Source organism: Nannobrachium achirus (assembly GCF_963921795.1).
Source record: "Nannobrachium achirus genome assembly, chromosome: 18".
Classification (NCBI taxonomy): Eukaryota; Metazoa; Chordata; class Actinopteri; order Myctophiformes; family Myctophidae; genus Nannobrachium; species Nannobrachium achirus.
In genome coordinates this window covers 54055235-54195573 of record NC_137825.1, presented here as the reverse complement: position 1 = coordinate 54195573, position 140339 = coordinate 54055235, and the positions used below count along the sequence as shown (strand labels likewise).

Genomic DNA, 140339 nt, shown 5'->3' with positions numbered 1-140339 from the left:
AACACATTCCAGTGGAGCTCGTCCACACAAAAGCAATCATTAAGAGGCCGTTAACAGTTTCCATAACAGTGGTATTGGTCACAGTCCCTCCGGGGTATGGGATATGTCCTATAAAGCTATAAAGCCCTTCTTGGAACGCTTTGTTCAAGTGTGAATAGCTTTAATGTGACTCTTCAAGTGACAGCGACGTTTGAACCACTTCTCACACTGGTCACAGAAGTAGTAGTTTTCTGCATGGACGCTCTTGTGAGAACTGAGGCCGTCGTCAGTGCTGAAGCGTTTCCCACACTGGTCACAGTGGTAGGCTTTCTCTCCGGTATGAATTCTCTGATGACGGTTGAGATTAATTATCTGTTTGAACTTTCTCCCACACTGGAGACAGTTGTAGGGCTTCTCTCCTGTATGAATTGTCTGGTGCCGTTTGAGACTAAGTTTTAGGCTGAACTTTCTCCCACACTGGAGACAGTTGTAGGGCTTTTCTCCTGAATGAATCCGCTGGTGCACTTTGAGACTACCCTTTCGGCTGAACTTTCTCCCACACAGGAGACAGTTGTAGGGCTTCTCTCTTGTATGAATCCTCTGGTGGTCTTTGAGACTACCCTTTCGGCTGAACTTTCTCCCACACTGGTCACAGTTGTAGGGCTTTTCTCCACTATGAATCCTCTGGTGACGTTTGAGACTACTTCTCTGGCTGAATGTTTCCCCACACTGGTCACAAATAGGTTTCTTCACTGGTTGGGGAGGAAGGATATCTGGGATGGAGAATGAGGGGAGATAAACAAAGTAAACCACAAAATGATTAGAAATAACGTGACGTGGAGAAGTGGAGATATTTGACTAAACACAGGTTTTCTGCCAGAACTTTCAAATACTGTAGATGTGAAACTTAGAGGACAATATCTGGGGGATTAATCATTGGGTGTGTAGGCCTAGGCCTACATGTGAAGTGCAAAGCACTTTTATTACTGTGGAGTTCAGTCTGCTAACCGTGTGTGGATAGGACCAATCTATGGCTCAGTTAAGGTTCTGAAATAGGTTCTAAATATTCAAGAAAATACTACTAATAATAACTATAAGTAAATAATAGGAACCCTCAAAATCAATCAAATTACAATAATAAGAACTGTATCCATCTCCCTGACGTGTGTGAATGATATAACAGATAAGCAAGTTGTTATTTTGCTTACTTTGCAACTGTCTAGTTTAATTGTTGTATTGGCTTATATACAGTAGGCTACTTTAAAGATTGAGTACCGTTTTTATTCAAAGTCGAATCATATGTGTATAGGATGATGACGTATAGGCCTATTTGCACTGTATAAAATCTAGTTTTACCAGTATGGAAATATTACCTGTTGACAATGTGTTGTTCTGTAGCCCACCTGCTATTAAAGGGATATTTCACTTTAAAAAAAAAACAGTCTTATTCAGTAGGCCTATTTAGATATTTGAAGTAAATGTCAGGCCCTCCTCCTCCAGGGCCCCACTTCAAACTCCATTTTAACCATGATAGATTCATTAAAAACACCCTTTATTTTTTTATGGTGACTCATACTACTACTCTCCTAATACGTGAGCTACGTGTTTTTCCGAAAACTTTTTTCATTTATTATTAATAATGTTTGATTGTATTTAATTGTGCACATTTTCCCAAAGAACACGTATTAGGCGCGTAGTATGAGTCACCAGAAAGATTGTTCTTTTTTTATGAATCTATCATGGATAAAATGGAGTTTGAAGTTACAATGGGTATGGGGCTGTTAAGTATGACATCATTTTGTAGGCAGAGGAGAATTTCTGCCCCCAGTTTCCGTGAATCTTTTTACTATTTTTACTATTTACACATTTTTCTTCTCTTTGTTATTGAAACGAAAGTGTTAGAATGATACTTTAGTCGTTATTTTTTAGTCGTTATTTTTTGAAATAGCGAGGGACAGAAAATGCTCTGGGGGCATTTTCTCCTCTGCCTACAAAATGATGTCACGGCTTAAAAGCCCTTGCGGGGAGGGACTGATAACATTTACTTCAAATATTTAAATATTGAATCAAGCAAATTAAAAACTGTTCAGGGTGTTCATATAGCCTGATTTAGACGATAAAATGATGGAAGTGAAATATCCCTTTAACAGATACAATTGCTTGCCTGCTGTAGCCTACTAGATGCTGGACTCTTAATGAGCAACGCTCTGGTATAAAAGACTCTCTGACAGCTATTATTATTTCCATAGTGTAGCAATGTGACTAAATCTTGTCTAAGCTAAAATCGCCTGTGCTAATACAAATACTCCCTTTATTGTTCATTCTCTCTCCTGTCCCAAAAGGACCTTATGGACCTACAAAACATCACATACCTGTTCGGTGTAACTTTAATACAGGCTTAAGGATTGCTTCCAAAAGCCTGTGTCCTTGGTCGATCTGTTCCTCCTCTGACAATGCTGAAAGGCTTTTGGAGACCATGGTTTTTCTTTTAAAAAGCCTAAACAGTTCCTCTTCCGTCCATTTGGACAGTTTATATTTGAGGCATGGTGTTACCAGATTGGATCTGAATCTGCTTAACATTCTATCAGAGTACAGCAAGTTAATGTCTTGAGGATTAAGTTATTGGTAGCCTACTAACTACCCTACTCCACCAATGACCAACACCTCCAACCTAGACCCACTGTTGGAAAGACAAAAGTTGAAAACTACACGAGGCTCAGGCTGTCTTCTGTCTTGCCACCATGTGCAGATCTGGTTAATGAGAGCTAATAAGACACACCTGCTAGTTTAATTATCAGTAGACTCACTCAGCTGTGTTCCCTCTTGAGAACCACTGGTTCTATAACCTCGCCTCACCAGGCTACTGGTTCTATGACAGCCTCATGTAACGTGTGCTCAGACTGCCATCCTGTGGAATATATTGACACTGCACTAATATGACAAGTGAACTTGTAGCAGATGGCTCCTTTCTCCTATTATTTTACTTACTATTTTAAAAGCTTTTAATATTGGATAGGTGTGCAGTGTACTCCATAGAGTTATAATAAGAAGGTGTACTCTGAGAAACTGTTGCGCTCTGACATCACCTTCTGACATCACCTGACATCACCTTGATGTCAGGGGAACCAAATCCCGGGAACCAAATCTCCTTTATGCCCATAGGCCGTTATGGAGATCCCTCATGTCATCAATATTAAGCCATGCTTTTTTTTTTTTTTTTTTTTTTTTTTTTTTTTGACAAAATATTAGACTAATACATACAAAGAACAGGACAAAAAGCAGTCACATTACAATAAAATTAAGAAATACAAAGAAAAATATAATAAAATAAATAAATAAGCTCGAGGTTACTTAGATAATATATTCATCACAGATTCTTATGGTTTTCACAGCTTTAGTGTTAGTACAATGTTTTAAAGTATCTAAGTATGACAATAGTAGGGCTTTAAAAACAACAATATTTGGACGTTGGTTGGCAAATTTGGTACAATGAATATGATTTTTAGCTAGAATTAAGAGAAGGTTAATAACATACATTTTATATTAAGCCATGCTTGGTTCGATCTTTTATTGTGCTCTGTCAGGGGAACCAAATCCCGGGAACGGACCAAATCCCTTTTATGCCCATATGGAGATCCCTGTATGCCAAACTTCTAATAAAGTCTTCAATCAATCAATCAATGCCAGGGGAACCAAATCCATTTTAGGCCCCGCCTGGCCTTAAGCCCTAACTTCCCCAAAAACGTCAATATTAACAGAATCGTTTTATGCCCATCATTTTAGAGATCCCCGATGTCATCAACAAGCCCATATGTGTGAATGCCAATTATGTCAGTCTAATCTATAGACTATAAATGTCAGTCTAAACAATATGCCCATATCTACATGTAGACCTCCATATAGGCCTACATGGATCTCCATATGGGATCTGGGTAACTGGTCTGATATTATATATTAATAAAGGATAACATAAAATAAATGTCCATATATGGGTATTCACAGATGATGCCCTGTTAGGGGAACCACACTAACATAATCCATATATAGCCAAGACAGATGGTGCGACCTCGCCCTTTTAAAGACGCCTAAGGGTCTAAAGGGCCTTGAAAAGGTCAAAGCACTGCTGCAATGAACAGTAGGAGGCCCGGGATTTGAACACGGAAACTCTGCACTGAGAGTATGATCTTCAGACCACTTCACTATATCTGGCTGCAGTTAATTCCTAGAGCTTTTGACTACTCCTTTTGTATTATAACCTTGAAAATGTCAAGGTAGTATAGCAATGTAGGAGGACTGAGATTTGAACACATCACAGAACCTCTGCACTGAGAGTCTATAGTATGATTTTCAGACCACTACAGTGACTACACTATATCTGTCTGCAGTTAATTCCTAGAGATGATTTGTGTCCTAAAATGGGTTTATGGCCTTACAGAGTATCCCTTTTCATATTGTTCAATGTTGTACCTCAGACCTACCAGACCCTGGAATCAGAGGAGGAGAGGGAGCTGTTGGCAGACATCTTGGTGAAAAGTGGAGGAAAGGAGAGGCGGATCGGACCCGACATCTCAGCCAGAATCTACCGCTGCCTCACAGCCCAGAACCCCCAGCTGGTTCTAGATTAACTTGTCCTGGGACCAAATCGGATAACCCCTGGAACACCTTGGCTAATAAGTGAAAATGCAGATGTTTATATACCTGTAATTTGCTTGGATACCACGTCCAGTCATTTTGATAATGAAACACTATTTATATGCCCTTGACATTCAAGAGCATTATGGAGACTTCTATTATGGTTTGTAAATAGATAAATAAATGATGTATTTGTAATTTTGATCACTACAGTTGAAATACATTACTGTATTATGATGCATGAATGCGACTGGCTTGTTTACATTTTAGTCAGTCATTTCTCATTTAAGTTGTTGAGATGACTACAGTAAGTCACTGAGCGATTAACTCAATCACCCAAATTTAAATGTCTTTTATTAACAAACAGCATTTCCACAATATCAATTCAGACAATATTTTTGTATAAAGCGTATAATAATGTGGTTGCCAGATTCTAATAAATCTAACACGAGGCCCTCCTAAGACCCAGATGACCTTCCCAACACTTGAATCGCACAATGTGTGCTGCTGAACCATTTTGTACTCTTTTATTGGATAAAGTGTGTCATATTACACAAGACATTGAAAGTATAATCTCAAATCGTGTCAAAGAATCTTGCGTTGAGCACATTCTCTCCAACATACTGTACTCAGTAGAAGATGGTGGCAATGGTAGAAAAACATACATAGTGCCAAACACTGAATTACATTCCTTTCTCCTCTTGGCCAGAATGTTCAGGTCCAGCGATACTTTTTGTGCTGGTAATCTTCTGGCTCAGAACAGCTCTCATAGTCACTACTGAAACGAAATGAAATGGGACCGGGTTGGGGACTGTGCTAGTACAGTACAGGGGCTTGGGGAGGCCAAGGCACTGCGAGGGGATTCAGGCCTAGAGATGGGACGCGGACTCATCTCATGCATAAACTCCTCAGACGAGTCTCTGGGTGAGTGTTCCAAGTTGTCGCGGAGGGTGAACACCCAACCTAACCGCGAGTGCAGGAATGTTGCTCAGGCCGGTCGGCACGTTCAGGACACCCAGGATGTCGGGGCAGTCGGGCAGCTCGTGTCGTAGCCGAGCACAGCAGAAGTACTGCAGGGTAGACCAAGCACCTTCTTAATAAGTCAACTTTCCGAGGGCGAGTGAACGAATACGTTCTAGATGTCCCTACGATGGATTTTTCTTGGCTGTCAATGTCCAAAAGAAAAGAAGTCGCTCTGAACGTGATTCAGACGATAGTGTACTATACTGTATGTATGCTGTATTAACTCCAGGGGGAAGAGCTGTTTGTTTTCCCCCCAGGGTAAAACCGGATGTTCCTTTCTATCTCTGAGTGTACAGTATGTATGGAGAAAAAAAGGGAGGGGTGATTATTGTTAACTCCATAGACACATACAAAACAGAAACAAGTACAACATTATGGCACCACCCCTCGAAGGGTAAAAGAAAAATCAAAATAATGAGCTTCTTATTATTCCATTGATCAAAAAAAAACACTACTGGTGATTCCAGGGCCATCTCTAATGGAAACAAAGATAACCGTTGACAGGTCTCATTTTTCAAATACTAGGGAAAAAAAGGAAAGGAAAACAAGTGCATCAGAGCAGACCTTAAGAGAAATATTAGGAATGCAACATTGGTCAAGCACAGTATACATAAATGTTCAAAGGCATTCAAGGAAAATAATAATCTTATATTAATAAAAAATAAATATAGGCCTGATGTGATAACAAATACCTACGTATATTTAAGTAAAACAACACATTCCCGTGGAGCTCGTCCACACAAAAGCAATCATTAAGAGACCGTTTACAGTTTCCATAGCAGTGGTATTGGTCACAGTCCCTCCGGGGTATGGGATATGTCCTATAAAGATATAAAGCCCTTCTTGGAAAGCTTTGTTCAAGTGTGAATAGCTTTAATGTGACTCTTCAAGTGACTGCGACGTTTGAACCACTTCTCACAGTGGTCACAGAAGTAGTAGTTTTCTGCATGGATGCTCTTATGAGATCTGAGGCCGTCGTCAGTGCTGAAGCGTTTCCCACACTGGTCACAGTGGTAGGCTTTCTCTCCGGTATGAATTCTCTGATGACGGTTGAGATTAATTATCTGTTTGAACTTTCTCCCACACTGGAGACAGTTGTAGGGCTTCTCTACTGTATGAATTCTCTGGTGTTGTTTGAGACTACCTTTTCGGCTGAACTTGCTCCCACACTGGAGACAGTTGTAGGGCTTCTCTCCTGTATGAATTCTCTGGTGGTCTTTTAGAATATATTTTCGGCTGAACTTGCTCCCACACTGGAGACAGTTGTAGGGCTTTTGTCTTGTATGAATCCTCTGGTGCACTTTGAGATGACCTTTTCGGCTGAACTTTCTCCCACACTGGTCACAGTTGTAGGGCTTTTCTCCACTATGAATCCTCTGGTGACATTTGAGACTACTTCTCTGGCTGAATGTTTCCCCACACTGGTCACAAATAGGTTTCTTCACTGGTTGGGGAGGAAGGATATCTGGGATGGAGAATGAGGGGACATAAACAAAGTAAACCACAAAATGATTAGAAATAACGTGACGTGGAGAAGTGGAGATATTTGACTAAACACAGGTTTTCTGCCAGAACTTTCAAATACTGTAGATGTGAAACTAGAGGACAATATCTGGGGAATTAATCATTGAGTGAGTAGGCCTATAGGTCTACATGTGCAGTGCAAAGCACTTTTATTACTGTGGAGTTCAGTCCGCGCTAACCATGTGTGGATAGGACCAATCTATGGCTCAGTTAAGGTTCTAAAATAGGTTCTAAATACGCAAGAAAATACTACTAATAATATCTATAAGTAAATAATAGGAACCCTCAAAATCGATCAAATTACAATAATAAGAACTATCCATCACCCTGGCGTGTGTGAATGATATAACAGATATAAGCAAGTTGTTATTTTGCTTACTTTGCAACTGTCTAGTTTAATTGTTTTATTGGCTTATATACAGTAGGCTACTTTAAAGATTGAGTACCGTTTTTATTCAATGTTTAATCACATGTGTATAGGATGATGTATAGGCCTATTTGCACTGTATACAATCTAGTTTTACCAGTATGGAAATATTGCCTGTTGACAATGTATTGTTCTGTAGCCCACCAGTTATTAAAGGGATATTTCACTTAAAAAAACTTATTCAGTAGGCCTATTTAGATATTGGAAGTAAATGTCAGGCCCTCCTCCTCCAGGGCCCCACTTCAAACTCCATTTTTACCATGATAGATTCATTAAAAACACCTTTTATTTTTTTGGGGTGACTCATACTACTCTTCTAATACTTGAGCTACAGTTTTTCAGAAAACTTTTTTCATTTATTTTTAATGTTTGATTGTATTTACTTTTGCACATTTTCCCAAAGAACGCACGTATTAGGCGCAAGTCACCAGAAAGAATAATGTTTATTTTTTTTATGAATCTATCATGGATAAAATGGAGTTTGAAGTTACAATGGGTATGTATGGGAAGGAGCCCTGCAGGGAGGGCCTGATAACATTTACTTCAAATATTTAAATATTGAATCAAGCAAATTAAAAACTGTTCATGGTGTTCATATAGCCTGATTAGACGATACAATGATGGAAGTGAAATATCCCTTTAACAGATACAATTGCTTGCCTGATGTAGCCTACTAGATGCTGGACTCAGTTCCTTTAATAAGCAACTCTCTGGTATAAAATATTTTCTGACAGCTATTATTATTTCCATAGTGTAGCAATGTGACTAAATCTTAATGTCTAAGCTAAAATCACCTGTGCTAATACAAATACCTTTATTGTTCATTCTCTCTCCTGTCCCAAAAGGACCTTATGGACCTACAAAACATCACATACCTGTTCGGTGTAACTTTAATTCAGGCTTAAGGATTGCTTCCAATAGCCTGTGTCCTTGGTCGATCTGTTCCTCCTCTGACAATGCTGAAAGGCTTTTGGAGACCATGGTTTTTCTTTTAAAAAGCCTAAACAGCTCCTCTTCCGTCCATTTGGACAGTTTATATTTGAGGCACGGTGTTACCAGATTGGATCTGAATCTGCTTAACATATTCTATCAGAGTACAACAAGTTAATGTCTTGAGGATTAAGTTATTGGTACTAACTAGGCCTACTCTACTCCACCTTGCCAAAACCTCCAACCTAGACGCTTTGGAAAGACAAAACTACACGAGGCTCAGTCTTCTGTCTTGCCAGTAGCCACCATGCGCAGATCTGGTTAATGAGAGCTAATAAGACACACCTGCTAGTTTAATTATCAGTAGACTCACTCAGCTGTGTTCCCTCTTGAGAACCACTGGGTCTATGACAGCCTCCTGTAACGTGTGCTTAGACTGCCATCCTGTGGAATATATTGACACTGCACTAATATGACAAGTGAACTGTAGCAGATGGCACTTAATTGTCTGTAATAATTCTGTTCTTATTTTCTCCTTTCTCCTATTATTTTACTTACTATTTTAAAAGCTTTTAAATAATATTGGACAGGTGTGCAGTGTACTCTGAGAAACGCCACATATTATTGACCGTATCTGTCTGTTGCGCTCTCAGGGGAACCAAATCTCCTTTATGCCCATAGGCCGTTATGGAGATCCCTGATGTCATCAATATAAGCCATGCTTGGTTCGATCTTTTATTGTGCTCTGACATCACTGTGATGTCTAGGGGAACCAAATCCCTTTTATGCCCATATGGAGATCCCTGTGATGCCAGGGGAACCAAATCCCTTTTAGGCCCTGCCTGGCCTTAGGCCCTAACTTCCCCCAAAACGTCAATATTAAGTCCATATTAACAGGATCCTTTTATGCCCATGATTTTAGAGATCCCCGATGTCAAGCCCATATGTGTGAATGCCAATATATGTGTCAGTCTAATCTATAGACTATAAATGTCAGTCTAAACCAGGGGTCTTCAACGTTTTCAGGCCAAGGACCCCTTCACTGAGAGAGAGATGAAGCAGGGACCCCCAGATTCCGTATAGTTTCATCGTTTGACAGCGCAATCATCAATGTATTTTGGATTCATGTCAATTTTTGTTTTCAGATATTTGAACGCTTGAACCGTCAATACTTATAAAAACCTTTCACTATGTACTCAGTCTGCTCTTCTTCCCCTCTACAACAGAGCTCTTTGCCGAAAATAGCCGATCTACAAGCTCACAACGCCTCACAGCGCGAGGCGTTGTGAGCTTGTAGATCTGCTATTTTTGGCTTAAGTTCTCTGAATATGGACGCTATGGTTGAAGTGGTTAATATAAACAAGTTTCTATCACACACAGATTTGGAGGACCCCCTGTAGTAATTCTGAGGACCACCTAGGGGTCCCGTACCCCCTGTTGAAGACCCCTGGTCTAAACAATATGCCCATATCTCTATATAGGCCTACATGTAGACCTCCATATAGGCCTACATGTAGACCTCCATATAGGCCTACATGTAGACCTCCATATATTGGTATCAAGGATCTCTATAATGGGTAACTGGTCTGTTTATATTAATAAAGGATAACATAAAATAAATGTCCATATATGGGTATTCCCAGATGATGCCCTGTTAGGGGAACCACACTAACATAATCCATATATAGCCAAGACAGATGGTGCGACCTCACCCTTTTAAAGACGCCTAAGGGTCTAAAGGGCCTTGAAAAGGTCAAAGTACTGCTGCAATGAACTGTAGGAGGCCCGGGATTTGAACACGTAAACTCTGCACTGAGAGTATGATCTTCAGACCACTACACTATATCTGGCTGCAGTTAATTCCTAGAGCTTTTGACTACTCCTTTCGTATTATAACCTTGAAAATGTCAAGGTAGTATAGCAATGTAGGAGGAGGACTGAGATTTGAACACATCACAGAACCTCTGCACTGAGAGTCTTACGTTTAGACTACTACCATCTCTGACTGCAGGTTTGTTCTGGTGCTTTTGAGTAGTTCTTTTGTATTTTAATCTTGAAAATGACAAAGTACTACTTACTAGAACAACATTGGAAGACATTGGAAGAGATTTGAACATGGAACCTCGAGAGTCTGATCTTCAGACCACTACACTAGTCTCTCAATGCAGGTGTTTTCTAGAACTTTTGAGTATTCCTTTAAATTTTGAAAATGTCAAAGTACTATAGCAATGACTGAGATTTGAACACTGAACCACTGCAATGAGAGTCTAATGTTAGAACCACTACACCATCTCTCACGTAGGTTTAATTTGGTGCTTTTGAGTAATTATTTTGTATTTTAACCTCGAAAATGTCAAAGTACTAAAACAATGATTTGAACATGGAAACTCTGTGTTAAGAGTCTGATCTTTAGTTGACTACACTATCTCTCATTGCAGGCACTTCCTGGTGCTTTTGAGTATTCTGTTGTATTTTGAAAATGTCAAAGCACTAGACTAGAGCAATGTTTTGTAGGAAGGAACTCACTGCTGAAAGTCTGATCTTCAGACCCCTAGACCATCTCTCACTGCAGGTCTCTTCTAGTGCTTTTCCTCTAGTGAATTACTTTGTATTTTAAGCTTGAAAATGTCAATGTAATTTAGCCATGTAGGAGGACTACGTTCTGAACAAGACAACTACACCATCTCATCTCTCACTGCAGGTTTCTGCTGGTACTTTTGAGTAAATATTTTGTATTTTAACCTTGAAAATGACAAAGCAATAGAGCTATGTTTTGTAGGAGGCCTTGGATTTGAACATGGAAACTCACCGCTGAGGGTCTGATCAGCACTGTACCATCTCTCACTGCAAGTGTCAGCATCAAAGGGAGGAGTGCAGTTCAGGAAGTGACCTCACTAATTGTCACAAAAACTGAGATAGATGTCATTTCCTTCCATCCTGAATGACAAGCATTACATCAATATAAGTCACACAGCCTCAATCTTCCACCTATCTGGATACAGCCTCTACTTAACCAACCATCTTGATGGTGTATTATGTTCGTCATTCGACTCTCAGTTTGATGTTCCCACTAGTTTGCCGGTTCGAAATCTCACTAAGGGTAGCCAAATCCCAATGTAACTTTTAATTTTATTTTCTCACCTTAAGGTTAGCGTTAGGGTTACGTTAGGGGAGGGTCCATCTTTTTATTCATCATGGCATTTTAGTATCCCTCTTTAAAAAATTGTGCTGATTGTACTGAGAGCACAGTGGCTACTATTCTAGTACTTCTTCAGGCAGAACAATGTATATAATGTTAACTGCAACGACGACTAAGAATTTCACCCACCTTACTTGCGATGTGATGTGACAATAAAGATTGATTCCGATTCTGTAAACACCTTGTTTATTCCTTAAGCCATCTCTTTCTTTCTTTCTTTCTTTTCATAGAACCACCATACTAATAGTCTGACAGATATGATTGTGACACAATCTTCTTATAACAAAAAGAAAGGCGTACGCACTGTGTGAACCAATCAATCTGATAAAGTTGAATAACATAAATGTTGGTAATAGTGCAGGTGATACAATAGACGAAAACAAAAAAATAACAAAAAAAAAACATAATATTTAACCACTTAATACTGCCATAAATAAACAAACAGCCTTAAATGAATGGCACCATAATAACAGTTTCTTAGTTATGAAGTACATCTTTCCCTTTTCATTGCTACAGAGTTCTTCATTCAAAACAAGAAATGCTTTTTGTAGAATGTCCTTCCGTATTCCTCAGTATCAGTGTTTTACTTGACTGCATTTGCATATTATTATTATTTTCTTCACTACATTTCTAGGAAGGGACTTGAACATATAATATACTGTATATAACAAGATTGTCAAACAATAGTGAAAATAGCAGATCTACAAGCTCACATAGCATCATGGTGCGACACACTGAGCGCTTGTAGATTGTCTACTTTCAATATCTTTGAAAAGGTCTTCCATTTGTTTACACTTTTTGGGTGGCAATGTCCTAATTCTCAATAAAGCAAAGCTTTGACATTAAAAAATAAAATGTACTTCATAATCTGCGCTCACTATGAATACTTGAGTATTTAATGTACTTATCTATCGTCACTGTCGGGCAGAAACCTTGTATCTCCAGGTTTCAAAGTTTCAAGTTTTTCGCAAAGAAAAGCCCTGCTTCTTCACACAAGGCCGTCGCACAAAAGTAGTGAAAACAGCTACAAGCACACAACGCCTCGCGGTACAAGGCGTTGTAGATCGGCTGTTTTCACTAGTAAAAGTGAAAAAAATAAAAAATAAATATAGGCCTGTGAGTGATAACAAACACCTACGTATATTTAAGTTTCCATAGCAGTGGTATTGGTCACAGTCCCTCCGGGGTATGGGATATGTCCTATAAAGATATAAAGCCCTTCTTGGAACGCTTTGTTCAAGTGTGAATAGCTTTAATGTGACTCTTCAAGTGACTGCGACGTTTGAACCACTTCTCACACTGGTCACAGAAGTAGTAGTTTTCTGCATGGACGCTCTTGTGAGAACTGAGGCCGTCGTCAGTGCTGAAGCGTTTCTCACACTGGTCACAGTGGTAGGCTTTCTCTCCGGTATGAATTCTCTGATGATGACGGTTGAGATGAATTATCTGTTTGAACTTTCTCCCACACTGGAGACAGTTGTAGGGCTTCTCTCCTGTATGGATTCTCTGGTGTTGTTTGAGACTACCTTTTAGGCTGAACTTTCTCCCACACTGGAGACAGTTGTAGGGCTTCTCTCTTGTATGACTCCTCTGGTGGTCTTTGAGACTACCTTTTTGGTTGAACCTTCTCCCACACTGCTCACAGTTGTAGGGCTTTTCTCCACTATGAATCCTCTGGTGACGTTTGAGACCACTTCTCTGGCTGAATGTTTTCCCACACTGGTCACAAGTAGGTTTCTTCACTGGTTGGGGAGGAAGGATATCTGGGATGGAGAATGAGGGGAGATAAAGAAAACACAAAATGATTAGAAATAACATGTGGAGAAGTGGAGATATTTTACTAAACACAGGTTTTCTGCCAGAACTTTCAAATACTGTAGATGTGAAACTAGAGGACAATATCTGGGGAATTAATCATTGGGTGAGTAGGCCTATAGGTCTACATGTGCAGTGCAAAGCACTTTTATTACTGTGGAGTTCAGTCTGCTAACCGTGTGTGGATAGGACAACTCTATGGCTCAGTTAAGGTTCTGAAATAGGTTCTAAATATTCAAGAAAATACTACTAATAATAACTATAAGTAAATAATAGGAACCCTCAAAATCGATCAAATTACAATAATAAGAACTGTATCCATCACCCTGACGTGTGTGAATGATATAACAGATAAGCAAGTTGTTATTTTGCTTACTTTGCAACTGTCTAGTTTAATTGTTGTATTGGCTTATATACAGTAGGCTACTTTAAAGATTGAGTACCGTTTTTATTCAAAGTTGAATCATATGTGTATAGGATGATGACGTATAGGCCTATTTGCACTGTATAAAATCTAGTTTTACCAGTATGGAAATATTACCTGTTGACAATGTGTTGTTCTGTAGCCCACCTGCTATTAAAGGGATATTTCACTTTAAAAAAAAAAACAGTCTTATTCAGTAGGCCTATTTAGATATTTGAAGTAAATGTCAGGCCCTCCTCCTCCAGGGCCCCACTTCAAACTCCATTTTAACCATGATAGATTCATTAAAAACACCCTTTATTTTTTTATGGTGACTCATACTACTACTCTCCTAATACGTGAGCTACGTGTTTTTCCGAAAACTTTTTTCATTTATTATTAATAATGTTTGATTGTATTTAATTGTGCACATTTTCCCAAAGAACACGTATTAGGCGCGTAGTATGAGTCACCAGAAAGATTGTTCTTTTTTTTTTATGAATCTATCATGGATAAAATGGAGTTTGAAGTTACAATGGGCATAGGGGCTGTTAAGTATGACATCATTTTGTAGGCAGAGGAGAATTTCTGCCCCCAGTTTCCGTGAATCTTTTTACTATTTTTACTATTTACACATTTTTCTTCTCTTTGTTATTGAAACGAAAGTGTTAGAATGATACTTTAGTCGTTATTTTTCAGTCGTTTTTTGAAATAGCGAGGGACAGAAAATGCTCTGGGGGCATTTTCTCCTCTGCCTACAAAATGATGTCACGGCTTAAAAGCCCTTGCAGGGAGGGACTGATAACATTTACTTCAAATATTTAAATATTGAATCAAGCAAATTAAAAACTGTTCAGGGTGTTCATATAGCCTGATTTAGACGATAAAATGATGGAAGTGAAATATCCCTTTAACAGATACAATTGCTTGCCTGCTGTAGCCTACTAGATGCTGGACTCTTAATGAGCAACGCTCTGGTATAAAAGACTCTCTGACAGCTATTATTATTTCCATAGTGTAGCAATGTGACTAAATCTTGTCTAAGCTAAAATCGCCTGTGCTAATACAAATACTCCCTTTATTGTTCATTCTCTCTCCTGTCCCAAAAGGACCTTATGGACCTACAAAACATCACATACCTGTTCGGTGTAACTTTAATACAGGCTTAAGGATTGCTTCCAAAAGCCTGTGTCCTTGGTCGATCTGTTCCTCCTCTGACAATGCTGAAAGGCTTTTGGAGACCATGGTTTTTCTTTTAAAAAGCCTAAACAGTTCCTCTTCCGTCCATTTGGACAGTTTATATTTGAGGCATGGTGTTACCAGATTGGATCTGAATCTGCTTAACATTCTATCAGAGTACAGCAAGTTAATGTCTTGAGGATTAAGTTATTGGTAGCCTACTAACTACTCTACTCCACCAATGACCAACACCTCCAACCTAGACCCACTGTTGGAAAGACAAAAGTTGAAAACTACACGAGGCTCAGGCTGTCTTCTGTCTTGGCACCATGTGCAGATCTGGTTAATGAGAGCTAATAAGACACACCTGCTAGTTTAATTATCAGTAGACTCACTCAGCTGTGTTCCCTCTTGAGAACCACTGGGTCTATGACAGCCTCCTGTAACGTGTGCTTAGACTGCCATCCTGTGGAATATTGACACTGCACTAATATGACAAGTGAACTCGTAGCAGATGGCACTTAATTGTCTGTAATAATTCTGTTCTTATTTTCTCCTTTCTCCTATTATTTTACTTACTATTTTAAAAGCTTTTAAATAATATTGGACAGGTGTGCAGTGTACTCTGAGAAACGCCACATATTGACCGTATCTGTCTGTTGCGCTCTGACATCACCGTGATGTCAGGGGAACCAAATCCCGGGAACCAAATCTCCTTTATGCCCATAGGCCGTTATGGAGATCCCTGATGTCATCAATATTAAGCCATGCTTGGTTCGATCTTTTATTGTGCTCTGACATCACTGTGATGTCAGGGGAACCAAATCCCTTTTATGCCCATATGGAGATCCCTGTGATGCCAGGGGAACCAAATCCCTTTTAGGCCCTGCCTGGCCTTAGGCCCTAACTTCCCCCAAAACGTCAATATTAAGTCCATATTAACAGGATCCTTTTATGCCCATGATTTTAGAGATCCCCGATGTCAAGCCCATATGTGTGAATGCCAATATATGTGTCAGTCTAATCTATAGACTATAAATGTCAGTCTAAACCAGGGGTCTTCAACGTTTTCAGGCCAAGGACCCCTTCACTGAGAGAGAGATGAAGCAGGGACCCCCAGATTCCATATAGTTTCATCGTTTGACAGCGCAATCATCAATGTATTTTGGATTCATGTAAATTTTTGTTTTCAGATATTTGAACGCTTGAACCGTCAATACTTATAAAACTTGACCTTTCACTATGTACTCAGTCTGCTCTTCTTCCCCTCTACAACAGAGCTCTTTGCCGAAAATAGCCGATCTACAAGCTCACAACGCCTCACAGCGCGAGGCGTTGTGAGCTTGTAGATCTGCTATTTTTGGCTTAAGTTCTCTGAATATGGACGCTATGGTTGAAGTGGTTAATATAAACAAGTTTCTATCACACACAGATTTGGAGGACCCCCTGTAGTAATTCTGAGGACCCCCTAGGGGTCCCGTACCCCCTGTTGAAGACCCCCTGGTCTAAACAATATGCCTATATAGTAATATCTCTATATAGGCCTACATGTAGACCTCCATATAGGCCTACATGGATCTCCATATATTGGTATCAGTGATCTCTAATGGGTAATTGGTCTGTTTATATTAATAAAGGATAACATAAAATAAATGTCCATATATGGGTATTCCCAGATGATGCCCTGTTAGGGGAACCACACTAAAATAATCCATATATAGCCAAGACAGATGGTGCAACCTCACCCTTTTAAAGACGCCTAAGGGTCTAAAGGGCCTTGAAAAGGTCAAAGTACTGCTGCAATGAACTGTAGGAGGCCCTGGATTTGAACACGTAAACTCTGCACTGAGAGTATGATCTTCAGACCACTACACTATATCTGGCTGCAGTTAATTCCTAGAGCTTTTGACTACTGCTTTCGTATTATAACCTTGAAAATGTCAAGGTAGTATAGCAATGTAGGAGGACTGAGATTTGAACACATCACAGAACCTCTGCACTGAGAGTCTTACGTTTAGACCACAACACCATCTCTGACTGCAGGTTTGTTCTGGTGCTTTTGAGTAGTTCTTTTGTATTTTAACCTTGAAAATGACAAAGTACTACTTACTAGAACAACATTGGAAGACTGAGATTTGAACATGGAACCTCAAGAGTCTGATCTTCAGACCACTATTACTAGTCTCTCAATGCAGGTGTTTCATCCGGAGGGAGGGTCATGTCATTTTATATCAGGGCTTAATTATACATTTTCTCCAGTATAGTAACCCTCTTTAAAAAATGACCTGTCCCTTAGGGATTCCCACTCGGCACACACCCCCCCCCCCCCCCCCCCCCCCTCTCCTCTCTTTGGATGCATTAATTTATTTTGTGACTTGCTATGCTTCCTTTGTTATGAAACATGAGAGGATCATTGCCAAATACAAATGTTCAACATTGTTGGTTCTACCTCAAAAAGGAGTGTCCTTACTGAACTGTCATTTTGTTTTCCTCCTCCTAGAGTAGGCCATTCATGTAGGCATAAAATAAAGCAGTGAATTGCCTAATGCTTGTATGGCCAAGCATTGCAATCGTACAGATTGCAATGTATATAAAATGGGCCCGTCTCCTAGTGCTTTTGAAGGGTTGTTTTAGAGCATTCAAATTATATAGATACTCAAGCATTTAGTTACAAGAGGATTGTACTGAGAGCACAGTGGCTACTATTCTAGTACTTCTTCTGGCAGAACAATGTATATAATGTTAACTGCAACAACAACTAAGAATTTCACCCACCTTACTTGCAATGTGATGTGACAATAAAGATTGATTCCGATTCTGTAAACACGTTGTTTATTCCTTAAGCCATCTCTTTCTTTCTTTCTTTCTTTTCATAGAACCACCATACTAATAGTCTGACAGATATGATTGTGACACAATCTTCTTATAACATAAAGAAAGGCGTACGTACTGTGTGAACCAATCAATCTGATAAAGTTGAATAACATAAATGTTGGTAAAAGTGCAGGTGATACAATAGACAAAAAAAAAACATAATACTTAACCACTTAATACTGCCATAAATAAACAAACAGCCTTAAATGAATGGCGCCATAATAACAGTTTCTTAGTTATGAAGTACATCTTTCCCTTTTCATTGCTACAGAGTTCTTCATTCAAAACAAGAAATGCTTTTTGTAGAATTTCCTTCCGTATTCCTCAGTATCAGTGTTTTACTTGACTGCATTTGCATATTATTATTATTATTTTCTTCACTACATTTCTAGGAAGGGACTTGAACATATATACTGTATATAACAAGATTGTCAAACAATAGTGAAAATAGCAGATCTACAAGCTCACATAGCATCATGGTGCGACACACTGAGCGCTCGTAGATCGTCTACTGTCAATATCTTTGAAAAGGTCTTCCATTTGTTTACACTTTTTGGGTGGCAATGTCCTAATTCTCAAAAAGCAAAGCTTTGACATTAAAAAATAAAATGTAGCCTATTTCCTAATCTGCGCTCACTATGAATACTTGAGTATTTAATGTATTTATATATTGTCACTGTCGGGTAGAAACCTCGTATCTTCTCCAGGTTTCAAATGTGTACGTTTTTCGCAAAGTAAAGCCCTGCTTCTTCACACAAGGCCGTCGCACAAAAGTAGTGAAAACAGCAGATCTACAAGCACACAACGCCCCGCGGTGTGAGGCGTTGTGTGCTTGTAGATCGTCTGTTTTCACAAGTTTAAATCAATTTTTAAAATGATAAATACAAAACGAACGGTTTTGGATATACAAGGTTTCCACCCGACAACAACGATATATATATATATATATATATATATATATATATATATATATATATATATAGAGTATATACTTTGCCCAACACAGCTCAGTACCAATACTACGTCCTCAGTGTTAATTTAAATTGACCCTTTGGTTTATTTTTCACTATCAGATTTAAATTAAAACTGAGCATTTACTGTGTTCTAAAGCAATACGGTCTTCCCCAAACAAGTTTCTTTGTTGAATAAATACACATGCTTCAAGTCACAAAACTTTGTCACATAAACATCATTAAATATTCATAGTATTTCTTGTCACGATGAAATTGGAAAAAAAATCATATTGTTTTTAAAACGAACTTTTACATAAAAAACAACAAATGTATGTGGTAAAAAGTGATCTGCTTAGTAAAAACCTGTATACATAAAAAACAATGATCTAAAAATTAAAATACACTACTGTAGTATACAGATACAGTACAAATATTGAAAATACATTTTCAATATCTTTGGGAAATCGATTCAAACAATATAAAACTTTCCTATAAAACTCAAGATTGTCTTCAAGTTATCCTTCCTTGCACAGTACACTGTTGAACATAATTGACATGGGGTATCATAACATAACAAACTATTGCTACTATACCGAGCATAGGCTATAAAAACACTTCATACATCATATAATCTGCTATAAGGCAAACATATCTATTTAGTGCATATCATATTGCTACAGTATTACATGAACTAGACCTACATGAATCATTTTACAAATACAAAACTATAAATGGCTAAACTATTATATCAGATTTGTGGTTCTGATTTCACTGACAACCAACAGTAAAAAGATATAATATAATTAGTAGTTGTGGATATCTAAAACATGCTCACTGCAGAGCCAATATTATACAGTAAACAAGCAATCTGATTAAAATAAATCACTACCCTGTAGACCACCAACGTCACTGCCACTAGATGGCGCCCATATTGAACCTTGATATTACCCAGGTTCTTATTATTATTTTATCCCCATAGGCCCTATGGCATAGGGGAATCTTAGATCACATCATATAAGAACTGTGTTCCAAAAACACACCACATCAGCGGTGTATTTTACTCATATGGATATGAAGCATCGACTAAAGGTGGAAATGTATAGCCTACATTTACCCAAAGAGTAACACAATAAACGCTAGAAACGAGTCAAACAAAAAACATTTCCCATGAACATGGCTGGTAGGGAACAGTGATTTCAAACCCGGAAGTGTCCCGGAGTTGTGTAGTTTCCGACATTTTCCAGATAAATGTCTCCAGAAACAGGCTATATAAAATATGAATGATACCAACGAATAACGCGCCATCTAGCTACAGTGACGTCAGGACTTCTATAGTGAATATTCTAATCTATACCACAGTCTACAGTACAAGAATTTAAAATAATTCCATTGGACAGTGAAAAAATGTTTTGTAATGGACGGTTAAAAATGCTGGAGATGCTCACCTTCACTTTGTGTTTCCCTTTAAGGTTCCTTCTATACAGTAAGTTCAAACCAGACAGTAGAGCACATAGTACAACTGTATTTTATCACTGGGATACAGCGGCGGAACTACGTTAGGCAAGGACAGGCACTCACCTCCCCTCGAGTAACGACTGCCTCCCCTGGGAGAGGCAGCCCCTCCTTTCGAATTTAGGCTACTCAAGGCTGACAGACAGCAAAATACACATTTTCTCAACGTGCAAATCGTCTGTGTGCGGTTTCATTGTGAGAAGTGTGAAATGAGCCTACCCACTGCTGCTGCCTCCCCAATCACTGATTCTCAGAACCGGTTTTCTGAGTGGGTCTGAGTCTATCTAAGGGGGCTGTGTGCGAGACCCACCCCTCCCCCCGCAACACTAACGATAATCGTATAGTGGAGATTTAATTTGATCGTGATATCGTCCTCCGTCATGCAATGGGATCAATTCACCTTTTATTTGCCGAGCTGCATACCCGGTACCATTTTAAACTTTTAAAAATCTCTATCAAATGTCTTGGCCAAAAATAGGCGATCTACAAGCAATCTATACCTAGTGTCTTCATGTGGCTTTCAGTATGAATATTTTTTAAATGGTCAAACTATTCTGACAGACCCTGTATTAGTGTGATATCTGATGCCAATGTCAGTACAGTATGCATGCCCAGAACAGTATTAATAAATAGTAGACTGTTGTCACTGATTTGACACTAGATAATAAGATGTGTTAAAAGAGACACCAAACAGCAGGCATTATGCTATTCAATTCAAATAAATATTGTAGTTAAAAACAGAGATTTCCCTCCTCCTGAAATGGAAGGTGTCTAAGGCTATAGGGTAAAGGGCTTTGCACACAGACGCACGGAAAAAACTGACAATTATTTTTTTTTAAACGAAAACAATGATTCTATATGACCTCAGTCATTCAGGATTTATCGGGTAAAGAGTCTGTGTGGAGAGCGAAAGAGACTGAAACATGCTCAAATCCCATGGCTATCGATCGTTAACTGTGTGTAAACTGGCTACTTGTTCTGAAACAACCCGGTCGAACACGTCGGCAACTCCATGATACTCCTCAAGATGCTAATCGGACTGTAAACAATGACAGACGCATGGTAGAGGAAGTCTCGGCCCGGAAATCCAAGACGTCCTCTACCGATAGATATCCGATAGCAGTGCTTGACTGATGGCTGGTGTTAATTCTTCTCCCAATGCCAATCACGCCCCAACTTCACGTTCCACAGGAACGGAACATCGGTTCTTTAAATTAAAGATCAGATTTTCTATGGTGAGATGTAGCCAGAGTACGCCCTGCCAGAATGCGAGAAGCTTAAACATGTCCTTGGGGCCTAGGGAGGGGGGGGGGATTCGTATGAGTGTGGGGGGGGGGGATTCGTATGAGTGTGTCCGTCCCCCGTCCCCCATCCAGGTTCAAATCCCTGTGGTTACACTGGGGGTTTGTCTGGGATGAGGTTTTGAGGAGAGGAGGAGGTAAAAACGGGGTACGCGTAGCAGAGTAGCCCTGCCAGCCTAGAAGCCTTCTGAAACATCTCCGACGTCAAGGAGATTTCCCTTTGGTTGAGCGGTGGATGTTTGGTTTCCCATGCAGGAGAGACAGCTTTGCGGAGGAGACATGCGCGTTGCAAGGCTGAGGAAAAGATTGTTTGCGTCCGAGTGAAACCAGACATAAACTCCTTGTTATTGGAGGGAGCGTGTGGTATCAGGCCCTCTTGGCCGCACATTTGGCTGGGGACCTGGCTCCCGACTGGACAGGGGACCTGGCCGCTGACTGGACCGGGGACCTGGCCGGCGATTTGGCCGAGGACTTGGACGGGCTGCTTTGACAGGGCGCCACCTTGACGTGGACGAACAGAGAGGCGGGGGACAGACTGGAGCCGTCGAGCTTGAGCAGACCCACGTGGCGGTAACCTGGGAATGTCGGGGGAGGAAAAGGTCAGGACGGAGAGCTGTTTCAGTTCATAACATCTCAGTTCATAACATCTCAGAGTTGAAGGAGAATTCGGGACTAGCCTTTTATTACCTTAATTTAGCCATTTAGGCCTGGAACGCATCCGTGTAACTCTAGATTTTAACCACTTTAACCATTATGCTATCCAAGTGTATCAAAAAAGCAACTGGGTTAAGCACCGTTGGTCCGACCAGTTTAACATTCACCAGGTTAGTTAGCATTCAACTGCGTCGGGAGGTTAGCATTTCACCAGGTTAGCATTCACCAGCGTCGGCAGGTTAGCATTCACCAGGGTAGCATTCACCAGCGTTAGTTCTACAGAGGTTAGGGTTAAGGTTAGGTTTAGGTGTATCTCCATCCCCCAGACTTTCGTCAACTCCATGCAGCCAATCACAAGCTTCGGTCTGCCTTAACCCAGTTGCCTTTTTGCAAAAAACGACCTACAAACACCCTCCCAACTTCACCCACCTGTCCGCATGCTGGTGAAGGGCAAGGTGTACTGGCCCAGGAAGTCGTTCCTGGAGGTGTAGTCGTGGTCCTCCACCATGAAGCGCACCTGGGCCAGCTCAGGGACGTGGACGGTGAAGGTAAAGGTGCAGTCCCACCGGGGGTTAAAGCCTGGAACACAGCAACCACCACCAGTGGTGTAAAGTAACTAAGTAATTAAGTACTGTACCTAAGTACAATTTAGAGGTATTTGTATTTGTTTTCCGATTTCCAATACTTTTAATTCTACTCCACTACATCTCGGATACGAATATGGTACTTTTTTTTTGAAAACTTTAGTTACTAGTTACTTTGCAGATATAAGTTATAATATTATAAAACATACATAAACCAATTTAGCCCTACTTTATACCTAGGCTATTTGAAAATAGCCGATCTACAATCGGCTATTTTCAAATATTGTGTACTTTTTACTTTTGTTTGGAGCAATTTGAAAACCTAAACAAAACAAAAACATCCATTCATGGTTGCCAATCACACGCAGGTTTGCTGGTTTGAAAGTGAAACCCAATAGACCAGTGGTTCTCAACCAGAGGTCCGGGGAACACCAGTGGTCCTTGAGGGGGTTCCCAGGTGGTCCCTAGCTAAAATGATGGAGAGTTGGTAACCAAATGGTCCCTATATGAGTGTAAATGCACCTCTTGAGAGAGGGTTTACGCTCTCAAGGGTTAAATTATTGTTAAACTCCTGCATTACTTAATTTACTGTTATCTCTCCTATGACACCACATCAATACAGGTGCGTGTTGTTTCCGACATGCACAAGACAACGTTGCTTTCTTCTGACTCCCCATTACTAACCCTATCTCTAACCCTATCCCTAACCACACGCATAGCCACGTAGCACATCAATACAGCATGGAATTGTGAACTTATCCAAAGATAACTAAATGTTTTAAGTTTTGGGTCTGAGGGGCTCATTAATAAATGTTTTAAGTTTTGGGTTTGAGGGGCTCATTAAAAATAGTGGTCTGTGGACCTTGATATGAAAAAGGTTAAAAACTACTGACCTAGAAAAAAATGCTGACTAATCACACCCAGGTTTGCTGGTTTGAAAGTGAACCCCAATAGAGCAATTTTCAAATGTCAAGGTCTCCCCTTAACTCTGACAGGGTACAAAATGGAACCAAATGGACCCTAACGGGTTCATTTGGTTCTATTTGTACACTGTCAGAGTTACAGACTTGTATGGGTCAATTTAGACCCCCCTAAAGGACCCCCCTGGAATCCACTTTCAGAATCACTGCGATAGAGCATATCGGAGGAGTGGTTCAGCGTGAATAAACGCAGGAATGTCCCTGGCCTCAAATCAATGTTACCTGTTCAGAACTAGGCTGCTACTACTAAACCTCAGCTAATGAGATGAGACGAAAGAGTTACAGTCGGTTCATGTCGCAAAGCGAGGTGTTTTGACCATGTGTTTGCCTCTTTCTTATGTTATTCGACAATTTGGTTGCGCTCGGGTACCGCAATTTGGTTGCGCTCGGGTACCGCACTCTGAAAATAGCGGATCTACAAGCTCACAATGTGTCGCAGCACAACGCACTGTGAGCTTGTGGATCTGCTATTTTCAGCACACAACCATGTGTAAAATCAAGCATCGCGACGCCACCAAGGCCCGCCAAAACACCTTTTTTGGTCGACCAAATCAACTGTAAATTTAGTCGACAAAAATCTTGTGGACTGGGGCGCCCTGTGGCCTACTGGTCTAAGCGCATATAGGCATTGATGCCAGGCGGCGTCGCCGGTTCGATTCCCGATCCGGACGACCTTTGCCGCATGTCTCTCCCCATCTCTCCCCCCGTTTCCTGTCAGTCTACTGTACTATCCAACAAAGGTATAAAAGCCCAAAAATAATAATAATCTCGTGGGCTAAAACTAGATTAAAAACCCAAACATTTCAGACGACTAAAATATGGCATCAAAATAAGCCGTCCAAATCAACGGCAATGGGTGTCTCACCGTTGTTATCGACGCGTTGGGTCATCTTCTTGTTGTTGTCTATGGGCACGCCGTGAGTCTCCACCCACACCTGGGGGTCCACGATGGAGCTGGGCTTGTCCCACTCTGGCTTGGGCAGCTGCTGGGCCGAGATCACCTGGGGACAAGAGCAGTGGTGTAGAGCAGGGGTTCCCAAACAGTGGGTCAGGACCCACTTGTGGGTCACGGACCAATTTTTAATGAGTCTCGACTCGAGTAATAATCCCATTTTCTCTTCCTACAAAAAAGAAAACGTACCGGTATACCGTAATTGCTGGACTATAAGCCGCACCTGAATATGAGCCGCACCAGCTAAATTTAGAACGAAAAACAATTGTGTACATATACAGGCCGCACTTGACTATAAGCCGCAGGTGTCCTTCCTGCTATTTCCATTTTGAAGTCAGGGATGGCATCGTCGGCTGATAAGGCTAGTGGTGTCACGATTTGGTATATTTTCGAAAAAGCAAGTCTCTGAAACCCTAGTTGCTCCCGGTGAGCAGGTTGGTGCCTTGCATGGTTTCCTCCACCATCGGTGTATGAATGTGTGCGTGAATGGGTGAATGTAATGCACAATCTCTGTGAAGCGCCTTGGATAAAGGCGGTATACAAATACACCATTTACCATTGTCTTACCCGTATGGTGAGCATGACAGGACTGTGGCCGGGCCCTCCGCCCACATTCTCCGGGTTGAACTTGGTGTCAGGTTGGCACATGAAGGGAGGTTTGAGGACATAACCGCACAGCCCATTGGGGAGGAAGCGCCCCTGGTTCAGGTCCATCTGCTCACCGGGCGTCTGGAAGTTCAGCGCCACTGGAGAGAGAAGGACAATTCACAATTTAGGCATTTAGCAGACGCTCTATTAGCCTGGGTGCCAGCCAAGGGGAGGTGGGACATAGAATGTGGCCGGAACACAACCGCAACTTCCGATTGGTCTGTGGTGCGGGCGGGACAAATACATCAGTGTGTATTGGCTGGCTGATTACGTACCTACCCCAACCCTATTCTGATTTGTTGGAACAACATCCAATCAGCAACGACGTCGCCTACGTCACAACTGACGTTCAGAAACACGAGTCAACTGAATCATTTCAAGACTGTGATGCGGAGAGACAAAACAAATCACGGTACGGAGTGAGCAGGCTGGTCTATATCAAAATTCTAAATTTACATTTTATCCTTTGCATAAGCCTGTACAGTCACCGAGGCAGGGCAACTGTTACGGTAAGTGCTATGGGCTGAGGTGGAGTGTGACTAGCCTAGCACAGCTAAACAATCCACCCATGTTAAAACAAGTTTGGGATACTTAGGTGATTCTAAGAGAGACCTGTCTAAAAATCTTCAGAATTTCTTAAAGATGGGATGCCATGATATGATTATACTAGGATTTTTCCAAAAAGGTGCACAGAAAGTGTTAAAATTATGTTTTTTTTATGACCTAGCTGAAGTTAGCCACACCCAAAGTGTTGGGTATATAGGGAAGGGGATGATCTTATGATGTCATTATATCAGTGTATTTCAGTTGGGCCTTTTGAAAAAAAAAAAAAAAAAAAAAAACACAGGAAGGCAAATTTGCACATTATTTGGCATTGTCTCAGTGCGATCTCTCACCGATCTGGCAGCCTCCGTTCCACATGTCCTGGGGGTTGTAGTTGGAGGACTGCAGGCGCTGGCCAGAGGGGTAGATCCTGCTCAGCTGGTGGCTGTTGTGACGCACAAACAGCACCCCTGGAGTGGGACATGGAGGGAAGGCCTTAAAGGGATATTCCACTTTCAACAGGGAGCAGTGGTAGGGCTTCTCTCCACACACACACACCCATTGTAACTTCAAACTCCATTTTAATCACGATAGATTCATTAAAAACACCCATTATTTTTTCTGGATACTCATTTTACCTTCCTAATACATGAGCAGGCCGTGTTTTTTCGGTAACTTTTTTCATTTATTTGTAATAATTATTTGGGAAAATGGAAAAAATGAAATACAATAAAAATAATTATTAAAAATAAATGAAAAAGGTTATCGAAAAAACACGGCCTGCTCACGTATTAGTAGGGTATTATGAGTCACCAGAAAAAATAATGGGTGTTTTTAATGAATCTATCATGGTTTAAATGAAGTTTGAAGTTTACAATGGGTGTGTGTGGGGAGAGGCCCTGGGCCTGGAGGGCCTGGTAACATTTACATCAAATATCTAAATATTCAATCAAGCAAATTAAAAACTGTTCAGGGTATTCATAAAAGCCTGATTAGATGATAAAATTACCAAAAGTTTTTTTGAAAGTGAAATACCCCTTGAGTACTTTTTCCACCACTGATGAAGAGACATCTAGGAAACCACATCACATGGCAGTGAAAGAAACATGGTGAACCTTATTTGAGCACTGTTAACCGTGTCTTTTGAGCTTGGAGATTGGTACTATTTTTGCTACTTTTGTGTGACACGGTAGTATGACATGAAAACTTAAAATGGTGCTTGACCCCTAAATGCCTATTACTAACTAATAACTGCCTGTCCTAACAATCTTTCCTCGATACAAACATCATCTCTTTCCTCATAGGGACCAGAAAAATGATGATTATTTTTCTCTTTTTACTACAGTATATCCCTTTGGTCCTCATTAAGATAGTAGCTAAACATAACAAACACACATATTAACGCTTTAATTGTTCACTCTTTCACTCATACTCATAAGTCTCTCTCTCTCTCTCTCTGCGCCCTATGCTGTTTTTTTTTGTCTTCCTTTGAATTGATCAAATAAAATAAAAATAAAAATAAAATAAAAATGACTAAAACTAAATCAAGTTTACTGTCAAAATCAACACTGACACACAGTGTTGGGACTAATGCGTTACAAAGTAATCAATTACTGTAACTTTTTTTCAGTAATGAGTACACTCTTTTTTAAATTCAGTAACTACACGGTGCGTTCCTCCGTTCTTTTGCATTATCTTATGCACCTAGAGCTGAGCTGAATCTTCCTCGGTCACTCACAAGCAGGCAGAGGGGAGGGGAGACACCGACACGAATGCCAGACAGAGCCGCGCTGAGACGCGCTGTGGTGTGCAGTGCACTGGACATGTTTGTGCTTTACCAACAGACTAGTTCAGACATAGACTGCAAACACGACTACAGAAGTACAGATAGCCCGCACTAGGTACAATATGATAGAATGCGATCACTTACAGTAGCTGACTTCACACACACACACGCACACACACACACACACGCACACGCACACGCACACGCACACACGCACGCGCACACGCACACACACACTCACAGTCACAGTCACACACACACACATACAACAGTATACCGTTTTCTTTGACGTGTCGCAGCGCGTCACTCTCAGAGAAGGAGGACATGTCGGTGGCAGGCTGCCTGGCGGCGTGCTCAAAGTGTTTGAAGGTGACGCTGCGCGTGTACACCACCAGGTCTGACAGCTCCGCACTCAGCTTGGACATTTGTGGCTGCTGGGGACGCACACAACACAACACACGTTTATATAAAACAGCTAAAACGAGGAACCCATTTAGGCCTAGAATTCACCCTTTGTTAGCCTTCTGGTTGGTCCCTGACTGACCAACCAGCAGGCTCTATCTGCCTTGTCCCGCCCTGGTTCCGCCTTTTTTATCTAAAGCGTATTTTTTGGAGAAATAAAACATTTAAAAAACATGCTGAGGCACTATACTGCCACTGAGCAGCTCCATTTTACAGAAACCAAGTTTGAAATTAGAACTGAACACACAGAATAACAATACAAAGCAACTGAATTACAATGGTAGTGGATGGAGTGTCCCACCAAGACACAGCAACCAATGGGTGTGAAGAGGTGCGGGACAGTGGGCGGGACTTGACAAAGGGTGAATTATTGAATGCTTTAACTATTGAAAAATAGCAGATATACAAGCTCACAGCGAGCTTGTAGATCTGCTATTTAAAAAAAGAAAAACATGTTTTTTTTCTTTTTTTCTTTTATATATCTTTTTAAACATTTGTAACTCAAATATTTGCTTCTGGGTGGTCCCTGGAACAACATATTTTGAGATGGGGGTCCATGGCCAAATGCATGTAATTTCGGGGGTCCTTGACATGAAAAAGTTTGAGAACCACTGATTTAGAAGAAGGATTTTGAAGACATTTATAGAATCAGGTCAAAAATATTCAAAGACTTGCTGAAATAGACCTTATTCACACCGCAGCCATCTTGGATCACATGACCACATGGGGTGGCAGCATGCGTTACAAACCATTGTAAACAATGGAGAGATGGTCCCAAAATATGAGTTCTGTTCAACCAATTTCTTTTGACCAAATTGACAAATGGGCAGATGACAACATCAACATCCCCAAAAACAGAAGGGCTACAGTAACTGGATTGATTACATTCATGGTAATGATATTCAAGGTAAGTTTGTTGCAACCTTACCGTGTACAAAGACTTGCTATCTGTGCAGTGCTTGCTCCGCCATCATATTAACTATTTGATTGTTCCTGATTAATATGCAAAAATCACGATACAGTAAGTTAATATGATGGAAGAGCAAGCACTACTCTGCACATATACTGTAGCAAGTCTTTGCACAGAGTAATATTGCAACCTAACTACTACCATGAATATTGTGGGATATACCCTTCTTTTGAATCCTTTTGGGGATGTTGATGTTGTCATCTGCCCATTTGTCGATTTGGTCAAAAGAAATTGGTTGAACAGAACTCATATTTTGGGACCATCTCTCCATTGTTTACAATGGTTTGTAATGCAGGCTGCCACCCCATGTGGTCATGTGATCCAGGGTGGCCGTGGTATATGTTCATACGGTCTATGTTCACAATTTTTCAAAAATAGCAGATCTACAACCTGCTATTGTTGGCTAATGTTCCACTCAGAATAGGGACGCTAGGGTTCAAGTTTTTAATGCAAAAAAACATGATCCTATCACACAAAGATTTGGCGGCCCCCCTGTAGTAACTCTGAGGACCCCCTAGGGCTGGGGTTCCCAAACTTTTTGTCTCAGGGCACCCCATAAATATATTTTTAATCCGAGCCACCCCTACATTATAATTCTCACTCCCAGCACCTTATAGCCTATTTATAGCATATCGTCATTGTCGGGTGGAAACCTTATATGTCCAAAAACATTCATTTTGTATTTATCATCTAAAAATGTTCTAAACTAGTGAAAACAGCCGATCTACAAGCACACAACGCCTCGAAACAGCCGATCTACAAGCACACAACGCCTCGCATTGCGAGGCGTTGTGTGCTTGTAGATCGTCTGTTTTCACTAGTTTTGTGCGACAGTCTTGTATGATGAAGCAGGGCACACATTTGAAACTTGGAGATACAAGGTTACAGTACAATATTTTAGTGATTATGTTGCCAGGAAAACGTTGAGATAAAAAAAAAAGTGGAAAAAAAAAAGTTTAAAATTATACTAAATATTTTTTCAAGTGTCCAAATAAATTCCAAATGTTATCAAATGATCTCGCGGCACCCCTGGACTGCTGTCACGGCACCCCAGGGTGCCCCGTCACCCACTTTGAAAACCCCTGCTCTAGGGGTCCCGGACCCCCTATTGAAGGCCCCTGGCATAACCAAACTGGGAGGTCTGTGACATCCTAAACATTTTAGGAGCCACTGCAGTGTGGTGACTCTGGCCAGGGACCACAGGGTGTTGTAACTATGTCCATGCAGGGACCACAGGGTGCTGTGTTGTGCCAAACCTTTGCGCTGGCTGTCTTAGTGGTGGCTTTGCTCTCCTCGTCCGAGGAGCTGGACGAGCTCTCCTCCTCTGGCGCTTGCTCCTTCTTGGCTTTCACCAGGATCTTCCCCTTTAGGTCCTGAACACGCACACATGCACGCGCACGCACGCACGCACGCACGCGCACACACACACACGCACACACACACACACACACACACACACACACACCAAGGTTATTATAGTTAACTAAAACTGACAAAATAACGATGAGAAGCATGACCAAAAGTTTACATTTTTTCTGTTGTGGCATTACTCAAAAAGTTTACAAAATACAGAATCACTTTGCTGGCAAAAGAATTATAATATTGGACCTAATACAATAGTTTGTTGCCTATAGCAACCACACTAACTTAATAACTAACTGAAACTGTATTGTGTGTTTACCAAACAAACTAAAATGAACCGAAATTATGGACAAAATGGCCTTTTAGTTGTTCTGGTTAACAATAGTAACTGAATATATATATATTGCAGATATTTGTGATTTTTGGTTCACAGAAACCGTTCGTCCGGTTAAATTGCCATTCGGTGGGGGCACACCTCTGGGTCAAATGAGAGACACATGTCAAGTTTGAGACCATTCAAGATTTATGCCCAAGACAGACACACACACACAGGCACAGGTTGTGTTGTTGTGTACAAGACATATGACAATGTTTGGCCCAGTAGTATGCAATATTAGCTGCAGGAAGGATAGACACTCACGATAGACTCAGGATAGGCACGCACGCACGCACGCACGCACGCACGCACGCACGCACGCACGCACGCACACACACACACACACACACACACACACACACACACACACACACACACACACACACACACACACACAAATAAAGAAATGACATTGTGCAGTGGCCTCATGGGAGTGTTGCTACTGGGGCACATCACACACACGCACGCACACGTGCGCACACACACAGCTAACACACATACCCACACACAGACCATAGGTTCCGAGTATGTGCTAAATTTGGAATAAGTGGGACACTGACTGAATAGCAGATGGTCCCAGAAGCACTCTCCAACACAAACAGTCTGCCATCTCCTTCACATCTAATCCCAGCTAAATTGCATTTTGCGATTGTTCTTTTGCGAAAATGATGACTAAAAATGTTTGTCGACTACCTCTCTTCACCGATGAAAACTAAATAAGAAGGAGATAAAAAGTAAACAATGATGACTAAAACTATGAATAAATAGTAAATATATTGAGAATTTCATCAACAACTATAAACTAGACTAATTAAAATGTTAGGGAAACCCATGCTTTTATTTTGGTGATCGGAAAGGGAGGGAGTGAGAAGAGAAGAGATCCAGTAGAACCAAAAACAAGTCGTTTTGTGTTTGGTTGTGCTCGGCTGTTGCGCTCTGAAAATAGCAGATCTACAAGCTCACAACACGTTGCAGCGCGACGTGTTGTGTGAGCTTATAGATCGGCTATTTTCAGCACACAACCACCACATGTAAAATTTGGAATTACGACGCCATCAAGGCCCACCAAAATACATTTTTGTTGACAAATCAACCACTTAACTAAAATCATATTTAGTCGACTAAAACTAGACTAAAACAGAAACAATTCAGATGACAAAAATTTGACTGGAACCAAATTCTATTCAAAAGACTAAATCAAACTAAATCAAAATGTCCTGTGGCTGCATCTCCACCAGGGGAGAATCTCTGGATGTGAAATGGACACATTCAGGTTGACATTCCCACAGCCTGTGAGTCATCAGCTATTTTTAACCTTGTCCAAACTCACCGTCTCCCGGAGACAAGCTCCCACACGGCAGAATATTACAATCCAGCTCACCTAGTGATGTGATCTCTCTTAAACTAGCTCATAGTGAGCTGAACATGTGTGCAAATCTTTGAATATATACAATAAAGCGAACATTTGTAAGTCAATTCTTTCTTTTTCTGGGTCCCCGGAACAAAATATTTTTAGATGGGTGTCCGCAGTCAAATGCATATGATTCTAGGGGTCCTTGACATGAAGAAGTTTGACATACGTTTCTATATCTATTTTTTTATGTTAGGATTAGAAGACATTTTTAGAATCTCCATCAGGTCTTAGTTGGTCCCCAAATAATTTTGGGGGGTCCCCAGTTTTCTCTCAACAGTAAACAAACCAACATAAAGTTTAAGTGTATAGAGGAACGTGTATACATTCCTAAGCGACAATTTAAGTAAGTACTTTTTAATGTCTAAATGACAAATTGGCCAAATTGTCAAATATTAGAGGTAGAGATTGTGAAAATAGCCGATCGTTACGAGGCGTTGTGAGCATGTAGATCGGCTATTTTCACAATAGAACCATTATACAAAATGTTATGCCTCAACTCTTAGTGCTCTTAGGCTGGGGAGGGGGGTCCCCAGTTAAAATATGATTATTTAGAGGGTGGCGGACTGAAAAGGTTGAGAACCACTGATCTATGTAAGCACTAGTGATGGGCAATCCCTTTCATTTCAGCGAACAAATCATTTCGTTCACGTTCACGGCAATGATCCGTTCAAATGATTCGTTCAAATGATTCGTTCATAGCGTGCTCGTCCTGTGAAAAACACAATCGCAGGAGCGTTTTTATTAAGTCGCGAGCAGGGCAGGAATTTCATGGAGGCCATGAAGGCCATGGCCGCCGTTGCCCCTCAGTTTGGCCTTCTGCCCCTCAAACCAATGGCATGACCTGAGGCCACAGTGGCCTTAATGCCCCAGATGACTGTACCACTTTCTCCTCTGTCTCTTTCTGGTCGATATGTAGACTGTAGACACCGGTGTCTCTTTCTTTTCACATAGCCAACAGTGTTTTTTTTTGGTTGAGATTCTGAAATCTTAACTCCCCCAGTCCCCATCTTTAAACCAATCCAGTGACTTTGATTGGTGCAGGGCTGAGCATGGATCAGATTGTAAATACCATCATTTATCTATTTCACTGCAGATTAGGTTATCATCCCTAACCCTTAAATTCAACACATTCTTTCAATGGACTAAATTCATGTTTTATTTGATGGCCTTTCTGCCCTGGCATTTGGCCTTTGTGCCCTCAAAAAATGGACAACACAAAAGGCCAAGTGTCCTTGCCCCTAAAATGAAAATTCCAGGCCTGGTCGCAAAGTACAGCCCTCCCTCCCGTCCTGTGTGCCGGGGGCTATTGAGGGGAGGGGGCGGGGGTGTGAACGAAAGTGTGAACGACACATTACATTTCCAGGGATTTGAACGAATCGTTCACGAGTCTCGCTAATGATTCGATTCTTATGAACAAATCACTCATGAACGACACATCACTAGTAAGCATGTCGCTCCTATAGGCTCCTTACCTCAGGACAGGGCAGGCAGTGGGGCTGCAGTCCGTCCAGGGGCCTGCTGAGCAGCTTGTCTCCCAGGATGGAACGCAGGTGGCGGGCCATGACGCTCTGCTGCTCCACGGAGCAGTGGTTCTCCAGGGACAGGAGCAGAGGGTAGGGGGACGCCTGCGGGGAGAGGGGAGCACCGTCACTTCCATTACAGGGAGAGCTGCTATCATCATACAGAAGTCAGCCATGTTAAAGGAATTATGACGTGCAGTTTTTACTGATCATAAAAGTCTTTGATCTCGTCCTCTACAGGTAGCGCTACTCCTGCGCCTGTTTTGGGGATTGAGAGAACTCATAGCTAAAGACTAGTTTCTCCATAGCATTAGCAGTCACTTCATGTTCGCACAATGAGGCATGTTGCTTTTACGGGTTTGCATCGCACGATTTCTAATTAGTTGCAGCTGAGCGCTCATCGTGTCCGATGCACATCTTTTTTTTAGCATAATGTGAGCTTGTAGAATAGTGGTTTTCAAGGGAGCTCATGTCGCAGCAAACTATCCCACTGCACAACGTTCGTTCAGTGTGTGTGGGGAGAGAGGGACTGGGGGAGAGAGAGAGCGCGCGAGAGAGAGGCGGAACACTAGTCTAATATTAGCCCCGTTCAGCGTTCAAGTAGGCTAACGAAACATTATCTTATATTATGTTACTCAAAATGGGCACTTGCCCGGTCGGGCAACCTTGTAGAAAACTTCACCTGCCCGACCATATTATTTACCTGCCCCGGGCAGTCGGGCAGGCGTTAGTGTCAACCCCTGGAGAGCCTTCATTAGTATCATTGGTAACACCTTTGAAGGAAGCGAGAAGAGACCCAACTTCTCTCCAATATGGCTGCTGTGCGCCTATAGCTATCTGTACTCTAGAAACAGACGAGAAGTAAATTACACCAACATCATTTTCTCTACCCTGCAATCCTTGCCCGGCAGATTCATCGCCCTCGGTGGCAAATACACACCAAGTTCGGTGAATAACATTAGACATTAAACATGAGAGCCGGCTGGACAGCTCATGAACAAACAAAAAAAAGAAATTCTGAACGAGAGAGACCTTTATAAAATACTCACACAGGAACACAGGAATATAAAAGAAAACATGTCACACATTGTTTTCTGCTGTGTTGCTTTTCGGTGTGTACGCTGTATAACATTACAGAGGCATCTAAAGAGCACAAAGTATGTTTCTGAACTAGCGAGTATCGCGAGACTCTCCACCATTCCCTGTCTGGAAACCAAATCTCGCGATAGCTCCGAGACAGAAACGATCCCTGCCGCTGTTTAGATCCCTCAACAAAATGCAAAGCAAAGCCCTGCTCCATCATATAAGGCCGTTGCACAAAAGTAGTGAAAACAGCAGATCTACAACGCCTCGCGCGTTGTGTGCTTGTAGATCGGCTGTTTTCACTAGTTTAAATCATTTTTAAAATGATAAACACAAAACAAACGGTTTTGGTCATACAAGGTTTCCACCCGTCAACGACGAAATATAACTCATGTACAGTAATTGGCCCACTGGCTTGTCACTTGTCATGATCTGAAATGGCAAATCTTTGAGTAGCAGCAGCGCTATAGAGAGAGATCTCTCTCTATAGCACGCAATGAGGGCCTCTCCAACTCTTTTTCCCGGGCTGAATCAGGGGCCCAGCACGTCCCTGTGACAAAGATCTCAGTCGCTCATAAATAGTTTTTGTTCATGAGCTGATCCAGCCGGCTCCATTCTCTGCCATGCATTTCATCCTACTTCCGGCGTGAGTTCGCCACCGAGTGCGACGAATCTGCCCGCTGGAATCGAGTGGTAGAGAAAATGGCGTCACTTGTGTCATTTCCTTCTCGTCTTGTTTCTAGGCAGTACTCACCTTGAAGGCGTACTCGTTGATAGTCTGAATGACTTCCACGAAGGGCACCTTGGAGGTCAGTGTGTGTCCGTGGTAGATGACCGGCTCTCCTCGGTCTCCATCCCAGCAGTCCAGCTCCACACAGCGGCAGCCGTGCTTCAGAGCTCTGGCAGAGACAGGACGGCAACAGTTAGTGCAGTGGTTCTCAACATGTGGGTCGGGACCCCCAAAATAATCATATTTTAACTGGGGACCCACCCCACCCTGACGAGCACTAAGAGTTGAGGCATTACATTTTGTATAACACGGTTCTATTGTGAAAATAGCAGATCTACATGCTCACAACGCCTCGCAATTTTCACAATTTCTGCCTCTAATATTTGACAATTTGGCCAATGTTTAATTTGTCATTTTAGAGGTATTAAAAGGTATTAAAAGTATTAAAAAGTCCTTTAGAAATGTGCAGATACCCTCTATACACTTAAACGTTATTTTGGTTTGTTTGTTGTTGAGTGAGAAAACAATGTTGCACATTAAGTTAACCATCTGGGGGCCCCCAAAAATAATTTGGGGACCCGCCGACCCACAGGTTGAGAACCACTGCATTACAGTACCTGATGTAGGGCTCAATGCTGCTGTCCCCGGTGAGCTGGTCCTTGGTGAGGTAGGTGTTGTGCGAGGAGGAGATGAAGTAGTGGGACAGCGGGCGGCTCATGTCCTGGTAGACCCTGCCGTGCTCCGGGTCGAACACACAGTTCTCCTTGGACAGCATGTAGAGGGTGAAGCCGTTGGGTGTCATGAACTCGTTCTTCTTGGCTGCACTGGGCCAGAGACAAACACCATGAGTCAATAAGTTGGTAAAATGACCATACATGAAAGTTAGATAGCATTCTTAGGTTTTACTGATTATGTGCTTTTACACAATATTCACATTTTTCGAGAAGGATCTGTACTTGCACGCTCTGCTTGCGCAAGTAATAAAACCACTGTCGTACTAGGGCAGTAACGAAAAAGTCGACTCCCACCAGAGAAAGTTGAACGTCGAAGATGAAAAAAAAAAAAGAAGAAAAAAAAAAACCTTTCTATTGTGAAAATAGCAGATCTACCGGTACACGCTCCGGCATGTAGATCGGCTATTTTCACAATTTCTGCCTTATATATTTGACAATTTGGACAATTTTAGAGGTATTAAAAAGTCCTTAAATTGGCACTTTAGAAATGTGAAGATACCCTCTATACGCTTAAACTTTATGTTGGTTTGTTTACAGTTGAGTGAGAAAACAATGTTTCACATTAAGTTAATCATCTGGGGACCCCCCAAAATAACTGGAGGGGTCGTGTATGATGCGATGACGTCATCAAACCATAAAGTCGACTTCAACTCAAGTCAAGTCGACTTGCGAAAATCACAAGTCGTTAATGCCCTGCTGTCGTACCCCACTCGTTGAGCTCGTAGCTGAGGATGAGGCTCTGCGCGTGGACCAGCGAGGCGTCCTCGCCCTGGTCCCGCAGGAAGTCCCGCAGGTCGGCGGTGGAGAGGACGCAGCCGTTGGCCGAGTAGCGCGCGAACACGGCGTCCAGCTCGGGCCGCCGCAGCAGCTCGCGGCAGAACAGCTCGATCTCGCCGTGGTCCAGGCGGCCGTCCGCCGACCGGTCGCACTTCTGTCGGAGCGGAAGGGAGAGGGGGAGGGGTTGGTGTTGAGGGGCGTTACTGTTGTCCTCTAATTGATTTCTCGGGAGAGATCACGGGCAAAATAACAATTCTTCTGCCTTCTCTAACTGTGTAAACTTCTTGTAAATCAAGTAATGCAGGCGTTTAACAATAATTTAACTCTTGAGAGTGTAAAATGAAACCAAATGGACACATAAGGGTCCATTTGGTTTCATTTTACGCTCTGAAGGGTTAAAGATCTATGAGGGTCCATTTGGTTATCAAATCTCCATCACTTAGCTGGGGACCACCTGGAACCCCCTCAAGGACCACTGCTGGTCCCCGGACCACTGGATGAGAACCGCTGCAGTAAAGCATGGAAGTTCTATTCTGGTTCACAGTGTGCTGTATTTATCTCATAAAAGGGTGCTGAATGTACAGTCCATTTGTTCATTTGCCAGGAGTACAAACTGTTTTATAACACATACTGTAGGCTCATTTTCTCTACTTATATTGATCCCAAATGACTTGTTGAGGTAAAAAGTGATTATCATCTTTTTTCTTTTCTTTTTTGTTTTCACAAATTGTGTTATTATTCGTCATTACGAACACATCCATGCCTTGGTTGTCCAAATACAAGCCTCCATAGTGTTGTAAATCATGTTTCGGGGTGGGGGGGATATCTGAACGCGACAAGCATAAAAGCGATGCTTATGGGCTCTGCTCTATGGCTATGAGGGCTAGTGGGGTCAGCTGTGGAAACTGAACAAAAAGCGCCCTCTATGCTTCCATTGCTTCCATGCTCAAACGCCGCGTGTAAAATGATGAAGGTGCTTGTGTGTGTGTGTGTTTTGTACACTAGGCCCACCTGGAAGAGGTTGCGTGCGTACTGTTCGCTCACGTCGATGTTGATCATATTCAGCAGGGCCTGCACCTCCTCGTAGCTCATCTTGCCGTCGCGGTTCACATCGGCTCGGCTCAGGTAGGCATGGATCCAGGTAGACACGCACGGAGTCAAGGAGAGAAAGCTTAAGAGATAGATGGCGGAGTCTTAAAAATGCAGCCTGCGGAAGTGCTTTTATTTGCGGAAGGCAGGATTGTGTTGATTGCTTCTACCCCGGACCCCCCCCCCCCTCCTCATTCATTCGCTAACAAGTTAATTCATTCACACACCCACAAGTCACTTCACGTTCGATTCTCGTTCAAGCTGATATCAGATTCTGTCTCATGTTCGAGCAGGTATTCTGTAATATCACAGCAGAGCTGCACCGCCAAACTAATATCGTTGCAGTAAATGGTAAATATCATTGCAATAAATTATATGTGGTTAATCTGAATAATGGTTGTGGTAAATGCTGAGCTGAAGTATATAAAAGAAGTTATATAACCGGCCACCTCCCCCTAGCCAGCCAGGTGCTCCCCAATGTCCCCTGGCGCGGCAGGGGGAGAGCGGAAATCAGGACTACAGGTTAGGTAGTCAACGGGTGAGAAAAATGGGTTGCAAAAACCGTGGGATAAAAAAAAAAAGAAGAGATATAACCGGCCACCTTCCGGCTTGTAGCCAAAAGGTTGTATCCCAGCTGTGTAACTCTAGCCTGGCTTGGCCAGACTCTATACTAATGCAGCTAAATAACTGCAGTATAGAGTCTGGAGGTTCTCCTATTCAGAAGAAATTCATGGGAGGAGGTAACAAAAACCAGGGGTGGAGGGGAGCTGGGGAGGGGGGAGTCACTGTCATTGTTTACAGTATACCCACTTATCAGCTAAACACAGCGGGGGACATTCCTATTCAAAGACAGAAACCTTGGGAATGCACTACCCAGGAGCCCTCAGTATGCAAAAAGACCCATGTTATCTGTTGCTGCATGGAGAATGAGATGTGCTCACATGAGACATGCTGCGAGAGAGACATCCCCTCCTTGCTTTAACATGGGTGGATGATGGTATAGCTGAGCTAGGCTAGTGTAACTCTGCCTTGGGGGAAAGTGAAAGAGCAACATTCACCCTCCCACTCCCTCATTCACTACCATCAAGGTGCTCTTGAGAATGGGACTACTGTCCACTCCAGTGCAGTGAACCACTGAATTACTCCTCATCAGCTCCCAAGTACGCATGAGTGAGTCTGCTGAACATGCGTGTTATGTGTGTGCGCGTGTGTGCATGTGTGTGTGTGTGTGTTAGGGATGGGACGATAAGCGATATTATCGTTTATCGTGATAAAAAACACTCGCGATAATCGTATCGTGGAGATTTAACATATCGTGATATTGTCCTCCGTCATGCACTGGGATCAATTCACCTTTTATTTACCGAGCTGCATATCCGGTACAACATAAACCCTCTATAATTGGTAAAATGTACTTATAATATACGTACTTAATATATACGTCATTTTTTCACTCTCTATCAAATGGCTTTGCCAAAAAATAGTCGATCTACAAGCTCACAACGCATCTTGTAGATCTGCTATGTTTTGGCAAATGTTCCGCCCCGGGATAATGGATTTTGATTATCGCGATAATATCGCAAATCGCGATTTCTTTTGTCACAATAATCGTGATATGACATTTTCATATCGTCCCATCCCTAGTGTGTGTGTGTGTGTGTGCGTGCGTGCGTGCGTGCGTGCGTGTGTGTGTGTGTCTAAACCCAGTGGCAGAGTGCTGAGGGAGAGCTGACAGAGCTCACCTTTCAGCACCGCCCAGCTTCTCACCCACCCACAGTCACACACTGTGCACATTCATAGCATCTACGGAGGCTTGTAATCGGTATCCGTCCCATGTTTGAGATGAGACATAGACGTAGCCTTTCTTTTCTAATACAAAGGCATGGGCAGGACAGCAGATGGAAAAAAGAATGGCAGAGAGGGGAAAACGAAACGCTCCAATCAAAAGACAAGTCGTTTTATGTTTGGTTGTGCTCTGCTGTTGCGCTCTGAAAATAGCAGATCTACATGCTCACAAACGACGCGTTGCCGTGTGGCGCATTGTGCGCTTGTAGATCGTCTTTTTCTTTTTCTTTTTTGTAATCAACTGTAGATGTAGTCTACGAAAATCTATTTTGTCGACTAAGACTAGACTAAATGCAAATCATTTCAGGCGACTAAAATATGACTAAAACCAGCTCTTATGGCTTAACTTTAAGGCCTGTCCATACTGTCTCCAACCGCCAAACTTTTTGTCGGGAAGGTTAATGGTTCAACTACAAAATGACTTCACTCGCATCTTCTGAAAAGCATTACCCCGAAATAGATTTCGGAAAGCTGCAGGTCGGAAAGTCAGAACTTCTTCGACGAAACGTTTGGTGGTCGGAGACAGTATGGACACTCAGGCCTTTAAGTTAAGGCATAAGAGCTGGTACTTAAGCCAATCAAAATAGAGCCCACGACTCAAACTCAATCCAGATTTGCTGTCAAAAAATCAAACAGGTCCAAGAAGGATATTGGTCGAGCTTCTCCTTGTGGCTCATGTTCTCCACCCTCTCCTGCAGCGTGCGGATGCCGCGGGTCCAGCGCTGCGCCTCCTCCTGGCTCTGGCACAGGAGGTCCAGGCTCTTGCGGGCGCCCTTGAACACCACCGTCAGACAGCGGCCCTCGGGCACCGAGCCCGCCGCCGCGCGCCGCAGCGTCTCCGACAGGCAGCCCTCGCGCACACACTCCACCTCCGTTACCGAGACTGTGGTTGGGCGGCGTGTTCACGACATGGGAGGGAATGGAGAGGAGAACACAGAGAGAGAGAGAGAGAGAGAGAGAGAGGAGGAGAGAGGGAACAAGAGGGGAGAGAGATTGTTATTACACAGGACGAGAGATGACATGACATCTTCTGAGCCTTTGCTCTTGCTCTGCTGCGGTGCTGATTACGTGGACAGAAACCGTTGCGAAACGTGTTTGTCGACTACCGTATTTCACTGTCGAAACCGAAATAAAAATGAAATGGAAACTAAGCTAAAGCTATGATGACTAAATTATGACTAAACATATTGACAATGTTGGTCAACACATAAAGCTAGGCTAAAATGTTAGGGAGGGACTAGTGGAGTAGAGAACTAAAAGACAAGTCATTTTATGTTTAGTTGTGCTCGGGTCTCTGAAAATAGCAGTCTAACTAACTAAAATATGACTAAAACGGAATGACTTGTTATTCAAAAGACTATGAGTAAAACTAATTCTAAATTTCCTGTCAAAATCAAAACTGGTATAGAGGGAACAAGAAGGGAGAGAGATGATTATTTCACAGGAAGCGCACTAACATGACTTGTACACTGACTACACGCAGCACGGAAAATATACAAGAACAGAGATGCTTCGCAGACGGATTTCAGTTTTAGCGTTCCTTCAGCAGCCTTTGCTTCTAAATGTCGGCCCTTTTGCGACGATACTTGAGTCTTCTTTCATTCCCCCCATGCTGCAGCTCCTAAAGCCCTTCCATTAAGCCGGCCCCACACTAGGCTAACGCGGTTAGCCTAGTGTTCGTGTAGGCAGATGGGCGGGCGCGGCGAGTCTCACCGCAAGTCTCCGACCAATAGCATGTGTTCTCCTCCCCCCTCCCCCCTCTGCTGCTCTGCTCAGCGCAGAGAACGCTGCTGCGTCATGACGTCAACACATTCGGTGTGACGTTCTCTGCACTCTGATTGGTTAGGGAAATTCTACACTTCCTCCAACAGTGATCATAACGCGCTCGCCCAGGCTTCATTTTCTTCCGATCGCCAAATGAAGCCTGGGTTTCCGAGGCTATGGTTTCCCTGGCTATTGAAAACACACCAGTGGTAATTACTGCACAAACTTGACATGGTTCCTTGACCAGCCTTCTGTGCAGGTGTGAGTCTGTTTACACTACAGTAAGGCAGTGTGGTACTGAGTCACTTAATCACACACAGGCGGCTACTCAAAGGTCACATAATATTCAGTGATATTGGGGGGCCAATGTAGCCTCACACCCGCCCTCTTCCGGAAACCATTTCATTTGTTTCTCGCAATCTTCTGGAATCCTCCTGGAGAACGGAAGTTGGTCGTTTACTAGGCTAGGGCCAATGGGGGGGCGGAGAGTGAGAGCAAAGCTGCAGAGCAGAGGATTTTGAAATGAGTCTAATTTGCAGTAATAATAATGAATTGCTGTGTTGCAGATTTCTCTGGCCCAGATGTGCAGAGGGAATTAGATTTTCCGCCTTTTGCAAAAACAAAACTGGCAAATACTGGCCTGACCTCTGACACACACGCGCGCGCACACTCACACTCACACACACACACACACACACACACACACACACACACACACACACACACACACACACACACACACCTGGCTAGATCCATCTGTATGGTGTAAAGTCAGACTCACGTCTATTTTATTAGACGTTATACAGGAAAAACAAGTGACATCATGTTCATCAGTCGTGCAACTTATTTCCATTGTGTTCCGTTGTCTGAGACAAACAAAACTGCAACAAAATACATAATAGGCAGACAGTACATCAATAAATACCACAGCCTACAGCATTGCTAATATACAGTAAGTGACCATACTATTCTGCAACATTTTCTAAAAGCCATGCTTTGATCCTTAAAAAGGAGCCGGACATCACCCCCTAGGCTGTGATGCCTGACTGACAGCTTGTCGTGGGTTCGAGTCCCGTTCCAGGCGACCTCTGCTGCCATTTCTCTCCCCATTTCCTTTCAGTCTACTGTCCTATCAAAACAATAATAAATAAAAGGAGAACACTTCCGTGCTGTTGGTTTCAATTCCTGGATTATTGTCACCTGTCACTTCTGTAATAAAGAAGTAGGTAGCCACAGGCCCAACACACTCAAACACGCATACGCACACACGCACACACACACACACACACACACGCACACACACACACGCACACACACACACACACACACGCACGCACACGCACACGCACACGGCATAGACTGTATAAAAGATATGGACAAAGCGAAGCCATTGGTTTCTATGCAGAGCAAATGACACAATATGGGCATGGGTGTTGCCATCATAGATTGAAATGCAACCAGAGGAGGCTATTGGCTGCCAACGGTCACGTGCAACCGCAGGGATACATGGGAGAATGTGGTCGAAGCCTCCCGAAATACAGCACACGAAGAAGAACACAGCCGGCTGGTATCAGTTTAGTTGGCCACGCCCCCGCAACTTTATCATCAATTTTAACATAAATGGGACCTTATTTTCACAAAACGCATATCATCGTGATTGAAAGGCAATTTTTAACTAGCGATAGGAACCATAAAGTATTCATGAAAATGTTAATTAAGGTTAGAACACGAAAGGGGAAAATGAATGGGATCCAATGGAGAACAATTCTTTTTGCAACCGGCCAGGGGGAAAACAGCGAAACTAGCGGCCAATCATAGGAAGTTTTAGTTCCGTATTGGGCTCATTTTAAATCGGCGGAACTCTCCCCCTGGCACACGCACACGTACACACAAGCAATACAAATAACTTTCCTTGGAATAGAATTTCCACAGATGATTATTTGCCTCTGGCTCACAAACAGAGATGTACAGTACCTATTTTCTTTGTGTTTGTTCATCCATTACACTGCTGCACGTTGAGACGTCAGTGTGGGTTTGCTAACGGTATTATAATTACACACACACTGTACAGGTATAATAAATCAGAATGAGCTAAATGAATACATGGCGTCCCCACTGACCAAACACGGGCTGGTGTTTACCCGTCGCTTTTCCAACCGTTAACAGAGTCTATATTGTGCCGTCTATTCTCTCCGTGTCCAGCCTCACAACAAGACTTACGGCAAGTTGCAGAAGGTCTATATGGTCGTTGTCGGGTGGAAATCTTGTATATCCCAAACTCTTCGTTTTGTATTTATCATTTTAAAAATGATTTAGGTGCGAGGCGTTGTGTGCTTGTAGATCGGCTGTTTTCACTACCTTTGTGCAACGGCCTTGTATGATGAAGCAGGGCTTTACTTTGCAAAAAAACATACACATTTGAAACGTGTAGATACGAGATTTCTGCCCCGACAGTGACGATATGCTTATAAAAAAAGCCAATTTGATCCAAAATATGACATGCAGGTAATAACCATTCATAGTACATGTTAATTGAACTCTGACAGTGTACACACAGTGATACACATGGCCCCAAATAGATCCTTGCGGTTCATTTGTAAACTCTCAGTGTAACTTTCTCTGTACATATTAATAGTGCAGATTGTAAATAGGAGAGAACAGAGATGGAACATTGTTCATGCTTGCTAGCAGGGCTGGTTCCACGATGCTGTAAATGGAAAGTCACGGGTTCGATTCCCATTACCCCAAAATACCCACCCTGCCGAAGTTCCCTTGAGCAAAATATTAGGCTATTTAAGCGTAGTAAGGCGACGGCAGATGACAACGGCAACCGGAAATGATCAGCGCTCGATAGATCAACATGCCGCCGTCGCAGCAGTCTGTACTACGCCAGAAGGTCCCTTTCCACGTTGCGCCTAAAACGTCTGCTCCATAGACGCGTCACCATGGGAACCAAAGCGTTCAGTAAAAGAGGTGGGACTCCGTTTGAACGGCAACGGCGATTGCGTCATAGCAGCCGTAGTCCCGCCTCACGTTGCGGTAGTAGAAACGTTTACCTTAAATTCCCCATTGAATCCTCCGTGAGGGTTTGTGTAGGTTGTGTGCGTGTGTGCGAGCGAGCATGTGTGTGTGTGTGTGTGTGTGTGTGTGTGTGTGTGTGTGTGTGTGTGTGTGTGTGTGTGTGTGTGTGTGTGTGTGTGTGTGTGTGTCTGTCTCTCTGCATGGGTGTGTATGGGTGTATGTCTGCAAAGAAAGTACCTTGTGATTTGAAAGCTGTAGGCAAATGTGCGGGCACTCCTAAGTCTTTGATACCGAAGGGGCACGTCTGTAATAACGTTGCTAACTCCTGGGTGTTATGCGAGCGAGGGACGAAAGACACACCCAGCTATTGGTGGTTAGAGCAGAGAGTGTGCGCGCACACACACACACACACACACACACGCAAACACACACACACACACACACACACACACAGGCACTAGAGATGGGATTTATGGCTCTTTGAAGTGAGCCGGATCTATGGGATCCGTTCCTTTCAAAGAGCCGTTCAAAAGACTGGCTCATTTTAGTTACAAGTTATTTTGTAGATTTTGATTATAATTACAAATCAATTCAACCCTGTATACATTTCGGCCATATATACATTTCCGCCATTTGAAAATAGACAATCTACTCACAATGCGTTGCGACGCATTGTGAGCTTGTAGATCTGTTATTTTCAAATGACTTTTCTATATCTAAAGCACTGCTGCGTTTTTCGGGCCGAATATCGGAGTGAATTTCGGAGCACGCAAATAAAAAAATCAACCTCACGTTGTGTCAGTCACGTTTGCACACTGCCGCCCGTTTCGCGCACCACTCAGTCCCTTGCTCTCTCTATTTCCCTCTCTCTCCTTGTCCTGAAAAACGCATTTCGCAACGAAAAACGCAGCAGTGTGCAACCACCTTTATTCATTGGAAAACTTGTGAAATGGGACATTCTGCATAATGAGCACTTTCTACTATTGGTATTTTTTGGTACATTTTGCCAATACACTTTTTACTCTTTTACTCAAGTACATTCTAATTCCGAACTTTTACTTGTTGCAGAGTATTTCTACATTGCAGTGTTGATACTTTTACGTTAGTTAGAGTGTTGTTAGTTAGAGTGTTGTTAGTTAGAGTGTTGTTAGTTAGAGTGTTGTTAGTTAGAGTGTTGTTAGTTAGAGTGTTGTTAGTTAGAGTGTTGTTAGTTAGAGTGTTGTTAGTTAGAGTGTTGTTAGTTAGAGTGTTGATAGTTAGAGTGTTGTTAGTTAGAGTGTTGTTAGTTAGAGTGTTGTTAGTTAGAGTGTTGTTAGTTAGAGTGTTGATAGTTAGAGTGTTGATATCTTTATGTTAGTAGAACGTAGAAATACTCTGCAAGTAAAGAATTTACTCCCCCTCTCCTCAAAAAAGGGAACGGCTCCCTATACTGCGAACCGGATCCCGTCGTTCATTTCAAAGAGCCGTTCAAAAAACTTGATTTGTTCGCAAACGTCCCACCTCTAACAGGCACACACGCAGCGCCACATCATGCGGGAATGTGCTCCTGTGGCAATTAAAAGGCCCTGCGCTATAACAGGGGAGGCCAACCTACTGCTGGGGCCCTGCGCCGTATGGTAACCATGTATCACAACCAAACCACAGGCTGCTGCCGGGCCAACTCCCACCGCTATGTGATGTCCTATAATCTGACTTGTTTGATCTACGCTTAGGATGGGCTGCGAGTCGGCCGCAGGCCTTTATAAATAGATCCGGCACCGTGTAATCTGTGCTCCGTGACCCTGAGATAGCCGAGGGAGGAGAGTGCACGCGTGTGTGCTTGTGTGGGCGCGAGGTACAATTTATTATAGCTGTGTTTTTATACAGTACGTTTCATCTTACAAACGCAGTACAGCTGCTCGCGTCTCGGCTCTACCATTTCGGTGGATGCGGACCAGGAGATTCCTGCTTGCTACCATATGATGCCTTAAAGACGTGCTTGTTGTGGACATAGCAGCAGCGAACACAGAACTGTTCATGAGGTTTTACAGTATGTGCAGTCGTGTGCCTCAACAGGGGGAAAGCCTGGCCATTACATCACCAGTGTTAAAGGACAACTTTGTTTTTTTTTTACAACAAGGGTTCATATTTTAGATTGTAATTAGAGAAAAGAAAAGATGAGTGTTAAAATGTTTTCATTTACTGCTTTCTATTGTTTTGGTGATTTTTGTATTTTGATTTCAGTGGGTGGGGGCATGCGTACAAGTGGCTAAATATGTATTTTTAGACACAATAAGCCTAGCCTGCTTCCAGACCATAGACTTCAGGCTACAATAAGCCGGCAATATCTTTGATACTATTTACACCAGCCTCCATAAGTCACCTCTGCCCATGAAAGATTGCGGTGCATCTTGGGAATGGGCTTATTGTGTCTAAAAATACATATTTAGCCACTTGCATGCATGCCCCCAGGCACAATAGAAAGAAGTAAATGAAAACATTTGAACACTCATCTTTTCTTTTCTCTAATGACTATCTAAAATATGAACCCTTGATGTTAAAAAACAAAGTTGTCGTTTAAGAACTAAAACCCCTATAGTCTCAGAGAACCGGACTTCAAAAGTGAGTTCCAAACGTTGACCACTTTTTTCAGTCTGCACCAAATCGCTTTGCCAAAAAATGTCGGCCTACAAGATCGGTAGCTTGTAGCCGATTGTAGATGGGATATCTATGGCCAAAGTTCCCCCCTGAATTAGAGTGTCCGCCCTGAGCCTGGTAGGTCGCCGGGGTTCGATCCCCAACCGGGTCATACCAAAGACTGGGACCCAGACAGTGCCTCCCTGCTTGGCACTCAGCATCAAGGGTATGATTGGGGGTAAGTCCTTGTCCAAGGGGCTGTACCTGTACACCGAGCTGCCTCACGCTACAGAAACAGGAGATAGGCTCCTGCCCTATGGGCCTCATGGCTCGGCAAGGCTTTACTTACTACTTACTCCCCCCAGAATATGGACGCTGGGGTGCAAGTGGTTAGGGGTTTAATTGGCACTTTGGTCTATATGTAAATATATGCACTCATGGTACTGTAAGCTGTGTGGAATCAAAACATTGACTAAGTGAAATACGTAGCATTATGTAAATATATGTTTTCGTCAGAGCCAGAGTGAACAGGGCTGGTAAACGTGACTCATGGCACTGTAAAGATACACTCCAACAGACAATTTCACCAGCTGACCTATATAAACACCGACTCACTTATCAACACACACACACACGCTCATACGGTAAACACAACACACGCGCGGACCGCAAGGCTTACTACAAACACACTCATACACACACTGATGCAAACCGAGCCACAGCCACACACCCACACCAGTGGTTCTCAAACGTTTTTTTTGGCTTCAGTACCCTCTTTTTGTGATTTCTGGATCAAAGTACCCCCTTTACCTGACTACAACATGTTGCTTAGAAAAAGAGAAAACTAGTGTTGCTGTCTGGCAGAAAACCTCCATATTTTAACTTTTTTGGGGGGTGAATTAATATCATACTTTGTCATACTGCAGTGTCATACAAAACAAGCTAAAACTAGCAGATCTTCAAGCTTAAAACAAGTTGCATTTTAAGCTTCTAAATCTACTATTTTTGCATCTTTTGAATTTGAATCCTGAAAAGTTGCAATTTTGGACATGAGCGATATCCACCCGATGCTGTGAACCCACCTTTAGAAGAATATATTGAAGGATATGACTTAATATTACAGATGGAAAAAAGGAGTGAAAGACTTGAGATTAGAGCATCCTGCAGCACATTTACTTTAAACTGTCTTTCCATTTTCCACTTTCTCACGTACCCCATTCAGTACCTCTGCGTACCCCTAGGGGTACACTTACCCCCATTTGAGAAACACTGACCAAAGCAACCCAACCTACAGTACGAGCACAAACACACACGCCGGCACACGCAGAGCCAGTGCTATCAGGGGTGTCGCACCAAATTCTGGGCCCTGGGTACAAGAATTCACTCACATTTTGTGCTTTAACTATTGAAAAATAGCAGATGTACAAGCTCAGCTTGTAGATCGCGAGCTTGTACATCTGCTATTTTTGCAAAATCTGTGCAGAGTCTGAATATTTCAAATCCTTCTAATGTTTTTTGAAAAAACCTAAGTTTCTATGTCAGTGGTGCTCAAACTTTTTCAAGTGAAGGACCCACAGGAAGATATGTATTTGGCCATGGACCCCCATCTCAAAACATTTAGTTCCAGGAACCCCCCAGAAGCAACATTTTAGTTACAAATGTTCGCTTAAAAAGTACATATATTCAAAGATTTGCGCACATTTCCACGACGTTTCAAAACTAGCAGATCTACAAGCTTGCAGCGCGGCACTCGGTGCCGCGATGTGAGCTTGTATATCTGCTATTTTTCAATAGCTAAAGACAGGCCCCTCCACCTTGGGCCCTAGTAACTCAGTCCCACTTCCCCCCCCTTGTGACGCCCCTGAGTGCTATACTCAGATTACTCACAGGACTGCAGCTCCTTGGCGCGGCTGGAGGTCTTGTGGGACTGACACCAGACCGTGACTCCATCGTCCAGCAGCTTCAGGGTGCGTCTCTTCTGCCAGCGAGGGGAGCGCACCTTCAAGACATAGAGGAGAGTGGAAAATCCATCATTTTCAGGTCCATCGTTTATTCGGTATTTGAGCCACGGGCCACCAACTGATGAGATTTAGACTTAGAATATCGTCTCTGTCGAAAATAGCAGATCTACAAGCACATCTACGACGCCTCTTAATAATTCATTTTTAAAATGCCAAATACAAAACGAACGGTTTTGGACATACAAGGTTTCCAGTTCCACCCAACAACAATGATATGTTGTTGTCGAATTTGTCCATAATAATAATAATAGTAACAATAATACATTTTATTTGTATAGCACCTTTCATGACATGAAATGCAGCTCAAAAGTTCTTTACAGGGCAAAACATTAAGCACAAGTGATTACAGAAAAAGTAGTGATTAACAATAAAGCTGAAAAGAAAGAAGGCAGTGAATCAGGCAAAACGAACCATGAACCCATAGGGATCTACAAAAGATCAAGAGTAAGTGACCACTTTCAAACTATTTTGGGCATACTGTAATTATGGACTAAAATGGACTCTTTCAAAAACAGTGACACAAAGCATTGTATATATATATATATATATATATATATATATATATATATATATATATATATATATATATATATATATATATATATATAAGAGAGAGAGAGAGAGAGAGAGAGAGAGAGAGAGAGAGAGAGAGAGAGAGATATTGGGCTGGGCAATATATCGAAAATGTATCGATAATCGAGGTATCATCAACATGCAAGGTATACATATCGACGAAGACGGCTTGAAATGAAAAAGCAGTCCATCTGTAACCAGGTTCGGTTATTTCAATAAAACCATTGTTGGAAAATGGGAATAAGGCATTTCATTTCTTTATTCTATGTGTACTGTGCAGTGTGCATGCATGGATATGATATTCATTATCTGGTTTAGGCAGGCAGTGGACCTAAAGCAGAAACACATTAAAAACGATATAATGCAATTGTTTTTACTAATATCGTGAGTAATATCGATATCGAGGTATTCAACAACGTTATTGGATATCGAAGGTTTTCCTAATATCGCCCAGCCTTAATATTTATATATATATATATATATATAGTATGATGAGAGTTAAACTAATACATCCTACAGATATTGAAGCAGAGAACATACATGGAACAGATGTCACCGAGCTGAGTCTCAAGTCCTTAAATCAGTCCTATTTCCTATTTCCTTGCGTCCCTCCCATTGAGGAAATAGAGAAGAGGAGACGTCCCATTGGCCATTTCTGATGACAACATCACAGGTGATAGGCCAACTCCCAGTGGGCGGGACTAACAGACAAGGAAACGGGAAACAAGTGAAGGAAATAGGAATAATTGAAGGACTTGAGATGCGCGGCTGATTGAAGCAGCAGAATAAGGAGACAAGAGGAATACCTTCACCATAGAGGAGCCTTGCAACATTAACTTCACGTCTTCATCATCCTCCACTCCTGGAACAACCAAAGTATGGAGAGAGAAGATGAGAAAGGAGGGAAGGAAGGATGAAGGAAGGAAGGAAGGAAGGAAGGAAGGAAGGAAGGAAGGAAGGAAGGAAGGAAGAAGAGGCAGACAGACAGGGGGATGGAGGTGGAGAGAAGAGGAGAGTGTAAGAGAGAGATGGAGAGGGGGAGACAAGGAGATAGAGATATACTTGTAAATACATATAATGCAGTTATACACTAGGGGTGCAACCATAGACTGTATAAAATATATGGACAAAGCGAAGCCATTGGTTTTTATGCAGCGCAAATGACACAATATGGGTCCTTGGCATGGGTGTTGCCATCATAGATTGGCACCAAAGGCAGCAAAGGAGGCTATTGGCTGCCAACGGTCACGTGCAACCGCAGGGATACATGGGAGAATGTGGTCGGAGCACACAAAGAAGAACACAGCCGGCTGGTATCAGTTTAGTTGGCCACGCCTCCCGCAACTTTATCATTTATTTTAAAATAAATTGGACCAAATTTCGACAAACGCATATGATGGTGATTGAAAGGCAATGTTTAACTAGCGATAGGAACCATAAAGTATTCATAAAAATGTTAATTAAGGTTAAAACACGAAAGGGGAAAATGAATGGGATCCAATGGAGAACGATTCTTTCTGTGATCTGCCGGGGGGGAAAACAGCGCAACTAGCGGCCAATCATAGGAAGTTTTACTTCCGTATTGGAGTCATTTTAAATCGGCAGAACTATGCCCCTGGGTGCAACAATACATGTATCGATATCGAACCGTTCAATATGAGGGTGTACCGAACTGAATGACCCTGTACCGAACAATACAATACAATACCACTCCACATCCACATTCCCCTGGAACCCCTCAAGGACCCCTAGGGGTCCACAGAGCCCACTTAGAGAACCACTACCCTAGAGGTTGGGTACCGTATTGTTCAAAGTTAAAACAAAGAAATACGTGGTTATAAAAATACATTTATAAATCAAGGACATTTTATTTTTTGTATCGAACCGTGACACCAAAATATCAAACCGAACCAAACCGCGAATTTTGTAAACCATTGCACCCAGACAGACAGATGGTCACATGTCATACCAGGTGAGTTTTAAGCGACAAAGAGGGAGTCCACGCATGAATTAAATGCCCCAAAGAATATGTTTTGCAGTAGTCTTTCCTCCCCTAAAACACTGGTTCTCAAACACTGGTTAGGGACCTACTGTATATATGTGGGACGCGGACCAATGTTTATAGGTCGTGAGGAAATATCCCACTTTTGTTTCAAATTATTTAAAAATATATATTAAAAAATGTGGGACTCGTACACAACGGTTTTTTTTCAGCTTTTAAATTATCGCTGCATGCAAAAAAAAAGTGTTTATTGTCATGATTCGTCAGCACCCGGGTTGGCTTTGTCAGAGGCTTAAAAGACGTTTAAATAAATACTTTCTGAAATGTCTATGGATGAAATGAATGGGGAAATTGCTTCCAGCACCAGTGTATCGTCGCTCTCATAATAGATCACGCTGGTACCAACCCCAGACAGGCAGAGCGGGAAGGCTGTCACAATAGACTCGATTAGATTAATAGACGGACGGAAACGTATTGGAAGGATGAAAAGGGTGATGGAATGAAACAAGAGGACAGAAACAATCAAGGAGGAGAGATCTTTTCTTGAATTAGAGGCTGACCATAGAGTGCTCTGTAATTGAGTCACAGTCAACTCTGAGAGAGAGAGAGAGAGAGAGAGAGAGAGAGATGACGTTGAATTTACCAAGACAAGAAGAGTAAGAATAGAAGAAGCAGTGAGACTGTCCAATGGGGCGTGCGGTACATTACAAAGAGACTGAGATAAGAATGAAGCTGGACAGAGAAGGACAAGCTAGCTAGAAAGTGGATCCTGCAATCAGCTAAGTGTTCTAGTCCAGTCACAATCTTCATACCCCTTGCTGCCTTTTAGAGAAATGAACTGTGCGTTATGAGGCACTTAAAACGTGCTTGATTTATCCATGTTAAGAGGTCGTGCAGTGTGATTTCTACAAAGCCCAGGCTCCCCAAGACATGGGCTGTGGGCTGCCCTACAGGGGCATTTTCAGGAATTAATATTCAGGGTAGGCGAAATGCCAGCCCCCCCCCCCCCAAAATGCCAGCCGCCGTTACAGTTGATTTTATTTTGGTGGGCCTTGATGGCACCGTAATGCCTGATTTTACACTTGGTTGCATGCTGAAAATAGCCGATCTGCAAGCTCACAACGCGTCGTAGCGTGGCGCAATGTGAGCTTGTAGATCCGCCATGTTCAGAGCGCAACACCCGAGCGCAACCAAACATAAAATGACTTGTCCCCTCGTCCCTCCCTATTACATTAATCTTTACTTGTTGATCAAAGTGTCAATATAATTTATACAGTATAGGTTTTCCCTACTCTTATCTCCGGCACCGTTGCCCCTATCCATGCCAAACTTTGCAAACACACTCCTTGGCTGGCGAACCACAACCTTCCCTGATTTCTCACATGCCCCTCTTCTAGCGCCACCATGAGGTTGCCGACCTGCCGGTCGCTTATCTCCCGATTAGGGAGTCTTACTGGTATATAGTCTTAGTCATCATACTGTAACTTAGTTTTTATTTTGTTTTCATTTCGCTTTCACCAGCGAAAAAGCTAGTCGACTAACATTTTTTGTCATAGTTTGAGTTAAAGCTATACTGTGTAAGTTGCTCAACTAGTGGTCAGTAGCAGTAGAGCAAACCGCGGTCGCGTCTGCTTTTTTCGGCCGTTTTTCGCCGCGGACCGGGCATTCAGACCACCGCGTCCGCCTCGCCTCGCCGAGACCTATCCATAGAGGTCTTTCGTGTCCCTCTACGAGCCTCGGTTGGGGAGTTACATGCTAGACTCCTAGCCCAGTGTAAACACTGCAGTGTACTTCCTGAAGAGCTCAGCAGTGTATGATCTGGGCTTTGATTGGCCGGTAGGGAGACACGTGTACAGAATGATGCATATGACGTAATTTTGCCGGGAAAAACAGCCCCGGTCACGGCCACCAGGGCTCAGTAGAACACATATAAAGAAAAGGCTTTGGGAGCTGAAATTAACAGAGTGGGGGTTCTAAAACTTTAGCGATTTAATAGTTAGGACAATTTTAAGATATGTTTTATAAAAAAAGTTACATATTATAACTTTAACTAAATCAACGCTGCTCCTATCTCATATCTCTGGCACCGTGTCAGCTGCCTGCTGGAGGGTCGGGTCAGCGGGGCTGGAGCTCTTTGCATGATGTAAGATTCACACTCCAACCACACACAGGACTCATACATGGAACACACGTTGGAGGTCCAGTTGTCCACATAAACACATACCTAAACCTCTTCTGGATATACACATGCACAGTAAAATCCTCACTCTGACATGTCCACATAAACACATATACCATAACATCTTTTTTGGGGATATACATTACGCACAGCAAAACCGCCACTCCGAGAGTGTGCAATTGTAAACAGAATAATGGCACACTCCTGGGATTAGATTAACACTACGGATTAACACTGTGGGTTTCACCAGTATACATACAACATAATTTGGTTGAGCAATTATCTCTATATCAACTATTCTTTCAATATCTTAGTTCCCTTTTGATCATAATTGCCTTGTGTGTGTAATATCTATGCATAAAAGCACTGTGATTTGTGACCGGGGAAATTAATAAATCTTCATGATCAAAAATAATATAGCCCTGCTCTGCGTCAAACTGTCTTTCGATTCAACCAACGGATAATCATTGGTCACTCGCAACAGTGAATGGCATCTTATTTGTCAATACACTGATAGCAGTCAACAAGGCGAGTATCGACCGATTCCGAAGTTCGGCCGATTATTCGGTGGATAATAGTAGACCAGTTATGGGAAAAGTATACTTCTTTTTACTGTAAAAGTATCAATACTGTAATGTAGAAATACTAATTTCAAGTTTGCAAATGTACAAACATCTTTTGAAAATAGCAGACCGGATATTTTCAACTGGCCAAAATTGCCAGTTGAAAATGTATGTTTTGTAATCAAAATCCACAAAGTAACTAGTTGCTAAAGTGTTCAAATAAATGTAGTGGGGTAAAAGTACTATGTTTGAATCTGAGATGTAGTGGAGTAGAAGTACAATTAATGGAGATTGGAAATACTCTGTAAAGTACGAATACCTCATCTACTTAGTTACTTTACACCACTGTAGTAGACTTTCACGCGTACACAGTGTGTGCTGTGACATACTGTACGTGATGTCTGTGTTGAATAAGCCCTGGGCAAGAAAGCAGATGTTATATTTCCAAACAACTTTGTATTATAACAAATGTGTGGACTCTTACTGTATGTATAATAAATCAGGACATCTAGGTCTTGGTGTGTTGAACAAATATTTACATGAGCAAACAGATACGCAAATCTCACAGATGCACTCTAATATTCAACATACTCATATACTGTACTGTACGGTATATCACGGAACTGTCCCCAGATGGCTCCTGTAAACATTTGACATTAGTCTTGGTACCTGGCAGTGGTGGGAAAAGTATCAATACTTGTCAAAAGTATCAATACAATATGTAGAAATACTCTGTTGTAAATAAAAGTCCGGAATTCAAAATGTACTTGGGGAAAAGTACAAAAGTAGTGGCATCAAAATGTACCGAAAGTAAAAGTGCTCACTAGGCAGAATGTCCTTTTTCAAGTTTTCAAACTCTTTAGAAAATAGCAGAACTACAAGCTGACAAGAGCTTGTAGATCGTCTGTTTTCAAAAGGTCGAAATGCACGTATGGCTGAAGTGGTTAATGTATGCTTTGTAATAATAATCAAAATCTACAAAGTAACTGTTTTTAAATAAATGTAAAGTTTTCAAATAAATGTAGTGTAAGTATAGTATTTGGATCCAAGATGTAGTGGAGTAGAAGTCAAAGAAAAAGAAATTGGAAAAAGTACAAATATTTCTAAATTGTAATTAACAGAACCTAAAGTAAATGTAGTTACTTTCCACCACTGGTACTGAGGATTACTTAAGCTCTAATTGAGACAGCAAACACGTGCTATGCTGTAACTGCTCACTGCTACGCCTCATCATAACAACGCCTAAATGCTCACTGTCAGTTTGAATGAATCCACCAGTGGTCCAAACCTCCTCTGCATCTGCCCGCTATGACCTGCCAGTGGCGTCAGTTCATCAAAAGCCAAGGTATGGCAACATGACATCATGTTGCCATACCTTGGCAACAGGCATGATGAATTTATTTTAAGAAGTACATTTCTTTCCCGCTGTAGCCAAGGTATGGCAGCTGCCATACCTTACCAGACCCAACTGACGCCTCTGTGACCTGCCGACATCTGTTCAACCGCATTATGTCATGTCGATTTCTCCATCAACAGCTGAATGAGTCGAAATTACGATGACCAGTCTACTGTATGATGCTGTGTGTTGCGACATTGAGCTTGTGGATTAAATTCCAGCTCTTGAAACATACGCTTGAGCCAAAGGTTGACCTGTATATGACCAGTAAATGAGCATTGCTTATCCTTCCAAAAAAAAAACATGCTTGTGAGTGTCATTAATATGACAAAAGGATTACACAAAACAATGTAGTTTTGAAAGTCGACTGACACACCTGTGTGGAGATAGCAATAAGAAACAGATCACTGTATGTTGAATTTTGAATGAAGGCTTTTTAACTGATGAAGTTGTATTATATTCTTAGACTACACAAAATCAGCTTAGACTACCGTAAATAAAACCAGGGGTATACAGTAAAGTGTACTTCTCACATGACATTTCAGGAGAAGACAGAACTTTTCCCGGGGCACACATTGACAGTTGCTATTTACTTAAAGGGATATTTCACTTTCAAAATAACTTTTGGTCATTTTATTGTCTAATCAGGCTTTTATGAACACCCTGAACAGATTTTAATTTGCTTGATTCAATATTTAGATATTTGATGTAAATGTTACCAGGCCCTCCTCTTGCAGGAGGCCTCCACATACACACCCATTGTAACTTGAAACTTCATTTTAACCATGATAGATTCATTAAAAACACACGTTATTTCTTCTGGTGACTCATAATACCCTCCTAATACGTGAGCAGGCTGTTTTTTCGATAACCTTTTTCATTTATTTTTTATAATATTTTATTGTATTTAATCTTTTCCATTTTCCAAATGAATTATTAAAAATAAATGAAAAAAGTTATTGAAAAAAACACGGCCTGCTCACGTATTAGGAGGGTAGTATGAGTCACCAGAAAAAGATAATGGGTGTTTTTTAATTAATCTATCATGGTTAAAATGGAGTTTGAAGTTACAATGGGTGTGTATGTGGAGAGGAACTGGGCCTGGAGGGCCTGATACAATTTACATCAAATATCTAAATATTGAATCAAGCAAATTAAAAACTGTTCAGGGTGTTCATAAAAGCCTGATTAGACGATAAAATTACCAAAGGTTTTTTTAAGTGGAATATCCCTTTAACTGTTATCAAACCTACTGTCCTTGCATGGATGCATGGATCAAACACACTGGTCAGTGGTAAAAGCCAATAGTGTGTGGAATGCAAGCTATCTTGTTTTAAGCCAACAGTGTGTCCTAACTGTAGTAGAGGACCTGGCTAAGATATGTATGCACTTCATTTAGGAGAGAATATCTCAACTGTTCTTAGCTAATATGACCCCAAGGAACAACTTAAGAACTGTGAGAAATGTTCTATCCGGGATGAAATACCCTAAAATAACCACGCTCCTTTAAGAAATGACCACAACGTCCAACATGGCTCATCATTTCAATATTTTATGACAAAATGTATGATTAAGGCATTTTAGATCAACCCCTTCATGCCCAATAACTCCAGAATTGAGATTATATGCACAATAATCAAGTGAAATGCATCAAATCTGCTTTCTACAATCTTTACTAGTGAAACTGTAGTATTTCATTTCAGATTGATCCATATTAAACCAGCGATCTTGATCTATCTTGATTTCCCACGAAAATAGTGGGAAATCAAGACACAATAAGCCAGCGATGTCTTTATTACTATTTACAGTGACACTACTAGCCCCCATAAGTCACATCTGCCCATGAAAGATTGTGGTGCATCTTGGGAATGAGCTTATTGTGTCCAAAGAAATCATAGCCTCTTGTAAGCATGCAACCACTGAAATCAAAGTCTACAAAGTAACTAGTTAAAATCACTAAAACAATAGAAAGCAGTAAATGAAAACATTTTAACACCCATCTTTTCTTTTCTCTAATTACAATCTAAAATATGAACCATTGTTGTAAAAAGAATAAAGTTGTCCTTTAAGATATAGAGATAATGTTTCGGCATCAAGGTCTGGTGAGAATTTAGTGGCAAAAACACTCACCCGCTTTGTCTTGACAGTTTGAACGCCAGTCACTACGCCAGTCCCCACAATTGGCACGGCTCTCCTCTTCCTCCCGGGGGCAACAACCCTTGGTCCCACGACTCCCACCCCAGCAGCAGCTTTCACCAAACAACCCGGCAAACATTGCCCCCTTTTTACCACCTCGCTCCATCCCTGGGGAGCGAGTCGATGCGGGTGTCAATCCTCCGGGAGTTTCCTTTGTCTCTGGCTTCCCTCGGAGCCTCCTGCCACTACAACCACCTCTCCACGGCGCGCAGACGGCGATGATCTCCAGGCCCTCCTAGCAGCCCTTCTCCGAGTACAGTATAGGTTTACTATTAGCTGACTGGTGACCTGTCCGATGTTTTTGCCAAGATGTTGAATGGCAACGAAGTTCCTTCAGAATGTGCCCTGCAGTTGATGGCTGAGCTAGTGCTACAGAGTGTGATCACAGGTGAACATTTTCAGAATGCAGAGGACCTGATGAGAGCCTTGGATCATATTGCAATAGCTATTGTTGTATAGTCTTAACATGAGATGACTGCCTTTTCCATCTGATGGTCTGGCCTGAAAGTGAAAATGAAATGCTATACCTTCACAAAGGTATTTTTGTGGTTTTTTTTGTATCAGTGGACCAACCAGTTCAACCAGTTCAGGTGGACAAACCAGTTCACAAATTTGGTGCTTTTACACTGAATAGTGCAAAAAAAATGTTCCTTAGTTGTTTTGTCATAAGATATTAAAAAGTAAAATGTTACACACTTACGTATGTGTCCACCTAAACTGAGTTAGCAAGCCGAGACGCTGATAGACAGACCGTCCCATCCAAATCACCTGCCAAGTAGCTTGAAAAAAGGAATGGCCTTCACATCTGGCGGAATCAGGTTATCTCAAACATACACATTTAACACTTGGATAATATGGAAAAAGAGGATAAAAACGGAAAATCCAAAACCAATCCTATTTTGTTAATTTGCTGGACTTCACAACTTGCCTACATGAGTACCTTTTCTCTAGACCCTGACACAAATATACCGTAATTCAGTCAGCTGTTTATGAGAAAGGCCACATGACATAACGAGGTAGAACAAATGTTGCAAGGTGAAACTGGCGGATGCAGTGTGTGTGTGTGTGTGTGTGTGTGTGTGTGACTGTGTGTGTGTGTGTGTGTGTGTGTGTGTGTGTGTGTGTGTGTGTGTGTGTGTGTGTGTGTGTGTGTGTGTGTGTGTGTGTGTGTGTGTGTGTGTGTGTGTGTGTGTGGTGGAAAGTGCCAAGTGTATTGCATCCAAAGATCCCCTGTATACCGTATATCACACTTTCAAGAACTGAATCAGTTCCTCCCTAAAGAAAAACACACAGAAGTCACTGTATGTGTTCAGCCCAAAAGCCTTTCACTTCTCCTTCATAAATATAGCAACAGTAAGGCCCACGCTGACTAACAGTAGCCGCAGTGTAGTCTAGGAAGGCTTGGTCACTATACTGACAGAGCAGTCTTGATACAGGGATCACACATAGCCTACCAGCCAAACACACACGTACACACACCGTTTGTTTGGACTGGGCTAAAGTCCAAGCACTTCAGCAAACAACCATGGCGTACGACACAAACAATCAATATTAATAATGATATTTTCCACTGAAAATTGTACACCATGTGTTTTCGATTGTATAGTCTGAACAATAGTGAAAATGAGAAGTCCAGGAGAGCAACATTGCTCAAGTATTGTGTAAAGGAATAGAAACATTTGAATGTAGCTTACAAAACAGATGGCCTTGCCATCCTCACAGACGTGCAAGATGGTGTGACGTACAGGAGCCTCATGCCAGAAGTCAAGTAGGCACTGTTACAGTTTCTCAACTGGTGGGTTGGTGCAAACATGTTGTTGAACAGGATTATATTGGCTTGTGCCTTGCAAACACGTTCACATTTGGCCAATATTATTATCAGATTTTATATTTTTATATGGTATTTGTGAACCATTAATGGAAGTTTTGCAACTACGTCTGTTTGAGTTATGTTACGGTTTATGATATGGCATAATGTGATCAATGCAATTCATCAACAGGATGTCCAGCATTGACAAATTCATGCACACGTGCATGACACAACCCACGCAAACACACACTATGCATTTGAATCTACGTACAAGCTTTAATGATAGGTTACATGTAACTACAGTATACACTAGTGACTAGACCTTAGAGCAGCCACCTCTATTGTGCTCCGCAGGAACCCCGAGGGGAACTTGCTGTCTACACTCCGCTCACCTCAGATGGCTTAGGCTAGGGCCTGTTGGGCGGACAGTGAATTCTGTCCAGAGGTATTTGTGTTACATTTTCATTCATATTTTCAGTTGATTCTCTTATAGAGGGTTATGTACAAGGTGTATTACAGCATTGAATAATAACCTTGAATAATGACCACAATGAACACAAGCTTTACAAGAAAGCAGAATATGGTGTGTGCAAAGGTTGAGGCCACTGGAAGAAGATGTCTGTGTGGATATATAGAATTTGGTCATAATAAGCTGCAAACGCCAAATACAACAATGGAAGCCAAAGCCAAATGTTTTTCCTAACCCAGGATGCATATTGATTTATTCCCAGGAAACTAAACTACATTTATTCGGTGTTGTTTAGTTAAAACAGAAATAAGCAACAAATATTAGGAGACACTATTTCCTCCTTTGCAGAGGTCTTCTAAGGACAAAAAGAGAGATTGTTGACCCACTTACTAAATACAGTGCTGACTCAGCACTGCTGAGCCAAGCTGTAATAACAATGAAGATAGCCTGCTACAGAGCACTGGGTAGGAATCACCCTGTTTGTGGTTAATGCCACCCAGAAGGGGATGTCATGGCATGAAATTGTGTCCATCCAAAACTCGCAAGCATTAACATTTACATCAAATATTTAAAGTGATGGTTAAAACCACAAGCAATTATTACAGGGACAGTGGTGGAAAAAGCACTCAAATGTTTTGCTTATCAGCTGGCAAGTGACACCCATACTTTGGTGTGACTGTGTTCCGGAATTCAAAGTGTACTTGAGTAAAAGTACCAGAAGTATTGGTATCAAAATGTACTACCAAAAGTACAAGTACTCATTATGCAGAATGTCCTGTTTCAAGTTTTCAAATGTATAAAATCGATGAAAATCTTATGAAAGTAGCAGATAGTGGAGTAATAGTGCAATATTTACCTCTGAGATGTAGTGGAAGTTAAAGTATTGGAAATTGGAAATACTCAAGCAAAGTACAAATACCTCAAAACTGTACTTAAGTACTGTACTTAGTTACTTTACACCATTGTACAGGGATGGTGATGAACTATAGGAACCGCAAGTATACCATAAAACTGCATGCCATTACATCCCCACCACCCAGTGAGAGAGTTAATCTGTATTAAAACGGTATACAGTTACATCCCCATCAAACATGAGAGCGCATCAACACAACCACAAGGGTTTAGTATAGTGACTCAAAGTGTGGGCACAGTGCAGATGTCTTACCATTAACAGGCCGTTACTGGCATTTACAGAGACTTTAGGTGGTACTGGCACTGCGTTGTTGGTTTTACGCAAGGATGTGGTGTGTTAACACAGCTATAGTTTAAGCTCGGTAGTTAGTTACTGTACCTTTGTGTTCTTTGAGAAAATACATAAATACACTGGCTTGGTTGGCTGTGTAAAGGTTTCATGCCCAAATGATGAAAATGTGAGATGAATTGATAGGAGAATGTTGCTGATGGATGTCCCATCTGAACCAAATGTACAGTACCAGTAATACTGTTCACTCTAAAAACGGGATCTCATACATAGCATTGTCACAGTCTATTATTACAGTGTCGCTGAGCGTGGGTCCAACTAGTTTATCATTACAGTGTGCGAAGCAGGCGAGCCTCGCCTGAAAGAATAGCTCTGAACCTGAGTGCTCATTTAGCTTTGGTTATAAGTACAGGGGCGGTCTGATTTATCCATGTGAGAGCCAGGGACGTGCTGGGCCCCTGATTCAGCCCGGGAAAAGAGTTGGAGAGGCCCTCATTGCGCGCTATAGAGAGAGATATCTCTCTATAGCGCTGCTGCTACTCAAAGATTTGTGACAAAGTGACAAGCCAGTGGGCAATTTACATGAGTTATATTTCGCCGTTGTTGGGTGGAAACCTTGTATGTCCAAAACCGTTTGTTTTGTATTTATCATTTTAAAAATGATTTAACCTAGTGAAAACAGCCGATCTACAAGCACACAACGCCTCACACCGCGAGGCGTCGTGTGCTTGTAGATCGGCTGTTTTCACTACTTTTGTGCGACGGCCTTGTATGATGAAGCAGGGCTTTGCTTTGCGAAACAATGAATGTACACATTTGAAACTTGGAGATACGAGGTTTCTGCCCGACAGTGACGATTTACTTTGTTGGCCGACAGCCCCCAAAATGGAACAAAGCCCGACATTTTATTTTATTTTTTTCCCCAATGGCCGGCCTGGACCGGCCGGGAATGAACCGGCCGTTCGGGAGTTAATTGTCCCGCTTTTCCCAATGGCCAGCACGTCCCTGGTGAGACTGAGAGCCCTAGAGGGACCTGTGCAAGCTGGCTCTTTGCATGCAGCAATGAATGCAGTAAATCTATCTATTTTAGCGGTCAGGCACATTTGACTAGCGGGACAGAAAACTGACGGTTGGCTACCAGCCAAACTGGCTTATGCCATGGACAGATTATTGGTCAAAATGTGACTCTCGTTAATCTCCCACCCGGTTTCTCTGACAGTCTGAGGGGATTGTCTGTCTTCCAATAATATGACTGTGTAAAGTTTCTTCACTGATTCAGAGGCAAAGTGGGACTCAGTACTACAGTAGGGCCCAAGGTGGGGGGTCCTTGAAAAGCCCCCTCCCCCTATGACATTCCACAGTGAATCCTTGTCCCCAGGGCACAGAATTTGTGTGCGACACCCCTGGACATACCTTAATAATTAATGTATTCAAACTCCTTACACTTGGAATAAGAAAGTGTGGCAGTTACATAAGAAATTCTAAATCTGTCCTGTTGTATGTTGTCATCAGAGCAGAACCCATAGGAAAGCCTGTTAGTAGCCTAACATTAATAACATATGAATAACCCAATCCAGTGTTTTGTCATCAGAATGCCCTAACCAGCCCATCAGTAGGCTACATTAATATTAACAACCCAGTAATAGGCCAGTCCAGTGTGTGGTCATCAAGAAGTATAGCCTATAAAATGTCTTGTTTCTTAGATACCAAATATCTTTAATAAACATTGCACTGACTGCTGTCTGCAACTGAAGGTGCAGCAGTGCTGTGCTCATGTGTTCAACGAGTCTATGATTTGATTATAATTTAATGATCCTGATTTAAAATGTAAGGAGTAAGGGCTAGACTAGATATAGCCTCCCATGCATTGTATTAGAATCAATGGGATGGATAAACTCACAGTGCAGTGAGTTGCTTTAACAATGAGTTCTTTCTCGGCGGCGTTTACATTCCAATCTCACCCAGATAAATGAGGTTTTGTTCTACGCAACGTCATATAAAGAACTTACCCAAATGTCTCAGAGGGTCAATTGATTTCGCTTCGGACGTCCCGGCTCCATTCTTCACAGGATGAGAAGCTAATTTCTTGCCGCTTCCCAACATGCTGCACAGTCTTGTTTTGATCTCCGCGTGTATTCGCTTCGTTTAACGCCTCTTGTTGTCGCACGCACAACTTAATCCAGCAATCTGCCAGAGTCAGACCCACAGATCACTGGACGCATGCAGCTGTTGTTGTACACAAACGCCCAGTGCTTCAGCTTCTCCAATCTCCACACTGAGTCCAGCGGCAGTGCGCCTCATGATTTATCCTCTTGAGAAAAGGCAAGACTTGTTCAATCCCTTTCAAGTGATGATGTCACGGGGCTGGTTAGTGGTTACTGGGACTCAGCGGCTGCAGCATAAACCGGATTAGAGCCTAGAATTAGGCTCATGTCATGTAGCATATCCACTGCAACTCCCAGGATGAAATTACACTGATGTTTATGTATTCGACCGTGTGCTAACCATTAACCACACCAATCTAGGAGAAGGTGAACATGGAAACATGGAGTCTGTCGTCCTACATTTCCTCCGATGATGATGTGGAGAGAGTGTTAATCTTGTCGTAATATGAGTGATTGAGAACAATAGACCATTGTAATGAAATGATGCCCTCTAACGTTAGCTGACTGACCTGAAAAAGATTGTGCGCCGTATATGGAACTGGTTCCCAAACACTGGTTCGGGACCCATTTGTGGGTCGCGGACTCATTTTTATGGGTTCTTTTATTTTTGGGTTTCCTACATTTAGTTTTTAATTATTAGCCAATTTCAAAACATTTTCAAAAAACATTCCCAAATAAACAAAAATAAATCATGAATTAAAAACAAAATTCTATGATTTCCCCCCCAGTAGGCTATTTTCAAATCAAAGAAAAAACAACTTAAAATTCCATAACCAAATGTTTAAGAAGTAGTGAAATATAGCCGATACAAGCTCACAACGCGGTGTGAACTGCGAAGCTTGCTATAGTTTGGGTCCCGCTCCGGGCAAACGTCTAAATTTTGGGTCTTGAGGTAAAAGGTTTGGAAACCCCTCAGGGGTTCCCCCTGCCTGGCCGTATGGCATGGGCCCGATAACACAATTTTCCGGAATTAATGTTCATACTAAAACTGGACAGCTGCAGCAGCAATTTAAAAGTGTGTGTGTGTGTGTGTGTGTGTGTGTGTGTGTGTGTGTGTGTGTGTGTGTGTGTGTGTGTGTGTGTGTGTGTGTGTGTGTGTGAAAACAGAGCTGCTACCTTAAATGCATTTTAATTTCTTTTTCTTATACTATTTAAATTGTATTGAGAAAAAAAAACAATGCTGCTATTTGTTCCAAAAGCTTTATACCCTGTAGGCATATAATGCGACACAGCTCTGTTTAACACAATGCTATACCCCTCGGCCCCTCCAACTGTATATGTTAATGTTCCCCATTTTCAACTGTTTTTATTGCATTTTTGACACTTGCTTTGGCAATGTATTAAACGTATGTCTTCTCATGCCAATAAAGCTCCACATTGAATAACACGCCTATGTGAAATGAGCAGAAATAGCGTTAGCAGAAATAAGGCTTCCGGCGCCGATCTCTTCAGAATAAGAGTACCCCTAAAGCCATTGCAAAAACATTGAAAACGGATAATTTTGTCATAATATGGACGTTACAAATATAGATTAAGTATCTAAACGAACAAACAAAATGCAAATTAGGTTTCTGGGTATAAAAGAAAGGTTTTAATAACATAAAAACATAATACATGGATAAATGCTGTTCACTGGAGTGCATAGCCTTTACAAATTTGACTCTGGACAGCAGACGGCTCTTTGTGTCGCCACTTTGGAGACATGCACGCGTGCGGGAAAACCTCCTCTATCACGCCACACTCCGCTAAGCGGGGGAGGTGTCCCCTCAATTTCTGTTGGCTTTGCAGTGCAGCCACCCGCTCAAAAAAGGGTAATTTTCGGACATTTTCAGACTCTAGTTGTCGCTGGAGAGCAGACGGCTCTTTGTGTCGCCACTTTGGAGACATGCACGCGTGCGGGGAAACCTCCTCTATCACGTCACACTCTCCGCTAAGCGGGGGAGGCGTCCCCTCAATTTCTGTTGGCTTTCCAGTGCAGCAACCTGCTCAAAAAAGTCAAATTTTCCGACATTTTCAGACTCTAGTTGGCGCTGGAGAGCAGACGGCTCTTTGTGTCGCCACTTTGGAGACATGCACGCGTGCGGGAAAACCTCCTCTATCACGCCACACTCTCCGCTAAGCGGGGGAGGCGTCCCCTCAATTTCTGCTGGCTTTGCAGTGCAGCCACCTGCTCACAAAAGTGACATTTTCGGACATTTTCAGACTCTAGTTGGCGCTGGAGAGCAGACGGCTCTTTGTGTCGCCACTTTGGAGACATGCACGCGTGCGGGAAAATCTCCTCTATCACGCCACACTCTCCGCTAAGCGGGGGAGGCGTCCCCTCAATTTCTGCTGGCTTTGCAGTGCAGCCACCTGCTCAAAAAAGTCACATTTTCTGACATTTTCAGACTCTAGTTGGCGCTGGAGAGCAGACGGCTCTTTGTGTCGCCACTTTGGAGACATGCACGCATGCGGGGAAATCTCCTCTATCATGTCACACTCTCCGCTAAGCGGGGGAGGCGTCCCCTCAATTTCTGCTGGCTTTGCAGTGCAGCCACCCGCTCAAAAAAGTGACATTTTCAGATTCTAGTCATTATTATACACCACGCTTCTTTATACGGCTTAGCCTCACTGATCGCTGTGCTTTTCTTACATTGGTTTATTTGACCAGCATAGTCTGCAGAGAATCTCTGCAAATCACCTGAGAGTAGATCTGACCATACTGGAATACTTGGGAGGAATGTGAACAGTTTGTTTAAAATAGTTTCTGCATGATAGTTATTTATACCTGTGTCATTGGTGTTTTTCATTGCTTGATTGGCTTTAGTCCTTACTTGTTCAAAATGGTCTTTGAAGGGAGATGCACTTAAAGGAATGTGCTTACAGTCAAATACATCATCACCCTCAATGTCATGTGGACTGTCTGGTTGATCATGGTCTTCCTCCCCTCCCGGCATTTTCTGCGTTTCAGACTGGATGCTGACCTGTCACTATTGATCTGAACAGGTGTTGCATTGCAACCAAATATGTCCCTCTCACTGGCCCTCAATTCCGTGAGGATCTCCTCCACAGCGTGCTGTGTATGAGTGTCGCTGATCATAAATGCTACAGGTGTTGAAGCGGATGATGAACTTAGAACAAGCTCATAATACAAAATGCTTTTAGTTGTTATATTGCTCTTAATCATTCCCCCCGTTGCATCCCATGATACTGCATCCTTCGTACACAAGTTGTGCCACATTCTCACTCCTGCTTCACTTTCTGTGTCTTTCTCTTTATACTGCTTTTGCAGTAGCATCAAAGCCTGAATCTCGTCTTCATGCGGCCTTTTCTTTGGCGCACTTCACTTCTGATCTTTCTCAACACGTCTGTGTTGAGAAAGATTAATAAGTTCCCCCAATATACCATTGTTTGTCTGTTTTATTATTTTTTCTGTTACTACTCCAAGGGAAATGGCAGGTATTTTCAGAATGTGAAAAGCTGAGCTCATCTTACTTAAAATATGCTTCCAACTCCATCTAAACTATAATTTTGCGAATGTCTGAGTGAGTGTCTGTCTGTCTCAGCGTTTCTCCTCGGTGGCTGGAGCAATTGATCTGAAATCGCATCACCATCAGCATATGAACACACCTGACATAACTGTGAAGCCCGTTTGTCACTTTCACAAATCGTATGCTGTATAATAGCATTTTTATGGTGTATCTATATCTATTTAGCCTACAGTACCTTTTGTGACCACACATGTTAAGGGAGGGGCGCTGTTGTTCAGGCCATGCACAATCACACACAAACCCAAAAAATTTATTTTTTTTTAATTTTAATTTTAATTAATTTCCGAAAATTACCCTTTTTTGAGCGGGTGGCTGCACTGGAAAGCCAGCAGAAATTGAGGGGACGCCTCCCCCGCTTGGCGGAGAGTGTGGCGTGATAGAGGAGGTTTCCCCGCACGCGTGCATGTCTCCAAAGTGGCGACACAAAGAGCCGTCTACTCTCCAGCGCCAACTAGAGTCTGAAAATGTCCGAAAATGACCCTTTTTTGAGCAGGTGGCTGCACTGGAAAGCCAGCAGAAATTGAGGGGACGCCTCCCCCGCTTAGCAGAGAGTGTGACGTGATAGAGGAGGTTTCCCCGCACGCGTGCATGTCTCCAAAGTGGCGACACAAAGAGCCGTCTGCTCTCCAGCGCCAACTAGAGTCTGAAAAATTCCGAAAATTACCCTTTTTTGAGCGGGTGGCTGCACTGGAAAGCCAGCAGAAATTGAGGGGACGCCTCCCCCGCTTGGCGGAGAGTGTGGCGTGATAGAGGAGGTTTCCCCGCACGCGTGCATGTCTCCAAAGTGGCGACACAAAGAGCCGTCTGCTCTCCAGCGCCAACTAGAGTCTGAAAATTTCCGAAAATTACCCTTTTTTGAGCGGGTGGCTGCACTGGAAAGCCAGCAGAAATTGAGGGGACGCCTCCCCCGCTTAGCGGAGAGTGTGGTGTGATAAAGGAGGTTTCCCCGCACGCGTGCATATCTCTAAATTGGCGACACAAAGGGCCGTCTGCTCTCCAGGGCCAACAAGAGTCTGAAAATGTCAGAAAATGTCCGAAAATGTCAACAGAAATTGATTTTACGCCTCTCCCGCTTAGTGGAGAGTGCAGTGTGGCAGAGCAGATCTCCCCGCGTGCATGTGTCCAAAGTGCCGACACAAATAGACGTCTGCTGTCCAGGGCCAACTAGATTCTGAAAACGGCACTTTGTGTACTCAATTTTAATTTGAAAATAACAGATCTACAGGCTCACAATGCGTTGTGATGCAACGCATTGTGAGCTTGTAGATCTGCTATTTTCAAAAGATATTTATTTAAACATTTGAAAACTTGAAATGGGAATTCTGCACAATGAGTAGTCCTACTTTTGATACTTTAAGTACATTTTAATGCCAATACTTTTGTACTTTTACTCAAGTATATTTTGAATTCTGTGACTTTTACTTGCAACAGAGTATTTTTATATAACACTTTTATGGTGAGTTGTTACAGGTATATTTTCATTAATTACATTAATATAGTAGCCTACCATACTTTGCATCTGTCCTGTCAAAATAAACAGATAAACCCCTGCTCTAGCCTATGATAGCTCTTTTATGGGATTACAGTAGAACGAATTGAATTGGAATGGAATTAATTTTGTTAAATGGCTTTTAATAGCTCGCATTCCACGAATTTCAATCTGAAAGAACCTGGAAAATGTGTTAGGACAATTAGAAGTACACTAGTATAGAGACATACATCATATACTCATCTTTTAAATACATTTGTGTCTTTTAAATATACATTATTTACTGCACTTTTATTTTGAAGGCTGGAGCCTGGCTTATTTCTGCCCGCGCCCAGACCGGAAACGTTCTTTCTGCTCATTTCACGGACCCGAATAACACTGTCACTTGAAATGGGCGTGGCTATGTCTCCGTCACGTGATCTAACACGGAAGTTGTTTCTCTGGCTGCAGCAGCAGCAGCAGCAGCAGTTTAAGTAATAGGAGAACCTTTCCACCTCTATGGGGAGAAGAACCAACGCTTTGGTAAACAAACGTTGTCACCGAATTAAAGTCGCGTCGGGCGAGGAGAAGCACGCGAACACGGCTTCTGTGGGCCTTTTCTAGAGCAACATAAAGCCCACGGACGGATACGGCGCTGCTGTTTATGACCAATGATAGGACGAGTAGCAAGTGAGGTGAGAAGTACACCGTTTATCCAGTGGTGGGTAAAGTACTCGCATTCTTTGCTTGAGTAAAAGTATCAATACTGCAATGAATGTAGAAACACTCTGTTACAAGTAAAAGTCCGGAATTAGAAATGTAGTTGAGTAAAAGTACAAAAGTATTGGCATCGAAATCTACTTAAAGTGAAACTACTCATTAAGCAGAAATTGCAGAATGTCCCCATTTCACAAGTTTTCAAACGTATGAAATGTTTAAAAACATCGTTTAATATCATTGTGAGCAGCTATTTTTAAATGGCCGATGGTTGGGTTAGGGTAGTTAGTTTTGTAAAAAATAATCAAAATCTAGAAAGCTTTGAAATAAGTGTAGTGGAAGTACAATATTTGCCTCTGAGAAGTAGTGGAGTAGAAGTAAAAGTACTGGAAATTGGAAATACTCCAGCAAAGTAAAAGTACCTCCAGTCCAAATTGTAGTGTACTTGAGTACAGTACTTGAGTAAATGTAGTTACTTAGTACTTTCCACAACTGTGTTTATCTCATTAAAAAGCCCTGCCATCGTGTCATAGTGCTTTTCTTTTTAAAGTCTGTGTGCATTTTCTCGCTGCTGTGCTTCTGTTCCATGAGACAGTTGCATTTGGAAGGTGAACTTGCCCAGGGTGAATGTCTACCAGCACCCTGCACGCTGTCATGCCTGTCCCGGCCGCGGCAGAGCCCGTCGTTGATCACCAGAAGCGCTTCCAGGCTGCTGTGGATGTCATTCAAAACCTCCCGAAAAATGGTACGGAGGCCACTAATAGAATCCAGCATAACTCTTGACAGCGTCCCAGAGCACAATCCATTGACGCTACTGAAGAGCACAATCCATTTGGTTATTTGTACACTTTGGGAGTTACAAATTGATATATTACACACAGGATTATACTGAGTATTTAAAGTAAACCGGGCTTTTACTATAAATAGAACGCTTTCTGTGTGTGGTGTGGTTTGCACACAAGGCTCCATTCATAACACCGCGCCCCTTGAACTGATTGTTAACCAGTGCTCAAACATTTCAAAGCATAATGTATGTCGAGAACTCCTGGATTCACTTACAACAACGATCCAAGGCACTGGATTCGGTCGAAGAAACCAAAAAAGTATATTGCAGACCCACGCAGCACTCCTGTACAAGAAGATTGGCTGTAGCGCATGTTAGTGCTGCTCTTGCTTGCTCTGTACGTTGGAAAGGCTGCCATGTTTGTGGGCAAGTTTCCTTAACGTACCGTGAAAATTATTTTATGCTTTAACTATTGAAAAATAGCAGATATACAAGCTCGCAGCGCGGCACTCGAGCTTGTAGATCTGCTATTTTTGAAAAATCGTGAAAATTAGAATTTTGACCCGATTCTATAAGTGTCTTTTGAATCCTTCTAAGACTTTTTGAAAAACCTATGTTTCTATGTCAGCAATCTGGCCAGCCATCGTCAAAGAAAAGGTCCTTTTCACTTCAACTGGAGCTCAGTTAGTCTGTTCTTGAGAGACTACTATGTCGGTGGTTCTCAAACCTTTTCATGTGAAGGACCCCCAAAATGATATGTATTTGGCCACGGACCCGCATCTCAAAATATCTAGTTCCAGGGACCACCCAGAAACAAAATTTGAGTTACAAACGTTCGCTTTGAAAATACATAATGGTCAAAAGATTTGCACACATTTTCACGACTTTTTCAAAAATAGCAGATCTACAAGCTTGCAGCGCGGCACTCGGTGCCGCGCTGTGAGCTTGTATGTCTGCTTTTTTTCACTGGTTAACGCATTCAATAATTCTAGGCCTAAATGGGTTAAAACAGTTGCAGAGAAGTCATTTCTTTTCATGGTTCCGTTCTCTCCCAACTGAACTCTATAATCCTCTCTAATTTCCCCCTCCGTGGAAAAGAGGAATGGACACCGAGCTTAAACGAGCGGACTGTGGAAGGGTACGATTACACTTAAATAAACCATTACGTCTGTCTTGTCTCCCAGGCTGCTACCGGCCCTCCTACGAAGTGATGCTCCGATTCTACGGCCTGTACAAGCAGGCTGTGTGTGGACCCTGTACCGTCTCCCGCCCCGGCTTCTGGGATCCAGTAGGACGCTACAAATGGTGTGTGTGTGTGTGTGTGTGTGACAGTACACATGGGGCGTGTGTGTGTGTGTCGCGAGCACCGAGCGCATGTACTTACATACAAACATATTATAAGGGAGCAATCGTTTTTTATGAACAGCACCCAATTCAATTCAATTCAATTCAAAGGGCTTTATTGGCATGAGAAAACATACGTTTACATTGCCATAGCAGAAGTGTACACAATACAATACAATCAGAACAAAATATGTACAGGTGAAAACAGTTTTCATGCACCACGGTAACGTGCAGGCAGAGCAGGGATATATACAATGGTTTTTAAGGTGGTTGGGTTCCATTTGATATCCTTCTCTTATCACAGCAGCTCACGAATCTTGCTGCTGTGTATGCACATTGTTTTACTTCACCCAGCAGGTATGGGAGTTTTTCATCATTGGTCATATTTTCAAACTCTCCTTGGGTGGTTATGATCTGTGGGAAGTATGTGTCTCTGATGTCTTGGTACAGCGGACAGGTGGTTAGAAAGTGTAGCTCAGTTTCCACTTCATTTTGTGTGCAGTGGGTGGCGGGTGCAAAGTCTGTCTTCTCTAGGGAGCCAGGTATGCCTGTGACGTCCTTTCTCGATTGCAAGACTGTGCTCACTCAGTCTGTACCTAGTCAAGATTTTTCTTTGTTTTGGGTCGGCCACCTTGCTCAGGTATTCTGCCATGGTGTATTCTCTGTTTAGGGCCAAATAGCATTCTAGTTTGCTCTGCTTTTGGGTTGCTTCTCTCCAATGTGTCAGGTAGCTTTCTTTCTGCTGTTTTATAATTTGGTTTAGTCCAGTGAATTGTCTGTCTGGTGGCTCTGCTTGTGTTTGTGTACAGAGTTCCCGGACCAGTTGGCTGAGGGGGCATCTCTCTAGGGTTTCTCTGTGTGTGAGTGCCTTGTTATGAAGTGCATCTGGGTCACTTTCTTTTAAGTGGTTATAAAATTTGAATGCTCTCTTTTTTATTTTGATTATGAGAGGGTATCGTCCTAATTCTGCCCTGCATGCATTATTTGGTGTTTTCCGCTGAATTCTGAGAATTGATTTGCAGAATTCTGTGTGCAGGGTCTCTATTTGATGTTTTTCCCATTTTTCAAGGTCTTGGTTTGCGGCTGGTCCCCAGATCTCGCAACCATAGAGGGAAATTGGTTCTATCACAGAGTCCAGTATTTTTAGCCAGGTTTTTATTGGGATGTCTATTTTTATGTTCCTTTTGATGGCATAGAAAGCCCTTCTTGCCTTGTCTCTCAGGTCTTTTACAGCTTGGTTGAAGTTTCCTGTGCTGCTGATGTTTAGGCCAAGGTAGGTGTAGTTTTTTGTTTGTTCTAATGGGATTGTATTTAGAAAGAATTGCTGGTTTTGGCGGCTGGATCTCTTTTGAAATATCATGATTTTAGTTTTGGTTAAGTTTACTGTAAGGGCCCACGTCTGGGAGAATTTGTGCAGGAGATCGAGTTGCTGCTGCAGTCCTTTGGTTGGAGACAGTAGCAGGAGGTCATCTGCAAAGAGTAAGCATTTGACTTCTGTTTTGGCTAGGGTGATGCCTGGTGCTGCAGACTGTTCTAAAGTTTTTGCCAATTCATTTATATATATATTAAAGAGAGTTGGACTCAGGCTGCATCCCTGTCTAACTCCCCGGCTTTGGGGGAAGAAGTCTATGCGTTTTTCTCCTATTTTAACCCCCTGGAGGAAAATAGGAGAAATAGATCGGCTATTTCCACTCTAACGTTCTTTTACGTATAAAGTTGTAATTTCTTTGTATATTTAGGTTTATGTGTCATATCTACCATGTGCAACTTACAAAGCCTACAAGCCAAACAGAAATGTAATTGTCAATGACGAAAACACAATGAAATCGCTAATCGCAATTATTTGAGTGACAATTAATCGTCGTGTAAAATGTCCTCCACAAACGTGCTGGTTTGTCTCTTTGTGCCAGGCATAAAAGTGGGTGAGCAGTCTGGCAGCCTGGAAGGATTAGAGGAGGAGGTGGAGGTGGGGGAGGGTCATGCTATTTTAATTTCAGTCCTAGGGAGGGTCTGCTGATTTCACTTTGAATTGAAGGGAGGGTCATGCAATTGTTTTATTAAAAATAGTCCAGTAACACTGCCAGGCAACTATTCAAGTAACATTCGCAGTGCCCACCCAGAACTTGCTTCTCTGTTCTGACCTCGCCACTGGTTAGGAATAACTATAAGTTTAGGTTTTAGGCATAATTCTACTGTGGTAAATGTGATGTTGTAGGGTAGGGTCAATCTTTTTTTTAATGCTTAGGGAGGGTCATGGCATTTTATATCAGGGCTTATACGTTTTCTCCAGTAGTACCCCTCAATAAAAAACGACCCCTCCCTAACCTTGCATAAAATTATGATTATTATCAGTACTTTTTTTCTACAGGTAGATCTAAATATGACGTTTTTCATGTTAAACAATATTCAATATAACCGATCTACAAGCTCACAAGGGTCGCATTGTGATGCGTTGTGAGCTTGTAGATCATCCATTGTCACTATTTTTGAAATGGGGCTTAAGTGATTAATTCCTGGTGTATTAGTGTACGCTTTTCTGTTTTGTGTCTTGAGCTGAAAAAGTTTGGGAACAGCTGCTCTTAAAGTCTCTGAGCCATGGATTACACATTAGGGATAAGCGATATTATCGTTTATCATGATAAAAAAACAGTCACGATAATCGTATCGTGGAGATTTCATTTATCGTGATATCGTCATGCACTGGGATCAATTTCACCTTTTATTTGCCGAGCTGCAAATCCGGTACTTAAACCCTCTATAATTGGTAAAAGGTACTTATAATATACGTACTTTTCTTTTTTTTTTCTTCTTTTTTTTCACTCTCTATCAAATGTCTTTGCCAAAAAATAGCCAATCTACAAGCTCACAACGCGTTGCATGAGCTTGTAGATCTGCTATTTTTTGGCAAATGTTCCGCCCCAGGATATTGGATTTTGATTATCGCGGTAATATTGTAAATCGTGATTTTTCTTTTGTCACAATAGTCGTGATATGAAATGTTCCTATCGTCCCATCCCTATTACACATAAGGTTGCACTGGTAAATGCACAAAGAAGTGATTGTTCCTGTTTGACATTAGGGACGCCTGGAGCCAGCTGGGAGACATGAGCAGGGAGAGCGCAATGTCTGCATACGTGGACGAGATCAAGAAAGTAGCTCAAGAGGTACGGTGAACCCAGCAACCAGGATGGGTCTCTCAATGCATTTAGGCCTGGAATTATTGAATGCTTTAACTGTTGAAAAATAGCAGATATACAAGCTCGCAGCGCGGCACTCGGTGCTTGTAGATCTTCAATTTTCTTTAAATCGTGATTTGTTTTGCAAGTATTTTTAAATTTCTTTGAATATATATATTTTTTAAAGCGAACATTTGTAACTCAAATATTTGCTTCTGGGAGGTCCCTGATACAATATTTTGAGATGGGGGGGGGGGGGGGGGGGGGTCCATGGCCAAATACATGTAATTTTGGGGGTCTTTGGCATGAAAGATTTTGAGAACCACTGACAGAAACATATGTTTTTTCAAAAAAAACATTTGAAGAATTTTGAAGACATTATAGAATCGGGTCAAAATGCAAATTTTCAAGATTTTTCAAAAATAGCAGATCTACAAGCTCGCAGCGCGGCACTCGGTGCCACGCTGTAAAATAGCATAAAGCATAAAAGCATAAAATAATTATACGCAATAATATGTACCCGGTCTAATCATATAATACACACTTCAAGAAAAATAATAATAATGCATGATGTGTGAGCCAATATTTCTGCTATTCACTTGAAGCAACATAGTCCAACTGTAGCTTGCAACCCAGTCTGCAACCCATTGCTATCCACCTCCCATTGAGTCGAGAACCAATTGATGCTAGCCAAACATTATGTGATGGTCAAAACATTTATTAATACAAATAGGACTAAATACCCATGTATTTTGCTTACTTTATCTTGTAACTAAAACGTTGTCTCAATTTTAATCACTATGCTTTTAACCCAAATAAAGTCTACCCGTCAATGTCAATCAAATTTTCTTTAACACCGCAGGTCATAGACACCACACCGGTTAATGAGAAGACTGCCTCGCTCTTCCAACACTTTGAGTCTCTCTACGTGGTCATAGATGACATGCCCCGTCCGCCTCAGTCTTTCCTCAGTCTCAGAGAAGGTGAGCAAGCTGTATGGGCTGATAAGTTCAAGTCCTCCATAGGCCTGTCACAATTAATACATTATCGTCTAATCGCAATTATTTGACATAATCGTCATAATCGTTTCCATTTTCAAAAATAGTGAAAATAGCAGATCTGCAAGCTCAGAACGCGTCGCGATGCGACACGTCGTGAGCTTGCAGATCGGCTATTTCCACTGTAATGTTCTTTTTTACGCATAAAGTTGTAATTTCTTTGTATATTTAGGTTATGTCATATCTACCATGTGCAACTTCAAAGCCTACAAGGCAAACAAAAATGTAATTAGCCCTATTCACAGCCCGCCCACTCAGCAACTTCCTGGTGCTGAAGTCACGTTTTGAAGGGTATAACCCTGCTAAAAGCCCATAGAGTTAACACAGAAATCTAAAATTTAATGCAATTTCCGAATAGTAAAGTATGAAATACGGCTAGCATGATCAAGAACACAAGATAGTAAAAGGCACAAAGCATTATAATTTACTTTACCGTTCGAAATAATGATTTATTGGCTTTAAGTCCAGCAATTTCTGTGTTGTTTTACCCTTCAAAGCTGACGTCAGCACCAGGAAGTTGCTGAGAAATTTGCTGAGTGCGTGGGCCGTGAATAGGGCTTATCGTCAATGACGAAAACACAATGAAATCGATAATCGCATTATTATTTGAGTGACAATTAATCGTCATGTAAAATGTCATCATCGTCACAGCCCTAGTCCTCCACAAACGTGCTGGTTTGTCTCTGTGCCAGGCATAAAAGTGGGTGAGCAGGCTGACAGCCTAGACGGATCAGAGGAGGAGGTGGAGGTGGAGGAGGTGGAGGTGGAGGTGGAGGAGGAGGAGGTGGAGGAGGTGGGACCTGAAGACGAGCCTTCTCCTCCTGAAGCTCCAGAGCAGGAGACGAGTCCCTGTGAGACCACTGAACTCACAGCCTCCACCATCCCTCAGGGTAGGACATGACTTAAAACCCATTCAGGCCTAGAATTATTGAATGCTTTAACCAGTGAAAAACAGCAGATATACAAGCTCACAGCGCGGCACCGAGTGCCGCGCTGCGAGCTTGTAGATCTGCTATTTTTGAAAAAGCTGTGAAAATGTGTGCAAATCTTTGAATATATATGTATTTTCAAAGCGAACGTTTGTAACTCAAATTTTGCTTCTGGGTCTCTGGAACTAAATATGTTGAATGGGGGTCCGTGGCCAAATAAATATCATTTTGGGGGTCCTTCACATGAAAAGGTTTGAGAACCACTGACATAGTAGTCTCTCAAGAACAGACTAACTGAGCTCCAGTTGAAGTGAAAAGGACCTTTTCTTTGAAGATGGCTAAGCCAGATTGCTGATCATAGGGTTTAAAAAAAAAAAACCTTAGAAGGACACAAAAGACACACAATCGGGTCAACATTCTAATTTTCACGATTTTTCAAAAATAGCAGATCTATAAGCTCGCAGTGTTGGAGCTCGCAGTGGTCTCATTGCCTCGGATGAGCTTGTATATCTGCTATTTTTCAATAGTTAAAGCATAAAATAAATGGGTTAAGGCTTCGCTTCCTCTCTTCCTGTGCAAAACCACCTCAAGTAGTGGTGGGCAATCCCGTTTGTTTCAGTGAACGAATCATTTCGTTCACGTTCATGGTAATGATCCGTTCAGACTATTCATTCACGTTCACAGCGCGGTTGTCGCGTGAAAAACTGCAGCCCGACCTCCCGTCCTGTGCGCCGGGGGCTATTAGGGCCGGGGAACGTAACAGTTTCACGAAAGCGTGAACGTAACAGTTCAAGGAAATGAACGGAGTCTCGCGTTCACAAGTCTTGCTAATGATTCGATTCTTATGAACGAATCACTCATGAACGACACATCGCTAACCTCAAGCTCTGAGAGGTAGCTAGTTATCTCCCCCATACGTTTGCATATGTTTGCAACTTTGCATTGGGCCTGCAGTATAGCCTCTGCTGCAGCAAGCGCCACTAATCCATACCCCTTCCCTTTTATGTTTAACCCATTTAGGGCCTAGAATTATTGACTGCTTTAACCAGTGAAAAATAGCAGATATACAAGCTCACAGCGCGGCACCGAGTGCCGCGCTGCGAGCTTGTAGATCTGCTATTTTTGAAAAAGCTGTGAAAATGTGTGCAAATCTTTGAATATATATGTATTTTCAAAGCGAACGTTTGTAACTCAAATTTTGCTTCTGGGTCTCTGTAACTAAATATGTTGAATGGGGGTCCGTGGCCAAATAAATATCATTTTGGGGGTCCTTCACATGAAAAGGTTTGAGAACCACTGACATAGTAGTCTCTCAAGAACAGACTAACCGAGCTCCAGTTGAAGTGAAAAGGACCTTTTCTTTGAAGATGGCTAAGCCAGATTGCTGATCATAGGGTTTAAAAAAAAAAAATCACACCCGTGTGAACTGAGCGGTGGTTTACCCACCAACCCCATGTGTGTGAATGGGGCGCATGGCGCTGGGGAGCACTAGAACAGAAGGTATGCTCTTTTTTTGTCGTCAGAAGAAGAATTTAACCGGATGGAAAGCGGTTTGTTTTGGTTTCATGTCAGCATGTAGTCAGCTGCTGTCGCCGCTCGGTTTGTACATATATCGGCGATATTAATCAGATTAGATAAACGGAGAATGGCCGTGTTGTGCGAGTCGTCGGAGTCGATGCAGTTGCACAGGGACAATTCGCCCCCCACAATGCTGCCTGTAGTATAACAGGTAATATATAAACGTACAATAATATTACACTATTAAATTGCGGTCGCCACCGCTACAGCTTGTTCTGTATGAAGCCCGTGTTATACTGTACTTCGTCATACGACGGTGTTGCACGCGAGCAAAGTCGGAAAACTTGTGACGCAGGTCGTAGTACAGTAAACTGGAACATACATTGACCATAATTGGGCTTTAGAGTAAATATCCATCTCTAAAGCTATCTCTAAATTAGCCCCATATAGAACCTCGGCTATCTCTAAATGAGTATGAATGAATGAATTAGGAGGACTATATGTATTGTCAAAAACATTAAAGGTGAACAAGTTATTTATCACCTGTGAATATATGAAGACATTAATGGTTTGTTAACAATGAGTAGCCTGTATCCTCTATGAATGAATATACAGACTAGACGGTATGTGATCTATACACAATGTAGGCCTATATATCAATGAATGAATGCACTAGAAACCTACATGAGTTGAATACTTTCAACTTCATGCAAATCATGCACAGAAAGGTGGTTTTATTTAGGCTGCTCAATTAACAATGTTTAACAAAGACACAGGTAAATATTTAAAGGTAAATAGCCTACCTGACAATGTAAAGCTATTTTGCTATTTGAATAACATGATTATGTTGATGTATGTTCATTCATTAAGTCACTGGTGAGACTGTTTTGCTAGTCTATTGTTAACTAACTCTGAGCAAGTGCAGTTAGTATATTTTATTAAAGATTTGTCAACAATATTGCCAAAGCAACATTACTGTATTGCCTGGTAATACTAGCCTACTTTTTCTCCAGACCAAATGGCATTTTTATTTAAAAGGTTGTTCTAACATCTTGCCCCACCCAAAAAGGTGCATGGAACCCCCCAAAATATACGCTGTTTTGTGCGGGAAAACAACAAAAATTGCACCGCGGGCGGTGCCCGCGCATGAGTACTCAAAAAAATTTGCCAGGGTTGGCAGGTCTGCAGTGGTCTCATTGCCTCGGATGAGCTTGTATATCTGCTATTTTTCAATAGTTAAAGCATAAAATAAATGGGTTAAGGCTTCGCTTCCTCTCTTCCTGTGCAAAACCACCTCAAGTAGTGGTGGGCAATCCCGTTTGTTTGAGTGAACGAATCATTTCGTTCACGTGCAATCGTGCATGGTTATGATCCGTTAAAACTATTCATTCACGTTCACAGCGCGATTGTCGCGTGAAAAACAGCAGCCCAGCCTCCCGTCCTGTGCGCCGGGGGCTATTAGGGCCAGGGAACGTAACAGTTTCACGAAAGCGTGAACGTAACAGTTCAAGGAAATGAACGGAGTCTCGCGTTCACAAGTCTTGCTAATGATTCGATTCTTATGAACGAATCACTCATGAACGACACATCGCTAACCTCAAGCTCTGAGAGGTAGCTAGTTATCTCCCCCATACGTTTGCATATGTTTGCAACTTTGCATTGGGCCTGCAGTGTAGCCTCTGCTGCAGCAAGCACCATTAATCCATACCCCTTCCCCTTTATTGTCTCCACCAGCCGAAGGCAGGGGGAGAGTATGTTTTCGCCCCTGTCCGTCCGTCCGTCCGTGCGTCCGTCCGTCCTCCGAGTTTATGTACAGCTAATCTCCGGCGCCATTGGCCCAATCGCTGCCAAACTGAGCACACACACTCCCTAGATGCCAATTCAGAACCTCTGCCCCACATTTTTCTATTGGCCCTGTTCTAGCGCCACCATGAGGCCGATGTTTGCAAAACACATTTCTGTACACTACTCCTACAGATTTTGTCCAAAAATCCTACAAATCGGTAGACAGTATCTCTACAGTCATGTGATCATCATGGATACGTCCGATTTTCCATATTCCATCCTGATTGGCTACAATTGGCTTCCAAAGTTTGCAGGATTGCTCCGTTTTGAACAAAATGCCTCAAATCATGAACACAGCGTGCAATCTTGGTGAAATTGGGCGTGCACGTTCCCACTAGGTAGAGGAAGAAATGCCAATTCAAATTTCTCAAATCAGCCTCATGGTGGCGCTATAACAGGGCAATTTGTGTGGCCTGGTGGAGACCTGTGCTCGGAAGAGCACTGCTTCTAGTGTTTAACCTCTTTTGGATTTACAGCAGTGGTTTTCAACCTTTTTCACATCAAGGTCCATTATTTATTGGGCATTTGGACCACCATTTGATGAGGTTCATCCTCTCAGACCCAAAACGTAGAGGGGACTGCCCCATAGGTCTAACTCCGATCTATAAGGGTCAATTTGGTTACCAACTCTCCATCATTTAGCTGAGGACCACCTGGAACCCATTAAAGGACCACTGGTGGCCCCCGGACCACTGGTTGAGAACCACTGATTTACAGGCGCAGGACACGTGTTTACAACACCTATTGTCCAAACGGTTATCATTCGAGTGGATACTTACTGGTAGGGCTGTCACAATTATTACATAATCGTCTAATCGCAATTATTTGACATAATCGCAATTATTTTGAGATAATCTTCATAATTATAATGTTCAAACATTTAAAAAAAAATGTGGAAATAGACGATCTACAAGCACAACGCATCGCATCACGACACGTTGTGAGCTTGTAGACCTGCTATTTCCACTATCAATGTTCTTTTTAAAGTGTAAAGTTGTCAAATATGTCCTTCATTTCTTTGTATATTTAGGTGTCATATCTGCCATGTGCAATTTCAAAGCCTACAAGCCAAACATAAATGTATTGTCAACTACAAAAACAATTAAATCGTTAATCGCAGTTATTTGAAAGAATGACAATCGCCAAGTAAAATGTCATAATCGTGACCTACTTAACATCTTTGAATAAAAACCTTCAGACGTAAAATGTCGTCCTCTCCATTCCCCATAGACGCTGCTGTGTGTGAAGGCTTGGTGGTGACCAGTGACTCGGAGAACGAGATCTTCTGTGACTCTGTGGATTCAGTGGAGCAGCTTAACAGCAAGGTATGACTCATGAGAATAGCTGAAGCGACGCGTCTCGTGGTAATGGCAGTGGTAAATGTATCCATAATCATCCACGAAGATGATAATCCATGTTGAGCTGCGCTCTTTTCCATGTTATCTTGTGATAAAGTGCACGGCTCAGATTGGATTATCCCACTTACCATGGCCACTTAGTGACGATTAAAAATAAGCACTGTTTATTCATTTCTTGGGGTATAATAATCTTTGGATGGACATTTTGTATCGTCACTGTCTTCATCAACCATAGAATACGACCGCTCCTGCAAGTAGGAGAAAACAGGGGTCTTCAACGGGGGGGTCTGGGACCCCTAGGGGGTCCTCAGAGTTACTACAGGGAGTCCTCCAAATCTTTGTGCAATAGAAACTCGTTCTCCCTTTTTTATATGCATGCACTTGAACCCTAGTGTCCATATCCTGAGAACGTTAGCCAATAGTAGTGTAATTTTAGGATGGGTTTAAGCTACTTAAAGTCAAAGAGTGTAAAGCATGCTCACAGTATTTAAATAATATTATTGAAAATGCTTTTTCAATAGTTCATTTATGAACCTGATGATAATGCTGGGTTCAACTGTGTTCACAGGTGGAAGTGGCCATGTCCAATGGACTTCAGAATGGCCACGTCCGCTCTGCGGCGGCTCCGGTCCAGTCCCATCAACTGGAGAGCGTCCCGGAGGCGACGCAGGTCGGCGCCGGTCAAGGCGGAGAAGGGGCAGGAGACGGGAAAGGCCCGCCCGACAGGAGGAACCGGGAGAGCGGAAGGGACGCCACGCACCACGGCTGGAGAGAACGTATGTACGCTGGTGCCAGTAATCATCCCTGGGAAATTCGTGTGGTTCAGTGTTGTTTTTGACAGCAAATTTTGATTTAGTTTTAGTCATAGTCTTTTAAATAAAATGTCATTTAGTTTTAGTCATAATTTAGTCACCTGAAAAGTATTAGTTTTAGTCTAATTTTAGTCGACTAAATATCATAAGATTTTAGGCGACTGAATCTACCGTTGATTTAGTCGACTAAAATGTATTTTGGCAGGCCTTGATGGCATCGTAATGACTGATTTTACACTTGGTTATGTGCTGAAAATAGCAGATCTACAAGCTCTGAGCTTGTGGATCGGCTATTTTCAGCACGCAACACCTGAGAGCAACCGAACATAAAATTACTCTCTTCTCCCTCCCTAACGTTTTAGTCTAGTTTTTATTTTGTTGACGAAATTGTCAATATATTTAGTCTTAGTTTTAGTCACCACAGCTTAGTTTTTGTTTAGTTCTTATTTGGTTTTCGTCAGTGAAAAAAAACAGTCGACAAACGTTTTAGTCGACAAAATCAACACTGGTGTGGTTCATGTGTTCATATTTATGGCTAAGTCCCATCTGCAGCGGACATTTTCCATATAAAATGACGTTAACCTTCTGTTGTAGACCAGGGGTTCTCAACCAGTGGTCCGGGAGGGGTTTCGTGGAGCACTGGTAACCAAATGGACCCTCATTAGCTGTTTAACTCTTGAGAGCGTTTCATTTTATGCTCTCAAGAGTTAAATTATTGTTCAACATCTGCAATACTTAATTTACGCAAGTCTACACAAGTAGAGAATGTAGAAGAATTGTTATTTTGGTCAATGTGTTCTAGATTCTATGTAGCAGACAAACCTGGTTCGTTCTTCATGACGCGATTGAATTCTGTGTTCTTTGCACGAGGAACTGCAAGGTTTCAGGGAAATATACTTATCGTATTTACATTGCATTGATTGATCCAATATACTCACAGGGCTTAGAGCTACATTTTAAGTAACTGTGTAAAGTGCATGGAAGTACTGTACAGTAACCTGTATGGCATTGGTTCTCAAAGTGGGGTCCAGGGAAACCCCGTGGGTCCTTGAGGTAGTTCCAGGGGGTCCCCAGCTAAATGATTGTTAATTACCAAATGGACTCTTATGGGTGTGTAACATTAATTATGGGTAAGTTAAATTAACATTGATTTTACAATGTAAATTGGGGTCCCAGAGATGGAAATGCCATTGAATGGGGGTCCGTAGCCTAATGCATGTCAAACTGGGGGTCCTTGACATTAAAATGGTTGGGAATCACTGCTATAGAGCCGTAAAAAAATCTTCTTATATGGGGGGTCCCTGGCATATCTTTTCAACGGGGGGTCCGCGGGCTCATAAGTGTCAATTTGGGGGTCCTTAGCCCCTTTTCCACTACAGGGCCGAACCAGAACTAGAACCAGAATTTTCCAGAACAAAGGAAGAATTTTCCAGAACCCGTGAAGTTCCAGGACCAAGTTCAGCTTACGTTTCCATATAACCAGACCCAACCGGGAAGGTCCCAAAAAAGAGCAGCAGTGCTGCTGGCCCCGCCTATAGGTTCCCAGAACTCAAGTTTAGTACTACCTCAAAAAGGCTCCCAGAACCTTGTCTGAAACCGGGCCGTGCGCTATGGAAACAAAACCTGAACCCCAAAAACATGTTCAGGTTCTGGAAAGTTCTGGTTCCAAAAAGAGGAACCAGTGAAAAAGGGGCTCTTAGTCTTGACATGATGAATAAGTTTGAGAACCACTGCTTGTATGGAACCTACAGTGACCCGCGTCGCGTTCCACAGGGGGCGTTCCGCCGGGCAGTCCGAGGCGTCCGGCTCGCGGCGCCCCGGCGATGGGAGGCGGAGGCGGAGGTGGCCGCGGCGGAGGCGACGGCTCTGAGGACGGGGACGACCGGCGGCAGCAGCAGGACACGCACCTGCAGCAGCAGATCGTGCTGGCGCTGCGGAGGCTCCGAGAGGACATGAGGAGCGTCATGGACAGGCTGGAGGTGGTGGAGAGGCTCGCCGCCGTCAACGTAAGCCTGTTCTCTCTGTGGAATGCATAGCGTCGTTGTCGGGTGGAAACCTCGTATGCTCAAAACCGTTCGTTTTGCATGTATCATTTTAAAAATGTTTTAGAGGCGCGAGGCGTTGTGTGCTTGTAGATCTGCCATTTTCACTAGTTTTGCGTGACAGTCTTGAGCGACGAAGCAGGGCTTTGCTTCACGAAAAAACTTACAAATTTGAAACTTGGAGATGGAAGGTTTCTGCCCGACAGTGACGATAGGTTCTTCATTTAACTTTTACTCATCATATTCTTTTCTAGATTTTGAGGGGAGGCAGAGAACAGCCGATAAATTATGATGCTAGCTGCTTTCCATAGCATAGTACCTTTTTAGTTGATTCGGTGAGGGAGAGACTAATGTACCGCACACAGGCTGAAGAAGAATAGATTTGAATTCAGATGAACAAAAAAAATATATATCAGAAAGACTTTTCTTGTCATGCGTGGTTTGCCTGGCTCCAGCCCATAGACTCTCTGAGCGGACTGCTTCTCTGGTCTGGTGTGCAGTTTATCCCGTCCGAAATGGCATTGCTCCAATGAGCGCAGTGGGTGGGGGTGGGTCTAACGAATAAGCAATCCGCCCAAGCAGTCGAAATGATTTCAGGAAGAGCGCACACACAGCTGCACACACACACGCTGATTTCACCACGCTGATTACGTTTCTGATCGCAGTTGTGTGTGGAAGCAGTCGCGCGCACACACACACACACACTTTCTTTTTGCCATTGTGTGTCCTAATGCCTGGCCAGCAATGTTGTGCGCACGGATGAAGGAGAGGTTACAAGCACTGTGTCCCAACTCCCAAGTAGGCAGATCTGCTGATCTCTAGTGATTGGTTTTAGGGGAATTCAAAGTCCCTCCCCCCTGTAAATTGCTCAGACTCGAGCTTCAGCTGAAATCCGGCTAATGTGTAGTATGAGTAGCATGTGATAAAAGTTTGTAAAGTGTTCTTTCCATATAGAGTGAGCAGTGGCTGTACAGTGGTGGAAAGAGAAAATGGACAGACTAATGTTACTCTGGTAATATGACTCGCTCACATCCAAGAGTCTTAACGTTGTGGCCTCCCTAGTTGACCTTAAGCTATGCACTATTAGGGCTGTCACAATTATTACATAATCGTCTAATCGTGATTATTTGACATTATCGCAATTATTTTGTCATAATCGTCATAATCGTGAATGTTGAAAAATGTCCGAAATAGTGGAAATAGCAGATCTACAAGCTCACAACGTGTCGCGACGCGTTGTGAGCTTGTAGATCGGCTATTTCCACTATCAAAGTTATTTTTTAAGTAGTAAGTTGTCAAATATGTCAGTCATTTCTTTGTATAATTAGGTTATGTGTCATATCTACCATGTACAACTTCAAAGCCTAAAAGCCAAACAGAAATGTAATTATCAACGACAAAAACACAATTAAATCGTTAATCGCCAATTATTTGAGTGACAATTAATCGTCATGTAAAATGTCATATCGTGACAGCCCTATGCACTATAATTATTATTTTCACTACTTATGTAGTCTGTGAGCGAAGCCATACAAATTACAATGTGGCGTTCAGTGGCGAAGCCAAACTATACAGCCTGCCTATGTGCATGAAAATAAACACCTTCAGGCATTTCACCCTTCAGAGCTTCTTCAGTGGGAGACATTTCTCAACTGTCTCTGTTCTTTTTCCATCAGGCCCAGAATGCAGATTGGAGACCATGTCTGCAGTGTGCAGCTGCAGCCTCAGATCAAGAGGTAATTATGATAATAAAATCTATAAATGGTATTCCTTGGGAATTTAAACTAAGGTATTAACACTTATTTGGAACAATTTAAAGGGAGAGTTCACACGATTACTTGTTCCTATCGATTACTCAACCCATGGAGACTTGAATTCATGCATATATTTTTTAGTTTTTGTCTCATTCCTAAGACAATAATTTGATGACCAGCAGTGGTTCCCTATGGAGACACTAAGAGTCTCCTCAAATTATTGGCTTAGGAATGCGACAAAAAAAAAAAAAATCCATGAATTCAAGTCTCCATGGGTTGAGTAATTGATAGGAAAAAAGTCATTTTGGGGGTGAACTATCCCTTTTAACACTTTGTGCCCAAGACGTTAACACGTTTTCGGCACTAGATGGCGATCTTTGCTAATCTAGGCGATTCTTGGGCATTCTCTATTGCTCAGGGGGACGTATGATGTCATGACACAACTGGAAGCAAAAACTCAAAGGCTCCTAAAAACCTCATCCCATGTTATTGAATGGAGCGATCTGCTCATAGCATGCTGTACTCTGTGTCGCGCCAGTCTTCTTCATAGAGGATCGTGCAGAATTTTTTCACATTACTAAAAGAGAATATTCTGCGATTTTTTTCAAAGGTAGGGGCAAAAACAACCCTTTTTTTTTGCAGTGAGTATTTGCTAATAAAACAAGTATGTTCTATAAAGAAAAGTAACTAGGCGTATGGGAAGTTGCTGAAATGGCAGTGGTGTTGACTTGTTTATGAGGTTAAAAGCACACACACACCTACCTGTGTTTGTCAACAGGAGGACAAATGGTGGCCTTTTGACGTGTCGGGCCGGACTGCGCTCCTCCTGCTGCTGTGGCCCTTTGTTGCGCAGGGCCTGGTGCTCCTTCTGAGGAGGTCCCAGAGGAGAGGCCGCGTCTCCTCGTGAACTCGCCTGGCGTGGACAATGCGACCGCCGTGTGGACGCACCGCTAGTTCATCGCCATGTGGGAGAGAGAAGGACTGTCGCCGATATCAATCCATAGGAACGTTTCCTCCAAAGTCACCTCTAATTCTACGTGCGCAGGACAGAGGGGAGAGGACTTTAGCCCATTCAGAACGGGTACACTATATTGTGTATCATTATTTTATGCTTTAACTATTAAAAAATAGCAGATATACAAGCTTGTACATCTGCTATTTTTGAAAAATCGTGAAAATTTGAATTTTTAGCCGATTGTCTTTTGAATCCTAAGGTTTTTTGAAAAACCCTATGTTTCTATGTCAGCAATCTGGCTAGCCATCGTCAAAGAAAAGGTCCTTTTCACTTAACTGGAGCTCAGTTAGTCTTTTCTTGAGAGACTATACTATGTCAGTGGTTCTCAAACCTTTTCATGTCAAGGACCCCCAAAATGATATGTATTTGGCCACGGACCCCCATCTTAAAATATTCAGTTCCAGGGACCACCCAGAAGCAAAATTTGAGTTACAAACGTTCGCTTTGAGAATACATATATTCAAAGATTTGCACAAATTTTCACAACTTTTTCAAAAAATAGCAGATCTACAAGCTCGCAGCGCGGCACTCGGTGCCGCGCTGTGAGATTGTATATCTGCTATTTTTCACTGGCTAAAGCATTCAATAATTCTAGACCTAAATGGGTTAGTGGACTTACTAGGAATCATTGTCCACCGTTTTGGGTTCTGTTGTAAAGCTCAGGTTCCAGGAACACTATTATAATCACCTATTAATTTATTTTAGTTGATAACGGGAGTGATTGTCGTTGGGGGGGGGGGAAGCTATTCAGTGTCGAGTTGATGCTTGTTAACATGATATCCCATTCACAATAAACCTGATCAGAGTTTATCGATATTGTGTGAAACCTAAATACCAGTTATATGCTGTACTAATATTATCTGAGATGCTGAGGTATGTGCATCCGATCGCATTTACGTTTTCTTTCCCCTACTGTTCGTTTAAGGCAGGGTTCCCCAATAGGCAGCCCGCGGGCCGCAGGGCCACTGTCTGGCCCCCACCAACCCCAGTAATAATGGTGGTATAAGAGCAGCAACAAAACTAGTATTTCGTCATTGTCGGGTGGAAAACCCGTATCTCAAAATGTGTACGTTCTTTCGCAAGGTAAAGCTCTGCTTCATCAAACAAGGCCGTCGCACAAAAGTAGTGAAAACAGCAAATCTACAAGCACACAACGCCTCGCGGTGCGAGGCGTTGTGTGCTTGTAGATCGGCTGTTTTCACTAGTTTAAATCATTTTTAAATGATAAATGCAAAACGAACAGTTTTGGACATAAAAGATTTTCACCTGACAACGATGATATCTGAACTGTCGCTGGAGTAGCGGGAATGCCACCGTCGCCCCCTGCAATGTTGTGGCCCTCGGCTTGGTAACCCTAGACATAATTCGGCCCTTGGGGAAAACTAATTGGGAAACCCTGGTTTAAGGCATCCAAGGTTACATTTTTAAATGTTCCGATTCACACATTTCATTTGGCATGTGATCATTTCTAGGGAGAGCGCTGTGTACAGTACAAGATGTTGTGCGCATGTAAATGCATGCATACGATGTCTTGTACCTGCAGAATATCGTCTCAGTGAATGGATGGTCAACTCGTTTCACCATGGAGATATTCTTTCATTCACGGAGTCTTTGTGTGAATGCATCTGTCACTTTGAGAGCTAATTGTCTATTCTAAATGTCCGTTCAAGTAAAGTATGTTAACTCAAAGACCGGAAACGCATCCATGTCACTTTAGATTTTAACCACTTGAACCAATATTTTATAATACTTTAGCTATTTTACAAGCTCACAGCGCGGCACCGAGTGCCAGATCTGCTATTGCTAGATGCTTCTATCATCAGTGGTTCTTGAACCTTTTCATGTCAAGGACCCCCAAAACTATATGCATTTGGCCGTGGACCCCCCATCTGAAAATATGTTGTTCCAGGGACCCCCAGAAGCACAGCTTTGAGTTACAAAAGTTTGCGTTAATATTCAAAGATTTGCATTAATATTCAAAGATTTGCACAAGTTTTCAAGATTTTTCAAAAATAACAGATCTACAAGCTCATAGCACGGTGCCGCGCGATGAGCTTGTATATCTGCTATTTTTCAATAGCCAAAAGTATCAAAAAGTGGTTACGTGACACCGATTCGTTCCCGATCTTATTGGGTTAACTACAGAATGGGGCCTTAGTGTACTACAGACCTGAACTGTGACAGTTGCTGGCTCCAAACAGGCATCGTTGGTACCGTACCTGCAGTTCGGGGGTTGTGAGCACTGACATACAATTTGTACATCTTCACCAAAGGTTGTGAGAAAGATTTTCCAAACATTTACTGTACATGTATGATAAATGACAAGCATGATGAAATAAAGCAAACAATCTCCACTAGTCTAGAATGTTGCGATGTGTCCCTGAAATCCGACAGTTCCCCCCCCTTGAATTCAGAACTAACACTGTGTGTGTGTGTTTCGGGGTGATCAATGGTCAAACCCTTTTCAAAACAAATAATTTAATATATTATGTATAATATATACATAGGTTAACTTAACAAGGTTTTGTACAACTGTTACAAAAATTGGTCCACGCACAATCACCCACGTACATAATAGTACATGCACAGGGGCACAGATAGAAAGACAAAGGGACTGACGAGAGTCTAGATATGATAAGGACAACCACAGAGTCTGGTTGGAGGAGAGTGGTTGGCAGTAGTCGTTTGGTTGGCCTCCACTTCCTTTCAGACTCCGCTTTATAAACTAGGGTTGCAAATGCATCAGCATAGGAAAGAAACAATATAAAAAAAAAAGAGAAATAAAAACACTCCGGTGAAGTATAATATACTTTGTCGTTTGATCGTGTCAGCGAGCAATGCGAAACACTTTTTTTTTCCTTTCTGCTGAGCGACATTGTCATTATGACAATGTATAAATTTGCCATAAGACTGAAATGGTTTGGATTTAAGGAAGTTATTCCAAGATTAGAGGACTGAGGTATGTCCAGATAGCCTTTTAAATACTTATCTTTGTAATACTGATATGGTATCAGGTGAAGCCTCGCTGAGCGCCCGTGTATCAAACTAAGTGCTTGTTTCTTTTCTTGGCTCTCCACATGTCCATGCTGATATGGTGCAGTGACCCCTTTGTTTAAATGCAATTTGGCATGACTAACACAGCTGCCTTGACCACGTTACACCTGGTGTCCCCTATTTAGGGCATGTCATTACGGGCAAAACTTTACAAATACTTTCGAAAGAATTCAAAAGGTTAGGGAATATAGATCTATAAGCTCACAACGTGTCGTAATGCGACATGTTGTCAGCTAGTAGATCTGCCATTTCCTTTTACGATTTTGAATAGGGAGTGCAACAACAGAGGCATGCTAGAGTATCATTCAAGGTCTGCATTCCTTGCATCCCCAGCTCCCCACCCACACAAGCACAGGGAAGTAGTACTATAGATTTGTGTCAAAACACCTTGCATATTTCTGATATGTCAATGGCCCCGTGCAGTTTCTGGTGTAACTTAAACTCCCATCGCACGACAATGATGCTTGCTGACACATTATGTTTCCACATTATTAGCTTGAAAATCACTTCATGACGGCAAGTGACACAGTCCCACTAGTACAAAGTATAAATTACTCATTTGTGGCCAAGAAAACGTTCCGAACAAGAGAGTTTACCAGTGAGATATGACAGTATTTTTGCCCATATAGTCTAGGTTTTGGGAAGACTGAACAGTCCATAGTCACACAATGGCTATTTGGCTCTTATGTCACACTTGGGTTGGGAAACCCCACCCAAGTGTCTTGTAAGAACTAAATGGTCAATAAAAAGGGTCCAAGAGTTGAATGACATATTGATTTTTTCCCACCACACTGTATCATACCATATGCATACTGGCACAATATGTCATGTTTTTTACCTTCGGTTTGCTGTTAAGGCACCCAATTATATTTGATACTTCCCCCATTTGGCAGGGACATCATTCATTAGTGATGACAAGCGGCGTGTAAACTGTAGCTTGGGATTCTAAAGTATTTTTCATTGGAAAAGCTGAAAACTGCAACGGTTGCTACTTTAGAATAGAAGTAGAATAGGGCCAGTATGGATAAGATAACAGTACTTGTGCAATGGAAGAAGTCTTAAATGCAGACCTGGAATTATGTTATGCTTTAGCTATTGAAAAATAGCAGATATACAAGCTCACAGCGCTGCGAGCTTGTGGATCTGCTATTTTTGAAAAATCATGAACATTTGTGCAAATCTTTGAATATATATATATTTTTTAAAGTGAACATTTGTAACTCAGATATTTGCTTCTGGGGGGGTCCCTGATACATAATATTTTGAGAAAATACATAATTCTAGGGGTTCTAGAAACATTAGAAGGATTAAGAAGACATTTATAGAATCAGGTCAGATTCAAAGACTTGCACAAATGTTCACAATGTTTCAAAAACGGCAGATCTACAAGCTCGCAGCGCAGCATCTTTTAATAGTTAAAGCATAAAATAATGGTTAACCCATTTAGGCCTGAACACATTATGACGCAATATGTTATGCTTTAACTATTGAAAAATAGCAGATATACAAGCTCACAGCGCGGCACCGAGTGCCGCGCTGCGAGCTTGTAGATCTGCTATTTTTGAAAAAGTCATGAAAATGTGTGCAAATCTTTGAATATATGTATTTTTGTAACGTAACGTTTGTAACTCAAATGTATGTATTTTTGTAACGTAACGTTTGTAACTCAAATTTTGCTTCTGGGTGGTCCCAGGAACTAGATGGGGGTCCGTGGCCAAATAAATATCATTTTGGGGGTCCTTCACATGAAAAGGTTTGAGCACCACTGACATAGTAGTCTCTCAAGGACAGACTAACTGAGCTCCAGTTAAGTGAAAAGGACCTTTTCTTTGACGATGGCTGGCCATTTGTTGACATACAAACATCGTTTTTTCAAAAAATCTTAGAAGGATTCAAAAGACACTTATGTAATCGGGTCAAAAATCTAATTTTCACTATTTTTCAATAGTTAAAGCATAAAATATTGCGTCATAATGTGTTCAGGCCTAAATGGGTTAAAGTAATAATGCGTTCCGTCTGTGCTGGTCTCTTCAGCTGGACCTCAGATGTTTAAAACCGCTTCCCTCTCATTTTCTCCTTTGGGTTGATGATCCTTCAGCTAATGTAAGGGTTTCATTCCAAAATGGTACTGATTTTTTTTTTTTTATTATTATTATTATTATTTTGGAAATTATTATGCCTAGTGGTGATTGATGAGAATTAAAACCAGATATTTACATTGTTAAAATATCATTTAAGGGCTCAAAGTAGCTTAAATTCACTTAGAAATGGTCTAATTTTGGAATGAAACTCTGTAATTGTAAAAATGTTTATCAACATATGAACATGTCCACTTAACGACATCAGTTCCAATGGTAGGACAAGAGGAACCTTTTTTAGCTGAAGCGAATTCGCACATTGTAACTCCATGACCCTAGGGACCGTGGGGCTTTGGGCCTGGTGACATTAGCATTCCAGTGTTTTTGAGTAAACGGAAAGTGCTTCAACACTGCATGGAGAGGACACGACCCCGGTCAAACTATGACCGTGTGACGACGCCAGGCTCTCCTCTTGTCCCGGGCGTCCAGGGGCGATCTCCTTAGCACCACGGCGGAAGAGCCGAGGGACCCCTGATCCGTCCACCCCGTGGAGGAGGGAGAGAGAGAGGGGTCCTCCCGAGCCAAGCGAGGAAGCGCTTCGGCCTGCGATCTATGCTGAATCGACACGGGGCCCGCGACGGATCCCCGCGGAACCTCAAAGTGTCCGTAATGTCTCTGCGCTCCTTCTATGACCCGTATCACCTCCACCCTCTCTCCACTCCATCCCCAGACCTCGCTCTTCCCCCGCTCCAGGTCCAGATTCATGGAGACGGCCCTGGCTCTCGCCGCCCTGGTCTTTCTGTAGCGGACGGGCACCGGCTGGTACCACTGGGGCTGCTGGGTGGCCTGCGGGCTGGAGGTTTGGTAGGCGTTGGGAAGCCTGGTGGTGGGGGAGAGCCAGGAGGGGACGACGGGGCGCGCTTTGGCCAGGTTGTGGGACCTGTGGAGCGGGGCGTGAGCGGTCCCGACCGGGGGTCTTGGGTAGGCGGCGCGAACACTAGCCGGGAGAGGGTGATGCGAGTAGAGGAAACTGTTGGGACGAGGCTGGGGCGCCGCCCGAGGAGAGGCCGCGCTCTCGTGCTGCCTCCAGTCCTTTTCCAAGTTCTTCCCGTTGCCCCCCCTTTCGTTAAATCTCCCCCGGTCAATTTCCCCTTCCCCTCCGGCAGAGGATGGTTTGGCCTCCGTAGCCTCTCTAGCCTCCATCCCTGTATCCCTTTTGTCCCTCGTTTCCTCTCTGGGAGGAGCAGGCTCTCTCTCGACGACACCCTCCTCTCCATCCTCCTCCTCTTCCTCCCTCTCTTCTCCGCCCCCCGCCCCGTAGTTGCTGGCTTTGACCGGCTCGTGCTCAGAGTCCTCGTCGGTGCTGCTACCCGGGCGGGAGGTGCTGGGGCATTTCTTACGTTTCCGGGTCACAGCAGAGATGAGCGACATGGGGAGGAAGTCTCTGGCATTGAGGTCCTTCTTGGCGCTTGAGGAAACCTGAAAACGCAGAGCCCACAGTCATCATCTCGTGGTCATATAGTGAAGAATAAATACCGAGGGGTAGATAAGATACTAAATGTGTTAATCAACGGTGTTATTGAGATATATCAAATATCGTCACTGTCTGGCCAAAACCTCCTAACTCCATTTTTGAGGTTTTTGGTTTTTTGGCATAAATGAGGGCTATTGAACACCCTTTACATCAGAGTGTTGGTTAAAATAATATTGAACCAATGGAAAGTAGTAAAAAGTGCTTGGGACAAAACCTCCTAACTCCACACTTTCTGCCAAACCAGCTAACTCCACCCGATTGGCCCTCTCTTTTTTTCATGAATATGTGCTATTGAACACCCTTTACGTCTGTGTGTTGGTTAAAATAATATTGAACGAGTGCTTAATTTGTGGGGGAACATGGGGGAACATGTTCCCCCACCTCTCTGATTGGATTCGGCACCTATTTCATTGGAACCGGTGGATCCGGCACCTATTTCATTGGATCCGGGACCTTCCCTGTCAATCAAAATAGCGCTGTTTGGTTATATATGTTTTCATCCTTCTAAATAGAGAACTTTTTGGCTTCAGCATTTTCTTTACTTTATATTTTCATGTTTTTCTTTCAATTTTTCTGATGTGTTGCTTCATACTGTAGGTGACAGTGACACACAGTAGACAAGCTACACTATATACATACCGGTACATACATGGTGTCATAGAATTTTGTTAACATGCCAGCTATTCAGATTGATCATTCGGAATTCATAGATTTATCACCAGTGTTCTGATGTGCCACATGTGCCAATTGTTGCTGCAAATGTTATACTGGGTGCGTTAATATAGGTCAAAAATATATATATTTAAAAAAGAAAAAGGTAAATTGTCATGCGTGCGACATTTTATGCACCCAACCCATGTGCGTGCGCGTGCAGGATCCGGCATCTATTCCTTGACAAATTAAGCACTGTATTGAACCAATGAATAGTAAAAAGCCCTTCGGTCAAAACCTCTTAACTCCACTTGAGCTCATTTTCCCGAAAATGAACATTTTGGAGTTAGGAGGTTTCGGTCCGACAGCAGAGATATGCAATATATAATAATATGGACATCATAACTAACGACGACTACTGTAACTAGACTCATCAAGGAAACAAAGAAGTTATGCAAATGTCAGACGTGCAAAGCATCTCTATGATCAAGATGCAATAGGTTTCTTACCTTTGACTTAACTGAATCGCTGGTGGTGGAATCTGTATGCAAGTGGGAGGGAGGAATAGAATCGTGTTATCAGCACAGAACGGTCGTGGCAGTAGTAGTATCAGTAGTATTAGATGAAAGTATTAGATGAAAGGCTTATCACAGCAGCTCGCACAACTGCAATGTTAAAAGGGAACACCAGCCATGGTGACAACATTCCTTGGATTACTGTATATCTTGAGAGTTCACATTTTAGAGCCCCTAAACCACTGACAGCTGCAACCATAGAGAACTGTCCTATTATTTGGTAGACAGTCAAATATTCCTTCTACACCAATGCACATTTTGAAAATGAAATGACATTAAATCAAATTAAATAGAAAATAACCTAGAAAAAAATGAGTTTGGTTTTCCGCCAGCAGCAGCTATTATGCAAAAGCAACATAATATTCCAAACCGCATCTACTACAATGAGGGACGATTCTGGTAGAATGTAGTTTTGAGGGGCAAAACTGTGTACTCAAACACTTGCATGGTTGAAACTTGAAAGTTCTTTCCCACTGGGGCCACCAATGTAAAAAAAAAAAATAATAATAATAATAATAATAATAAAACCATCTTGATCACTGTTCTAGTTTTTCAGTAAAGGTGCAAGTCTACGTTATGACCAGCGTTCACTTTGCAATTTAACAATACCATGGAAAGGAGACAGTTTGTTGGTTGGGAAAACAAGACAAAAAGCCAGGAAATTAGCAAAAAACAAACACACACATTAGCGATGGGACGATATGAACATTTCAAATCACGATTATTGTGACAAAATAAATCGCGATTTACGATATTATCGCGATAATCAAAATCCATTATCCTGGGGCGGAACATTTGCCAAAAAAATAGCAGATCTACAAGCTCACAACGCGTCGCAAGACATTCGAGAGTGAAAAAAAAAGATCGATTCTAGAGGGTTTAAGTGGTACCAGATATGCAGCTCAGCAAATAGAAGGTGAATTGAACCCAGTGCATGATAGAGGACGATATCACGATAAATGAAATCTCCACGATACGATTATCGTGAATGTTTTTTTTTCACGACATGCGATAATATCGCTTATCGTCCCATTCCTAACACACATACAAACACACAGACACAAAAAGAGAGACATGGTCCTACCGAAGGGGTTGATCCACTGTCTCAGCTAGAGAAAGAGAGGGTCCAAAGGTCCCGAAGCAAACAGTAAGAAGAAGTAGGAAACATCATAAATATCCAGACAGAAAGAACAGTTGGAGAAAAAGTGCAGCAGGAAATGATCTAAGAAAAAGGGCGTTGACACTAGAATGAAAGTGGACCCACCATACTGCAGTGTTTCTCAACCTTTTTTCTGCATGGGCACACTTTTCATGTCCCAAAAATCCATGGGCACACCAACATAATACGGGGGTGTAAATATCGTCACTGTCGGGAAGAAACCTTGTATCTCCAAGTTTCAAATGTGTACGTTTCTTCGCAAAGTAAAGCCCAGCTTCATCATACAAGGCTGTCGCACAACAGTAGTGAAAACAGCAGATCTACAAGCACACAACGCCTCGCACCGCAAGGCGTTGTGTGCTTGTAGATCGGCTGTTTTAAGATCGGCACTAGTTAAAATCATTTTTAAAATGAAAAATACAATACTGGCTTTCAAGCAGTTTCAAGGGGCACACTTGACCCTTCTAAGGGGCACACCAAAGGTCCCCAGGCACAGTGGTTGAGAAACACTGCCATACTGTTTGTCAATACTGAATGGGCCATGGCATTCATTGGACCATTTTAGGGACGTGGTTGTGCAACGAAAGAATAAATATAGTATAAATCTGGGTCTCTCATCGGCAGATGATCAAAGATCTCGGCGTACTGATGCATCTGTCGAAATCTAACCGCAATGAAAGGGTTTGGACCTGCGGTAACAGGGTCCATGCTCCCTCAATGTTAACCACTATGCCTAACCCTAACCCTAACCTCAGTGAGGGAACATAGGGTTGAGGGAACATAGGCATGACCCCCGGTAAACAAACCTACCACTGCTTTGAAAACGTCGTCCATATGAAGGAACTCTCCCTAAAGTCTTTGCGTTGGCTCTGTGAAGCTGTTATTTATTTATTATTGCATTATTCCCGAATAGAGGGTATGCGCGTGACATCACCGTTGCTGGAAGTTATGTGGAACACCTACTGAGTGGCAAAAAACTAATTTCTGCCATTGACAGCCCATACATCCAAACAGAAAAGTCCTATCTGATTGTATTAAATAATGTTAAACTCACCAGAATTGCGGCAGTACTGAAAGCTTGAATTATCCTCTTTCTATCTGCAAAGTTTTTGTTTCATAAAAATCCACCATAGGCATGTTATGAGCTACTTTCTGAGAAGACATTCTGTGCAGGTGATTATTTTTCCAAGTGTCAGAGTTTGGAAGCACTCATTTTCAACAACAGAACATCTTGCTCCCTCCTGCATTATGTGCAATTTAGAAACAGGTGGTATGCAGGGCCGTTGAGTGATTTGCAACGAGCACTTCCAAACTCCAATGCTCCATGCTGCTCAATGTTTTGCCACTCAGTCTAGATTAGGGGGGCGGGTCCCAGTGGACGTGCATACCCTCTATAGTTCAGATATCGCCAGATGTATCAATAAGCAGTGATCTCTGATCGTCTGGCTATTCAATATTTGGGAGTACTGATAGTGGAGGGTAAAGAATAATTAATTCATTAACTAACTAACACACTCCTGACTGAAAATATGCCCGGACCCGCGAAACACTACTAGCCACTGAAACTACTACTTGGAAAGTTCTTTGAAACGGTATTTAGACCACATGGAAACACAATTAGCTGAAACCGAAACCAATAGAAATCGTATCTTTGTAAAAAAGATAATTCTTAGGTGGGATAGGCTACATAGTAGAAATGATTAGCTGTGAATATACAGTACCTGTCAAACCGAGAAGACTCTCTATTGCAGAGCAACATTAACCCATTTAGGCCTAAAATTATTGAATGCTTTAGCCAGTGAAAAATAGCAGATATACAAGCTCACAGCGCGGCACCGAGTGCCGCGCTGCGAGCTTGTAGATCTGCTATTTTTTTTAAAAGTCGTGAAAATGTGTGCAAATCTTTGTGTGCAAAACTTGCGTATTTTCAAAGCGAACGTTTGTAACTCAAATTTTGCTTCTGGGTGGTCCCTGGGACTAAATATTTTGAGATGGGGGTCCGTGGCCAAATAAATATCATTTTGGGGGTCCTTCACATGAAAAGGTTTGAGAACCACTGACATAGTAGTCTCTCAAGAACAGACTAACTGAGCTCCAGTTAAATGAAAAGGACCTTTTCTTTGACGATGGCTGGCCAGATTGCTGACATACAAACATCGGTTTTTCAAAAAATCTTAGAAGGATTCCAAAAGACACTTGTGTAATCGGGTCAAAAATCTAATTTTCACGATTTTTCAAAAATAGCAGATCTACAAGCTCGCAGCGGCTGTGAGCTTGTATATCTGCTATTTTTCAATAGTTAAAGCATAAAACATTGCGTCATAATGTGTTCGGGCCTAAATGGGTTGAAAAAACCTAAACGATAAAACAACAACTTGCGATCCAACCAGCTCTGTCCTGTCTCTCACCTGATGCCTCTCCTGGCATCCCTGCCCTACCGATGTTGACCAGCAGGTGGTCAATGTTGGGTACAGGCTGTGAGTCCCTCTTATCCTCCGGGGCCTACACACACACACACACACGCGCGCACACACACACACACACGCACACACACACACACGCACACACAATGTGAAATGATGGCGTATAAACACGAGTGAAGACAATTCCGTTCAATAAGTCATGTCGTTGACAGTTCCACTGTGGTGATGATGTACCTTTTCATCTTTTTCCATCTCTCCTTCACCAAAGAACCAGTCATGCTGTTGAATGAGAAAAAGACAGTGTTGTCACTAGATGGGAGCTTGTGCTGTAGATCTGCATCCAGTGGTGTAAAGTAAGTGGATTTACTTAAAGGCCTGATGACACGCCCCAAAGATTAAAGGTGATACACCATGCATTTAAAAAGTATTTATGTCATATTGTTTATGTCCCAAAAAACGTTTTTCAAAAGGTTTGAGGCTAAATTACCACTCCTGAATAGAGAGCCTCTCTCATTTTTGAATGGCTCTCAGAGCATTTCAGCTGCAGTACCACCTTTGGCCTGAACTGCGCCACCCCCCCCAACCCCCCTTTTTGAAAAAGGTTTTTATTTAGTTTTTTTTTTTATGATGACGTCACAATCGGCAGCAAATCTGGACAGCCTGTTTTGAGAACCCGTGGGATACTTTTAACCTTCGCCTTCTCAAAACCAGAGAAAGACACAACGGTCAGAAATGGGACTTTGTGAGGATAGAAGGTGCTAGTGGGACCCCAAAAAACAGGTTTTAAAATAGGAAAAGTGAAATTTCATGGTGTATCACCTTTAACTTTATGATACAGTAGGCCACGTGGTCTTTCTTCAAACGGTCTGAAAAGGAGGCGGGGCCGTATCAGTTAGTAGTGAATGTATACTCGTCCGTCGTGCGGTGCCGCGCACAACGTGATGCGTTGTTGTTAGCTTGTAGCGCCGCACCGCAAGGATATTTTCGAGAGCTATTGTGCGCGCGCGTGCACGCACGCACGCACACACACACACACACACACACACACACACACACACACACACACACACACACACACACACACACACACACACACACACACACACACACACACACACACACACACACACACACACACACACACACACACACACACACACACACACACAGTGTATGAGCCTCCGCTGTGCTCCGGTGAGACAGCAGGACAGAGATGGCTGCTAAAAGGGGCTCAGAGCTGCCGAGGAGGAGATCGCTGGACCCTCGTTCTAATCTCTGACACCTTTTTGTTAGAAGACTTGTACTTTGTATGCGGTTAGGGTGGATTCTATAACAGATTCTATAACATTAGAACTGCTTGTTTTAAAATTCGGTTCATGAATTGTCACATGTTCTCCTCCCCGCACAATTATGTTGGGATAGTTTCACAAGATAATGCTCGCCGCTCAACTCCACCCCTCCCCCATATTACCCAATCAAATTAATGTATTGCAGTTACTGTACAGTACAGAAAGTACTACTTTCAGTGCAGTAACTACAATAAATTAATTTGATTGGGTAATTTAACATGGGGGTACATGACATCAAAAAAATATGATAATTTGATAGCCTTAATTAGCTGTTTTGGCCGTGTCACCCGGCCTTCAAGTACAATTTTTTGGTATTTTCACTTTACTTTCCAATTTCCAATATTTTACTTCTACAGCACTACATCTCGGATCCAAATATTTTGCTTTTACTCCACTACATTTATTTAAACACTACTAGTTACTTTTTAGATTTAGATTGTTCCTACAAAACATACAGTAACCACTTCAGCCCATTGTGACCTTTTTTTCCCTCAGCACCAAACCTCGTCATTGAAAATAGCCAATCTACGAGCTCACAGCTCATTGTGAGCTTGTAGAGCAGATCTTTTTTTGCAGAATATTTGCCCAAAAATGTCGCTAGGGTTTATGCGGTCAAAGGATAGAAATTAATTATGAATTGTAAAGTACTGTAAAGCAGTGTTAACCAAACTTTTTAGCTCAAGTTCTAGCTCAAATTTTACGCTTGCCCGGGACCCAAACTAGTGAAAACAGCAGACCAACAAGCTCACCACGCACCGCGTCGCGCTGAGTTATGAGCTTGTAGATCTCCTATTTTTAACTACTTCATAAACAGGTTTATTTTTTCTTCTAATTTATGGAATCTCTTTGATTTTATGTATTACTTATTCATGAAATGACTTACAAAATACCTTGAAAAATGTATTAACAAATAAGAAGAAATGTAAGAAACAAAGAAATAAGGAGGTATTGATTCAATAGTGACCCATAAAAATCAACCAAGTGCTGTAAAGAATGCTGACTTACATCTAGATATATTTCTGGCTTGGTGTGTGTGTGGTTCTTACGTGCAGGATGAGCGTCTCCACGATTTTGTAGCGGTCGGGCATGTGGGTGACCATGTCGGTCATGTTATCCTCCGACGTTCTCACCAGCGTTGGGCCAAACACCAGAGCCAGGTTTCTGGGCTCCATCTAGACACCAACCATTTCAAAATGGCAAGGGAGAATGGGAACAATGCACAATTACCCCACTGAAGCGCAGTTATTAGGGCTGTCACAATGTGACATTTTACATGACGATTAATTGTCACTCAAATAATTGGCGATTAACGATTTAATTGTGTTTTTGTCGTTGATAATTACATTTCTGTTTGGCTTTTAGGCTTTGAAGTTGTACATGGTAGATATGACACATAACCTAAATATACAAAGAAATTACTGACATATTTGACAACTTACTACTTAAAAAATAACTTTGATAGTGGAAATAGCCGATCTACAAGCTCACAACGCGTCGCGATGCGACACGTTGTGAGCTTGTAGATCTGCTATTTCCACTATTTCTGAAATTTTACAACATTCACGATTATGACGATTATGACAAAATAATTGCGATAATGTCATATAATCACGATTAGACGATTATGTAATAATTGTGACAGCCCTAGCAGTTATTATCTCATAACTGACTCAAAGTGCTAGTTATGTGGTTCATTAGAAGTCTTCCATCTAGCTGCAGTAATGTATTCTTTCCACCAGATGTCGCTAAAATACAAGCCAAACTACTTCCAATAATTAGAAGTACATTGAACAGTATAGGTTTTTGCATGTATTCTTTTGTTTAGCTGTGGACAGTGCACATTTTGCACGTCTGATTTCATCTGTTCTTGTTAGCAGCGTTAGAGTTAATTATGTACACCCACTCAACCAACAGAAAGGCATGTTTTATTAACTTCACATGGACAAAGTACAGTGCCTGCAGATGCGTGTGCGTGTAAATATATACATGTAGACAAATCAACACACTTTTTTCATAATTACACACATGCAGTTAATTCTAATCAAAATTGAAGGAATCAAAAGCCCTGTTAAAGCATTGGAAATTAACGTGACCACGAGACCCGTGGTAAACTTGCTTCCTGGTTTTAGGACTACTGTAAAAACTGTAATACTACAGTATACCTCTTCTGAAGAAGCGCACTGTCGGGCAGAAACCTTGTATCTCCAAGTTTAGAAATAGTATGTTCGTTCGTAAAGTAAAGCCCTACTTCATCATACAAGAGTGTCACACAAAAGTAGTGAAAATAGCAGATCTACAAGCACACAACGCCTCGCGGTGCGAGGCATTGCGTGTTTGTATAACGTATAATTAGGGGTGGGCAATATGGAAAAATACAATATCACGATATTTTCCCAAGCTGTATCACGATACACGATTTTATCACGATTCTTTTTCACGTTGGTTTTTATGGTTAATTTTCAAGTTACTTGACAAAAACTAGACTCTCTGGGTTCCTTTTGAGAGGTCTAAATTGAACTTTACAAGTATGTAACTCTGACAGTATACAAATGAAACCAAATCCATTTGGTTTCATTTGTATACTGTCAGAGTTAAGTGGAGACCTTGACATTTTAAAGTTTGAGAACTACTGATTTAGACCAAAATGCAGGTTTAAATTGAATTCTGCAATGAATCTCTGTATTAACAATTAAACAGGATTCTTTTACAAGGCTCCCTCAATTGTATCACGATACATACGATATCTCTGAAAAGGCATATCGTGGAGACATTGTATCGTCTCAACGATAATTATCACCATATCGCCCACCCCTACGTATAATACGTATAATACAAAACGAACGGTTTTGGACATACAAGGTTTCCACCCGACAACAACAAATGCATTATTCACTCGACTCACACCAAACATTAGAGCCAGAGCATTGTGTGAAAATGGTCCATTGAGACCAGGCTGACCCACCTTGTTCTTGTCACAGTTATCGGCCACCTTCTTAAGATGGCCCACCAGGAACTTGAGGGTGTGGTGGTAATAGTCTGGGAGGTCATGGATCTGGGAGAGGAGCAAGAAAACAGAGCACATTTACCATCATACAGGCTCTGATCAACCAGTGCTAATAATGTTGAGCACCTATTTAGAAAACTGCAAAACATTCTTTAATGATGCTAATTAGTTATTTCTCAATGATAGAAAAATAAAGAAAAAATAAAACCCATCTGCGCCCAAAGCAGTACATGTGTCTTCAATATTAGAATTTTGACTGAGAATTTTGACTGATATATCTGAGTCATAGTCAGTGTCCCTTTTAAGCCCATATATGGACACCCTCGATGTCATCAGCGTATGCCCATAATATATGGTTATATCGGTCAGATGAGCAGTTCTCGATAATCGCATATGCAAACGAGTTGGCGGCAAGTTTGAAGTTGGTCGGTCCCATACAGTATAATATGCACATTCTGCATAGCGGCATAGCAGTCGGATCTGTGGCTCCTCACAACCCATCTCTTTGTTTATGGTTATTTCTGAGTCATAGTGACATGCCTATATATGGGCGTATCGGGCTTATGTATGTCAGAGTGACGTGGGCTTGGCCCTCCCAGAATCTAATTTCAATATAGGGAAGCAGTGATCATTTTCAGAGAGCAGGTGTGTGATGTTTACTTTGCACTCGTATCAATCAGCTCATGTCACATACCAGCTTCTTCATGGTCTTCAGTCTGTCAGCTGAATCTTCTATCCGGTTGGCATCAATGAAATCAATGTACTTATCTGTAAACACACATTGTATATTTGAGACATACTGTAGGTAGATCCCGTAGCATACTTTATTGGCAGGCAATTAACCCATTTAGAACGGGTACACATTATTGTGTATCATTATTTTATGCTTTAACTATAAAAAAAATAGCAGATATACAAGCTCACAGCGCGGCACCGAGTGCCGCGCTGCGAGCTTGTAGATCTGCTATTTTTGAAAAATCGTGACAATTAGAATTTTGACCCGATTCTATAAGTGTCTTTTGAATCCTTCTACGATTTTTGGAAAAAAAAACTATGTTTCTATGTCAGCAATCTGGCCGGCCATCGTCAAAGAAAAGGTCCCTTTCACTTAACTGGAGCTCAGTTAGTCTGTTCTGGAGAAACTACTATGTCAGTGGTTCTCAAACCTTTTCATGTGAAGGACCCCCTAACTGATATTTATTTGGCCACGGACCACCCATCTCAAAATATTACGTTCCAGGGACCACCCAGAAGCAAAATTTGAGTTACAAACGTTCGCTTTGAAAATACATATATTCAAAGATTTGCACAAATTTTCACGACTTTTTCAAAAATAGCAGATCTACAAGCTCGCAGCGCGGCACTCGGTGCCGCGCTGTGAGCTTGTAGATCTGCTATTTTTCAATAGTTAAAGCATTCAATAATTCTAGGCCTAAATTAAAACTAACAATCAAAAAGGTAAAGTGCCAACATGTATTAGACAGGAAAAAGCCAAAGCTTGTTTCCATTGTGGTCCCAGGCAAGTTAGGTCTAATCTCGCCCCTAGTGGCCAAAAAGTGAAAAACTTCTGGGAACCCAGATTAGGTCTAATCTCTCTTCTGGGTCTCGACCTGAAAGGTTTGGGAACCATTGCACTATAAAGACGTACAACACCCAACAGACTAAAACAACTATATAAAAACACAAAAATAAATACTAATATAGACAGTTAGGAACAGTACACAACATAGGACACATTATTTATCAAAAGTACAAATTGTGGTTTTAATATCTATATGGAGCTCATCACAAGAATCCCTACAATCAAGGCAAAGCCTGTGATTTCTGATATATAGTATATACGTACATTCAATTTCATTGGCAATGAACCCTTTTTCTGAACCAATATAAATACCATTATGAAAGATGCACCAAACAACACAGGACCCACCGTCAGTAAACAAAGGCTCGGGCAGTTTTCGGAAGAAAGACTTGAGCAGACTGCTGATCACGTTCAGGTCCTGCCATCTCTGTGGGAATGACAAGAAATGTAATTCAAATAAGTACAAATAATATATATGTATATACAGTAACTAGAATAGATACACGGGATGATTGATTACAGTATTTTCTGGACTATAAGGCGCACCTGACTATAAGGCGCACTGTCAATGAATGGTCTATTTTCAAACTGTTTTCATATATAAGGCGCACCTGACTATAAGGCACACATAATAGACGCTACCGTTGCGTTATGCATCCAACAGATGGAGCTGTGCTAAAGGGAATGTCAATGTCAATGAATGATCCATATATAAGGCGCACTGGACTATAAGGCGCACTGTAGTTTTTTGAGAAAATTAAAGGCTTTTAAGTGCGCCTTATAGTCCGGAAAATACTAAATCTCATCAAAATGGTGGTCCGTGGCTTAAATGGCGCACAAGCCATTTAGGCCTGAACATAAATCTGTGTCACTTCAGATTTGAACCACTTTATCCATTGTATTATGCTTTAATTATTCAAAAATAGTAGATATGCAATCTCACAGCACGGCACCGAGTGGCGCGCTGCGAGCTTGTAGATCTGCCATTTTTGAAAAATCGTGAACATTTGTGTTAGTCTATTTTTAACACGATTCTATAAATCTATAAAATCAGTGGTTCTCAAACGTTTTTCATGTCAAAGACCCCCAAAATTACATGTATTTGGCCGTGAACACCCATCTCAAAATATGTTGTTCCAGAGGACCATCCAGAAGCAAATGTTACAAAGTTAGAAATGTTCGCTTTTAAAAAGATATATTCAAAGATAAAAAATATATATATATTAAAATATATATATAGCAGATCTACAAGCTCGCAGCGCGACTGTGAGCTTGTAGATATGCTATTTTTGAAGCGGTGAAAGTCGCTTCCAAGGAGTGGCTTTGTCTGTGTCCCGTACATGTTTTTTTGAGGATTCCCATAGATTCTCAAGGAGTGGCTTTGTCTGTCCCGTACATGTTTTTTTGAGGATTCCCATAGATTCTCAAGGAGTGGCTTTGTCTGTCCCGTACATGTCCCGTGCATGCAGAATTGAGGATTGGTCAAGCTTCACATGACAATTTGGCCCTCCAGACAAAATCATTCATTCATTCAGAATTCATAAGAAGCAAATGTTACAAACTAAAGCACATAGAAAGTATAGATCTAGAACACAGATTTCATAGCTCTAGAACACTTCACTTCGAACCGAGGTTTGATTTTTGAAGCGGTGAAAGCCGCTTCCAAGGAGTGGCTTTGTGTATCCCATGTCCATATATGGACATTTCAGTCCAGAATGAACAGGTTTTATCAAAAACAAAATGTGTGTCCCATGTCCATATATGGTCATTTCAGTCCAGAATGAACAGGTTTTATCAAAAACAAAATGTCTGTCACCTAAATGGTGACAGACATGTCATATGTGTGTAGTGTCCGTCCCGGTCTGATGATTGGATACTTTGAGGATTGGTCAAGCTTCACATGACAATTCGGCCCTCCAGATAAAAACATTAATTCATTCATTGTGTTCCAGAGTTCATAACTCTGGAACACATAGAATAAAGGTTCACCGCTTCACTTCGAACCGAGGTTTGACTTTTTTCAATAATTAATGCAATAAATAATTCTAGGCTCAAATGGCAAATAAATAATGGACCTTTATATGACAAAGGTTGTAAACCACTGTGATACACCATGTACCTCTTCGGCGGTGTTGATCTCCATGCCTTTGTTGAGGTGATCCTGCAGGTTGCACACGATGGCGTTGTTCCCTGGAACCCGGTAGATGCCCGTGTACTCCAGACCAGAGTTCTCCACCACGCCACAGCACATCTCCACGATCAGGGGGACAAACTGCAAGACGGCAGGCACAGGGACACAGCAAGGTTGATTTGGACAGCACATTTTGATGTAGTTTTAGTCATAGTCTTTTGAATACAATTCCATTTGGTTTTAGTCATATTTTAGTCATCTGTTTAACTAGTTTTAGTCTACAGTTGATTTTGTCGACTTTTTTTTTTTTTTTTTTGTCTGGCCTTGTCGATGTCGTAATGCCTGATTTTACACGTTGTTGCATGCTGAAAATAGCCACGTTGTGAGCTTGAAGATCTGCTATTTTACAGAACGCAACACCCGACGCATCTCTTCTCCACTAGTCCCTCCCTAACATTTTAGTCTAGTTTTTATTTGTGGGCGAAATTATCAACATATTTAGTCTTAGTTTTAGTCATCATAGCTTAGTTTAGTTTTAGTCATCATAGCTTAGTTTCTATTTAGTTTCCATTTAGTAAAAAAAGGTAGCCAACAAGCATTTTTTTTGTCCGTTTTAGGCGATAAAAATCAACAAAGGGACAGAGGGAAGATGGATTGAAAGGTAGGGAGGAGGGAGGGAGAGAGAGAGAGAGAGAGAGAAAGGAAGGAAGGAAGGAAAGAAGCAGGAAGACGAGAAAGGGAGGGATATAGTCAGGGGGGTGTGGAAGGCAAGAAGGAAACCCTACAGACGCTCTTATCAGCAGTGACTTTGAAAATACCAGTTCAGAATATGAGATATGAACCCTTGTTCTACCATCAACAGGGCGGAGGGGAGGAATTATGGAATGTGCTACTAAGTAGCGACAATGACAAGAAATGACAAACTTGGCATCTGTCTAGACCAGTGGTTCTCAACCTTTTCAGGCCGCGACCCCCAACATAATCATATTTTAAAGGGCCTACACCATGCTTTTAAAACTATATTTTTTGTATAAATATATGCTCAAAATTGAGTCTTAGACATACAGGTTTTAACCCTCAACAAACACTCTGACCATTCTTTTTGTTTGTTCTAGCTCTACTATAATGAGGCTCTCCAGCTGCAATACCAAAACGGCCTCTGTTAGTGGAGTTTTTCCAGAAAAAAAAGAAGTTTTTTGAAAAAAAAAGAAGTTTTTTGAAAAAAAAAAGTTTTTGAAAAAAAAAAGTTTTTTGAAAAAAAAAGTTTTTGAAAAAAAAAAAGTTTTTTGAAAAAAAGGTTTTTTACTCTGAAAAAAAAAACGGGAAACGCGTGTGACGTCACATGCGTCAACTCTCAGAACAGCACTGTTCTGAGAACCCGTGGAAAGCTTTTCATCTCTGTCTTCCCAAAACCAGAGAAAGACACAATGTACAGAAATAGGACTTTGTGAGGATAGAAGGTGCCAGTGGGACCCCAAAAAAAGGTTTTAAAATAGAAAAAGTGAAAATTCATGGTGTAGGTCCTTTAACTAGGGGACCCCCCCCCCCCCCCCCCCCTGACGATCACTAAGAGTTGAGGCATTACATTTTGTATAACACGGTTCTATTGTGAAAAGAGCAGATATACAGTACATGCTCACAACGGCGTTGTGAGTAGAGGTGGGACGTTCGCGAACGAATCGAGTCTTTTGAACGGCTCTTTGAAATGAACGATGGGATCCAGTTCGCTGTGGGGAGCCGTTCCTTTCTAAATGAACACAGTGGTGGAAAAAGTAGCCTACTCAAATTATTTTACTTACAGTAAGTAAAAGTATCGATACTGCAATGTTGAAATACTCTGTCTGCCACAAGTCAAGTAGAAGTTCGGAATTCAAAATGTAAAGTAGCCTAGGCCTATTGGTATCAAAATGTACTTAAAGTACCAATTGTAGAAAGTACTCATATACAGAATGTCCCATTTCACAAGTTTTCCAATAAATAAAATTTAGAAAAATCTTTAGAAAATAGCAGATCTACAAGCTCACGATGCGTCGCAACGCGACGCATTGTGAGCTTGTAGATCGGCTATTTTCAAATGGCAGAAATTTAAATACGGCAAAAATGTACATAGGGTTTAAGTAGCCTAATTTGTAATCATAAATTCATAATCAAAATCTACAGAGTAACTAATATGAGCCAGTCTTTTGAACGACTCTTTGAAAGGAACGGATCCCAGAGATCCGGCTCACTTCAAAGAACCATAAATCCCATAGCGTAGATCGGCTATTTTTACCATTTCTGCCTCTAATATTTGACAATTTGTTTAATATGTTTCATTTGTATTAAAAGTCCTTACATTTTCACTTTAGAAATGTGCCTATACCTCTATGCATTGACCTCTGTTAACAACAGTAGACAATGGACAGAAAATGTATGGATCGTAATTTTTGTAAAACAAAAAAACAAGAGCATAATCAAGTGGTCATCCTGCGCCTGGACCAATCATGAGTTAACGTACAGACACAGCCCTCTGCAAATCGGCTATTCAACAAAACTATTAGAAGTTGAAAGCGGTTTAGATTAGAACACTGACAGTTATCACTGTTTTATATTTGATGTTTGTACAAAAGAAGCTGCTACTCCTATTATTGTACCACTTCATTGCCTTAAATGCTTCATTTGAAAATCAAATAAAAAAAGATAGATAATAGATAACTTGCATGCTTTATCACAATTGGAGTTGGACATTATTTTGAGGCCAAATTTGTTCCAAACCGCATGCTTTTTCCTTTCTTATTTCTACACCTGATATTGGTTATCTTCTAAAACATTCTATTGACATGTTTCTGCAACAGATTTGTCACAGCTTCTATACATACTGATGCCCCACACATAAATGATGAGTTGATGTGGAGCATACTTTGTGGTCGTGTGCAGGCTGACAGTCCTCCAGTCTGATGCCAAACGCCTTGGGACTTCCGCTCTTCTTGCTCTTCTTCATGAGGTTGATGCCCCACAACATCTTGTTATCATCTGAACACGCACACAGAGACAGGTGGATTCAGTAGGGGCAACACACACACACACACACACACACACACACACACACACTAGGACATTAACGAAAAAGTCGACAAGTCGACTCAGTCGACTTCATTGCACAAGTCGACTCCCACCAGAGAAAGTCGAAAGTCGAAGTTGAAAAAAAAACTTTTTTCCACCGCTCAAAAAAAAAATATATATATTGTGAAAATAGCAGATCTACATGCTCACAACGCCTCGCATCGCGAGGCGTTGTGAGCATGTAGATCGGCTATTTTCACAATTTCTGCCTCTGTATTTGACAATTTGGACAATGTTTAATTTGCCATTTTAGAGGTATTAAAAAGTCACATTTCTAAAGTGGCACTTTAGAAATGTGAAGATACCCTCTATACACTTGAACTTTATGTTGGTTTGTTTACAGTTGAGTGAGAAAACAATGTTTCACATTAAGTTGATCATCTGGGGACAAAATAATTGGGGGTCGTGTGTGATGTGATGACGTCATCAAACTGACTTCAACTCAACTTTTTACTGAGTCGAGTCGACTTGCAAAAATCACAAGTCGTTAATGCCCTACACCAGGGGTCAGCAACCTTTTTGAAATGAAGTGCCATGTTTTTATTTTCTTGAGTGTCAGTGTGCCATGTCAACATAAATTTTAATGACAAATATTTTTACATATTTTAATTGGCAGGACATTGATATAACGATCATTATACTAGACTCAGAGCAACAATCCACCTCCCCGACTCCCTCCCCAGTCAAAGTTCAAAGTTTTAATGAATGTAGAATTTTGTGCAAGATGTAATTTGATATAAATTAGCTAACTTCATTTAACTGACCACGTTTAAAAAATAATAATGACAACTATTTTTACATATTTTGATTGGCAGGACATTGTTATAAGGATCATTAGACCCAGAGCAATAATCCACCTATCTTCCCGACTCCCTCCCCAGTCAGAGTTCAGAGTTTTAATGAATGTAGAATTTTGTGCACGATGTAATTTTCTCTAAATTAGCTAACTTCATTTAATTGACCACGTTTAAAAAAAGATTTGTTTTTAAAATAAAAATCCTCTCTCTCACCCCCCCCCAACACACACACACACACACACACACACACACACACACACACACACACACACACACACACACACACACACACACACACACACACACACACACACACACACACACACACACACACACACACACACACACACACACACAGATGTGTCAATGAGTAAACCAGTGTTTTATCAATTCCCAGCGATAATCACTGGACCTGAGCCTTCTTGCTTCTTCTACCCACCAGGTTTGGAGGAGCGGTTCATTGAGGTGTTGTCTGTCTTTGCCAGGAGGAAAGGAGGCATCATTCTATGAGCTCTGGGAGATGCATCCGGCTTGTTGACTGTGGAACTGCACACAGTGAAAGAGCGTGAGCAATATGGCAATGTCTATAGACAATACATCTATATGTGAAATATACAAGGTAGTAGTGAATGACAGTTTTAAACCCATTCTGAGCCCCAGAAATTAACGGATTATAATGTCCAGAGTGCCTCTCGCTGGCTCCATTAACGGCCATTATCTTATTTTGAAGGCCAGAAGTCCACAGCGTAAACACTTCCGGTCTGACGTCATCGCGTCCTTCACCGGAATCGATCATTGTTTACGTGGTGTCATGGCGGATCGGATCGATGCTTTTCAACATGTGTTTTATAAGCGAGCATCTATTGCCATCTTCGCTTCTAAAGTGTTGTTTTGAGTTAATGGACATTAAAGATGAGATCCCCCGTCTGCCTCAATGTTATGGGATTACTATTTTGTGCTCGTGGATCCGTGATGATGATAAATCAGCGACGGAGATCGGCTCGAGACCTTCCGCCATTGTACACGGTAGGATAACCGCCGTTACAGTAATATATTACTTTTCACAAGATATCTCGGGAATGGCACTAAATCGGTTAAGATGACAGTTTTCCCGACAAATACCATAGAAAAGCATGTGTTGGGGGCAGCCTAATTCATGTTGAAAACATAATGTTATGCACATCCATACGTTCAGTCGCTGGTGCAGTTCAAAAGTATTTAAATGTATCCAACCACGTTTCAACTAGTCTGGGATCACTTCACTTTTTGGGTTTGTAACCGGTCTGGAGTGGAAACCACAAAACGTCATGTTGTAGTACTAAAAGGACTACAATTTGCCGGAAAGATCAAACCGGATTCAGTTTTAACCCAAAATACCTACCTAATAAACTCCTTGATGCGGAGTAGTTTTGCTTTTGAAAAATTCGTTTGGTATATGCATCTTTTAGTCCAACTTTTAGCGACTGGCAAGACTACACGAGGCTACTCAAGCATTTTAATAGGGATTGTGGAAACAAACGGAGGGAACCAAATCAAAGCGACGCCGATTCTTCTAGTGGTTTCCGTGCGCTCTAGGCGGAAACCAAACAGCCTGTTGTGAACAAACACCAGGCTTTCTCTCAGAAAGACTGGTAGGCGAGGTTACGTTTCAACCAAGTTTGGTCTTCCTCAGGTGAAGATATTGACTTTCATTAATGAACTTCACACAGAAATGCTGCAGGCCCAGTGACAATTAACTAGGTCAACATATAAGACCATTTTTATAGTATAGTTATAACCTTAGTTTTAACCATTGATGCAGAGTTAATGCAATTTCTTACATTTCTGGCAGGGACTGAGAACCACCGACTTTTCAAATTTGGAAAACAGAACGCAGTTGTGAATACGATATATTGAATAAAACAAGAATTGACACAGTCAATATATGAGCTGGTCGCATGTGGGTTAAAAAGGCGGGGAGATTTAACAGTCTAAAAGAACCCTTTAACATTAGCCCTATGTAATCAATTGAAAAGGGCAGATGTACAAGTTGACACACAAGAACAATGACATGTCATTATTAGCCTGTAAAGAAAGATCCGACAGGTAATGTTTTTTTTTTCTTTTTATTGAAAGATTCGAGCATGAACAGGTTGCAGTAAACAAGACAGTTGTATATTGCAGGAAGATGAGAGTTCTATATTGCAGTGAACAAGACAGTTGTATATTGCAGTGAACAAGACAGGTGTATATTGCAGTGAGCAAGACAGTTGTATGTAGGCTGTACTTGTTAACCAAACTGTTGTACTGGGTGGGTTGAAATAGAATCATGGTTCTATAACCAGGTGTGCTGTTTAGTGTTGCGCAGGCTGACCCGGTGCCAACGTATCAGACCTTTTCAGGCGAGCGGGTGGGTTATCACCACTCTCACGTGCAAAAAATAAATAAGAATAATCACCTGTTCTTATTTGCCTTTTATTTTTAATAAGAGTAGGCCTATAAGAATAAGAATATACAATGTTTGAATACGAGCACGAGCAAGCGAGTTTTAAAATGCGCCAGAGGTTTCTCCTCCGCTCCTTGGTGCGAGGACCGTCCCAAATCCGCTCCTGTTGAGGCCGCGAACCACATCTTGCCAACATTTGACACAACAGGAGCACAGCAGAGAAGATGCACAAACAATTCAGCTCAGAAAAAGTTAAACTAAATGCCACAAGCTTAAACCTTTATCCCATGATTTTGTAACCCATTTTTCACCCAGTGGATGGTGAACTGTGTAGCGATTTGTGTGATTTTAGGGCAAAAACTGTAGGAGCAGTATTCAAAAATGTGTTTTAAAAAATGTGGCGGGGGTCCCTGGAGCTGCGGGGGTCCCTGGAAGGGTGGAGGTTGTGGATTGGCAGACAAGGATTGTGTGTGGAAAATTTCACATGGATAGGGGCAAAAAAGTGTGATGTGACGTGACAGACAGACAGACTGACAGACAGACAGACAGACAGACAGAGGTTTTCATAGTAACTGTGAACTGACGGTCGCAATTATAATCATTAGTTTTGTTTATTTTAATTATTATTATTAAGGAACTCTAGAAATCTCAGTTGGAACTGTTACCCCAGTGACCCGATGCTGGATAAGCGGTTGAAGATGGATGGATGGATGGATTGTGCTGCTGGTGTGTGTGTGTGTGTGTGTGTGTGTGTGTGTGTGTGTGTGTGTGTGTGTGTGTGTGTGTGTGTGTGTGTGTGTGTGTGTGTGTGTGTGTGTGTGTGTGTGTGTGTGTGTGTGATACACTGTATTGGCTAAATGGCCCACCATGACGACACCAACACCTTATTTGTTATGTTAAATAGCTACTGATTATCCCCCTTGGGATAATAAAGATATCTATCTATCTATATATCTATTAAGTAGCCTGCCTAACAGCCATAAGCATACCAACATCATCATCATCAGCACAGACTTTATTTGTTTAGATCGATTCATATTATTGTCTTGACCTGGGCGGAATGTGAGTTACTTTCATCAAGTCTTGTCATGAGACAAGATGAGAAAATATGTGTAGGCTACGACTCATTTTATACCAACACAACACATTGTATGTGTTTGTATCAAGAAGCACCAAGGAATAGGCTACTTCATCTGATATAAAGCAACTTATCACTGGACTGGACAGTTGTGTACATACGGTAAGAAAGACAACAACCTAATAAATATACCTACAAGTGAATTTGCGTGTTAATGTATTCATTTGATCTGTGATGATGGTGTTTAAACAGCCTATAGCGACGAATGAGGTAGACAGTAGCCTACAGCTGTCTATTTCTCTCTATTTCAAAACAACCAGAATAAACTGCTTCAAATGTAGGCTAGGCCTACGTGTTTCTTATCATGCCGATTGCTTATAAATCTACAACATGTGATATATCTGGCGTTAAAACGTCTCGAATCCGAAAAGTTTTAGCCGCTCCGAGTCGCAAATACACAAGAGTGTCGTCGCACCAAATTCTGGGCCCTGGGTACAAGGATTCACTGCGGGCCCACATGAATGTTCTTCATCTGGGGATTTAAAAAATTGCAGATATACAAGCTCGCAGCGCGGCACTCTCGAGTTTATATATCTGCTATTTTTCAATAGCTAAAGTATAAAATAATTAAGGCCCTTCCACCTTGGGCCTTAGTAACTCTCCCCCCCCCCCCCCCTTTTGTGACGCACCTGCAGTCCTCCACACATGTCAACACTTCGCGTTTTTCATTCATCATTAGGCTACTTTATCAGTAGCTATTTTACATTACAAATAAGGTGTTGTAGTCATGGGTCAATGGCCTTTAGCCAACACAGTGTATTCATATTTAAATCGACTTTTTTAAATAAAAAACGGCGATCTGTGGTCCAACAGACAGGGGCTTCCTCATTCCTTTTTTCCCCAAATATTCCTCTGCGGTTTTGTTCCATAGTTTTGTTCTATTAGCCGTGTAGGCTACTACACCTGTTTGAAGGTGTATGATTCTCTCTGTATAATAAACATTTGGTTGCATAACACAAAGAATGATAGCCGATCTGCTGCAGAGTCTTTTCTCTCTGGTTCCCTTCAATCCCGTTGCCGTTTTTAACTAGAGATGGGACGTTCGTGAACGAATCGAGTCATTTGAACGGCTCTTTGAAATGAACGATGGGATCCGGTTCACAGTAGGGAGCCGTTCCTTTCTAAATAAACAGTTGTGGAAAAAGTACAAGCACATTCACATAGTAGAAGTTTGCAATTAAAATGCACTTGAGTAAAAGTACAAAATTATTAATCAAAATGCAATTAAACCAATGCATAAAGTAGCCTACTTATTATGCAAAATGTCCCATTTTAAAAGTTTTCCAATGAATACGTAGGAAAAAATAATAAAAAGTATTAAAACATTTGAAAATAGCAGATCTACAAGCTCGTAGCTTGTAGATCGGCAAAATGTATATGGCCGAAATGTAAATAGGGTTGAAATCATGTGTAATTATGAACACAATCTACAAAGTAGGCCTAACTATAACTAAAATGAGCCAGTCTTTTGAACGGCTCTTTGAAAGGAACGAATTCCAGAGATCCGGTTCACTTCAAAGAACCATAAATCCCATCTCTTTTTAACCCATAGTCTGGAGGAGCGTCGCCTGCCATTGGCCCTAATCAATGCAGTTCTTCCCCCCCCCATCGTCTGGCGGGCCGCGACAGCCAATAGGCAAAAGGTGCCCTGTATGTCGCGCCACAAACTCACCTAAATGTTGGAGTTGGTCTGACCAACTCAAAAATCTAGCGATCATCACTCACGCCTGAACTTGTACGCCGACACACCACAACCATAACCTCGAGTTCAGCCAAAGAGCAGAGGTGACCGAGCTTTTTGCCTCAGCTGCCCCTAGGCTTTGGAACAGCTTTCCTCCTTCATATTCATGGTGCTCAGTCATTGGATCTTTTTAAAACCATCATTAAAGACTCACTTGTGTTCAACTGTAAGTGTGTATTCCTGGCCCTTGTTGTGTGTTGTTTGCCTTTTTATATTCTTCTTTTTTTTTAAGATCGTTTTGGGCCTTTTTCTGCCTTTATTGCGACCGTAGGTCGCATTTACTATCAAAACCTCCACCGGCTGTCTGTCTGTCCGTCCGTCCGTCTGTCTGTCACACGTCACACTTTTGCCCTGCTCATATCTCCACAACCGTTGCCCCCATCCAGGCCAAATTTTGCACACACACTCCTTACCTGCCAAACTACAACCTCCAAGGACCCCCGGAGCTCCAGGGACCCCCAGGTCCCTGGGGGACCCCCAGGTGTAAAAAATGACCAAATGTGCAAAAATGACCACCCCAACGGGGCTGCTCACGAGGAATTCCTGGGGACCACCCACTCCTGGTGCTCCAGAACGGATGCAAAAGTGGTGGCGCCCCCAGTGGAGGACCCCCTCCACTGCAGCTCACATAAAATGCCGTAACTCGGGCTAGGAGCGTCCGGGAGAGCCGGGGCCGGTACCTATTCGTCCACCAAGGCAACGCGGAGACCCCACCCCTCATTTCTCACATGGCCCTCTTCTAGCGCCACCTTCAGGCCGATTTTTAAAACACATTTTTGGACACTGCTCCTACAGTTTTTGCCCTAAAATCAAGCACATCGCTACACATTATGTCTACACTCATCCCATCAACATGAATCTGTCCCATATAGCGCCACCTTCAGGCCGATTTTTAAAAACACATTTTTGGACACTGCTCCTAGTACAGATTTTGCCCTAAAATCACGAAAATCACCACACAGTATGTCTACACTCATGTCATCAACATGGATCAGGAAGATTTTGGAAAAACACATTTTTGCCCTATTTGTGGCGATAAGGGAGTCTTACTGGTTGATAGGTGTACAGTAGATTGACAGGAAATGGGGAGAGAGCTGCGGGGGGTGACAAGCAGCAAAGGTGGTCTTGGAGATGGGAATTAGGACCCCCGACAGCTGAGTTGATAAATACATTTCACCATTCGTGCAAGGCAACAAACCTACCTCTGTTTCCTGTAATCATTCATTTTCTTATTGATGAGTGCTTGCCTCGAGAATCCAAAATCCTGCAACAAAAGTGAAACATCGGTTATCAGTGTGTTAGTAATCAAGACGTTTGCCCACCGGGACCCTGACTAGTGAAAATAGCCAATCTACAAGCTCACAACGCGGCGCGAAGCGACGCATTGTGTGCTTGTAGATCTTCTAATTCATGTAATTTCTTTTTATTCGTGTTTTTTAATTTTTTGTGGGGGCAATGAGAAATTCCGCGACCCACAAATGGGTCCCGACCCAGTGTTGGGGAACCGGTGCTGTACATACATTACGTACAAAAGCATGTGGTATATACGTACTGTACTGTATGTGCACGTGCATTAGGGCATTCACGAATAGTGATTTTTAGTATTCGAATTATTCGACCTCAAAGTATTCAAATAGTCGAATATTCGACAGGACTGGCCAAACTATCAAATATTAAGTAAGCAAGAGGCAAACATTGTGAAAATAGCCGATCTACATGCTCACACGCGTTGTGAGCATGTAGATCTGTTATTTTCACAATATTTATCTGCGGAACCGAGTCACATTAAATGTAATACCTACAATTCCAAGTGCTTGTCAGGGTGGGGGTCCCCAGTTCAAAATGTTTATTTTGGGGGTCACGGCCTAAAAAGGTTTGAGAACCCCTGTCTGGTATAGAGCATTAATAAATTCATCCACCAGGGGCATTGACAACTCATTCTTATGACTTCCTATCTAGCCAAGCTTTAACTACATACTCAAGAGAAAAAAGAAAAAAAAAAAAGCGAATATTCGACTTCGGTGAACAACGTCGAATAGTGACTTTGATATTCGAATATTCAAATATTTGGTGAATGTGCATACAGTATGTGCGCGTGCATTCCGTCGTGCACATCACTCGCAGCGGCAGAGAGGGACTGACCTCGTTGTCGGTCTTGCTGTTCTCCCTGATGACGCGGATCCAGGCCAGCATGTCGTCGCGGTCCTCGGCCTGCAGCAGGTACTCGCAGAAGTCCTGCGTGGTCAGCCGCAGCGTGTGCTTGCGCTTGGTCTCGCTGTAGGCGATGTCGATCAGGCAGCCGCGGATGCTGATGGGCGGGTGCTCGTCCTGCCCGGGCCCCGCCCCCGCCCCGTGCAGCACCGCCTCCCGCTTGTCCTTGTAGAGGAAGAGCGAGTGGGAGCGCAGCACGGAGAAGCCCCGCTTCCACGGGCGCATGCCACCGCCCACTTTCTGCAGGGACGCGGAAACAAAAAAAAGACGGGTAAAAAAATAGAAACGGGACCATTTAGGCCTAGAATTATTGAATGCTTTAACCAGTGAAAAATAGCAGATATACAAGCTCACAGCGCGGCACCGAGTGCCGCGCTGCGAGCTTGTAGATCTGCTATTTTTGTGCAAATCATTGAATATATGTTTTTTCAAAGCGAACGTTTGTAACTCAAATTTTGCTTCTGGGTGGTCCCTGGAACTAATTATTTTGAGATGGGGGTCCGTGGCCAAATAAATATAATTTTGGGGGTCCTTCACATGAAAAGGTTTGAGAACCACTGACATAGTAGTCTCTCAAGAACAGACTAACTGAGCTCCATCGAAGTGAAAAGGACCTTTTCTTAGACGATGGCTAGCCAGGTTGCTGACATAGAAAAATCTTAGAAGGATTCAAAAGACTTATAGAATCGGGTCCAAATTCAAATCTTCACGATTTTTCAAAAATAGCAGATCTACAAGCTCGCAGCGCGGCACCGATATCTGCTATTTTTCAATAGTTAAAGCATAAAACAATGATACACAATAATGTGTACCCGTTCTGAATGGGTTAAGATGACTTTGGTGGTAGAGGTACAATACGGGTTTGCTGAGAGAGAGAGGACTGCAATACAGCAGAAAACCTGCAACACTCCAGGTTAACTCGGTAGTAGCCAGCACACAAGGAATATCCTTTTCACATGGTTTATTTGCCTCTTATGGACAGAATCAACGGACGCGTATCGACCTAATGGTATTCCTCATGCAGCGTTGTCAACAATACAGGTTTAGACAACACAACTCCAACAAAGACTCTACAAGACTACAAGAGGTACCAGCTAACACTGGATGTATGTGTTACAATACGTTGCCCCTTCTCTGGATGTGTTTGTATCAGAAGGTACTAGCGAACACTATACACATGTGTGTGTGTGTGTGTGTGTGTGTGTGTGTGTGTGTGTGTCTGTCGACTACCTTTATTCACTGATGAAAACTAAATAAAAAAATATAAAACTAAGCTACAAGGACTAAAACTGAGACTAAATATATTTTGTCAACAAATTACACTTAGACTAAAATGTTAGGGAGGAACTAGTGGAGAAGAGATGCAGCAGAACTAAAAGACAAGTCATTTTATGTTTGGTTGCGCTCGGATGTTACGCTCTGAAAATAGCAGATCATGCAACCAAGTGTAAAATCAGACGTCATCAAGACCCGCCAAAATCCTTTTTTTTTTCAACAAAATCGTCTGTAGATTTTGTTGACTAAAATCTTATGATATTTAGTCGACTAAAACTAAAACTTTTCAGATTAACTAAAACTACCAGAAATTGTATTCAAAAGACTATGATTTTCCTGTCAAAATCAACACTGGCTTGTAACCTTGCCCTTCTCTGTGACTGTGAGGATATGTGTGTACCAGAGGTGCTAGCTAACACTACACGTGCGTGCGTGCATGCGTGAGTGCGTGAGTGTGTGCGTGCGTGCGTGCGTGCGTGCGTGCGTGCGTGTTACAGGTACCTTGCCCTTCTCTGTGAGGATCTGTTTGTAGTGCAGCCAGCCCTCTTTGCGAACGTCACTGAAAGTGATGGTGCCCAGTTCAGAGGTGGAGTGACGCTTTGACCTGGCCTCCTCTTGGACCCGCAGGCTCTCCAGAGACTGAAGCACACAGTAAAATAATGTTAAATGTAACCTCCATAGACTGAAGCACACAGTAAAATAATGTTAAATGTAACCTCCATAGACTGAAGCACACAGTAAAATAATGTTAAATGTCGTTACATGTCCATTTGGGTGCATTTTACACTCTCTTTCCTTCATGGATGATAATGGCATGATCCATGTGGGAGGTTAACGGCATGAACGTTTGTAACTCAAATTTTGCTTCTGGGGGGTCCCTGGAAATAGATATTTTGAGATGGGGGTCCGTGGCCAGATAAATATCATTTTGGGGGTCCTTCACATGAAAATGTTTGAGAACCACTGACACAGTAGTCTCTCAAGAACAGACTAACTGAGCTCCAATTAAGTGAAAAGGAGCTTTTCTTTGACGATGGCTGGCCAGATTGCTGACATAGAAACATAGGTTTTTCAAAAAATCTTAGAAGGATTCAAAAGACACTTATAAAATCACTTATAGAAAAACAATTTTTCAAAAATAGCAGATCTACAAGCTCGCAGCGCGGCACTCGGTGCCGCGCTGTGAGCTTGCTATTTTTCAATAGTTAAAGCATAAAATAATGATACACAACCTGTGTACCCGTTCTAAATGGGTTAACATGAGATAGTCAATGCTATTGAGGACTCACCCCATCAGTGAAAAAGCTCTTGACCCTTTTTGGCAATCTCCTGTGAAGAACAAACAAGACAAAGTTAACACAATAAGGTTTGTGTTTAAGGCAGCTTGTTGCACACAATCCATATCTGGCATCTCAAATATAACTCATGTGGAATTTATTTAAACTTCCCCGAAGGTGATGAATTAAATTCAAATGAAAAGCACACTGCTCTTGCGGTCTAGAAAATCATTTCTAGAATCTAATGTTTTTGGTGGCTCATCACGACTTTGATTCATCCACATCACAGTTTGTATTGTTTCCATCCGACTGATCAGAGTATAAAAAGATACTCGATGGACCCAAATGTTACATACTATGATTGTCTCAACTGCCACAACAGTGTAATATATTAAACTATTAAAATTGATAGAAACTACTTAACACAACTACTGCCTCTTAATCTGAAGGTTTGCTTGGTGCCTCGGTGCCACGCCGTTTCCTCCATAGGCCGCTGCTATTATTTTGAAGGGCTGGAAGGGGGTTGTTTTTGTTTTTTTGGATTATCACTTGACGGCAACGATTACGTCATCTAGTCACATGACAGTGTGGGTCCAGAAGGGAAACATGGCTGCGCCCATCCCGAGTCTAGAGTGTGCAGAGTGGAGACCCCTCTTTGTATACAAATGTCTTTTATGAGTTATTGAAGTGTCTTTATGGGCCTCTCAATGGATTTACTATGGAGGAGCTTCACTTCTCGTGCACGCCCGACGTGCGTTGTAAACAAATCGCGGACATTACCGATGCGGGCGGGACCGGAGCGACGCACAGTAAGTAATAATATCTTTACTGTATATACAGTAAGATTGACAGTCCTCACCGTCAACGGCGCCATGGTATTAACCCTTTCAATGACGGTGAGCGTCGTCAACAGCAGCAGAACAGTTAACACAATGACTGCCAGGGGCCACAAGGTGCCGCTAGAGTGCCAGCCATTCCTCCATAAGGCTTCCTAGTAACATCCGGTTAACCACGAAGAAGTGGCTTGTGTTTTTTCTGCAAACAGTGTTTTGAACGTGAAATGGAGGCCGAGAGCTAACAGTTAGCTATGGTCTATTTTTTTTTTAGAAGCCCGATCGGAGGCTATTTAGCCGGTGGAAAGAGAGCTCGGTAGGCGGCTTGGATCAAGATTTAGACCGGGGCTTCGTTGAGGCCTCCGATTATTTAATTCATTTTATTAAAGAAACCGAAATTGTTCGGTTTTTGTACCTCAGATACGTCTTGCAAAAATAGAGTTTTTTTGGGGGGGCTCTAAACTTTATTCTAAACCATTTTCAATGGAATAAATCGTCGCAACATGTAGCATGGCTCGTTGGAAAGCGATGGACGAGCCAGGACTACCCACGTCGCTACTAGCAGCTCAGGGTAAGTAAAATAGCAAAAAATAAATTGTAAAAAAAAAAAAAAAATCAAACCTCGGTTCGAAGTGGAGCAGTGAATCTGTGTGTGTGTGTGTGTGTGTGTGTGTGTGTGTGTGTGTGTGTGTGTGTGTGTGTGTGTGTGTGTGTGTGTGTGTGCGTGTGCGTGTGTGTTTGTGCCTGCACAACAGCGCCCCTCCTTTAACTTGTGTGGCCACTCAAGGTATTGCCAGGCTACAGACATACCCAGCCAGCCAGCCAGCCACATAGCCAGCCAGCCAGCCACAGACATACCTGTCTATTGGGAGCGCTTTCACCGCTCCAAAAAAACATAGTTAAAAAGACGATTTTATTAGAGTCTTTTTTTGCATGGTATGAGTTAAACCCAATATACTTTGTTGCCATCCCTCTGTGGTCTACACTTGATACCCTCTTTTTTCCCTCTACATCAAGTGTCCTTCCTGAAAATATCCAAAGTTGTAGATCAGCTATTTTTGTCAAATGTCTCCTGACCTAGTAATGACCTAGCCTAGAAGTGGGACACCTAGGCTTCATGTTAACCTCCCCTCTGACAAACCTGCAAAGTAAACATGGGATATTTACAAACTAGTCCTCGGAGCTGATACTGAAGTCCGGTCCAAACTTACGCAAAGACACGTCCTTCTTCCCTGAAGGAGTTGAGACCCTCGTCACATGACTTGGAGCGCTCTGTGGTGATGGCCAGCAGGTAGGAAGAACGGCGACCCTTGATACTACCTGAACCAGCCAGAAGTATTGAAGAAAGGAAAACAAGAGGAGGTAAGGATAAAACATAGAGACATAAACTATAGCATTAAACTATTTGTATTATCGTTGCTGTCGGGGACCTTTTATCTCCATATTTAACCCATTTAGGCCTATTATTGAATGCTTTTACTAGTGCACCTTTTCTTTGACGATGGCTGGCCAGATTGCTGACATAGAAATATAGGGTTTTCAAAAAATCTTAGAAGGATTCAAAAGACACTTATAGAATCGGGTCAAAATTCAAATGTTCATGACTTTTCAAAAATAGCAGATCTACAAGCTCGCAGCGCAGCACTCGGTGCCGCGCTGTGAGCTTGTATATCTGCTATTTTTCAATAGTTAAAGCATAAAATAATAATACACAATACTGTGTACCCGTTCTGATTGGGTTAATTCCCTACTTGATCATACAGTACATCAAGTACTTGAGTGTCACATACTAGTAGTGAAGGTAGCCGATCTAAAAGCTCACAATGCAACACAATGCGTTGTGAGATTGTAGATGTGGTCTTATAGATCGGCTATTTTCACTATTGATTCTTTGTGAAGTAATAATAACGGTTTTGGACCAACAAGGTTTTCACCCAACACCAACGATATATTGTGTTATTGACTAACGTGTTAGTGAAAATTGGTATAGATCAAAATGTGAGTGAATTTTAGTAACACAATTAAGGATGCTTTGTTATGGAGTGTGAGTGATGAATTATTAGACAAGACATGAGCAGAGAGAGGGGATTATGGTGTTAAATGTATATTAAAAGGAATACAGTGACATTTAAAATCTGTGGCTCAACTGAAGGGAACAATACTAGCAGTAGGGCAACGAAAAAGTCGACAATTCGACTGAGTCGACTTCATTACACAAGTCGACTCCCACCAGAGAAAGTCGAAGTTGAAAAAATAAATCCTTTGTATTTTATTCTATCATTATTTTTGCTCCATGTGTGCATCTGTACAGCATTCAAACAGTAGGATTGCTTATTGTCAAGAACGGAATGATCCAATATTACAGTGCTACATTACATTTGGTATAACATGGTTCTATTGTGAAAATAGCCGATCTACATGCTCACAACGCCTCGCGATGCGAGGCGTTGTGATCATGTAGATCTGCTATTTTCATAATGTCTGCCACAATCCACCTCTTTCCGCGAGAATTTACTGTAGAATTATCTGTGGGACACTTCCGGTTAACAGCAGACATACAAGCTCACGTCGCGTCACAGATGCAACCGTTGTGAGCTTGTAGATCATTCTCGGCTGCGACGCCGGAAACTGACGCACACCTTCTGCGCAATGCACGACGGGACGTGGGAAAGTTGTGGATATATTTGACAATTTGGACAATGTTTAATTTGTCATTTTAGAGGTATTAAAAAGTCCTTAAATTGGCACTTTAGAAATGTGAAGATACCCTATATAGCATTGGTCAGCAACCTTTTTGAAATGAAGTGCCACGTTTTTATTTTCTAGAGTGTCGGTGTGCCATGTCAACATACGGTACATTTTAATGACAAATATTTTGTCATATTTTGATTGGCAGGACATTGTTATAAGGATCATTAGACCCAGAGCAATAATCCATCTCCCCGACTCCCTCCCCAGTCAAAGTTCAGAGTTTTAATGAATGTAGTACTATCTGCAAGATGTAATTTGCTATAAATTAGCTAACTTCATTTAATTGACCACATTTACATTTTTTTATGACAAATATTTTGACATATTTTGATTGGCAGGACATTGTTATAAGGATCATTAGACCCAGAGCAATAAACCACCTATCTCCCTGACTCCCTCCCCAGTCAGAGTTCAGAGTTTTAATGAATGTAGAATTTTGTGCAAGATGTAATTAGCTATTCATTAGCTAACTTCATTTAATTGACCACATTCAAAAAAAGTTTTGTTTTTAAAATAAAAATCCTCTCAAACTTCTGCCAGTGTGCCGGCGATCACCCTCCCCTGTGCCAATGTTGGCACCCGTGCCTAAGGTTGCCTACCCCTGTTCTAATAGTCTATACACTTAAACTTTATGTTGGTTTGTTTACAGTTGAGTGAGAAAACAATGTTGCACATTAAGTTAATCATCAAACGATAAAGTCGACTTCAACTCAACTTTTTACTGAGTCGACTTGCAAAAATCACAAGTCGTTAATGCCCTACTAGCAAGTCACTTTTAGAGAAACAAAACAAAGGGAACTTTGTTCATTCATATCGTATGCGTCTGCCCAGTTATACAAATGTTTTAACCTAATCCTGTTCCTTCCTCCAGGACAGTAGCCAACTTACAAAATGGTGGGAAAAAATATTGTAGAATAGAATAGAATTGAATAGAATAGAATAGAATAGTGGTTCTCAAAGTGGATTCCAGGGACTTTGTGGGTTCCTTTATGGGGGTCTAAATTGACTAGTACCAGTCTGTAACTCTGACAGTATACAAATGGAACGAAATGGACCCTAACGGGTCCATTTGGTTCCATTTGTACACTGTCAGAGTTAAAGGGAGACCTTGAAATGTAAAAGTTTGAGAAACACTGTAATAGAACTCCTGAACACAAAAATGTCACTGTATCCCTTTGCGTTTGAGGTCGATGATGAGGCGAGGGGTGAAGTTTTGGGTTAGTTTACGGAGGTGAGAGTGGATACGAGACGGTTAAGTGTTCACTCACTGCATTCCTGAAAACGGAGTTGGACAAAGGGGGAGGAGGAGGAGGAGGAGGAGGTTTGGGTGGGGGTGACGGTGGCGGAAGGGAGCGCGGGGGCCACAGTCGGGGGGGACCGGGCACCGGAGGAGGAGGTGGAGGACACCACGGCGCTGGCCGGCACGTGGCGGGCACGCCTGTCCACAGTAGGGCTGCTGGGTTCATCTGCGGGGGGGGGGGGGGGGGGTCGTGGAGGTCAAATGTGTGGGGAGGGGGGAGGGGGTGTTGTTGGTGGTGGGGAGGTGGGGTGGTCAACAAGTGAGTGGGGATAACAAGGGGTTGAGTTTCTTCGTTATTTAAAGGACAACTTTGTTTTTTAACAACAAGGGTTCATATTTTAGATTGTAAATTAGAGAAAAGAAAAAAATAAGCCGACAATTTCTTTGTTACTATTTACACCAGCCCCCATAAGTCACATCTGCCCATGAAAGATTGCGGTGCATCTTGGGAATGGGCTTATTGTGTCTAAAAATACATATTTAGCCACTTGCATGCATGCTGGGGGCATGCATGCGGCTAAATATGTGGGCATGCATGCAAATCAAAATTGTTAAAATCACTAAAATGATAGAAAACTGAAAACATTTTAACACTCATCTTTTCTTTTCTCTAATGACTATCTAAAATATGAAACCTTCTTGTAAAAAAACAAAGTTGAAAAGGTTGGAAACTTCCAATGATTTTCCAACCTAAATCTTATTATTCTGACGTGAGGAGGTCAATAATCCATAATGTGCAATATAGCGTGGCGAAACATTAATTTGTCGAAAGCCTCCAACGGTGTAAAACTAGTGTATGCATTTGACGACGTTGTCGACATTTCAAATGGAGATACATGGAAGACATTATTGTTTTGCCACACTACAGTATATTATCAATCTCAAATCAGAACAAAGGGATTCAAGTTTGAAATCGGCATGGTATTTCCTTAAAGGACAACTTTGTTTTTTTTTACAGGTTTAAGGGTTCATATTTTAGATTGTAATTAGAGAAAAGTGAGTGTTAAAATGTTTTCATTTACTTCGTTCTATCGTTTTATCACGTTTAGCGTGCTAAAACGTGGGGGCATGCGTACGCATGGGGGCATGTGTACAAGTGGCTAAATATGTATTTTTAGACACAATAAGCCTGCAATTTCTTTATTGCTATTTACAGTAACCCCAGAAGTCACATCTGCCCATGAAAGATTGCGGTGCATCTTGGGAATCGGCTTATTCTGTGTAAAAAGACATATTTAGCCACTTGTACGCATGCCCCCAGCCACTGAAATCAAAATAATTAAAATCTCTAAAACGATAGAAAGGAGTAAATGAAAAGATTTTAACTCTCATCTTTTATGTTCTTTAATTACTATCTAAAATATGAACCCTTGTTGTAAAAAAAACGAAGTTGTCCTTTAAGTTACACATAAACACTGGCCATGGACACACAAAGTAACACTTGCTAAAAAATACATCAACTGCTGTAGGCATGACATACACAAGAACATACAGTACATACTGTAGCACAGACTCACTCAGGTTATACTGCAGGTAGGGCTGTCACGATATGACATTTTACATGACGATTAATTGTCACTCAAATAATTGGCGATTAACGATTTAATTGTGTTTTTGTCGTCGATAATTACATTTCTGTTTGGCTTTTAGGCTTTGAAGTTGTACATGGTAGATATGACACATAACCTGTATACAAAGAAATTACTGACATATTTGACAACTTACTACTTAAAAAATAACTTTGATAGTGGAAATAGCCGATCTACAAGCTCACAGCGCGTCGCATCGCGACGCGTTGTGAGCTTGTAGATCTGCTATTTCCACTATTTCGGACATTTTTCAACATTCACGATTATGACGATTATGACAAAATAATTGCGATAATGTCAAATAATCACGATTAGACGATTATGTCATAATTGTGACAGCCCTAACTGTAGGTGCCAAGAGAGAGGAGGGCACTAACCTATGAAGGGTATAGAGGACAGGGAGTCGTGTGCGTGTGGTGCCAAGCTACCGTTGGCCCTGCGGTTGACGCCCGGGCCCCCGGAGCCCGGGGTCGGGGCTTCGACCGCCCCGGGAGACGGCAGGGAACCGGGAAGGGGCTCGTACGAGTCCACGGCAGCCGCGTGGTGGGGGTGCCGAAGGGCGTGGATGGTCGTGCGCCGCCCCGAGGGCGGCTTTTGCCTCAGGATCACGTCCTGGTTGAAGGGGGCGGGGGAAGCCGCCTCGCTCTCCTCCTCCTCCGACGCGAGCAGGGCCGGGGTGGACTGGGGCCGGGGCTCCGCGCCTCCTTCTAGGGCTGTCACGATAGGACGTTTTACATGACGATTAATTGTCACTCAAATAATTGCGATTAACAATTTAATTGTGTTTTTGTCGTTGATAATTATATTTCTGTTTGGCTTTTAGGCTTTGAAGAAGCACATGGCAGATATGACACATAACATAAATACACAAAGAAATTACTGACATATTAGACAACTTACTACTCAAAAAATAACATTGATAGTGGAAATAGCCGATCTACAAGCTCACAACGTTTCGCGATGCGACGCGTTGTGAGCTTGTAAATCTGCTATTTCCACCACCACATGAAAATGTTTGAAAATGTATGATCATTTTTCAACATTCACGATAATGACAATTATGACAAAATAATCGCGATTAGACGATTCTGTAATATAATCCCTACCTCCTTCGCTGTCCGTGGGGCTGCTCTTGCTGCTGCTGTTCCAGGGGAGATGCGTGCTGCTGTAGCCGGGCTCCCTGAAGGAGTGCGCCCCCTGGAGGATGTGGCCAGCCTTGCGGCAGAAGGACGGACTGTAGCTCTTGTAGCCCACCAGCTCGTCCTCCTTCACCCTCCTGGCCTGGGGCTCGGCCACTTGCTGTCCACTCTGCCTGCCGCACGGAGGCGCCGCGACAACGGCCGCCAGAGGGGACACGACGGCCGCGGCCTGGTGGTGGTGGTGATGCTGGCCGTTGGAGCCACCTCTCCGCTCTTTCTCCTCGCCGGCTTTTGCCGCGTGCGCGAGCGGCGGCGGGACCAGCGCGGAGGCCTGCGCCAGGGTTTCCACCGAGCGGCCGTAGCTGTGTTCGTAGTCGGCGTAGGCCGCCAGCAGGCTCTCCGAGCACGACCTGCTTCCCGGCCCGGACACGCCTCCCCAGCCTCCCAGCCAGTAGGAGTCGTGGCCGTGGGAGGCAGCCGCCGCCTGCTGGTGGAAAAGGAGGGCCTCGCGATTCCGCTGGTCGGCGGATATTCCGCGGGCGGCCTTCGGGCCGAGCGCCAGCCCCAGCCCCAGCTCGGCCAGCCGGTCCTGAGACACGCTCCGGTGGCGGGGGGACATGTGCTCGGCCGCCTCCGCCTGGCTGTAGTACCAGTCCGACAGCGCCTGGTGGCAGAGGGCGTCCGTGCGGGCGCGGGACGAGACCGGCAGGCTACTCTTCCGCGGCGTGGGCAGGGTCGCCGAGGCGACGGCGGCGTTGTGGTTGGCGAAATGGAAGTCCAGCGCGCCCACGGCGGACGAGGAGCGCCGGCGGTGGCGCCCCGACGAGGCGAAATGGTTGCCGCCGCCGTCCTCCTCCACCGCGGGACCCCCGGGCCAGCCGGAGGTCGGGGTGAAGGCGGCAGCGGAGCGGTTGTCCAGAGGGGACGTGGCGTGGGTGGCGCTGGGTCGGCAGTGCCAGTTGTCCACGGGGCTTTGGTGGTTGTGGCCGGGCTGGGGAGCAGTGGGGCTGGGCTTGGAGAAAGGGTAGCAGGGTGGCGGAGGCTCGGGAAGGTTCTGGGCCTCTCCCATGTATGGCTCGTTGCCTCTCAGGTAGGCGTCCTGAGAGTATGCCTGAGGAGAGAGCCACATGCCCACATGTAAAAAGGAGGACAGGGATGGGAAATAGGGCTGTCACGATTATTACACAATCGTCTAATCGTGATTGTTTTAGGTAATCACAATTATTTTCGCATAACCGTTTGCACGCTGAGAAATGTTAATATAGTTTCAAACACTTTTGAAAGAGTAGTGGAAATAGCAGATCTACAAGCTCACAGATCGGCTATTTCCACTATCAGTGTTCTTATTTATGTATAACGTGGTCAAATATGTCAGTAATTTCCTTGACTATTTAAATGATGTGTCATAATTGCCATGTGCAACTTCAAAGCCTAAAAGCCAAACAAAAATGTAATTGTCAACGACAAATACACAATTAAATCGTTAATCGCGATTATTTGAGTGACAATTAATCATCATGTCATGATCGTGACGGCCCTAATGGGAAAATCAAGGAGCAATTGACAAGTCAGAGGAGACAGCCAAACAGATTCAACATGCAGCATGCCTTTATGGCCTCATTATGCACACAATAGGCCATTTTTCCAAAACATGGCCGACGTACTTAATTCGGCTTCGACTTAGCTATTCCGTTAGCATGATATAGGTCATAGGTGTATCCTTCTTTTTTGTTGTTGTCAAACAGATTGTTACCCTGAATCAAATAATAGTATTTTTGATATAGTTGTGCAATTCTCTGAAACAGAGAATCTATTATCAGCTACTGTATATTGAAACACAACATACAGTACGTGCTCACTTGGAGGAGATGGTTACATTGTGGGCAATCAGGAAAAAGGTAAGTAAGTACTAAGACAAAGCAGAATTAAGTACTTTAGCCATGTTTTTAGGTCTATAACAATGTGAAAAGAGGGATAAGGAGAGAAAGAAGAAGAAGAAATCCAATACTCACACTTACCAACTGCAACACGTCATCATCTTTTGGCATAATGGAGAGTTCCAGAGCATTCTCACTGCATAAAGAGATTAAAGAAATGATCACACATTAGCGCGGGATAACACACAGTGAGGCAGGCTTTTATTGTCCAATACTGACTGCCTCACTACGTATTAACCCATTTAGGCTTAGAATTATTGAATGCTTTAACCAGTGAAAAATAACAGATATACAAGCTCACAGCGCGCTGCGAGCTTGTAGATCTGCTATTTTTGGAAAAAGTCGTGAAAATATGTGCAAATCTTTGAATATATGTATTTTCAAAGCAAACGTTTGTAACTCAAATTTTGCTTCTGGGGGGTCCCTGGAACTAAATATTTTGAGATGGGGGTCCGTGGCCAAATAAATATAATTTTTGGGGTCCTTCACATGAAAAGGTTTGAGCACCACTGACATAGTAGTCTCTCAAGAACAGACTAACTGAGCTCCATTTAAGTGAAAAGGACCTTTTCTTTGACGATGGCTGGCCAGATTGCTGACATAGAAACATAGGTTTTTCAAAAAATCTTAGAAGGATTCAAAACACATTTATAGAATCGGGTCAAAATTCTAATTTTAATGATTTTTCAAAAATAGCAGATATACAAGCTCGCAGCGCGGCACTCGGTGCCGCGCTGTGAGCTTGTATATCTGCTATTTTTCAATAGTTAAAGCATAAAATAATGATACACAAAATGTGTACCCGTTCTAAATGGGTTAACCCACTTATTATGGGGCAACTTACGAGCAAAGTCAATAGTTTGATACAAACTACTGATTTTACAATTATTTTATTAGCTTACAAATTGTATGCAATGTTCTGTTAATGAGAACGGCAGTCTGCTATTGAGAAAAGTCTGCAGAAAGCTATGATTAACCGTTCAGAAACAAGCATTCAATAAAGTTGTGTAATAAATATATAATGCAGTGGTTCTCAACCATTTCTTTTTTCTTTTCTTTTTTTCCACAATCTGTTTATTCAAGTTTACATTTTACAAAAAGCAAAACAAAACAGTGGTGAGATTAAATTCAGACCTAATGAAGTGACAACAAGTCATTATAATCACTACAACAAAAAACAAACAAAGAGACAATTAAAACCATTTCTTTTTTCAAGGGTGCCCATAACTCAGTGTACAAAGGTAACCGGATGGACCCATAACATGTGCATTTAGAACTCCCATCAAGGAACCCTGAGGGGTTAAGAACCACTGATAGAAGAGTAATAAGACTTTACCCACCTGTTTTGGATGAGCGCGATCACCTGAGAGTAGGTTTTACCTAGGATACTCTCTCCATTCACCTTCACCAGCCTGTCCCCTTGAGTACACACACACACACACGCACACACACGCACGCACACACACACACACACACACACACACACACACACACACACACACACACACACACTTATTACAAGACATAGAAAACCTTGTGTAGTGTGAAATACTTGAATAACCCAATGACTCCCCGACCACTTCAATCTTACAGTTTACAGTTTAGACATTTAGCAGACGCTTTTAATCCAAAGCGACTTACAATAGCAGATAATACATCACTATAATAAACAAGATAACATGTCAGAACATCAACAACAATATAACAAATGCATATGAATATCAATCTAAAAAAAACAATATAATCAGTAAAGAAAAAAGGGATTCTAAAAAACGTAAATAACTAATGCTAACTAGCATCATTTATGGTCAATGAGTGTTTCAGTAGTGCTATGGTTTTAGGTGGAGTCTGAAAAGGTGAGTCTTCAGTCCAGGGCGAAAGCTAGCAAGTGAGTCCGTTGTTCCATGTGCGACAGGGAGTTTATTCCACAGCTTGGGGACCAGGAGGGCAAACTGTCTCGGACAGTCTCGGACCTTGCAGTGTGTTCCTGCCTTAAGTGCATTTAGATACCAATACTTTAGTAGTTTTACTCAACAACATTTTGAATTCCGGACTTTTACTTGTAACAGAGCATTTCTACATTGGAGTATTGATACTTTTACTTAAGTACTTTTTACACCCCCGGTCTTACCTGTACACAGTCCAGCTTGGTGGGCAGGACCGTGGTCCCGGACACTCTTTACAAAGATGGTGTCCATTGGCTCCAGACGAGACCTCTGGCAACCTGCTACCACACACGCACACACGCACACGCACACACACACACACACACACACACACACACACACACAATGTCTTGTGATTCAGTCCCTATTCTTACTGTAAATGCTCATCAATGGCGAGCCAACAACATTTCCTTGAAAGGAAAATATGAGCAGTACCCAAATTTGCATAGGACAGACAGTAAAACACAAAGGCTGTGCCCGTTCATCAAAGGAATTAAAACAACAGCTCTGCCATTGGTTATTTATATCAGGAATATTACGTGTTCATCTAGAGAGATGAAAACAATGGGAGAGCATAATGACGTCCTAGACAGAATTAAGCAGTTCCTTTCTAACTGGTGTGAGTGAAGTGACAAATCCTCATTTTATTCCTGGAACCTGGTAACAATGGCTTGGTGGCAGTATGTTGTACTGTATATACAGTAGATCAGAGGTCTTCAACAGGGGGTCCGGGACCCCTAGGGGGTCCTCAGTGTTACTACAGGGGGTCCTTCAAATCTTTGTGTGATAAAAACCTTTTTTCTCCTTTTTTATATTAACCACTTGAACCCTACCGTCCAGAGAACTTTAGCCAAAAATAGCTGATCTACAAGCTCACAACGCCTCTATTTTTGGCAGATTTTGACGGTTCAAGTGGTTAAATATCTGAAAACACAAATCGACATGAATCCAAAATACACTGACGATTGTGCTGTCAAACGATTAAACTATATGGAATGTCTGAAAAGGTTGTGGGGGGGGGGGGGGGGGGGGTCCCTGCTTCTTCTCTCTCTCAACTAAGGGGTCCCTGGCCTGAAAATGTTGAAGACCCCTGCAGTAGATGTACAGTATTGTATATTGTAAAGAAAGTGGTATGCCAGGCAATGACTTGGGTGAAACCAAGGACACTCACCTTTCCCAGTGTCGTTTCCGTTCTCTTCATCCTGTGTGAGAAACAGAACAGTGTAAGAGCAGACCACAAGGTGGCGTTTGTGAGAGCTCTCAGAGAAACTAGCTCTAATATACTAACTACTAGTTAAGACGCCTCAGGGCGACAAGCAGGGAGAGGTTGCGCCACAGTGATGTCATCAGGGTTGTGGACATCAGGGATGTGGACATCAGGGATCTCCACGTATGGGCATAAAAGGGATTTGTTCCCCCTGGCATCACAGGGATCTCCATATCTCCATATATGGGCATAAAATGGATTTGTTCCCCTGGCATCACAGGGATCTCCATATCTCCATATATGGGCATAAAAGGGATTTGTTCCCCCTGGCATCACAGGGATCTCTCTAACAGGGCATCATTAATATTGATGACATCAGGGAACTCGGCTGGGCATAAAAGGGATTCTGTTAGTGTGACATCACAGTGAAGCCAGAGCGTGACGTCAGAGCGGCAAACCCATTCTGGTAGAGTGGTTCCCTTGACATCACAGTGACATCAGAGCATGATGTCAGAGCAGCAAACCCATAGATCGTAAAAAATGTGTAAAAAAGATGCAAGTCTTTATTCTTGGAGCAAGTCTTTATTCTTTTGCTATTGTGGTTTGCATTGAGTTATTGAGTTTCAAAAAGTTTAAATTGAGCATACTCATGCATTCACACACACACACACACACACATCAATGCACGTGTTATTTATAGCTTAGTGCGTGCACACACACACACACACACACACACACACACACACACACACACACACACACACACACACACACACACACACACACACACACACACACACACACACACACACACACACACACACACACACACACACACACACACACACACACACACACACACACACACACACACACAGCACCAGCTTTTTGTTATCACGTGGAGCACTTTCTTTTCTTTCATTTCACCAAATTGATTTTGGAGCAGTGACAGTGGAGCGGCTTATTGTTTAATAAATCATTGAACTGTTTTTGCCTGCTTCTGTTTGTCAGACAGTTTTATCGATCCCTGAGACAGCATGGACTTGGAGTGAAGTTGGTTCAATGTTGGGAGGGGGGGAAAAAAACGTAATAAACCTCAACCTTTTCAATTTCAAGGACCCCAAGTGCATATGCATTAGGACACGGACCACCGTTTGCTATGATTTCTATCTCTGGGACTCCAATTGTTACTGTAAAATCCTCAATGTTAATTTAACACATTAAGACCTGAAAAATACCTAAAAATGTCTTCTAAATCCTAATGGTTTTCTGAAAAAAAAAACATATGTTTCTGTATATGTGGTGCTCAAAGTCTTTAATGTCAAGGACCCCTAGAATTATATGTATTTGACCGTGGACCCCCATCTCGAAATATGTTGTTCCAGGGACCCCCCACCCCCCCAGAAGCAAATATTTTAGTTAAAAATGCTCATTAATAGCTGAAGTATAAAAAAAAATAACTCGAGTATACAAACAGAACACTAACCGGGCCTACAACACTGATAACACCTAAACACACCAATGGTGGAAAAAGCACTCAAATGTTTTACTTAAGTAAAAGTATCAATAATAAGTCCAGAATTCAAAATGAGTAAAGGTACAACAGTTGGTATTGTTATCAAAATGTAAAGGTACCAAAAGTAAAAGTACAAAATGTTTGAAAATAGCCGATCTACAAGCTCACTAATGTTCATGATAAAATAGCACATTCTTATATACAGTGTACCTCTGGTCAAACATTGGTAAAATTGTCAAATATTAGAGGCAGAAATTGTGAAAATAGCAGATCTACGTTGCGAGGCGTTGTGAGCATGTAGATCTACTATTTTCACAATGGAACAGATCGAGTCAAACTAAATGTAATGCCAACTCCTACAATTCCAAGTGCGTGTGCAGGGTAGGGGGTCCCCAGTTGAAATATGATTATGTTGGGGTCTCTGCCTGAAAAGGTTGAGAACCACTGGGCTAACTGACTGTCTGACCAACCGAAGAACTGTCTGTCTGTCTGTCTGTCTGTCTGTCTGACTGACTGTCTGACTGACTGGATCTAGCTGAGGGGCTTTGATGCTTCGCTGACCTAGCTCATTCCTGACCCGTCCAGACAAAGACCTGGGGCTTTGGCCATCCAGGGATCGTGACATAGGCCACAACTGCTACAGCTACTGTACTGTCCAGGCTGGTTGGAGAGAGACTCACTGTAAATAAATACATAATAATAATAATAAACTGCAATACTGTGTGGCTGTGTGTTCCATGGAATCAGATAGACACCTATTACAAAGGTTATGAACGTTAAGATGTTCATAACAGGGTTATACAAGTAAAATACATTAAAATAGAGACTATGTTTTGTTTATTAGGCACAGTTTTAGTTACTTTCCAAAATGTACCTCTATTTGTTTATCTATTTATTTATTTTATTGTTTTACCAACCCAGTAGACTTTAGAATGCTGGGCTCCACATGTTTATAATGGTTGATGATTGTTTTTGAGCGGTGGTCACACCGTCTCCTTAGCGTGACTGTGTGTGTAGGTTACTGTGCGTGCGTGTGTGTGTGTGTGTGTGTGTGTGTGTGTGTGTGTGTGTGTGTGTGTGTGTGTGTGTGTGTGTGTGTGTGTCTGTAGCCTGAGCATCAGCTGCAATACTGAAATGAACTGCTACACACACGGCCACACACACACACACACACGGCCACACACACAGCCACACAGCTCACTTCAAGCTTGGGTTCGATTTATTTCTTTCACCTTGACATTGAGATCTTCCCGATAAAATCATTGCAGCTCATTTCAAAAGATTGAAATTCTGTGAAAGCCTCAGTGAAAGTAGAAGAATGGATGTTTGCATAAAACCGATCAACAACAGCCTCTAGTGCAAATTCAACAAGATCAAAGTCTTTTGGAACTTGCTGGGGCTGCAGTTTTGTGGCTCAAAGATCTCTAGGATCTCTATTGACCTCATGACCCTGTCAGCTGGTACAGGTTTAACCCCGCAGCTACGAAAGGTTAGCTTAGCAGATTAGCTGTAGCACGGCTCATTACATAAGATTAGCTTACATCTAGTGTCCATTACTAGATGGTGTGTGTGCGCGTGCGTGTGTGCTGTGCCAGTGTGTTGAGTTTGAGTTGTATTAGAATTCATTAGTCCCGACAGGCCTAACAGCCTTATATTTACGATGTCTGTGTGAACTTCAGACCACTGTTTACCAAATAGTGGGTCAGGACCCATTTGTGGGTCACAGACCAATTTTTATGGGTTACGACTCAGGTTTTTCTTTTCCTTCATAAAAAATAAATAAGTATATATTTCAAAAGATTTTTTTATTTTTCAAAAATAAATTTAAATTAAGAAGTAGTGAAAATAGCCGATCTACAAGCTCGCAACACGGCACGGAGCGACGCGTTGTGTGCTTGTAGATCTCCCATTTCCACTAGTTTGGGGTCCCGGGCAAAATGTCTAAATCTCTTTTTCGGGTCTACACCTGAAATGTTTGGGAAACACTGCAATAGACTCACTGGGATCCAGTATAAGTTCACTCAAGTTTACATTAGTCCCCTGCACACATATCCCTGATGAAAAGGTTACTGCTAAAGCCTGTGCTTTAATTAAAACCCATTTAGGCCTAGAATTATTGAATGCTTTAACTCAGGGGTTCCCAAACCTTTTTGGCTCAGGGCACCCCTATAAATATATTTTTCATCCGAGGCACCCCTACATTATTATATTCCTAATTTTCACTCCCAGCACCATATATTTCTAGCATATTATAGCAATTTTGTTGTGAGGAAAACAAGATAATAGCCATTTTAGTTAGAACTGACTGAAAATAACTTTGTACTTCAAGTTTAAAATGATACTAAATATATGCCCAAATAAATTTCAAATATTATCAAATTATCTCGTGGCACCCCTGGACTGCCGTCGCGGCACCCCAGGGTGCCCCGTCACCCACTTTGAAAACCCCTGTTTTAACTAATGAAAAATAGCAGAGACAAGCTCACAGCGCGGCACCGAGAGCTGCGCTGTGAGCTTGTAGATCTGCTATTTTTTTTATATATATATTTTTTCAAATATTTGCTTCTGGGTGGTCCCTGGAACAAAATATTTTGAGATGGGGGTCCGCGGCCAAATACATGTAATTTTGGGGGTCCTTGACATGAAAAAGTTTGAGAACCACTGATTTAGAAGAAGGATTTAGAAGACTTTTATAGAATCGGGTCAAAAATATTCAAAGACTTGCACACTCTGTGCCGCGCTGTGAGCTTGTAGATCTGCTATTTTTTTATAGTTAAAGCATAAAATAATGGTTAAAGTCGCTCAAATCTAAAGTGATACAGTTTTGGGCTCTTTTAGTGTCCTCCTAGTGAGGACCCCTACGTTTACCTTGATGTTGGTGTGGAGGGACGACTCGGGCGGGTAAACGATGAAGTGGCGCAGCGTGAAGCCGAAGCCCTGCGAGTTCTTCTGGAGGAGCACGGTTCGCGGGCCACGATGCCACGCCATGCCCTCCACTTCGCCCGACGACAGAGGCCGGCGCCTGTTCTCATTGGACGACACGATGCCATCTCTCCGCCCTTTGGTCTGTCGGGACAGAAGATGGAGCAGGTTAGTTGGGTTAGAACAAGTGGAACCAAATGTCTACACCAGTGTTTCTCAACCTTTTTTCTGCATGGGCACACTTTTCATGTCCCAAGAATCCATGGGCACACCAACATAATACGGAGGAGTGAATATCGTCATTGTCGGGAAGAAACCTTGTATATCCAAGTTTCAAATGTGTACGTTTCTTCGCAAAGTAAAGCCCTGCTTCATCATACAAGGCTGTCGCACAACAGTAGTGAAAACAGCAGATCTAAAAGCACACCACGCCGTTGTGTGCTTGTAGATCGGCTGTTTTCACTAGTTTAAATCATTTTTAAAATGATAAATACAATACTGGCTTTCAGGCAGTTTCAAGGGGCACACTTGACCCTTCTCAGGGGCACACCAAAGGTCCCCCGGCACAGTGGTTGAGAAACACTGCTCTACACAATACATCTTGTGTTCTTTCAACCAGTGGTCCCCAGCTAAATGATGTTAGTGACCAAATTGACCCTTATCACTGATACGTCTGGGTTCTCCAACATTACTTCCGAGACTCCAACATTCAATTCCTCTCATATACTGTGCACACCCCTCGGGCAAGGACTAGTGTACATATTATGCATCAATTAATTGGCTAAGCTAGTAGCAGCAAATTGGCTAAGCTAGTAGCAGCCATTGTGTTCAACATTGTGTGAACATGATGCAGGTGAGCAAACCACATCAGCCTGCACCTTCACACAAACTAAAGTGTGTGTTAGTGTCAGTTTTACAATGAATATGAAAGCTCGTATTAGAGAACATTATGGCAAGGAGCCGTGGCTGATATTCTAAAAGTCGAATTAGTACTGCTAACTCAAGGTTCAAGGAGTTTATTGTGATATAATACATACTGTACGGCAATACAGCAAGCAGCATTATAGGCAGTGACAGTCTTGCACTTCCAGTCTCAGAACTGTGCACAACAATAAAATAAGAGAAATAATATAGTAGTAATAATAAAGGAATAGTAAACAAAATAGCCATAGCCAAAATAGTGCTCCCTGTAGCCTCCTAAAGATGATCTGCTTTGTTTTGCTGATGATGAGATGGAGGTTGTTATCCTGACACCACAAAGTCAGGCTTCTCATTTCCTGTCTGTAAGCCGTCTCATCATTGTCTGTAATTGCAGTGTTGTCCGCAAAACCTTATAATGACGTTTGAGTGGCCACACAGCCGCCCCTTTTGGGGGCTCCAGGGGCAGTTCTGCGGCAGTGTCAGTGTGGAGGCGGTGCTGGTGCCAGTCTGCACTAGGGATGAGACGATACGCGATATTATCGTTTATCGTGATAAAAAACACTCACGATAGTCGTATCGTGGAGATTTAATTTATCGTGATATCGTCCTCCATCATGCACTGGGAACAATTCACCTTTTATTTGCCGAGCGGCATATCCGGTATAATTTAACCCTCTATTATTGGTAAAAGTTACTCGTTCTTGATGCAGTCTTTTTTCCTCTCTATCAAATGTCTGCCAAAAAATAACTCACAACGCGTCGCGGCGCGTTGTGAGCTTGTAGATCTGCTATTTTTTGGCAAATGTTCCGCCCCAGGATAATGGATTTTGATTATCGCGATAATATCGCAAATCGTGATTTCTTTTGTCACAATAATCGTGATATGAAATGTTCATATCGTCCCATCCCCAGTCTGCACCACCTGGGGTCTGTCCGTCAGGAAATACAGGACTCGGTTGCATGTGGTTTCATTGAGTCCTAGATGTCTGAGATTGGTAACAAGCTTGAACGACACAAGGGAGTTCTGTTGAATGCTTAACTGTGGCACCAGTCTAACGACCAGCATTCTCACACGGGTGGGAGAGAGCAGGGTGGAGGTTGAAAGTGAGAGCATAGAATGGTATTCAGGAGGAAAGTTTCAGAGTGCCAGTGTACTCATTGCACTTGTGTGTTTGTGTTCATCCAT

The 140339-nt window shown here is 42.2% G+C and overlaps 3 protein-coding genes across 3 annotated transcripts; 1 reads left to right on the top strand and 2 right to left on the bottom strand.

Moving 5' to 3' along the window:
- Positions 1-20803: 20803 nt before the first annotated feature.
- plcd3b (phospholipase C, delta 3b) lies at positions 20804-64539 on the bottom strand. Its single transcript, XM_080747869.1, has 16 exons — positions 64081-64539; positions 51062-51117; positions 49549-49660; positions 40912-41143; positions 38338-38467; positions 37255-37480; positions 36433-36634; positions 35840-35984; positions 33955-34107; positions 30587-30703; positions 28176-28332; positions 26466-26582; positions 25489-25667; positions 24835-24970; positions 22835-22984; positions 20804-22326 (listed from the first exon to the last, which is right to left on the bottom strand). Exons 1-16 carry the CDS (start codon positions 64172-64174, stop codon positions 22118-22120), a joined length of 2415 nt encoding a protein of 804 aa, XP_080603995.1. The 5' UTR covers positions 64175-64539; the 3' UTR covers positions 20804-22117.
- A 5177-nt stretch (positions 64540-69716) lies between these two features.
- acbd4 (acyl-CoA binding domain containing 4) lies at positions 69717-88688 on the top strand. Its single transcript, XM_080747583.1, has 10 exons — positions 69717-69929; positions 70547-70696; positions 71920-72040; positions 75159-75243; positions 76118-76238; positions 81836-81930; positions 82532-82739; positions 84549-84781; positions 86494-86553; positions 87350-88688. Exons 2-10 carry the CDS (start codon positions 70579-70581, stop codon positions 87476-87478), a joined length of 1170 nt encoding a protein of 389 aa, XP_080603709.1. The 5' UTR covers positions 69717-69929; positions 70547-70578; the 3' UTR covers positions 87479-88688.
- A 4465-nt stretch (positions 88689-93153) lies between these two features.
- Positions 93154-138248, bottom strand: LOC308303184 (rho GTPase-activating protein 23-like; the record flags this gene model as incomplete). The annotated part of the gene is made up of 24 exons (XM_080747508.1): positions 138179-138248; positions 133759-133789; positions 132773-132865; positions 131982-132060; positions 130717-130777; positions 128672-129815; positions 127943-128278; positions 125945-126142; positions 123137-123245; positions 121105-121144; positions 120317-120454; positions 118472-118780; positions 117532-117593; positions 111465-111571; positions 110026-110138; positions 107115-107267; positions 105344-105422; positions 104108-104181; positions 103372-103461; positions 101456-101581; positions 99295-99339; positions 99046-99139; positions 95413-95444; positions 93154-94197 (listed from the first exon to the last, which is right to left on the bottom strand). Exons 3-24 carry the CDS (start codon positions 132837-132839, stop codon positions 93154-93156), a joined length of 4500 nt encoding a protein of 1499 aa, XP_080603634.1. The 5' UTR covers positions 132840-132865; positions 133759-133789; positions 138179-138248.
- Between the last annotated feature and the right edge of the window lie 2091 nt (positions 138249-140339).

Bases quoted from the DNA above. Each gene is read 5' to 3' on its own strand.
- plcd3b (XM_080747869.1), bottom strand. From the start codon at position 64,174: ATGTTGGGAAGCGGCAAGAAATTAGCTTCTCATCCTGTGAAGAATGGA. The intron at 41,144-49,548 runs GTGAGTAATCTG...GCCCAACCACAG, and splicing joins CGCCAAGGAGCTGCAGTCCT to TCTCGGTAACGGAGGTGGAG. The intron at 38,468-40,911 runs ATATCCTTCTTG...GTGCGTGTCTAC, and splicing joins CACAAGGAGAAGCTCGACCA to CTGGATCCATGCCTACCTGA.
- acbd4 (XM_080747583.1), top strand. From the start codon at position 70,579: ATGTCTACCAGCACCCTGCACGCTGTCATGCCTGTCCCGGCCGCGGCA. The intron at 72,041-75,158 runs GTGTGTGTGTGT...GTTTGACATTAG, and splicing joins CCAGTAGGACGCTACAAATG to GGACGCCTGGAGCCAGCTGG. The intron at 84,782-86,493 runs GTAAGCCTGTTC...TTTTTCCATCAG, and splicing joins AGAGGCTCGCCGCCGTCAAC to GCCCAGAATGCAGATTGGAG.